At 40.8% G+C, this 144,179-nt stretch overlaps 1 protein-coding gene across 2 annotated transcripts; it reads left to right on the top strand.

The window, feature by feature from the left end:
* Nucleotides 1-24,893: 24,893 nt before the first annotated feature.
* On the top strand, nt 24,894-75,284 carry LOC147629194 (putative sphingolipid transporter spinster homolog 2). 2 transcript variants are annotated; one of them, XM_086812450.1, is made up of 16 exons: nt 24,894-25,205; nt 30,389-30,491; nt 30,641-30,778; nt 30,862-30,963; nt 42,705-42,809; nt 42,894-42,969; nt 43,189-43,263; nt 43,350-43,452; nt 72,680-72,749; nt 72,887-72,984; nt 73,313-73,389; nt 73,520-73,633; nt 73,719-73,838; nt 74,009-74,137; nt 74,298-74,376; nt 74,762-75,284. In XM_086812450.1, exons 2-16 carry the CDS (start codon nt 30,439-30,441, stop codon nt 74,854-74,856), a joined length of 1,434 nt encoding a protein of 477 aa, XP_086668576.1. In that variant the 5' UTR covers nt 24,894-25,205; nt 30,389-30,438; the 3' UTR covers nt 74,857-75,284. The 2 variants fall into 2 exon arrangements, with proteins under 2 accessions (XP_086668576.1, XP_086668577.1); XM_086812451.1 differs by lacking the exon at nt 30,862-30,963 and having other exon boundaries at nt 25,067-25,205.
* The last annotated feature ends 68,895 nt before the right edge of the window (nt 75,285-144,179 follow it).

Here is a 144,179-nt window from a genome sequence, read left to right on the forward strand (position 1 = left end):
TCTGTCCATTCTCTTCCTCCACTTCCTCAGCTATGGGACTGCTCTGGCTGCTCTAGTCTGAGGTGGAACTCTCTCTCTTTGGTTGTGGGAGGGAGTTTGAAGACTGCTTTTTATGGAGGCTACAGGCTGAGCTGGCACTCTTCTGGGGTTACCCTGATTTTAGTGCTGGGGACCCTGATTGGACTGATATGAAGGAGTCTGTCTCGAAACTCTGGGACCCTGGCTTCCTTGGCCCACAGAAGGAGATGGCCAATCCTTGAGCTGGTGCCCAATTCCCTAACATCCGAAGCATCTGTTCTCGCTTCGAAGGTCTTCCCTTTGCATTCTAGAGAGAGCCGGAGTTCCTGAGAATGTACTTCGGGGGAAAGGTCTTCCTTCATTCTTGAAGCTTCCCGTCTCCACATTCTGGTTAGGACCTTGGTGTGTCTTTGGAAGCAGAAAGTTGGAAGAACTTCCCGGTGTCTGAAATCTCTTGAAGGATGAGGGAGCTGGCTTTGGCGGGACTTTTACGATGAAGGCTTTGGCAAAGTCCTTTGCCATTCTGACAGCTTTTGCCATGGACACTGGCTTGGCATTTTTGACCAGTGTATCCAAGGGTTCGTTCATTCCCCAAATGAACCTGGCCATGAGTTGCTCTTCATCTAGAGCTGGTGATATTTGAGTAGAAGAGCAAAGGCCTAGTGATATTTCTCTCGATGGTTTCGCTCCCCTGCTTTAGCTCTAAGAATTTGTTCATTTTGGTTTCCAAAAATACAGGGGGACAAAATCTCTTTCTCAAATAGGTTTAAAGGTCATTCCAAGACTGAGTATTTATGTCCAGATAGTTGGTGTCGCAGTGGTTCCTCCATGCCACCCTGGTTGTTTCCACTATTTTCAGCCTGGCAAGAGCCATTTTTCTCTACTCACTGTAGCCTCTGACGTCAAAATATTCTTCCATGGCTTCCACCCATTTCTCCACAGCCTCGCCTTGGTTCTCCCCTTCTCCTTTGAAGGGTCCTGGCTGAGTCCTATGAAGAGCCTTGTGAACATCAGGGTCAAGCTCATCATCTTCAGAGAGAGGGTCTGGTTGACGGACATGGTTTTCTCGTCTCATGATTCTGCCAAAAATTATATATTATTAAATTTTTATTTTGATACCGTCCATGAGATCCTAAGACTTAAGAGGTTTGGAAAACATTTTCTAAACAAGACAATGATCTTATTGGAGATCTATGACATATGTCTGATAACAGATTTTTCTTCAACAGTTCGTCCATAAACAATCACTTATACAACAAGGAATTTTTCTCCAAAAAATATTTCTTTGTTTATATAAAAGTTGCAATATGTACATAGAGCAGCTCAGCTCTAGAATTCAAAATCTCCTTGGGAGATGCATAAGACGACGGTACTGGTTGGGGGCCATATGCCCTGATACAAACATTCACTTACTGACAAGGGAGCTATTATCTTCTCCTTAGGAATAAAGCAACTAAGGAGTCTGTAGACTTGGCATGAAATTACTTGAAAAACACGAGATGTCCTCATCTCGCAAAGTGAGGGTAATCCTTCACCAACTCTTCTTCTTTCTCCCAGGTGGCGTCTTCTAGAGGGATTAACTTCCACTTTACTAAGAATTCTCTGAGGACTCTGCTCCACAGAATCTTCTCCCGAACGTCAAGGATTTCCTCAAGCTAGAGTACCATCTGGCCTTGAGCCGGAGAGATCAATTGCTCATCATCAAGCACGTGATTCGGGCTAGATACATACTTCTTAAGCAAACTGACATGGAATACATCATGTACCTTGAGATGGGGAGGCAGAAGAAGTTTGTAGGCTAGATCGCCCACTTTCTTTATGACAGCATACGGCCCACAGTATCTAGGAGAGTGATTCTTGTACTTTCCTAAGGATAAGGAACTTCTTTTTGGTCGTACTCGAATGAAGACCATATCTGATTCTTCAAACTCTCTCTCAAATCTCTTTTTATCTGCATACTGCTTTTGCCTGTCTTGGGCTGCCTTTATATCTTTACGGATTGATTGCATCTACTGGTCCATGTTATCAAGCATTTGTCTGGACATTTCGACTCTGACCAATGGGTCAGACGAAGTCAATGGTGTAAGGCAATCTTGTCCATACAAAGCTTTGAAAGGACTCATCCCAATGCTCCGATGATAAGAAGCATTGTAAGCAAATTTGACCAGATGCAAATGACTTAACCACTTCTTGGGTTCCCTGTGCTGTAGCATGACTGAAGGATATCTTCAATTTCTTGATTCACCCTTTCCGTCTGGCCATCTGTTTCGGGGTGGTAGGCTGTGCAGAGATCTAAGAAAGTTCCTATTGCTTCAAAGAATGCAGTCCATAATTTCGATGTGAATTTGGGATCTCGGTCACTTACTATCCTCCTGGGTAAACCATGCAATCTGAAGATCTCCTAAAGGAAAACTATGGCAACATCCACTGCAGAGTATGTCTTTCACTGGAATCAGATGCGCAACTTTGGTTAGCTTGTCAACTACCACAAAAATGGAGTTGTAACCTGATTGCACTGAAGGTAATCCAGTGATAAAGTCCATATTAATGCATTCCCACTTCATCTGTGGAATGTCTAGAGGCTGCAGTTTCCCTGGCATCTTGACACCCTCTACCTTGACTCTTTGGCACATTAAGCATTTCCTTACATGATCAAGTACATCCTTTTTGAGTCATGGCCCCAGAAGAAGCTTTTCTTTATAGACATATAGGTTTTTATAAACCCTGGATGTCCAGCTACTATCAGGCTATCATGGGCTTCTCTTAGAATTCTTTCCTTTATTTCCACATCATTGGGGATACATAGCCGATTATTATAATACATGCATCCTTCATCCAGTTTGTATCCAAGAACTCGACTCATTTCTTGAGGAGTCTTGCTTTCTTGCATCAGAAGGGTTGCAATAGGGGCAAAGAATTTATCCTGCATGATTTTCTCCTTTGCTTCATTGATCAATGGATTTGACACCACTGTAATTGCAAGCAAGGAGGCTTTTCTGCTGAGCGCATCTGCAACCACATTTTCTTTCCCCGACCGATACTTTATTTCAAAATCAAATTCCTGCAGGGTCTGCATCCATCTCCTTTGACGCATGTTGAGATCCCTTTGGGTGAAGATTGTTAAAAGTACAAGTGAATAGGGTGTGTGCGGGAACAAGCCCTTGGTTAGAGGCTGTAAAAGAGGATAAGTAAATGTGAAAGAACTTGTGAAAAGGTGAGAAGAATCTACTGGGAGAGAATAAAGGGTAGCATGAGAAGATTTAGGAAGTGTGGAGATATTTTGGGAAAAGTAAAGAGGTGGAGAGAATCAAGCAAGAGGTGGAGATATTTTGGGAGTGAATCAAAGAGAAATCAGTGGAAAAGTAAAGAGGTGGAGATATTCTGGGAGTGAATCAAAGAGAAATCAGTGGGATTAGATGCTTGATGTAAACTCTATAAATTGAGGCATTGCCCTAATGAGAATTTGCTGGTTTTTGAGTATCCATGCCTACATTAATCTATTTGTTGATTACCCACTAATTACGTCTTAATTATTTACTAATTAATCTATTTGTTAATTATCCACTAATTACATCTTAATTATTTACTAACCACTTTGTTAATGATGTTGATTCTAGTGTTTGATCCACCATAGCTCATCACAATGCCCTAATTTCAACATGGTATCAGAGCCATGGCTAGAATCCAAACGGCATGACTGTGAACTCATAATGTCCATAGCGAGTATTGAATGCTGTTTTTGGGACGTCTTGCTCCTTGATTCTGATATGGTAGTACTCGGATTTGAGATCTATCTTTGTAAACATTTGGGTACCACTTAACTGATCCAAAAGTTCATCAATCCTCGGAATAGGATACTTATTCTTAATTGCTACTTGATTCAGTCCTCTGTAGTCAATACAGAGTCTTAACGTTCCATCTTTCTTCTTTTGAAAGAGAATGGGCGCACCCCAAGGTGAGACACTGGGTCTAACGAATCCCTTCTCTAATAGTTGTCTTAACTGCTCCTTAAGTTCTATGGCTTTAGGGACTGGCATTTTGTATGCATGCTGGGTTACCGGCGGGCTGAGCTCTAGGGGTTAATTTGATCTCATGATCAACTTTACATTAGTGAAATAAATTTAATCTTTTATTAATCAAAAAGAGTAATCCCCATCGTTAGAGTATTCTAAAAGTGTCATTTTCATTCATGCATAGAAAGATGCATATTGATTAATTTTTATAAAAGAATGATTTTCAATAGAATTAAATTCTATGAAAGATACTTATTGATAATTTTTTTAATGATGAAAGTGTTACTTTCTTCATTATTGATTTTTATGCATAAAATAATGCATAAAAATATATATTTTTATTACAAAAGAGTTACTTTCATCATATTGATTTTTATGCATAAAAGAATATTTTTTATTATTATAAAAGTGTTACTTTTATTATTATTGATTTCTATGCATAAAAGAATATTTTTTTATATAAAAGTGTTTCTTTTATCATATTAGTTTCTATGCATAAAAGTATGCATAAAAGAGTATTTTTTATTATAAAAGTGTTACTTTTATCATAAATGATTTTTATGATGATAAAAGATATTTTTTAATATTAAAAGTGTAATTTTTATCATAAATAATTTTTATGCATAAACTTATATTTTTATATTAAAAGTGTGATTTTCATCATAAATGATTTTTATGCATAAATGGGTGCATAAAAGATATTTTTTATATTAAAAGTGTGATTTTCATCATAAATAATTTTTATGCATAAACATATGCATAAAAGATATTTTTTATATTAAAAGTGTGATTTTCATCTAAATGATTTTTATGCATAAAAGATATTTTTTATATTAAAAGTGTGATTTTTATCATAAATGATTTTTATGCATAAATGGGTGCATAAAAGATATTTTTTTATTAAAAGTGTGATTTTCATCATAGATGATTTTTAATCCTCTGTTTAATTTCCACAAAAATGAATAAGTAGATAATCTCTGAGAAGAAATGCTACCGTTTCATATTCACTAAGATGGTAATGAGAAAATTCAATTAAACTATCGAAGTCGGAGACCGAGATAAATGATTATTTTATTCCTCATAAGAAATTCATGTTTTAGAAATATGTAAGCAAATATTCGTCGAATGAAATTTAGAAAAAGAGAAATTGAAATAGTACCTTTCGAGAAAGATAGTTTAGGAAGAACCTTTCCAGACCCAAACTCTGATTCAGACTATTGACCAAGACCTAATTCCTTCGTCAATGACGATGTGCTCAGTTCAGGAAAAATGCACTCAAAACACCCACCAAATCTGAAACTAAATTAAGACTTTTGATTTTGATCTGAGGATCAAGGTAATAGAATTCGAGGAATTCTGTTTGGAATTCAGACGAGGATCTAGAAGTATTGAGATACGGATTTAAGATTATTCATGGTTTTCAAACAAAATCAAAATTGAAAACTTGCATAGAAACCCTGTTTTCTTAAAGGACTATCTTACGCCAGAATGCTGGAAGGAGCATTTGGCATATATGTTTATCTAAGGGAAGTTTGGTTGCAACAGCTAGCGGGGAGTGTTCGAGAGATAGCTCACGCGGCAAAAACCTGCCCAGGTCTTGACCAGCCTGGGCATGGTGAAAAATGGTGTGCTTCCGGTACGATGGGCGAGGGCCGACGAAGCGGTCCCTGAGTGAAGTGACAAGACACCTAAGGAGGATCCTGGGGGGTTCTGACCAGGCGATGCACGGGCTCACGGTGCTTAGGACACCCATTCGTATGTCGAGGAAGATTTATATATGTATGTTGACAAAGTGATTATTGTAATCTGTTACTGGATCTCGTTGCAGACCAGCTAGTCCCAACGGAGAGTCCAGAGTGGTACAGTTTTGTGAAACAAGGGATTGAATAAAAATTTTGAATTATGAAATCTGTGATCATATCTGTTTTGTCAATGGATTATTTTTATATTAAAGTTTTAAAGAGGAGTATGTGCGTATCTGTTTTCTAAAGTTAAAGTTAAGAAAGGCATTTCAATTATGGGTGGGTGAGTACTTGTTTGGATCTATCGATTCCAGTGGGGCAAGGTGGTGGCTAACCCATGGGCCGGATGGGGTTAGGCTGGAATCAGTGGAGTTTTAATAATCAAACTGAAAAATCTTAGGATTACGCTAGGATTCGAGTAGCTGGTTAATTCCCTGATAAAATTCTCAATTGAGTGGATCAACGGCTGTGCCTGATCTTGATTAGGAAAAAAGCATTGAAATTACTCAAATGATCAAATTATATTAGCGATAGTTTCCTTGTATCTGGTTTATTCTGGTGAAGGATAGCTTAGAATTGATCTCGTTAGAAAAATTCGTTAAGAAAATTCAAAAACGTGGAATCGTCCCCGCTTTCTGGGCATGGGAATTTTCTCGGTTTCGGTTTTCGGAGTGACCACCAGCCTAGTCTCGTGCCCGGACATTCGTGGGCGAGGCCCCGAGTGAGAAACCCTGCCCCACGCATGAGGGGGCTGCTTCCGCTGTCTGCTATATTGGGAGTCCACCCCACCAGTGCGCGAAGGGGGCAGAGGGATCTCATAGTTGGTATTAGAGCCGAATTTGCCTAAATATTTTTAAATAAAAATCTGGGAAAGAAATGTTTTTCACTTGTTAATACTATGTGAATGAACTTCAAAATTTGAAAACTTATAAATTGAATTGGAAATTTATAGATGGACACCGCAAACCTATCTGGAATTCCTGGACTCTCTCAGAGTCAGGATATGTTAGCTTTTGCATTTGATCACCTCATCAACTCTGCTACGACCCGAATGAGCAGAGTGAGACTCGCTCGCCATTTTGAGAGTCTTTACTTTCTTGATCCTCTTGAGCGATGTCGGTATATGTGGTTCAATGGAGGATGGTGTATTAATATCAATACCAGTCAGCGTCAGAGGCTCAGGCAAAAATATTTCCTTGGCCATGATTCTGATAAGACTAGGGCTTGTTCAGCATGTTCAACTCTTTGATCATTCACCCAGGAACTTCAGAACTTCATGCCAAATTTTTAGACTTCTTAGCCGCTTTATTCTGAGAAATAGAATTACAGCACCTCTTTGTGTAATGAATCGTATGTACCATGGTATGTCTTCTTCGTAGTTTCACTTCTTTATGCGATTACGACTAAGGCAGTGATTCTGGAGCCGAGCTGCTCTATGTACATATTGTAACTTTTATATAAATAAAGAAATGTTTTTCGGAGAACAATTCCCTGTTGTATAAGTGATTGTTTACGGACGATCTGATAAAGAAAAATCTATTATCGGACATATGTCATAGATCTCCAATAAGATCATTGTCTTGTTTAAGAAATTGTTTTCCAAACCTCTTAAGTCTTAGAATCTCATGGATGATATCAAAATAAAAATTTAATAATATATAAATTTTTGGCAGAATCATGAGACAAGGAAACCATGGTCGTCAGCCACCAGCAAACCCTCTCTCTGAAGATGACGAGCTTGACCCTGATGTTCACAAGGCTCTTCATAGGACTCAGCCAGGACCCTTCAAAGGAGAAGGGGAGAACCTAGGCGAGGCTGTGGAGAAATGGGTGGAAGCCATGGAAGAATATTTTGACATCACATGCTATAATGAGCGGAGTAAAATGGCTCTTGTCCGGCTGAAAATAGTGGAAACAGCCAGGGTAGCATGGAGAAACCACTGTGACACCAACAGTCTGGACAGAAATACTCAGTCCTGGAATGACCTAAAAACCTATTTGAGAAAGAGATTTTGTCCTCCTGGATTTTTGGAAATCAAAATGAACGAATTCTTAGAGCTAAAGCAGGAGAGCAAAACCATCGAGGAATATCATCAGGCCTTTGCTCTTCTACTCAAATATTCACCACCTCTAGATGAAGAACAACTCATGGGCAGGTTCATTCGGGGAATGAACGAACCCTTGGACACACTGGTTAAAAATGCCAAGCCAGTGTCCATGGCTGAAGCAGTAAGAATGGCAAAAGATTTTGCCAAAGCCTTTGTAGTAAAGGTCCCGCCAAAGCCTACACCCTCTAACTTTAAAAGATTCCAAGCCCAGGGAAGTACTTCAAACTTTCCACCCCCGAAGAGGTAGCAAGGCCAGAATCAGAATCAGGATGCAGGAGATTCCGAAGTGAAGGAAGATCCTTCCCCCATAATACTTTCTCAGGAGCCCCACCTCTTTCAAAAAATCAGAGGGATGAGCTCAGAAGTGAAAATCGATGTTTTGGATGCCAAGGTTTTGGTCACCAACTGAAAGACTGTCCGACTCCTGCCATGTCAAGGGGACAGGGAAGTCAAGGACCCCGAGCTCAGAGACCAACCCCTTCATACCAGTCTAATCAGGGTTCATCTTGCCCAAACCAGGGAAACCCCAGAAGAACTCTAGCTTAGCCATCCGCCTCTGTCCAGAGTAACCTCAGAACTCCTTCCCAGAACTGGGGCAACCAAAGAGAAAGAGTTCGGCCTCAGACTGCAGCAGCCAGAGCCGTCACAATTTTAGATGTAGTAGAAGAGGAAAGAGGGTAGATCTAATTGAAAACCAAGGGCCTAACAGTCATCCATACTCCAGCAGAGTATCAGGGTAAGCCTTTTAAGCTTTTGATTGATTCAGGCAATTCTCATTCATTCATTTCCCTTGGATGCTTGCGTAAGCTAGTCTTAGAAAAAAAATCAGGGAAACCTATGCAAGTTGAATTGGCCAGTGGGAAGATTCTTTCCACTCACCATGAGACAGAACTTATCCAGTTCAATCTAGATGGTAATGTAACCGACTGTCAGTTCAAAGTCTTACCTCTAGGAGTTTTTGACAGGATCCTTGGAATGGATTGGCTCCACAAAAATCAAGCTGACATACACTGTCACAATGGAACCATTTCCTTCCATGACCTTCACGGGAACAAAGTTCAAGGAACTGGAGTTTTCGGATCCCTAGACCTTCAATTAGTAAAAGCTTCTAGGTTGCTGAAAGAACTTAGAAAGAAGCAGCAAATTTATGTTGTCAAAATGAACCTAGTAGACTCAAAGCTTAAGGCTAAAGAACCAGAATGGTTAAATGAATTTGATGATTTATTCCCAGCAAAATTAATAGAGATGCCTCCAATTCGGGAAGTAGATCATATGATAGAATTAACCCCCAGAGCGCTCAACCAGTAGCCCTACGCATGTACAAAATGCCACTTTTTGAAGCCATCAAACTCAAGGAACACCTTAGATAGCTATTAGAACAAGGGTTTGTAAGACCCAGTGTTTCACCTTGGGGTGCGCCAGTTCTCTTTCAGAAAAAGAAAGATGGAACGCTTAGACTCTGTGTGGACTACAAAGGTCTAAATCAGCTATGACAGTTAAGAATAAGTATTCTATCCCAAGAATTGATGAGCTTCTGGATGGAGTCCAGATCTTCACAAAGATAGATCTCAAATCCGGGTATTACCAGATCAAGATCAATGATCAAGATATACCAAAAACAGCCATCAATACTCGCTATGGGCATTATGAATTTACTGTCATGCCATTTGGATTGACAAATGCTCCAGCTACATTCAATTGCTTAATGCAGGACATTCTCAGAGAATACTTGGATGATTTTTTTCTAGTTTTCTTTGATGACATTCTGATTTACTCAAAGAATGCAGCTGACCATGAGGCTTTCTAAAGAAGCACCAACTCTTTGCAAAAAAGAGCAAATGCACGTTCTCTGCCGACCATGTTGAATACTTGGGCTTTCTGGTATCCAAAGATGGAATTTCTCCAGATTCCGTAAAAGTGCAAGCAGTCATAGATTGGTATGAACCAAATTTGCGAGAAGAAATGCTACCGTTTCATATTTACTAAGATGGTAATGAGAAAATTCAATTAAACTATCGAAGTCGGAGACCGAGATAAATGATTATTTTATTCCTCATAAGAAATTCATGTTTTAGAAATCTGTAAGCAAATATTCATCGAACGAAATTTAGAAAAAGAGAAATTGAAATAGTACCTTTCGAGAAAGATAGTTTAGGAAGAACCTTTCCAGACCCAAACTTTGATTCGTACTATTGACCAAGACCTAATTCCTTCGTCAATGACGATGTGCTCAGTTCAAGAAAAATGCACTCAAAACACCCACCAAATCTAAAACTAAGTTAAGACTTTTGATTTTGATCTGAGGATCAAGTTAACAGAATTCGAGGAATTCTGTTTGGAATTCAGACGAGGATCTAGAAGTATTGAGATACGGATTTAAGATTATTCATGGTTTTCAAACAAAATCAAAATTGAAAACTTGCATAGAAACCCAGTTTTCTTAAAGGACTATCTTACGCCACAATGCTGGAGGGAGCATTTGACATATATGTTTATCTAAGGGAAGTTCGGTTGCAACAGCTAGCGGGGGAGTGTTCGAGGGACAACTCACGCGGCAAAAACCTGCCCAGGTCTTGACCAGCCTCTGGATATGGTGAAAAATGGTGTGCTTCTAGTTCGATGGGCGAGGGCCGACGAAGTGGTCCCTGAGTGAAGTGATAGGATACCTAAGGAGGATCCTGGAGGGTTCTGACCAGGCGATGCATGGGCTCGCGGTACTTAGGACACCCATTCGTATGTCGAGGAAGATTTATATATGTATATTGACAAAGTAATTATTGTAATCGGTTACTGGATCTCGTTTTGCTGACCAGCTAGTCCCAACGGAGAGTCCAGAGTGGTACAGCTTTGTGAAACAAGGGATTGAATGGAAATTTTGAATTATGAAATCTGTGATCATATCTGTTTTGTCAATGGATTATTTTTATATTAAAGTTTTAAAAAGAGGAGTGTGTGCGTATCTGTTTTCTAAAGCTAAAGTTAAGAAAGGCATTTCAATTATGGGTGGGTGAGTACTTGTTTGGATCTACCGATTCCAGTGGGGGCAGGGTGGTGGCTAACCCATGGGCCGCTGGAATCAGTGGAGTTTTAATAATCAAACTGAAAAATCTTAGGATTACACTAGGATTCGAGTAGCTAGTTAATTCCCTAATAAAATTCTCAATTGAGTGGATCGACGCGATAGTGCCTGATCTTGATTAGGAAAAAAGCGTTGAAATTACTCAAATGATCAAATTATATCAGCAATAGTTTCCTTCTATCTGGTTTATTCCGATGAAGGATAGCTTAGAATTGATCTCGTTAGAAAAATTCGTTAAGAAAATTCAAAAAGGTGGAATCATCCCCGCTTTCCGGGCATGGAAATTTTCTTGGTTTCAGTTTTCGGAGTGACCACCAGCCTAGTCTCGTGCCCGGACCTTTGTGGGCGAGGCCCCGAGTGAGAAACCTTGCCCCGCGCATGGGGAGTCCCGGTGTGCAGAGGGGGTAGAGGGATCTCACATGTCTCCACATTCTAGTTAGGACCTTGGTGTCTCTTTGGAAGCGGAAAGTTGGAAGAACTTCCCGGTGTCTGAAATCTCTTGAAGGATGAGGGAGGTGGCTTTGGCAGGACTTTTACGATGAAGGCTTTGGCAAAGTCCTTCTCCATTCTGACAGCTTCTGCATGGACACTGGCTTGGCATTTTTGACCAGTGTATCCAAGGGTTCGTTCATTCCCCGAATGAACGTGGCCATGAGTTGCTCTTCATCTAGAGGTCGTGAATATTTGAGTAGAAGAGCAAAGGCCTGATGATATTCCTCACGATGGTTTTGCTCCCCTGCTTTAGCTTTAAGAATTCGTTCATTTTGTTTTCCAAAAATCAAGGGAGATAAAATCTCTTTCTCAAATAGGATTTAAGGTCGTTCCAGGACTGAGTATTTCTGTCTAGATGGTTGGTGTCACAGTGGTTTTTCCATGCCACCCTCGTTGTTTCCACTATTTTCAGCCTGGCAATAGCCATTTTTCTCTGCTTGTGATGTCAAAATATTCTTCCATGGCTTCCACCCATTTCTCCACAACCTTGCCCAAGTTCTCCCCTTCTCCTTTGAAGGAGGGTCCTGGCTGAGTCCTATGAAGGGTCCTGGCTGAAAGCCTTGCGAACATCAGGGTCAAGCTCATCATCTTCAGAGAGAGGGTCTGGTTGACGGCCACGGTTTTCTCGTCTCATGATTCTGCCAAAAATTATATATTATTAAATTTTTATTTTGATACCGTCCATGAGATCCTAAGACTGAAGAGGTTCGAAAAACAATTTCTTAAACAAGACAATGATCTTATTGGAGCGAGCGGGCAGGGACCTCACAGTTGGTATCAGAGCGTTGTTGAAAGCTAATAAGGATAAATAAATTCTTATCAGAAATTGATAATAAAAACTCAGAAAAAGCATTTTTCATAATGTATTTCATTCCGTAAGCTTCTTTAATGAAGAATTTTTAATCAAAGAAATTATTTTTTATAGATGGAAGTTCCCTATTTATCTGGTATTTTCGACCTCACCCAGTCTCAAGATATGACTGCGTTCACCTTCCAGCATCTCATCTATTCTGCTTCAACTCGAACAAGCCGAGCAAGACTCACATGCCATTTCGAGGATTTATATTTTCATGACCCAGCGGAGAGACGACAGCATAAGTGGTTTGCAGGGCAGTATGTCCACGCCTCTTGTGAACCGGCATGTAACGCTGAGGCAAAACCTCGCAATGATTCTGTTAAAGCTGAAAATGGTGCGTGGTATCATTCTATATCATTCAACGCCTCGAAATTTTAGACTTTCATGCCAAGTCTACAGACTCCTTATTTGCTTTATTCCTAAAGGAGAAGATAATATCTCCCTTGTCAGTAAGTGAACGTTTGTATCATGGCATGGCTATGGCCCACAGTACCATTGTCTTATGCGTCTCCCAAGGAGATTTTGAATTCTAGAGCCGAGCTACTCTATGTACATATTGCAACTTTTATATAAATAAAGAAATGTTTTCTGGAGAAAAGTTCCTTGTTGTATAGATGATTGTTTATGGATGAACTATTGAAGAAAAATCTGTTATCAAAGGCTCCTACCGGGGCAGCGGAAGCGGCGTCGACCTCCCGCACGGGGCGAGGGTCCTGCACACTCGAGGCCTCACCCGTGGATGTCCGGGGACGAGAGGCTAGCCCGGGGGGCAGTCCGGGCCCGAAAGACTCCCCTCGCCCGAAAAACACGGGCGATTCTGCCAGGAAGGTGAAAAATCTTTTAACTAGGAGATTACTCTAACGAGTCAAGTCTTGACTAAATTAATTTTAATGCTTAAAAAGCATTAAAATTAAGCATAAATGGAGATTTATGTGTTTCTTTATTAGAATACATTAAAGCATTTCAATAATATTCAAAAGCCATTCAAATTAAAGCTTCTCAAGCTTGAGAGGGGTTGAGAAGAAAGAAACATTTAGAAATTGTAGAAAAAAGACCATAATCCACTCTTTACCTCCTAAAATGCTTGATTCTTTAGTCACTGTAGAGGCCCCCAACCAATCAATTGGTTTGGTATGTCGTAGGAGTCACCAAGGAAGATTGAAGAGAGAGAGAAGCTCCAATATCTTCAATTTTGTAGAGGTTTTTAGAGGATAATAGAAATTAAGCTTAGTTTAGAGTAATACCGACATAGTTTAGCTCACAGATAATAATACAAAGGAATGAGAGTTTATTTATAGGAGAGGGAGGCCACTAATTGAGTCCAACTAAGTTTTAGAATTTTCCAGTTTCAATTTGGCTGAATTTGGACAAGTTTTGGACCAGTTTGGCTCCCTTTTTGATTTGGTTTGATTTAGGAGAGAGGAAAGATAAAAATATCCTATTATTTTTTAGTTTTAAACTCATCCAAGCATGTGAAATAGGCACCTCCTTGAAGGTCTCCCTTTTCCTTACACATGTGTCAAAAATGTATGATTACTCCAAAATATCTCATGTTTTTATTAATACACCATAATTTTTAACTAATAAACCTAGTACTTGGTTAACTCTTCATCTTATGTGGGCATTTACTCATTTTTGGGTATTTTATTTTGTTCTTTGGATTTATCTTATTCCAACACTTGGATTAATCTTATTGGTCTATATGAACCTTAATTGGACCATAATAAATTTTTTTTTAGAAAATCTGGACCCTTAGGCGAAGGTCTTTAGAATCAATTTTAATGAATTCTAATTGCACCTTGGAAAATCTATTTTGATTTTTTGTTTCAGGAAAATATTTTTTTGATATTTGAAGAATTTATTTATCCAAAAATATCCCAATTTTGATTTACCACTCTCTAGATTTTTTTAATCTCACTAGGCAAAACAAGGAAAAATGATATTTTCTTGTATTCAATAATCATAAATCTGTTGTCAAAGTTAAGTTGACAAAAATCTCGTTTTGTCATAATCATGAGGCGCGCAGCCCATGCAAGGCAACTGGATCCTCTAACCGATGACGAAGAGTTAGATGTCGATGCTCAAAAAACCCTGCACAGATCCCAACCTAGTCCCTTTAAGGGTGAAGGGGAGCCGTTAGGTGAAGTAGTGGAAAAGTGGATTGAAGCAATGGAGGAATACTTTGATGTAACTGGCTACAATGAGAGGAAGCAAGATGGCTCTCGCCAGGTTAAAGATTATGGAAACGGCCAGGGTTGCTTGGAGAAATCACTGCGAGAATAACTGTCTCGACCGGAATACCCAGACCTGGACCGATCTTAAAGCTTACCTTAGAAAGAGGTTTTGTCCTCCGGGCTTCCTTGAAACTAAGATGAATGAGTTCTTGGAACTAAAGCAAGATAGCCGGACAATTGAAGAGTACCATCAAGCTTTTGCCCTTCTCCTCAAATATTCCCCTCAGTTGGATGACGTTCATTCCTCAAATGAACTTGGCCATCAGCTACTCTTCATCCAACTGAGGGGAATATTTGAGGAGAAGGGCAAAAGCTTGATGGTACTCTTCAATTGTCTGACTATCCTGCTTTAGTTCCAAGAACTCATTCATCTTAGTTTCAAGGAAGCCCGGAGGACAAAACCTCTTTCTGAGGTAAGCTTTAAGATCGGTCCAGGTCTGGGTATTCCAGTCGAGACGGTTAGTCTCGCAGTGATTCCGATCAAGACGGTTGGTATAGCTTCTTCTTGCATGGAAGTAGCTTCTTCTTGCACTGGGCACGGTTTTTCACTCGGGGCCTGGCCCTCGAATGTCTGGACACGAGACTAATCTGGTGGTCATTCCGAAACCAAAATTGAGAAAATTTTCCTTGCCCAGAAAACGGGGACGATTCCACCTTTTTGATTTCCTTCATGAATTTTTCAACGGGGTCAAGAGACTAAACTAACCTTCATCACCTGATTAAACCAAATAGAAGAAAAACTATTACAGACTTAACTTGCAGAAATCAATGCTTTTTTCTTAACTGAATCATAGCCCCATTAATCTATTCATTTGAGAAGTCTTCAGGTTTTTATTTAACTACTCGAGTTCTAAGCGTATTCTTATTAATCAATTTCATTATTAAAACTCTACTGATTCCAACCTAGCCCCATCTAGCCCATGGGTTAGCCACCGCCCAACCACTGGAATTGGTAGAACCAGACAATTACTCGCCCACCCATAATTGAATGCATTTCTTAACTTGTGCTTTCAAATACAGATATGCACACACTCCTCTTTAAACACTTTAACTTATAAAACAAACCATTGACAAATAATTATTGGTTATAGATGTCATAACTCAAAATTTCCATCCAATCCTTGTTTCTATAAAAAAAAACAGTATCACTTTGGACTCTCCGTTGAGACCAGCTAGTCAGCACAACGAGATCCAATAACATATTACAATAATCATTAATCCATCATACAAATCTTCAACGACATACCCATGGGTGTCCTAGGCACTGCGAGCCCATGCATCACCTGGTCAGAACCCTCCAGGATCCTCCTTAGGTGTTCTGGCACTTCACTCAGGGAGACGGCTTCATCGACCCTCCTCCATCATACCGGAAGCGCACCATTTTAACCATACCGAGGCTGGTCAGGCATTCCCGCATGAGCTCTCCTTTGAACACTCCATGCATATAAATTAAATTCAATGAAAATAACACTTTTATAATAAAAAAATTTCCATTATGCATCTTTCCATGCATAGAAATTAAATTCAATGAAAATAACACTTTTATAATAATAAAAAAATCCATTATGCATCTTTCCATGCATAGATATTAAATTCAATAATTAATATCAATAATATCCATGCATATTCATAGGTGAATATGTACATGGAGTAAATAAAAATAATTCTTTTAGAATGCACAAATGGTGGGGATTACACTTTTAGAATAACATAAAAATAAACTTTATTTTCCACAAATTTCAAGAAAATTTTACCATAACCTCCTTTGTATGGCTGACCGTTTTTTAATTTTTAACATTTTAATATCAATTTAGAATTAATCCCAATTTGAAGTAAAGTACTCTAATCTACTCAATTTTCACTTTCTACTGAGTAAACAATAAGAAAAGTTTAATCAATTTATTTATTACTCATTCTAGGATAAAGAAAGGTTAAATTCTTAAAAGGAAGAGAAGGGGGTAGCCTACCATTGGAAAACATGTTGTCCTAATTATATATGTATAGCAAGGCATACAAAGATTCTCAGCAGCTTCTGTTCTAAATCAGGCGCATCACTATAAGTCTATGCATTTGCCTCAACAAAGACACTAAACATAATCTTCACTTAGGAGCTTTAGCAAACCACTATCAAGGACATAATACTAACTTTAACAAAGGATATATAAAGACAACTTCAAGCATGTAGAAAATCAAACAAAGCAATCAAACACACCATCATAAGCAACCCTTATCTCATCAGAAGCATCCATTTAAGAGAAAAATAAGGGACTATAATAAACATACTAATTTAATTTCACATTACCATTGGTATACTACCCCATCATTGATGAATCAATTTTTTGCCACTAACTCAACCATGAATATATACATGGAATATCCCACTCGACGAACATGTCCAACCCACCACCATTGTCTAATTTTATGGCTTTGGGCAAGTGTATCTATCCTTCTCGTTGTATTTCTACAAGTCTCACATGGAATAGTGAGTACTTACGAACTACAAGCCAATTGGCTCATTAACCATGAAGCCCCTAAAATCTGCATGTTGATGCCCATTTTTTACAATCATGTCATTCAAGGATCGCCAAAATTTGACCTAGGCATTTGTACCTTCCACTTTCATCTCGCATATGCAAATCGTCAAGATACCCTGTACGTTGTGTCATTGATATAATTAGTTTTATATGTCTTACATGTGTTCCCATAATATTGTGTACTTACCTTGGGTCATAAATGTGGCTGACCATTGTAACCTAATCCTTCACTCTGTGGGTGTGATTGAAGCACACCTATGAATGGCAAAGATCTCTATTAGAATCATGTCTCATTTAATTCACAAGATCTAATCATGAGGCTAGTCCCTACGTTGATATTTTTAAAATATAGCATACTTCATTGTCTGTACCTTGTCCTGAAAATAGTCTACCATGGAAGAATTGATATGTGCTATCTCTCTTAAGCTTTAGTAGATCATCATAAGCCCAAGAACATCTCCTAGGACCTTCATGACCTTAAGACACAATACCATGAAATTTGTTTGTTAAAGTGTGTGGAGATGTCAAGCTCAACATGAGCTAACACACTCATGATGCACCTGGGTGACCGTTCCACATTTACATCACTCGCGTGTTTGGTAGCTGACATGATATTTCTTCGCCCCAATGATTCTCTACAGCTGGACTACACCTACCTAGTCCAGCCGAGTTATGGCATAGTTATCTTGCCAGCTCACCTATTTAGCATGTGCATGCAGTAGAGCAAGTCCATCATGTCATCAGCCATATAGAGAGTGCCAATTTTAGAAGGTTACACACACTCATGTTATTCATTCACGGTAGGCAATTATCTCGATAAATGTATACATGATTCATTGAAAATGTAAGAACATTGATCCAATAAAAAATCCAACTAGCAAATCATGTTATCTCATGTTTCACATAATTATGTTGTCTCATGTTTCATCACATAGGCCTTGAGAAACGTCAATGATCATTTGTGTTTGCAGGTCATGCAACTCATCGTATGCTTCTTTGCACATAGTGGGCAAAGACCCCCTCCATTAGAGCGTAAAATGGCATGGGGTTTGTGCAACGAGGGCAACTCCTGCCAATGCCAAGGAGGTCTTTATTATAATGAATCACGATTCTTCAACACCACTTCAAGGTGGCACAAAAAGACATCTAAACTTTTACACATAAGTCTACCTTGATAATCAACATTTTAAAGTTTCTCCCTTCATACCAAAGTAAACTTCAGTGAACTAATTTGTATGCAGTGCCCTTGTTGCCATGTGCACAAAGACAAATGACATTGTTATTTATTACTTTATAGGAGTTGGTAACATGGCCATAGTTTGCACCCACACCACATTCTCTCTTTACCATCATTGCATCAACATATTAAGAGAGATCTTCCGTGTCATGAGCAGTGCTTGGGTTGTATTGGGACACGGTTCCGTCTATGGGAGTTACTATTACCATCTTTCTGTGAGGCTAACAACTTAGCACTCTTTTCTAGTCTAGGTAATTCAAGTTTCATTCCATATATGAGAGTACAGTTGCATAGACTTTAATGAGTTTTAATTTCATATTTGTACTCTTTATGTTTCAGGAGGAATGAGCATGCTTCAAAGTTTTCACCGAGCTGACAACAACACTTCCTAGCACTCTTTGCCCATCTAGTAGTGCCTACTAGTGTGACCTATCACAAGCAACACTTCCACCTCAACCCAAATCTATTCTTGAAGAGGGCAAGCATATACGGAAGCAACAGTGCCAAATCTTATCCTCGATAGGGAGCAACAGTGCCAAATATTATCCTCGGGAGCATCACCTGAAGCCACTCCCTCACCTCAACAAGTGAAGATAGTCATGGCCATGGCCATAGGAAACATCACCTTGTGAGTAGTCAAATCCGGTCTTTATCTCACCATGGCACAAGAAGAGTCATTGATCTAGCAAGAGCCATCAACATCGACATAGCCAAAGTAGCAATAGCAAACACAGTCACAATCGTACCTATAGAAGTAGAAGCTAGAGATGCCGTAGTAAGCAGACACCGTCGGCGCAATGGCAACCACCACAGCCATGGTAGTATTAATAGAGAAGTTGCCTAGGAAGCTATTCTGGTCATTGTAGTAGTTCTAGCCATCATACAAGTTTGAAATTTCATGGCACAAAAGAAATTATTGGGTTTCTGATAGAAATGAGAAGCCACAAACCTAGCTAGAAGACTACTTAATATCTTTCATGTTGTGCTCCTATACAATAATGAAATTTTAGAGCAAAATTTTTTATTACACTCTACCTTCTTTGCAGATGGCTCATTGGACTTTATTATGGTCACCTAGAGAATAAGTATTGGATTGACAAGCATGATGGGTGATATAATTGAGATAGCATCATGAACAACCACAAATTTGTTTGAATGTGAGCATGGCAGTTTCTTAGCGGGTGAAGGTTACAAAGATAAGATATATCTCTATGATGCTTGCATCTCAGATATGGAAAACCCATTACTATAAAGTGCCAAGCAATTGGCCTTCACACAAGGGAAGCACATTGGTGATAGTCCGAACTTGACTGAGTTAGTGAGAAGGGCTAAAGCAAGATGAATACTATGTCCATCACATGTGGTGCAAACCATGCAAGAGGTTACTAGTGGAACACCAATGCATGCTATAACTAGGACCTTGGAAGGAGATAAGGAGACAAAGAGGATCGTCTTATTGTAATATTTTCCCAACAAGTGCATGGTGAGGGTGCACTAAATTGTTTTGAATAGATGCAATGTTAGGGCCTCTCTCCAAACATAGTCACCTATGTTCACATCTTGAAAGCATAAGAGAATCTACCCATTACAAAAAATGTCAAGATTCTCAGAGGGGAAAAATGTATGCCAAATGTGGTCCATTTGAAAAAGCACAGCAGTATGTAAATTTATCTAGCTGGTGGTGGTGAGCAGTGGCCCAAGCTTAGTAACCCATGCCTAACTTATATGTGGTTATGTGAGAGGGTTGCCTAAGTGTCTCCTCTGTTTATCTTTTTATTTGTAATTTTTGTTTAACTAAAACTTTACATGCAATGACCTCTCTGAACTTTGTGTAAATACTAATCTATCTAAACTTGCCAATTATGCATTATATGATAAACATGATAACATGGCTACAATCAAGGAACTTATAGTGCTCAATAGCTTCTAAAGCTTCTATTTACTTTGTTGAATTATATAAAAGGAGTACATAATTATTTAACCATTTGGTTACATCCTTGTTGTGTAATCATGTATAATAATTTGTAGTTTAGATTTAAGCATGGACAAAAGGATTACACCCTTGCTGACATTAAGCATATACAAAAAATGTATGGACTCATTTGTTGTGCCAAGCTAATAAATAGAAGATGCAAAATTGAGTACACCAATCGTGTTATATTGGTAGGATATTCATAATAATCCAAAGGGAGAAATCACTCGTGCTCCAAGCAAATCATGGGTATGTTTGCTCCCTTGAGAGTACTTGGTTCTTTAAAAGCATGGGCTGATGTATAAACATATTCTCATTTTGACATAATCTCATTGTACCGTAATAGTACATGTGTTTGCAAGCTAGGAAAGATGCTTGTGTATCAACATGCCCTTGAAAAAGTCAAGGCAATCACATGATGGGGTCTCAAAATATTCACACAGCATATGGTTTGCCTAGTGACATGGAGCCTAGAATATACAACTAGGTCCAAGTATTAACTCAACTTGTGTGACAACCTATCCGATAAGCTCAAGAGCCTTCTTTATACGATCTTCAGCCTAGTGACATGGAGCCTAGAATATACAACTAGGTCCAAGTATTAACTCAACTTGTGTGACAACCTATCCGATAAGCTCAAGAGCCTTCTTTATACGATCTTCAGCCTTGTGAGAGACACATGTTCTATACCTTGGTCTTTTATTATTTGTACTTGGAGTTTCATTGGGTGTCTCCATGGAATCTTGGCTATTCCTACTAGGCATGTAGTTGTGGTGTTGCATGCATTCTCGTTTCAAGCACAAATCTAGCCCTTGTAAGTGATTCCAACTCAGGCGCAATAAGATTAGTGTGCCTAGGGCAACTAGCCACACATTAGGCACTTCAGGCGGCACAAGGGAGATGTTGCAATCCACTTGCCACCACACATGTGAGTGACATCGTGGCATTACTATTACAAAAATAGACCCACTATGATGTCTTCCCTTAGGGATGGGAATGTTGTGACCAAAAGCATGGGGCTGGCACACTTTTGCTGCAATTTGTGAATAGTCGACCACATTTCCCTTCACCTGTAGTCCATCCTACACACTTCACCTTGCTTTTCTAGTTTTGTTCATTAAATGGCCCAAAATGTCTTGTGATATCTTGCTCTAACATGTGCAAGAATCTGTGGTACCATTTTTAACATGCCCCCCTCTGGCTCTATAGGAGTAGCAAAATGCAATTGTCATGGTCTCCCTTTTGGGAAATGATCAACATTGTGCAAATTATAGTATGGATGATGACTAGCCTTATCCTCCACTTCTTCTGCATTTCTTGCCTTGCATTTTCATATGAATAGGCATGTATAGGTGGCATTGTTTAGCTGTAGTGTCCAATCAAAGAAATGTAAGAGAATATTTCCTTGTTTCATATGAGGTTATTATTTTAGTGCGAGCGATGAGCATTGGCGAGCTTTTTTCATTTTAGCGAGATTTAGTTGTATAGGTTTTACTGATGTGAACTTGACGTGTCCATGTCAACATGTGACATGGCATGGACATGCATACATACATGGCCATGCACATGATCGTACACATACATACATGACCATGCACATGGACATACATATATACATACATAGCTATGCATGACCATGCACATGCATACATGCCACACACCATGACCATGCACATACATGACCGTACACATACATACATGACCATGCACATGGACATACATATATACATACATAGCTCTGCATGACCATGCACATGCATACATGCCATTCACCATGGCCATGCACATACTCAAGATATGTGCATGGTCATGGTGTGTGGCATCCCATATGCCTCTCAACAGAGATTACTTATACTAGTGCTAAAGTGTTGCCAATATGCATAAATGTTTATTTATAGAACATGTTGAGAAAAGGCTTTTCGTGCTTCTAATTCCAAGAAAGGGTTACATAGGTTCTTTACATGCTTGTATGAAGGATTGCATGTGTTCTCCATATACTCATATAAGGTTTCTCCATTCTTGGAAGAAACTGCTCATATTGTTTGCGTGTTTGTAAAGTATTGCTAATATGTATAAGGGCCTGTCCATGCTCAAAACATCCAAAATCAAGGCTTTCGATGCTCGAAAGGTGTTGCATATGCTCAGTTCATGCTCAAAAGTTGTTGTTTAGTACATGCTCGAAAAGGGCATCAAATGCATGGTCATGTATGTATGTGCATACTCATGGTGCATGGCATCCCATATGCCTTTCAAAGACTTCTTATGCCATTTATACAGTGCTAAAATGCTGCCAATGTGTAGAAATTCTTGTTCATAAAGATATAACATGTTGGTAAAAGGCTTTTCATGCTCCCAAAGGGTTGCATAGGTTCTTTGCATGCTCAAAAGGGTCTTTGTGTTTATAAGAATGGTTGTAGGTGTTCTCTCCATTCTTGGAAGACATTGCTCATGCTATTTACATGCTTGTAAAGTGTTGCTAATGTGTCGAAAGGCTTGTCCATGTGGAAAACATCCTAAATCAAAGCTTTCCATGCTCAAAAGGGGCTTCATATGCTATGTACATATGCTCCATTCTTGGAAGAAATTTCTCTTGCTATTTACATGCTTGTAAAGTGTTGCTAATGTCTAGAAAGGCATGTCCATGTGGAAAACATCCTAAATCAAGACTTCCCATGCTCGAGAGGGGCTTCATATGCTATGTACATATGCTCCATTCTTGGAATAAATTTTTCCCGCTATTTACATGCTTGTAAAGTGTTGCTAATGTCTAGAAAGGCATGTCCATGTGGAAAACATCCTAAATCAAGGCTTTCTATACTCGAAAGGGGCTACATGTGTACATGCTCAAAAGGTGCCATGTACATGCTTGAAAAGAGTGTCAAAGGTGTTAATAACCTGCCTTGTTACAAGAAGGGTTATATGTGTCCTCCACATACTCACATAGGGCTTTCCATGCTCGAAAGAGACTAGTCATGTTATTTACATGCTTGTAAAGTGTTGCCTATGTGCAGAAGGGTTGTCCATGCTCATAACATTTTTGCGAAGAGAGTCTTGGCCAGGCTTTAAACGTTTTGATATAGGGCTTCCCATGCTTAGAATTGGACAAAAAGGCCTGCCCATGCGTAGAAAAGTATGTCCATGCTCAGAAAGGCCTAACCATGCATGGAAAAGTCTGCCCATGCACAAAAAGGCCTCTCCATGTGTATAAAGACTTTTACATGCTTGCATAGGGGCTGCTTATGATATTTATATTTGGGGAAAATCCACATCTTGCTAAGAGAGACTAAGCCATGCTTTAAACGTTCTAACATAGGGCTTCCCATGCTCCCAACTAGGTAGAAGGCATGATTATACATAAAAAGGTATGTCCATGTGTAGAAAGGCCCATCCAAGCTCATAACTTCATGCTGAGACAAGGCTTCGCAATTCCATGAAATGGCAGTTCTTCACATGCTTGCATAGAGGTTGCTAATGATATTTATATGTTGAGAAAGGTCACACATTGCTAAGAGAGGCTTGACCATGCTATAAATGTTCTAATTAATGGGATTTGATATGCTAGGAATAGGCTAGCTATTCTAAGGAAGGGTTCCAATGTTTTTTACATGTTTAAAAAGGGCATCTCATTATCCTAGGTGCACTTGTTCTTCACTTTCTTATTACAAGAAGGCGCACTTGTTCAATGTTGTTTACATGTTCAGAAAGGGCATCCATTATCCTAGGTGCACTTATTCTTCACTTGCTTTACAAGAAGGCAATGTGTGAATGTATTGTCATGTGGCATAATGTAACAAGCCATTACTCTCTCTCTCTCTCTCTCTCTCTCTCTCTCTCTCTCTCTCTCTCTCTCTCTCTCTCTCTCTCTTAAACGAGAAAAAAATCATAGCTACCAATGTATGAAAATTTTTCAAGATCTCTTACCTCACATACTTATTAAAAATCACAAATAAATCTAATGTGGAGTGGGAATCACTATCTCATCACTTCCACTCTCCCTTGTATTTAAGCAAGACCTCGTGTGGGCACGCATGGGCCACCTTAAAATACAAAACACATATGCTTTTGATATATTAATGAGTATGTAAAGATACCATTAACCTCCTCCTATGTACCCAATAAGCACTTCAAGAAAGAGACATCAAGCAAGAGAAAAGCAAGGCCATTTCTCCCCATCGTGAAAGAGATAATTTTTGGTAATAAATGCGTGTTGAGATTGTTAGAGAGGGGCTGCTGGAAGAAGATATTAGTTGGTACAAAAAGCACGAGAAGTGTTTGACGAGGTACCATCTGGGATTTGTTCTCCTGCATGTACCAATATCAATGACACAGGCCTGTTCACCATGTACCAACATCAACAACTGCATACCAACCAGCTTTTTTGAAATTGGACTCTAATTGGGAAACTACATACCAACCAACTTGAAATTGAACTCCAAGTGGAGCAACCGTCTCTCATGTTGCACTCACAGGGTGAAACTTATTGATGTGACATTATTAGATTTCCTTGTGCACTAACTACAAGCAGCTTTGTATTTTAGGCTACAGTGCTGCAGTCGAGTGGTAGTAGTGCCCACACCTCCTAAAAGTGGAGGTGTTGGGTTCTAATCTACCCACTTCCATAGTGGAAAGTGATGCATGTTATTCCTCTCTCATAAGTATCTTTTGTGACTGCTCTGCAAAGTGATACTTTAGCACAACTTGTGTTGTTAGCGCACAACCTTGCTAACATGGTGGAAAACACATGCTCAAGGGGGAAAAAGAACCTATAGCCAAGTTCTTGAGTGAACTAGTTTGAAACTACTAAATAGTGTGAACAAGCATGAAAATTCAAAGAGCGACTTCATATCCTGAACAGCGAGCAGATGTCGCTGGTTTTACAGGATTCCAATTCGAAGCAGACAGCGGCAACGCGACTTGTAGGTGAGTTGTTGGATCGCACGTCCCACGTTTCCCTCTAAATGCACGGCAGTTTTTCTAATCGTACGACCTAGCTGGACTGTACGGCAACTCTTAATCGTGCAGACAATCTTCAAGAAGAAGGTTCTGTATGTGTTGAGGATTGAGATCCTTGGTCTTCCTTCCTGGATACTACTAAGATGGCATTGAACCCGCAGAGCTTTGCCATGATTTGTTTACCCTGCACACGCCTGACACATGTGTATTCTAAACATCAGCAGTTGAAGACTCTAGAACGCACAGAGAGCGACTACTGAGTATAGAGAGGGATTCTAGACCAAACCCCAGGTCCTACTGAGATTAATGAGAGAGATTATGGTCGTGACAATATCAAACTGTCGTTGGACCCCCTTGCCATTAGATCAGTGTCTTGACGTTACCTATGGAATAAGTATGGAATATAAGAATGGCATATTAGAACAACCAAGTAGCCTTAAGAGAGCGATGGAGAGTAGTGTTCTTGCTGGTGGAATAAATATGCAAGGGTTGGCAGCATAGCCAGGCAGACACGGTAACCTTCAAGAGGGTCACGGCTGTGGTAAAAGGTGTGGGTGTCAATGCTTTTTACTTTTTGTTTTCGTTTGTTTTGTTTTGTTTTTTGAGAGAGAGAGAGGATTATATCAATGTCTACAAAAGATCCGAAGGATCCGTGAGACCAAAAAATGTTACATATGATCCATGAATAAACTGGATGTCAAGACAACATGAAAAATAAAAACTATTTGCCAAAAGAAAAACAGGGCCTATGTACTATGCAAACCCTATGTATACAATGGTGTACATAGAAAAACCTTGTGTGTTGAAATCATCATGTGTCATCCTCCTCATGGACAGAATATGTGGCCGTAATATCCACTACAGGTGGTGATGTCAGAATACGCAGCGGAGATGATGACCAGATCTGGGAACACAAGAGCAAAAAACACATGCAGAAAAACAGCACAAGAGAGAGAGAGATGTAGGCGTGTAACTCTGCATTGATATACACAAGAAGATCCCGATATGATACAAGTGTGGTATGGGGGCTGGGGGCCTATTTATATGCCCCCACATCAGCAGTCGGCCTGCTGTAGGCAGCCGACTGGCCCTGAGAACTCCACGACCAGCACACATCTCCAGTCGGCCAGATCATCAGCAGTCGGCCACCTCCCAGATGCAGTCGTGGACCAGCTCAGTAGTCGGCCAGCACATGGGCTGCCTCCCAAGCCACAGAAAAATGGGAAAAAATAGGAAAAAAATGCAGGGAGTGAGGAAAAATGATAAAACACGTGATAAGGGCGGGCACACCCACAACAAAGGCCCTGGTGTATAAATCTAGACAGGAGATGACTTCTAACACCCCCTCTCAGCTCCTGGCTGTGTAACCAACCACTGGGAGCTGGGGTGCCGCCTGAGCAAATCTTGAGATAGCAACTTCGTGAAGAGGTCCACCGTACTGTCCTCCGTCGAACAGAACTCCAGCAAGATGTCATCAGCAACGATCTGTTCACGAACAAAGTGCCTCTGGATGACCATGGGTTCCGCCAGTGGAAGCCCAAACCTGCCATGCAACCTCTGCATCTTCACCACCTCACAAACAGCATCACAAACAGCCCGGTACTCTGCCTCTGTTCTTGACAAGGCAAAAGATGACTGTCTCCAACTGCTCCGTAAAACTGCTCCTGGGCCTGAAGTAGATCCCCTCGTGTTCGGATCTCCTCCCCAAACTGAGTCACTCCAACCGTGGAGTCGGACTCCATCCAACAATCCCCCTCCTGTGTATAAGAGTCCCTGATCCTTCGCATGCCGCAGAAACCACAGAAAACGCAATCCTGCCTCCCGAAGAGTCATCCGCAACCATGAGCTCAACCGCCTCATCAGGAAGCTCCCGTCCAATCTGGTGTCCATCAATCAGATCAATGAACCATACAGCTTCTGAGTCACAGAGACATCACACTGCTCACAAGGATCAACCCTGTTACGGTGCACAAACAAGTCCTGGAAACCTGATGAAACTTGTCAACCACCCCCTCTGAATCTGGAACCACAAAGCCTGGAGAAACCACCTCCTTCTGCAAGTAAGCACATGTCACCTGCCTGGCTTTCCGAAAGATCCCCGTGGAAAGAACATCCTCATCTACTGGAGGTTCTATGTCCTGAACACTACGAGACATCAGAGCATAATTGACCTGTTCAGCTTCCTCTGACTGACGAACACAAGAACTACCAACATCAGTACTGGAAAGTTCCTGCCAACTGCTGCCATCTACTGGTAAGCTATCCACCATCTGGTCCCGGAAAGCCTGTACCTGCAGCGTATCCACACACAAGTGGCCATGACCAGACTGCCACTCATCACAAACCTGAGGACCTGGGAGAGAGAGTGCTGAAAGCCCGTAAACTCCATTCTCCACTCCGCCTTCCCAAACCACTTGGCCTGTTGCTTTGTCCCGGAGAGCAACAAAATGCTCATCAAACTCCACCCGTACGCCAGTCTTGCAAACCTGATGCACTGACAACAGATGAAAACCAAGTGCCGGAACATACAACACCTGGGAGGAATGCTTCCCCCCTCTGCCATCGGGAACTATCTCCATCCTGCCCTCATTGTGTACTGGGATAGTGGACGTATCCCCAGTAAGAATATGACCAAAAAGCCTGCAGAGATCCTGTAAACCGGAACGGAAAGGAGTCATGTGCCTGGAAGCACCACTATCGAGAATCCACTCTCGAGTATCTGTTGCGGAGTCCTCCAATCTCCTCCCTGTCTGAAGAAAATGAAACATCGGTGTTCATCACCTCCAGGTGCACAAAAGCCGGAGTCTTCATGATTGCTGTTGAGGAATCTTCACCCTTCTCGGTCTTCCGCTTGGGACACTGCCTCCCGTAGTGGCCTTTCTCGCCACAATCATTACAGGTCCTCTCTGCCTTCAGTTTCTCGCGGTCAGCGTCGGACACTGCCTCCCGTAGTGGCCTTTCTCGCCACAATCATTACAGGTCCTCTCTGCCTTCAGTTTCTCGCGGTCAGCGTCGGACTTTTTCTCAGAAGACTTCTCCGATGAAGCCTTCCCTTTGCCCGAGTTACGGCCTTTCGACCGTTGGCCAGTTAAGGCCTCCGAACCTCCACCCTGAGGAGGGTTCGTGAATCGTTCCTCCTGGTCCAGGACCATGGGCACAAGCTCCTCCCACGTGATGGTGCTGAGCTTGCCACTGGTAATCAAAGACGAGTAAAATGCTGAGTACGAAGAGGGCAAGTGTGACAGCAACGTTATGGCCATGTCCTCTGACGATATCTCCTTCCCAGCTCGAAGAACTTCCTGCTGAAGAGCCTGTAGCTTGTTAATATGCTCCCGCACCGTCGACGACTTTGCAGGGCTCATAACCCGCATCTGTACTTCCAAGGAAATCCTCTTCATGGGCGATACCCTGTTGTAAAGTGAGGCCAAATGCTGCCATATACCTCTGGCCAGCGTCATGTGCTTTACATGATTGATTACCTGTGGTGTGCAGTTGAGGAAAATAAACGAACGAACCCTGGCGTTGACACGATCCCACATTTGTGTCTGAGCCTCCCGGTCCTTTCGGATCGACGGTAACTCCCCTTCCTCTACTTCCGGCCATGGAACACCAACAACGACGAAATCGGCGAGGTCGTAGGACTCCAAAACAGATTCCATCATCACCTTCCATGTGCCGTAGTTGCTCCTGTCCAACTGACGGTCCACCGGGAACGTGGGGAGTGTCGGGATCTTCACATGTCTCTCGGCCATCTCAAACAGATCTGCCATTGCGGGGTTATACTCTGAAAAGGGTGGGTGGGTGGGAACAAAGAAGAACTAAAACCTGCAAGTGGCTGTCCAGCAAATCAGCCCGCCTTCCTCTTGCACCTTCTCTTCCCAATCAGCCCAAAACAGTCCCCCTCTTGCTCACACAAATCCCAAGAACTATCTAGAGCCTAGGGCTCTGATACCATGTCAGAATACGCAGCGGAGATGATGACCAGATCTGGGAACACAAGAGCAAAAAACGCATGTAGAAAAACAGCACAAGACAAAGAGAGATGTAGGCGTGTAACTCTGCTCTGATATACACAAGAAGATCCCGATATGATACAAGTGTGGTATGGGGGCTGGGGGCCTATTTATATGCCCCCACATCAGCAGTCGGCCTGCTGTAGGCAGCCGACTGGCCCTGAGAACTCCACGACCAGCACACATCTCCAGTCGGCCAGATCATCAGCAGTCGGCCACCTCCCAAATGCAGTCGTGGACCAATTCAGCAGTCGGCCAGCACATGGGCTGCCTCCCAAGCCACAGAAAAATGGGAAAAAATAGGGGAAAAATGCGGGGAGTGAGGAAAAATGATAAAACACCTGATAAGGGCGGGCACACCCACAACAAAGGCCCTGGTGTATAAATCTAGACAGGGGATGACTTCTAACAGGTGATGCCTCTGTGGCACTGAAGAATGTCCTGGATTGGGTGTAGGGTCTGGATCTTTGAGGATGGGGGCGTCTGGCTGTCTAAAGGGAGGTCACTATCTCTTTGATGAATCCCCGTGTGTGTGGGGTGAGAGGTCAGGTGTGGTGTGTTATTTGTTGGCTCTGTCTGGCTTGGTGGGGGCTGTGGAGGGGTTTGCCAAAGAAGGCAGCAGGTTCTGCCTGAGTACCTAAGGAGGGATTTGATGGGGACAAGTCAGTTCTGTTCTTGCTGTTGTGATTAGGGGGTGGGTTGCTGATAATGCTGTCTTGCAGACTGCACAAGGAAGTTAGGATAGTGCTGTCACCTTGCCGAACTGAGGACTGATGCAGGGCATGAAATGGCTTCAGACTGTACAGGCGCATCAAAACAATGCTTTATCTAGAACTTTTTACCAAATCCCAGAACTCTCAAACATACTACAGCTCCTCAAAAAAATGTTGTCCAAGAAGCTGTCAACCCGTTGGACGATTCAAAACAGAGCTCCCTTTATCCTTCATAGACTGACTTGTAGATCTAATACTGAGACACTCAATGTGACTGTTAAACATGCAATGTAGACTATATCAACAGCACATAATTGCTTCATTGTGTTACATATTAAGAGTTACTTTTTCCATAAGTGTGAGATAATGATATTTATTTTCACTTATATGCATTGCTGTTACGAATGCTTGGTGCATTTTGCAGCATTTAAAACAGTGGATTGACTTGTCCCATAGCTCTCAAGCTAGTTAGCCATGGCTGGGCCTGCTGCATTTGAAAGCCAGCCTAGATGGTTCACTCCTGAAAGGTATGTTGTTTGTATTACTGCATACAGATTGGGAACCCCTTTAAAAGTTTCATTATTCAGAGTCATTTATGGACTTTTGCAAAACTGGGTAGTCACATCGGTTTGCTAATCTCACCCATGAGGGATGGATGTTTTTGGGGTGATCACAGGATGCTTTTCATCTTTTGCATTGTCAACCTTCTAAATTATCTGGATCGTGGGACGATAGCAAGTAATGGGGTGAATGGATCCATTGCAAACTCCACTTGTAACCCTACAGAAGCTTGCTATAGTGGCAGTGGAATTCAGTAAGAAAGTCTTTCAGTTACTCTGTTTTTTTTTCACCAAAAACTGTCATAGGGTCTCAGCGTTTTCTTTTGCTTGCTTTCAGGGGGGATTTTGGTCTGAGTAACTTTGAGGATGGAGTCTTGTCTTCAGCATTCATGGTCGGCCTGTTAATTGCATCACCCATCTTTGCACACTTGGCCAAAGTGTAAGTTTCTCAATATGTGAATGTTTTCCAGTAGTAGTATAAACAAACTATCAATTGCGGCCATTAACAGCCCAAGGTGGAAGCTTCTTTACTATCAGAGGCAAAACAAAGAGGAGCTATGCGTGTTGAGGGTAGTTGCAGAGAAGAATGGCACACTTGCCATATAGATTTTGTTAAGATCTTAGGCTATCTGAAGCATCGAATGGTTTGGTTCGTCGATGCAAGCCAAGTTATAGAGGATACTGTTCTTTTGTTTTGTGCCTGTTAGGAAGCTATGCCTGTAATTATAGTTGTAGTTTTAGTGGAGGAGAATGACACACTTGCCACTCACCACTATGAACATGTGGAAAAAGAGGATGAAGATCGAGATGAAGGTATTTGAATTTGAAGCCTGTAGAGTCGGTGGAAGCCAAGCAGTGGAAGTTGAGCACTAGTTGGGACCAAGTGAGAGTGGAAAATTAGCAAGAGAAACCAACAACAGTTATGCGATGAAATTGGGCAGGAAAGGTGATGGAAGTGAACCTTCATGGTTCTTCAGCGTGATATCCTTCTCCTAAAACAAGCTACTGTGGATACAGAGAGGGTACTGCAAGGAACTCTGCGGAGGATCATCTAGGTACATCATGACGGGGGAGTGGTGTGTGCTAGAATGCTGTAAGTCTGGTTTTCCATGGTGTCACGTGCACCTTGCACTTTTGGTACACATTGGTATGATCATCAGTGCAACATTTGTACAGAAGTAGTACCTTTTAGGAACATTTTTCGTATGCCGTGACCCCATTGTGAGCCCTCGGTCCAGGGATAGTTAGGCATGAGCTACGTAGGTCAGTCTCCGAGCCATAGAGGTCAGTCTGGAGTCAGTCCTCTTAACATACTTGGAGAATTCATCAGATAAAGTCATGTAGAAGTCAACCCTAGCATTAGGTGTCATTGCATAAATGCATCAGAAGCATGTAGTAAGCACGTAGGGGCTAAGTTGCATGATAAGCATGCCTATGGGCCAGCCAAAGGCCAGCCCATGGCTATAAGCCATAGTCGGCAGCCTTTTGGGGGCTGTGTACAGCCCTGGACCACAGGGGGAACCAGCCGACAGCAGCAAATGCGCATTGGCAGTAGGCGGCCAGCCTAATCTTTGGACAGCAAAGCAAGTTGGGTAGGAGTTTGCAGTCGGCCAACAGTAGATGTCACATCAAATGTTAAGCATAGCATTAAATGCTGTAAAATGGCATGCACTAAGGTTGATCGTGGTAACGCACAACAAAGCCTTCTTTAAACCTTTACTTTTGTGAGATCTTTAGCATCCATTCACTGAGTAGAGAGAGAGAGAGAGAGAGAGAGAGAGAGAGAGAGAGAGAGAGAGAGAGAGAGAAGAGAAGAGAAAGTAGACGACACAGTATTGGGTCCCAAATACCCACTGAAAGCACCCCCCCCCCCCCCCCCCGCGGCTTTCCTGCAAGCAGGAGTATTTGCTTATATTACTTCTTTGGAGAATTGTTGTACAATTCTCCTTACAACAATTCTCCAAAGATCTAAGATTGCCCAACGCAAGGATGAGGAAGACCGTACGTGAGCTGAGAATCCACCAATCCAAGGGCATTGTAGAAGACTCTTTTGGGCCACTTATACAAGTCCAAAGTAGCTGTAGGAATGCACGTATGCTGGCTGAATGGTGAAGAGGACTTCGATGATTTGCCTGGAGAGGAAGGACTGAATTTTGCTTGATGACCTGATTTATGACTGATGATCTATGCTGAATATCATGTGCTTGCTTATATATGAACATGTGCTGCTGGTCGGCCAGTATGGCTAATCTCGGCCTGTTTTGATGGGACAAAAATAACACATGGCCTAGTGTGCACATAGAAACGATTAAGATGGAAGAGATTGGGGTGAGGGTTCTGATGATCCAAGTGAGAGATGTTGAGGCTCTGGGCGTGACGCCAGAACCTTTTAAGGAGTTAAGTGTGGCAAATAACTCCTCTTCTCAATAAGGGTTAGGACATAGACAAGGTCCTTAACCTTTGGACAAGTCATGTTGTGACTAATTGGCCTTCCTAGCACTTTTATCACATGATGGAACCCTTGCCAGGACACTGGACTAGTGGAAGAAGGCATGGGGACAGGGACCAGAAGATTTGCACATGGAAAAGCACTAGTTTTGGTCAAAAAGTAGAGAAAAGCAAAAAGTCAAATTGAGTTGATTGCGAGCGAGGAGCATCACTGGCAAGAGGAGAGCAGGACCAAAAAGCAAAAGATGCTTTTTCAAAAAGCAACTCTAGGGCGAAAAAGCAAGGCTCTAAGAGCTGGAAAAGCAAAGCACAAAAGAACTTTGGAAAAGCTGGCCATATTTGAATAGTATTTTATTGTAAAAACTAAAACAAAAAGCAAAGTAAAAAGTAAACCAAAAGCATGGATGGCTTTTGGGCAAAAAGTAGGACCCCCCTCGAGTATAAAACAAGCATGAACCTCTCTTGATCTTCATCATCATAGAAGCGTGGTATTCGTCATCATCTCCCTACTGCTTCAGAATGCCGCCAACTACTGGCGCCATGCCATCATCCGCCATCCGTATGCCTGTATGGATCCATACAGTTTGTACGGATTGTATGGCGCTACTGCCGGCCCCGACTGGCCTATATGGAATCGTTGCCCGCTGATCTACGCCGACTGCTTGCTGTCTGCAGTCGTACTGCTGATCTGCGCCGTACAACTGTTGCCCCTTCTGTTTAGCGCCGTATGACTACTGCCCCTTCTGATCTATGCCGTACAACTGCTGTTGTTCTGTTGAACTGTGCGCCGACTAGCTGTTCTACGTTGACGGGCTGCTGTCGTGTTGGCGTGCTGCCTCGTGGACTTGATCCGGTCCATACACCTCTGTGGGGCTGTTTCTACCTCGGATTGGGCGTCAAATCTACTGCTGAACATCATAAGTTTTATTATCTACTCTTATCACTTGTGTACTTCATTTACAAGCTTAGGGTATGGTGGATTTGGTACTAGCCCAGTGAGAGATCTTGTTGGCCATCCCCGTGGATCTCGTGCCTCGACAACGACTTTGACATTGGTTTCTACATCGGCATATTTGTTTGCTTTTGTATTCATTGATGTATTGATCTTGGCTTTTGAGCCTGTGGATTGCTATGATGGCAACCAAGGTCGTTGATCCATTACTCATGAGACTGTGGCCATGTATGTCGTCAGAAGAGTACCATGATTTTCAACAATTCAGGCGTTTGCTCATGGATGAAGAATTCCTTGCTTAGAGAGCCAAAAAGGAATAGGACAAAAGGAGGACTCAAATGTTTGAAGATTTCATCAAGGGCAGAGCCACCGAAGGGGAAGGAGTTGAAGCTGCTAAAGCCTATCTTTGTGCCAAAGGAATCACCATTGCGGAAGGATCTAGAGCCACTAGGTCTGTTTCCCGTGGAGGAAACAGGGAGGCTATTCCTAGGTGTGCGCTCTTGGATGTAGCCTCTTCGGGACAAGCAAGAGAAAGGAAGGCAAAGGAGCCTACAACAACCGGCAAAGTGGGCTTCAAGTTGGGAGAGAAGAGTGTCAAGTTCGATGCTTTCTATGGTAAGCGGGATACACAAAAAGCCTTATCTTTTATTAAGAAATTTGATGCCGCCTTTGGAGGAGAGGACTTTTCCGAAAAGTCCAAGCTTCGCATGGTTCACATGCACTTGAAGGATGCCACTTTCAATTGGTGTACAAGAAGGAACTGAGCCAAAGACATGGACCGACTTTAAGGTTATGTTCAACAAGAAGTTTCTACTCGCAACCTTTGAAGCGGATGTGCAAAAAGAGTGGGATGAGGTAAAACGGAAAGTCGGTGAGAATGTGGCAACTTATCTTAACAAATTTTCAGCTGTTTCATTAAAGTTTACTACTTATAATCCTATTCCACCGCTAATGGAAATGTGTAAGTTTGTGAATGGACTTCAACCTAAGCTTATATAAGCAAGCAGTGTATATGGTTGGTCCGAAATCTTTGGAGGAAGCCAAAGACAAGCTGAGGCTTTGCACATGCTTTGGATGATGGGTAAGACGAAGAATGACAACCGGGATCCACCTCAAAAGAAGAAGTTTAAGTCGGATCCCCATTGAGAACCGAGCCTCAAGAGAAGAAGGATAGGAGTGGGGACAAACCTCCACTCTTTCGAAGAAGGAAATTGTCCCACAAGCAACTTGAGGAATATGTCAAGGAAGGGAAGTGCTTTCAATGTGGAAAGAAGTGACACATGGCTGTGAAATGTCCCGACAGGCCAAAGCAAGAAGCCAAGCCGCCTCAAAACAATGCATTACCAGAGGAACTTCAGCATCAGCATCAGGATGATACACCGCTAGAAAGAAGGCAACTTTTCAAGGCTTGGGGCAAAGTGGCTAACCCACCAGTGCTTATTCATTTTGATAGTGGTGCTACTCATCACTATATTCATCCTCGAGTGGTTGAAGCTTTGAACCTCCCTCCATAGAGGTTTGGAGCTCTTATTTTTGCAAGTGCCGCTTTTGAAGGAATGTCAGCGGAAGTGACCCCTATCTTGGGGAAGCTTCGTTTGCAGATTGAGGATTATGTGGATCATGAGAAATTTGTTGTTGATAAAGTTGGACATTGTGATGTAATTTTGGCTATGCCTTGGCATAAGAAGATTGATCCAGCTATTCATTGCGTTGGAAACAAGATTAGCTTTCCTTATAAAGGCAAGAATGTAACTTTTGATTTAGGAGTTGAGGGGAATTCCATTCCAGTCATTACTCATTTAGAGGTTCCTAAAGCAATAAAGCAATCTATTTCCTCGTACTTGATGAAATGTCAAGGATCCTAAGGAATCTAAGAGTGAGGAATCACTCCCAACTCTTGATCATGAAAGGAAAGATTTCCTAAAGGAAGTTCACCTCCCAACTGACCTTCTTATCGTGTGAGTCAGGCACAACAAGAGGAGATTATGAAGCAAGTGAATGAGTTATTGGAGAAGGGTTTGATTAGGCCTAGTTCATCACCCTTTTGTTCTCCAGTTTTATTGGTTTAGAAAAAGGATGGTTCTTGGCGTATGTGCATTGATTATAGGGCTCTTAACAATATCATTGTGAAGAACAGGTTTCCTATTCCTAGGATTGATGACATCCTAGACAGATTGGATGGAGTTGTGAGTCCAACGGAGCGTGCAGTGACCACGTGTCCAAGAGATATAGATAGATAGATAGAGAGAGAGATGGGAATAGGGGTTTCACATAGTACACCATGTTGAGCGGGGAACAGGCCCCGCTCTCTTTTCACAGGAATTTATTTCAGGAACAATCCACGGGCTCTTCTAAGCCAGGACCAATACAACAAATGAATACAATATCAAACAAGAGTGCCGATGTTGAGGTTGGGTTGAAGTCCATGTCGAGGCACAAGATATCTGATGTCGAGCTCACCATGAGGATGACCCACAAGCATCTCACACCGGGCTAGTACCAATATCCAATATTTGAATCAAGTTTGAAGCTCTCAAATTCCCACAAGAGTCTTTACACCAATACCGGACAAAGAATCTCAAAAGGCACACACCGAGGAAGGGATGCTGGAAAAACAAGAGAAGATGGTGCAAGGCTGTCCAAGGTTCTTTCCCCTGAGAGATAGATTGGCGGCGTTGGTTCCCTTCTAGAAGTTCTGTGTTGGCTTCGTAGTTGTTGTCTTCTTGAGGCCCTTGGTCTCCCTCAACTTTGGACATGGCTCTATCACCCCATAAAAGATTTCTTCAAGAGAAATCCTTGCTCTGATACCACTGTAAGCCCAACGGAGCATGTAGTGCCAGAGTCAACCATGTGTCCAAGAGATATAGATAGAGAGAGAGAAGGGGGGAGAGAGACGGGAATAGGGTTTCACACAGTACACCACGCTGAGCGGGGAAAAGCCTCGCCCCCTTTTTAGGAATTTATTTCAGGAACAATCCACGGGCTCCTCCGAGCCAGGACCAATACAACAAATGAATACAATATCAAACAAGAGTGCCGATGTCGAGGTCGGGTTGAAGTCGATGTTGAGGCACAAGATATCTGATGCCGAGCTCACCATGAGGATGACCCACAAGTGTCTCACACCGGGCTAGTACCAATATCCAATGTTTGAATCAAGTTTGAAGCTCTCAAATTCCCACAAGAGTCTTTACACCAATAGCGGACAAAGAATCTCAAAAGGCACACACCGAGGTAGAGATGCTGGAAAAACAAGAGAAGATGGTGCAAGACTGTCCAAGGTTTTTTTCCCCAAGGGGTGGTGGTGGCATTCCTTTAGATGGTGGCAGCCCTCCAAAGGCGGCGTAGACGGCAGGCGGTGTAGGTAGCAACTTGAATGGCGGCGCACGATGGTGTTATAGGAGGCGTAGGCGGCGCACACGAGGCAGCGCAAAGGCGGCACACATCGGTGAACAGGCGGCGCGGAGTTGGGGCTCTGGGTGGCGGTGCTACTGGTGGCTCTGCCTGCATAGGCAGTGGAGGCGGTGGTTCTTCTGGTGGAAGTGGCAATTCAGCCAGCGGCAGGCGGCTCAGCTGGCGGAGATGGGTGCGGCAGAGGTGGCACTCGACAGAAATTGGCTCTGCAGGGGCAGAGCATGGTGCAAGGAGGCGGAGAGGTAGATGATGATGATGAAGCTCCTTGCTCACACAAGATTCTCCACAAATTCTTCTATGAATCTCCAAGAGGGTGCAAGCTTCTTATATACTTGATGGGGGTGCTTGCTTTTGCCATGCTTTGCTTTTGCTTTATCTTCTTGCTTTTGCTTTTTCTCTTTTAAATATTATTAATAATAGCCAAAGTTCTTGATTTGTGCTTTTATAGCTTCAGGGCTTTGCTTTTTGGCCTTGGAGCTGCTTTTTGAAAAAGCGGCTTTTAGCTTTTTGATCCAGTTTGATGTCCGCTTTCCAATGGTGCCCTCAGCTTTTGGTCAACATAGTTTAACTTTTTGCTTTTTCCTGCTTTTTGACCAAGACTTGGTGCTTTGTCCAATGTTAGCTTTAGGAACCCTTTTCTTATGTATCCATCAACGTGTCCATTTGTCCGGGCATGAATTCCATCATGTGAAAAGAGCTTGGAGGGCCAAATAGTTACAGGAGCCATCGTCTTTAGCAGGATTGACTTGAAGAGTGGTTACCATCAAGTCAAGATTGTTCCAGAGAACATTCACAAGACCGCATTTCGGACAATATTTGGACTTTATGAGTATTTGGTGATGCCTTTTGGTCTTACCAATGCCCAGCCTACCTTCAACCGAATGATGAAAAGAATCTTTCGGCCACATAGGAAGTTTGCTGCTACTTTCTTTGATGATATTATTGTGCATTCTAAAAATAAGAGCATCAAAAGCACTTGGATATTGTGTTTCAGGAACTGCGGAATCACAAGTTGTATGTGAATGGCAAGAAGAGTGAGTTCCTTTTGTTAGAAATTCACTACTTGGGTCACATAGTGTCCAAGGAAGGGAGCAAGATGGATCTAGACAAGGTCAAGGCTATTATGGAATGGCGAGAGTTAATTGGTGTGCATGTAATTCGAAGTTTCCTTGGCTTATGCTCTTATTATAGGAAGTTCATCAAGTGGTTTGCAATGGTGGCTAGTCCATTGCATGATTTGACAAAGAAAGCCGTGGGATTTCGGTGGACCAAAGCTGAAAAAGAATCCTTTGAAGCATTGAAATTTTATGCTAGCAAAGGACCGGTGTTGATTATTCCAGATTTATCAAAGTCTTTTGTGGTTGAATATGGAGATTGCATTGGAGCAGCCTTGAACCAAGAGGGCCATGCTGTGGCCTATGAAAGTCGAAGACGTCAAGGAGCCGAAAAGACTGCACCCACGTATGAGAAAGAATTGATGGCTATTGTTCATGCATTGAAGATTTGGAAGCATTATCATACGGGTGTTGAGTTTGTTATTAAGATAGATAGTCAAAGTCTTAGGTACTTCATGTCTCATCCTAAGATTTCAGAAAAGCATATGAGATGGGCTAATTATTTGGCCCAATTTCATTTCCAAAGCATGTATACTTGTGGAAAAGACAACAAGGTAGCGGATGCATTATCTCGGAGACCCATGAGCCATGCGGTTTCTATGGGTTATCATATGGATTTTACTTTGATGAAAGATCTTTATGCTACCGATGAGGATTTCAAGGATATGTGGAACAAACTGCAGAATGGAGATTTAGTAAACTCCTATGTCATCAAGGAGGGTTTCCTTATGATGCATCCTAGTTATGTGTGACAAAGGATTTGAGGCCAAAAGTGATGGGAGAATGCCATGCTCCACCCTACATGGGACGTAGAGGCATCTTGACTACAACTTAAGCTTTGGAGAGCTACTTTTATTGGCCAAGCATGAGAAAGGACATTGAGCAATATGTTCGAGAATGTTTGGTTTGCCAGAAGGTCAAATTTGATCGACAAAAGCCAGCAGGACTATTTCAACCATTGCCGATTCCGAATGTTCCATGGGAGAGTATTGCTATGGATTTTATCTTCAGATTACCAAAGTCAGGAAATAAGAACGATGGTATACGGACTATTATTATTGATAGATTCAGTAAGCAAGTCCACTTCATTCCAGTGAGGAAGACCATTCTCATAGAGCATATGGCGAGATTGTTTATTCAACATTTTCAAGCACCATGGATTGCGTAAGTCCATTGTGGGGGATAGAGATGCTCGAACTACCAGTTTCTTTTTGAGAGCTCTTTTGGACAATATGGGGACAAAGCTGAATTTCTCTTCAGCTTATCATCCTCAAACTGATGGACAAAGTGAGATTGCAAACCTCACTATCTTGGATATGCTAAAGTGTTATGCTCTCGAAGCAAAGGATCAATGGGAGAAGTATTTGCCTTTGGTTGAGTATGCTTACAACACCACTGTTCATTCATCTACAGGCAAAGCTCCTTTTGAGATTATCTATGGCACAACCATACTTAGAACCAAGGAAGAGATCTTTCATGCGGATGAGTTTGTTTGAGACTTGGATATAGCTTTTGCACAGGCTCGAAAGGCTATTGAGACATCTTAAGCCAAGGAAAAGAAAGCTACAGATAAGCATAGAAGGAAGGTCTCATTTGAAGAAGGGAATTGGGTCTTGTTGAAATTCGAGGAAGCAAGACTTAGGAAGTTTAAAACCAAGGAGCACAAGGATCCAAAGCTTGCTTCTAGGTATTATGGGCCTTTTCAGATTACAAAGAAGATCAACGATGTATGTTATTGGTTGGACCTTCCAGATCATTGGAGGATACATAATGCCTTACATGTGAGTTTATTGAAACCATATACAGGACCAGTCCCAGAGAAACCTGTATTGGAGTGGTCAGAAAGTTCCTCTTGAAATTCAAGAATTATTTGCCATTTGATGCGAAATGGATGCTAGAGGAGTACTTCAAGGACTATCCAGATATACTTGAGCTTATGAGGAAGCGGTTGGTCCATATGTATTTGAAGCACAGACATAGACGTCTTGAGAAAAAGACAGATTCAAGAGGGAGGGATTGTACCTCTAGTCCTCTTCATTGTATATATATACTGGAATGTAATTGATCGTAATTGGAGATGCTTTGGTTTGAGTTGGTTGCATACCAGATGAACCAAGGAGCAAGATTTGTATTTGGGTGGCAATGATGCAAGATGACCCATTGGGCTGCCTTTGTGCCAGATGCCTTGGATTTCATAGTCGGGCGGTCATAGTGACCAGATAGTCCAGATGATTGTGTTGGATTTGATAGTCGGGTGGTCAGTGCGACCAGATAGCCTAGATGACTATTTGATGGCCAGGCGGTTCGAGAGACCAGATGGCCTAGATGACTGTATTGATGAACACTCGGGCAGTCATAGTGACCAGATAGTCCAGATGAGTGGTTATGATTGACTGAGTGGTTTCCTTAGGGAGTAAGATAGCTCAGGAGTGGTTTTTGATGAGACCAGATGCTTGACCATGACAAGACAATCTATGAACAGGAGGATCTTTACATATGCATTGCATACTGATGTATGTTTGAATTTCTTTGACTTTTGTGTGCTGTTTTTGATGCGTGGACAATGCTTGGATTTATGGCATGTGATAGTCCACTGGGCTCTAGACTACCTGGCCAGGACGTGGAATACACAGTAGACGTGAATGATGCATACGTGTTTATTGACTACATTGTGTCTAGGTTTTGCGGGAGGTTAGTATGGATTTTTTAACACATGTGACATGTCATGAAGAAAAACCATCAAAGACAAGCCATTGGTCAAAGATAAGGCATTGAGATATTGCCAGGTGAGCAGATGACATCACAGATATGAGGGATGTCCAGATGCACAAGCTCACCAGATGGGGCTAGTACTTGGAACATATGGATATGTGGGAATGTAACTATTTGGCCTTCCTAGCACTTTATCACACGATGGAACCCTTGCCAGGACATTGGACTAGTGGAAGAAGGCATGGGGATAGGGACCATAAGGTTTGCACATGGAAAAGCACCAGTTTTGGTCAAAAAGCAGAGAAAAGAAAAAAGTCAAACTGAGTTGACCGTTTGCCAAGAGCATCACTAGCAAGAGGGGATTGAGCAGGATCAAAAAGCAAAAGCTGCTTTTTCAAAAAGCAACTCTAGGGCCAAAAAGCAAGGCCCTAAAGCTGGAAAAGCAAAGCACAAAAGAACTTTGGAAAAGCTGGCCATATTTGAATAGGTTTTATTTGTAAAAAGTAAAAAGTAAAAAGTAAAACAAAAAGCAAAGTAAAAAGTAAAACAAAAGCATGGATAGCTTTTGGGCAAAAAGCAAGACCCCCCTCAAGTATAAAACAAGCATGAACCTCTCTTGATCTTCATCATCATTGAAGTAGTATTTGTCATTATCTCCTTGCTGCTTCAGAATGCCCCCAACTACCTGTGCCATGCCATCCTCTGCCAGCTGTACGCGTGTACAGATCCGTACAGTTCATATGGACTGTACGACGCTGCTTCCAGCACTGGTTGGACTGTATGGAACTGCTGTTGCCGATCTCCGCCGACTGTCTTCTGTCTGTAGCCGTATTGCTGATCTGTGCCATACAACTGCTGCCCCTGTTGTTTTGTGCCATACAACTGCTGCTGTACTGTGCGCCGACTGGCTGTTCTACCCTGATGGGCTGCCGCTGTGCTGCCGTGTTGCTTGGTGGACTTGATCCGGTCCATACACCTCTGTATGGCCTCTTGCGGCTTTTTCTACTCCGGATTGGGCGTCAAATCTACTACTGAACATCATAAGTTTTATCATCTACTCTTATCACTTGTGTACTTTGTTTACAAGCTTGGGGTACACTAGACCGGTGTGAGATCTTGTGGGCGATTCCTGTGGTGTGCTTGGCAACGGGATCTCATGCCTTGACATCGACTTTGACATTGGTTTTTACATCGGCATATTTGTTTTCTTTTGTATTCATTGATGTATTGATCTTGGCTTCCGAGCTTGTGGATTGTTACTGAATAAATTCCTGAAAGGGGGCGGGGCTTGTTCCCCGCTTAGTGTGTGTGTCCTGCGCAAAGTTTCTACTCTCCCTCCCTCTATCTACTCTCTCTATTTTTCTATCTCTTGTATACATGGTGGAATCTGTCATAGCACGCCTCGTTGGGTTTACACATACAAGGTGGCACCAAACCTATTGTTTTAGTCCGAGTGCCCTATTCTAAAGTTAATTTTAAATGAAAGGCTAGCTTCATCATCATGCAACCTCTCTCACCTTTGAATGGTTGAAAATGCAGGTGCAATCCTTTTAAACTTATTGGAGTGGGGTTGTCGGTCTGGACATTTGCAACGGCTGCGTGCGGTTTCGCAATGGAGTTCTGGTCCATATCGATTGCTCGAATGTAAGCTTGATTTACAGCTTGTGGGCTTAACATCATTGTGAAGCTTCAAGTTATTAAGCATTTTAATCTTGATTTTTGCTTTAGGCTGGTAGGTGTGGGAGAAGCATCTTTCATCAGTCTAGCAGCACCATTTGTAGTTGATAACGCTCCACACAACAAGGTAACAGCCAAAGCATTCTAGTAATCACGAGTAGACAAATTATTGGTTTTGTGGAATTTTGTGTGTGTGTGTGTGTGCGCGCGCGCGCGTGCAGGGTCATTTGTGATGGTGTGCTGTGCTTTGTGTGTGAAGGTTGTGCATGTGTTCATGAAGGTTATGCATTTGTGTGCACATGCATGGTAGCAATAAGCAAAGATCTGATACAATCAATTGCTGCAGAAAACGGCCTGGCTCTCTCTCTTTTACATGTGCATCCCTGTTGGGATGGCTTTAGGTTATGTCTATGGAGGTCTGGTAAGCAGCGTTCTGTCCATTATAATTCTTTCCCAGCTTAAGAGCTATGCGGTGGTTTTGGTTCATGATTATTAGTTTCCTTGCAGGTTGGGAGTTTATTGAACTGGCGGGCTGCTTTTTGGGGGGAAGCTATTCTGATGCTTCCTTTCGCAATTTTTTGCTTTATTTCACACCCAATCCTAATGATAGGTATTGCTCGAAGAACCTTGAATGCTCACTCTTATTGGCAGTTTGCTCCTTGACAATTCAGCTAAGACCACAGAGAGGTATATGTAGTTGTCAGTTGTGGTTTTTTTTGTCATATGCCACTATGCATGATGGATGCATATCGATGAACTACCATTCTCTCATAGACCCACAACACCAAGAATACTTATTTGAACATTAGGGCCTTTTAGTTTACCTATCTCATGTAGGCATTTACTTGCATGATTTGGTCTCATAGGTTGTATTTGACCTCGGAACCCAATAATATAATCTCTCTCTCTCTCTCTCTCTCTCTCTCTCTCGGGGGAGAAATGTAGGAAGGATAGGGCCCCTCCATGTGCGAGTGCGGGGCTACAGGTGGGGGCTTCCCCCAAGGCAGATGCCATGATTCTTTGCTAGATTATAGGAGTGGATGGAACAACCCCCCCCCTCCTCCTCCCCTCCCCCTGCCCCAATGCCCCCCTTCCCCCCTCTTTGCAGATACATGGAGGGCAGGGAAGGATATGACATGGGGGCGGTCCCTCATCATCAGATTCCTTGATGCCACCTGTAGAAATTCCTTCTTAGACAGACGGGCTGCCCTCAAGGGCACACAGGTGTACCTGGGGGATGATCTCACCCACACCCATATAGTGGATCCTGTGGACTCACCTCGAGTTACTGTGGACCCACCTTGCCCAAGAGGAGTTACCTCGTACCGGAGATAGATGGGTGTGGAAGGGCACACAGGTGTACCTGGGGGATGATCTCACCCACACCCATATAGTGGATCCTGTGGACTCACCTCGAGTTACTGCGGACCCACCTTGCCCAAGAGGAGTTACCTCGTACCGGAGATAGATGGGTGTGGAAGGCACCCCATTCTTTGATGTATGGTGTGCTGGGAATGATATGAGCAGGGAGAGGTCTCTCTTCCTCAAATTCAAGGATGCTCGAACTTCCCAACCCTTCATGGCACAGCAGGCTGCCTTGAAAGGCACAGAGATCTACATTGGGGATGATCTTACTCCTCTGAAGGTGGAATGGTGGAAGATCAAGATGGTACAGGTTATGGAAGCATGTTAGGTATGCAAATGGGCCGTATATTGGGATGGGTGGATCATTGTTATATGGAGAAGTGCCTCATTCTTGAAGTTCACTTCAGTGGAGGACGAGGTGAGTCTAGCAACATGTTCCTGTTAGCAGTCATCTCTTGTCTGTATGTTTACACCAGGGCCTCTGTTGTGGGTGTGCCTGCCCGATTTAGGTGTTTTCTCATTTTTCTCCACTCTCCATATTTTTCCCTATTTTTTCTGCTGTGGGAGGCTGTCCTGTGCATGTCGGCTACCTCTGTATGCTAGCTGACTGCAGGACTGTGTGCTCTGACATTGGCCGACTGCTCTTGCATCTCCACAACTCTCCCTGAGTGCTGGCCGACTGCATGTAGCTGGCCGATTGGAGATGTAGCAAGTCGGGTGTCTTTATGGCTGCTGTCGGCTGCCTTTTGTGCTGGCTGACTGGCTGATGGGGCCATATAAAATGGCCCCATGGCCCCCCACACTTTGTATTCAGTCACCGGGATTTTCTTGTGTATATATAGCAGAGTTACACGCCTCTCTCTCTCTCTCTCTCTCTCCTATGATGGTAGAGGCCATATTCCAGACTATATGCTTGCTAGACAGATTCAGAGAGATGCCACAGGACAGATTGTCATACAGAGCTTTTGAGGCATCTAGACAGCTGGCTGAGGCAGGAGACAGAGGATCATGGTATGCACAGGTCACACATTGGTTCTCATAGCATGGCCTAGACATGGATCATCTACCACCATTCCAGTATGATAGGGATGCACCACATATCCGTCTCTCTCATAGTGAGAGGAACAGAGTATTGAGACAGGACCTATGGCAGCTCTATACACGAGAGACATGGATATCACCTACATAGCCTCTTCCACCGAAGATGCTATACTACAGAGATCACTTCATGAGTATCACTGATGATGGATTTATAGAGAGGCCTAGATACATGGAGGGCTTTTTACCACACGGCTCCCGAGTAGCTATTGGTCAGCTTAGAGTCTCATCACATAGATTGGAGATCGAGACTGGCAGAGCAACACGGATCCCCCGAGAGGAGAGGGTATGCAGATTGTGCAGAGAGGAGGTGGAGAGTGAGGAGCATTATGTATGCAGATGCAGAGTATATACAGTCATCAGAGAGAGATATCCCATTTTATTCAGAGAGCCACATTCCCTACGCCAGATCTTTGAGGCAGCAGACCAGCGCATACTGGGGAGATTCATTCTAGACATACAGCGTCACAGAGAGACATCATTACAGGCTCAGATAGCTCCAGAGGGGGGACGACAGACACAGATTACTACATTTTTTCAGAGATCCACCCCACTCCCAGCCCCTACACAGCAAGGAATTACTCTCCAGAGAGCAAAGACACTCAGAGCCCGCAGGAGACAGAGGACACCTGGCTTTCGGACACCACGTCTATACCAGAGAGAGATGACAGAGATCAGAGCTCAATTTCACAGAAAGGGTGCGGAGCGACTGGCTCGCTTCAGAGCAAACCCAGGCATGTTCTTCAGGGAGCTGTGGACACCCCCTTCATTGATGTATACCATTCTATACTCCCAGTATGGTACAGGATGGAGCTAGCTAGGTTGCATATCATGATTGTATACTTCATGCATATAGCTTTGCATTCTCCTAGTAGTAGAGCTCCATCACCTCCCCCACTCATTGTACTTATTGCACACCCAGATTCAGCTTTTTTAGTTCAGTACTTTTTCATTTTGTTGGGATGACAGAGGATACCCCACACAGGTGCATTGATTTGTCTCATAGGCCGAGTTCGGTCTTTTGGAAGACGTTAATAAAATCTTTCTTTCTTTCTTTCTTTCTCCTTCTCTATTGCTGTATTTTTCTGCAGTGCACTTGCTCGTGTTCTCAGATTTTGTCTTCATCTCCATTGCATATTGTGACATGGTATCAGAGCTCTAGGCTCTTGATAAATCTTGGGAACTGTGCGAGAAAGAGGGGGGCTGTTTTGTTGCTGATTGGTGGACTGTTCTGGACCGTTTGGGAAGACGAGAAGCAAGAGGAAGGCGGGCTGATTTGCTGGACAGCCACTTGTAGGTTTAAGTTCTTCTTTTTTCCCACCCACCCACCCTTTTCAGTTACACCCCCGCAATGGCAGATTTACTTGAGATGGCTGAGAAGCATGTGAAGATCCCGACACTTCCCACGTTCCTAGTGGACCGTCAGTTGGACGGGAACAAGTACGGCATATGGAAGGTAATGATGGAATTTGTTTTGGAGTCTTATGACCTTGCTGATTTCATTGTTGTTGGGGTTCCACGGCCGGAGTTGGAGGAAGGGGAGTTACCCTCTGTTGGGGTAAAGGCATTATGCCCACCCTTATAGTGTGTACAAGCCCATAAGTTATAGTACATAGTACACTTAGTACTTTTAATGTACTAAGTGCACTATGTGTACTAGTGCAATATACATGTGTGATAGGGGAGTCACACACTCATTCCCATGAGTTGACTTATCCCCACAACTCTCTCTCTCTCTCTCCCTTGTTTTCTCTGTGTATGTCTCCCACACATGAACTCTAACCCTAATTCTCTCTCCCATTCAATTGGTATCAGAGCCCTGGTTTTAGGGTTTTGTTCTCAAGGGTGCTCATAGCTTCGCAGGCCCATGTTGCTGGAGAAGTAGCAACCAGGAGGAAAAGGTGCAAAGGATTTCCCACAGCCGGACTTGAGTAGCTTGCAGGTGTCAGAAGCTGCCATGACAGGCAGCGCAGCATAGCAACCCACACCTAGCAACCCACACCGGCATATTTGGGACGAGGAAGAAGCTCAGGCTGCCTAGCGTAGGTAGCCAACAGCCAGTCGTAGGCTCGCAGCAGGTGAGGAGCTAAACGCCGCCAGCAATACGTGAGCGTTGGGCGTAGGTTGGCTGCTGGGCGTGAGCGAGTACCTGTAGCGCTACTAAGCGAGGCGCCTGGCCACAAGGCGTAAGACACGCAAGCGAAGGCGGCGACGTGTAGTGCTGGCTACCGGTCGGAGGCGGCGTCAACAAGCGAACACGCAAGCCAGTGGTCCCGCCGTTCCACGTATCCAACGCTCCCTGCGTTGAATCGGTCTGCCAATTTGTCCATCTGTGCCATCGCCTTGCACCTTCTGGCCTCACTTTCTACAACAGTAACAGCAGCAGTAGCAGCAGGAGGAAGGGCTCCACAGAATTTGGGTTGTCTTGCTCTCCTTCGCACTACCGCTTCATCAGCCCCGCAGGAGCTTCTTGGGCGAAGTCGGAGGCCAGCACGCACAACTCCCGGCGCCCGTCAACAGCACATTCAACGGGCTTCTGGGCAGCGCTCGTAGAAGGTCCCAGGAAATTCCGTTTTGTCGTGAATGGGCAGCCAATCAAGAGTTTTCGCTCCCACAACGCCTCGCTGCCCAACCATCCGTGCATCAGCTACAGCTACAGCAGCTTCATCACCCCCCTTCTGCAACAGCATCAGATTTTCTGCAACAGCATCAACACAAAGAAATTCAGCCTGCAAATCCCAGAGAAAATCACAAATTACCTGAGGTATTTGCTTAATTTTTTTTGGAATTTGCATGTCCAATTTGCAATTGAGCAGGTCAGGTGCGGAATTGCTCAGTTTTTGAGCAAAATTGGCAAAATTGGGTGACATTGGTCACAATCAGGATCAATTTGCAGGAAATTGGATGTCAAAATTTGGGGCTTTTGATGTAATTGTGCAATTAAACATTCATACATGCTGTATGATGTGAGAAATCGCACATTCGGGCAAAATTGCAGCAAATTGCAGTGCAAATCAAGGGGCTTTTGTGCCGATTAAGTTGATTTGCATGCAGGCACTCTCAATTGATGCTTTGGGCAATGTGTTGATGCCTATCAAGCACTCAATGTGCCTGTAAATCAAGGGGCTTTCATGTATTGGATGTATATGTGGCCAGGGGGAAGGATTGCGAAGACTCTGGATGCCTTCATGTGCGTCAATGTACCATGTATGATCAGCAATTGATCTTAAATCAAGGGGCTTTTCAAGATTTTATGCTTGTTGAGCTTGGCAAAGCAGCAGGCAAGACTTTTATGCCTTGAATCCTCAGAAATCAGCTTGCAGTCAAGGGGCTTTTGCCCAATTTCTGTTCGGGACTGTTGTATGCAGTGTTCGGGACTGTAAAAGTCTGATTTTCACTCATTTGGACAGCCAGGAGAGCATTTATTGCTACTGTACCTGCTGGTACAGATTTGGCACAGCTTTGTGCAAGTTTTGGCATGGCTGTACACTGATTTGAGTGAGGAAAAGGTTCAATTTCAGCTGCTATACTTGCCGGTACAGGTTTGGTACATCACAGGTGAGCACTTAGTACTGCTGTACAGTACTTTGGAAGGGCAACAGAGCACATTTAAGGTGCTGTCCAAAATCTGCAGCAACCAGATTTTGGTGATTTCATCACATACAGTGGGAGTAGAGTTGCATTCTTGCTTCCGCAATGGGAGATAAAGCTTGGGAGAACAACTGTGAGCACTTTGTGTGCTTTTGGTGCAGTGTTTGCACATTTTGCAGGGAGTCAGGCATTGACAGGTTGCATATTGCTATGGCAACCACAGGTGAGATCTTCATTGCTTCACATCAAGAAGCTTGAAGGCTCACATAACTATGATATTTGGCAAACCCAGTGCTATAATGTGTTGCTCCAGAAGAAGCAGCACAAGCCTATCAAAGAAAGGGGTGTGATGCCCGCTTCTCTTACTGCTAAAGAGTGGGAAGATATGGATGAGCTGGCAAGATCTACTATCATGTTATCTGTGTCAGACTCTTTACTTTTCAGCATTCGTGAAGAGAAGACAGCTTGGGGAATGTGGCAGAGATTGCAGGACTTGTATGCCCAGCAAAGTGCCTCAAGCAAAGTGTATTGGTTGAAGAAACTCATAGGTCTTCAGATGAAGGAAGGGGCGTGTATGACAGCCCATCTAAATGAGTTTAATGGTATTGTCAGCCAAGTTATAAATCAAAAGTTGGCAATGGACGATGAGTTCAAAGCCACTTTTCTGTTATGCACTTTGCCAGAGAGTTGGGACACATTCAGGATTGCCACTAGCAATTCGAATGCTATGCTGTCATATGCAGATGTTGAGGGTGCTCTTCTTCAAGAAGAGATGAACAGGAAAAACAACTCTGTTGGAAAGTCCAATGCAATGAATGCACGTGGGAGATCCCAGCAAAGGGGTAAAAGCCAAGAACGAGGAAGGAGCAAGTCTCGCTCCAAAAAGGACTTGGAATGCCATTATTGTGGCAAGAAGGGACACATTAAAAAGCAATGCTACAAATGGAAAAATGATCAAAAGGAAAAGGGAAAAGGCAAAGACAAAGACAAAGATGAAGCCAAAGATGTAAAGCCAAAGGGCAAAAGTGGAGTCAAGATTGAAGAAATCAATGTGTCACATGTAGGTGACAGTGAGGATGAGGTCCTATTCACGTCTTCACTTGATGCCCATTCACTTCTTACAGGAGATGGTCATGGTATGCACTCATGGATCATTGATTCAGGTGCCTCCTTTCATGTCACAGGTTGCAGAGACTTGTTTGTCAGGTATACTGCTGGCAATGAAGGAGTAGTTTATTTGGGTGATAACCATGCATGCAAGATTCTTGGCAGAGGTGATGTGAGGCTTGTGTTTTCAGATGGCTCACAGCTTATGCTCCATGATGTCAGGCATGTGCCTGAGATCAAGAAGAACCTGCTTTCTACTGGACAGCTTGATGATGCTGATTATGTTACCACATTTGGTCGTGGAAAGTGGAAAATTAGTAAGGGCTCACTGGTTGTTGCCAGAGGCTCTAAGGTGGACACTCTTTACTTTATGCATGCAGGTGTTTGTCACCATGCTAATGTAAATGCAACCGAGCTGCCGGAAATCTCTATGTGGCATAGCCGGTTGGGACACATGAGTGTCAAGGGAATGGAGCAATTGTCTCGTTTGGGTTACTTGCCTTCTCTAAAGTTTTCAAGTTTTCAGTTTTGTGAGCATTGTATATATGGCAGGCAACTCAAGTGCCCCCACAAGAAAGCTCTTGGACAGAAAGATGCTCAGTTAGAGCTTGTGCATACAGATGTATGTGAGATGCCTCAGCTTTCTTTGGGAGGGGCAAAATATTGTGTCTTTTATAGATGATGCCACACGCAAGGTGTGGGTCTATCCTCTTCGTTTGAAGAGTGATACATTCTCAGTGTTTGAGAAGTTTGTTGCTCTTGTTGAGAATCAAACTGGTAAAACACTGAAGGCTTTGCGTTCCGACAATGGTGGAGAGTATACGTCCAAACAGTTTCAGGACTTTTGTGATGCTAAAGGCATCAAGAGGGAGCTCTCTACTCCTTATGATCCTCCACAAAACGGGACAGCAGAGAGGATGAACAGGACCATACAGGAGAAGGTCCGTTCTATGTTGTCACATGCTGCGTTACCTCATGGTTTTTGGGCTGAAGCTGTTATGACAGCCGTTCATCTTATAAACAGGTCACCTAACACGAGGCTTGGTGGAAAAGTGCCAGAGGAAGTATGGACAGGGAAGCCTCCGTCATACAAGCACTTGAGAGTGTTTGGTTGCGTTGCGTACGTGCACATACGCAGGGAAATGCGCACCAAACTTGATCCTAAGTCTCACAAATGCATATTCCTAGGATATGGTGACAGGGGTGAAATGGGGTATAGATTTTGGGATCCCGTGAATAGAAAGATTATACGCAGCAATGATGTCATTTTTGATGAAACATGCATGTATAAGGAGCCTGCAAGGCAACAGGAGCCTGGCAGAGTCATCTTTGATGATGATGGACATCATGGACAACAACCAAGGGCTGTAAATCAGCCATTACAGTAGCAAAACCAGCCCTTAAATGGTGCTGAAAATGGTCCAAATGGACAGCCAGAGATGGCAGAAGATATCCCTATGGATATACCACAGTTAGAGGAGATACCGGGCATGATATTTCAGCCTTATGGCATGGAACAGGAGCCACCAATAGGTGATATGCAGGCTGGACAGCAACCTGCAAATGATGGTCATTGGGTACGGAGGTCCACAAGACCCTCCAGAGCCCCTGACAGGTTTGTTCCAGGGGTTGACTACTTGATGCTTACTGACTGTGGGGAGCCCTCATGTTATAAGGAGGCTTTACAGAGGGCAAACAAGGCTCTTTGGGAGCGTGCCATGAAGTCAGAGATGGATTCTCTGCACAAAAATGGAACATGGAAGTTGGTGCATTTGCCTACAGGCAAGAAGGTTTTGCCATGCAAATGGGTTTACAGGCTCAAAGTTGCACCAGATGCAAAGCCAAGATACAAAGCCAGGTTAGTGGCTAAGGGCTTCGAGCAGGAATATGGTGTGGACTTTGAGGAGATCTTCTCTCCAGTGGTCAAAATGACCACACTTAGAGCTGTGTTAGCTTTGGTTGCGCATGATGATCTGGACTTGATTCAGATGGATGTGAAGACTGCTTTTCTTCACGGTGATCTCCATGAGGAGATATATATGCAACAGCCAGAGGGTTATGCAGTAAGTGGAAAGGAGAAGCTTGTATGCAAGCTGAAAAAGAGTCTTTATGGGCTCAAACAGGCACCAAGGGAATGGTATCATAAATTTGATACATTCATGAAATCTCAGGATTTCAGGAGAAGTGACATAGATCACTGCTTATACACCAAGAAAGCTTTGGATGGCAGTCTATTGATCCTCATCTTGTATGTTGATGATATGTTGATTGCCGGGAAATCTCGTAAAGAGATGGATGCCTTGAAGCAGAGGCTGCATCAAACCTTTGATATGAAGGATTTAGGTGATGCAAATCACATTTTGGGTATGCGGATACTTCGGGACATAAATCAACATGTGTTGTATTTGTCTCAGAAGGAATACATTGGCAAAGTTTTGCAGAGGTTCAATATGGACGGGGGGAAGAAGACTAGTACTCCTTTGCCTCCATATGTGAAACTCAGTGCTATGGACAGCCCACAGTCAGATAGTGGCAAGGCTGATATGGCCAAGATTCCGTATGCTTCAGCTTGTGGCAGTCTCATGTATGCCATGGTTGCTACTAGGCCAGACATTGCATTTGCAGTGGGAGTGGTTTCTAGATACATGGCCAACCCTGGCAAGAAGCATTGGGAAGCAGTGAAAGGTGTCATGAGATACCTGAAGGGCACACAGGATATGTGCATATGTTTTGGCAAACAGGATGCATTAGTGCATGGTTACACGGATTCGGATTATGCCGGTCATCCAGATAACCGGAAGTCTACTACCGGTTATGTGTTTACATTCACAGGAGGTGCTGTGTCATGGATATCTAGGATGCAGAAGTGCACAGCCTTATCTACTACAGAGGCCGAGTATATTGCAGCCACAGAGGCTTGCAAGGAGGCATTATGGCTATCTCGGTTAGTGGTTGATTTGGGTTATACAGGGGATATTCCATTGTTGCATTGTGATAGTCAGAGTGCCATCCAATTGGCAAAGAACCCTGTCTTTCATACAAAGACGAAGCATGTGGATGTGAAGTATCACTTCATCAGAGAGGTGATAGAGAACAAGCAAATTCAGCTTGTTAAGATTCATACGGATGACAACCCGGCTGATCTGTTGACAAAAAGTTTGCCTCCAGAGCGGTTTGCTCATTGCAGACACTTGATGGGCATTGGATGAGGCCAGTTTCAGCCTTGATATGACCTTGTATATTATCATGTACATGCTGATTTTTCTTGTCCTTCATTTAAGGGCACTTTGCCTTTAAGTGGGAGGTTGTTGGGGTAAAGGCATTATGCCCACCCCTATAGTGTGTACAAGCCCATAAGTTATAGTACATAGTACACTTAGTACTTTTAATGTACTAAGTGCACTATGTGTACTAGTGCAATATACATGTGTGATAGGGGAGTCACACACTCATTCACACATGAACTCTAACCCTAATTCTCTCTCCCATTCACCCTCGATTCGGAAGGAACGTGAGGCACAGGCACAGTTATGGGATTGTGTCAATGCTAGGGTCCGTTCTTTCATTTTTCTCAACTGCACACCGCAGGTAATCAATCATATCAAGCATATGACGCTGGCCAGAGGTATATGGCAGCATTTGGCTTCTCTCTACAACAGGGTATCGCCCATGAAGAGGATCTCCTTGGAAGTTCAGATGCGGGTGATGAATCCTGCGAAGTCGTTGACGATGCGGGAGCACATCAACAAGCTGCAGGCTCTTCACCAGGAAGTTCTCCAGGCTGGGAAGGAGATATCATCGGAGGATATGGCCATCACGTTGCTGTCGCATTTGCCCTCTCAGTACTCAGCATTTTACTCTTCTTTGATTACCAGTGGCAGGCTTAGCACCATCACATGGGAGGAGATTGTGCCCATGGTCTTGGACCAAGAGGAAAGATTCACGAACCCTCCACACGGCGGAGGTTCGGAGGCCTTAACTGGCCAACGGTCAAAAGGCCATAACAACAAGGGCAAAGGAAAGGCTTCATTGGAGAAGCCTTTTGAGAAGATGTCCAACACAGACCGCAAGAAACTGAAGGTAGAGAGGACCTGCAATGATTGTGGCGAGAGAGGCCACTATTGGAGGCAGTGTCCCAAGTGGAGTACCGAGAAGGGTGCCGAATCCTCAGCAGCAACCGTGAAGACTCCAGCTTTTGTGCACATGGAGGTTATGGACACCGGTGTTTCATTTTCCTCATGCAAGGAGGTGTTTGGTGGACTCTGCGCTACGGATACTCAGAAGTGGATTCTAGACAGTGGTGCTTCCAGGCACATGACTCCTTCCTGTTCGGCTTTACAGGATCTCTGCAGGTATTCTGGTCACATTCTTACTGGGATACATCCACTATCCCAGTTCACAATGAGGGCAGGTTGGAGATAGTTCCCGATGGTAGAGGGGGGAAGCATTTCTCCCAGGTGTTGTATGTTCCGTCACTTGGTTTTCATCTGTTGTCAGTGCATTAGGTTTGCAAGACTGGCGTACAGGTGGAGATTGATGAGCATTTTGTTGCTCTCCGGGACAAAGCAACAGGCTAGGTAGTTTGGGAAGGTGGAGTGGAGAATGGAGTTTACAAACTTTCAGCACTTTCTCTCCCAGGTCCTCAGTTTTGTGATGAGTGGCAGTCTGGTAATGGCCACTTAAGTGTGGATACGCTGTAGGTACGGGCTTTCCAGGACCAGATGGTGGATAGCTTACCAGATGATGGCAGCAATTGGCAGGAACTTTCCAGTACAGATGATGGTAGTTCTTGTGTTCGTCAGTTAGAGGAAACTTTACAGGTAACCTATGCTCTGATGTCTCGTAGTATTCGAGACAAAGAAACTCCTGTAGATGAGGAAGTTCTTTCCACAGGGACCTATTGGAAAGCCAGGCAGGTAGCAGTTGATTACTTGCAGAAGGAGGTGAATGTTACACATTCTCTAGGCTTTGTGGTTCCGGATTCAGAGGGGGTTGGTTACAAGTTTCTGAAGGCCTTGAGTGGTCTTCAACAGGTTTCCAGGACTCGGCATCCCACCGTAATAGGTGTTGATCCTTGTGAGGAGTATGATGCCTCCTTGACTCGGCTGAGAATGGCTCATTGATTTGGTTGATACATACCAGATTGGACGGGAGCTTCCTGATGAGGCTGTTGAGCTCATGTGTGCAGAGGACTCTTTGGGAGGCAGCATTGCGTATCTTGTGGTTTTTGCAGCATGTGAAGGATCTTGGACTCTTTTACACAGGAGGGGGATTGATGGATGGAGTCAGACTCCACGGTCGGAGTGACTCAGATTGGGGAGGAGAGCCAGACACGAAGACCTTGACATCAAGCTACAGTTTTTTCCTCGGCTCAGGAGTAGTTTTATGGAGCAGTAAGAGGCAGCCATCTATTGCCTTGTCATCGAGAGAGGCAGAGTACCGGGCTGCTTGTGGTGCTGCTTGCGAGGTGGTGAGGTTGCAGAGGTTACTTGGCAGGTTTGGGCTTCCATTGGTGGAACCCACGGTCATCCAGAGGCATTTTTTTCGTGAAAAGATTGTTGCTGATGACATCTTGCTAGAGTTCTGTTCGACGGAGGACAGTGCGGTGGACCTCTTCACGAAGTCTCTATCTCAGGCTTTGCTCCGGCGGCACTCTCCGATTTAGGTGTTTTCTCATTTTTCCCCACTCTCCATATTTTTCCCTATTTTTTTTGCTGTGGGAGGCTGTCCTGTGCATGTCGGCTACCTCTGTATGGTGGCCGATTGTAGGACTGTGTTCTCTGACACTGGCCGATTGCTCCTGCTTTTCCACAACTCTCCCTGAGTGCTGGCCGACTGGAGATGTAGCAAGTCGGGTGTCTTTATGGCTGCTGTCGGCTGTCTTTTGTGCTGGCCGACTGGCTGATGGGGCCATATAAAATGGCCCCATGGCCCCCCACACTCTGTATTCAGTCACCGGGATTTTCTTGTGTATATATAGCAGAGTTACACGCCTCTCTCTCTCCTTCTCTATTGCTGTATTTTTCTGCAGTGCACTTGCTCTTGTATTCTCAGATTTTGTCTTCATGTCCACAGCATATTCTGACAGATCCATGCCAATGATGGCAAGAGGGAGTTATTTCCTTTGGTTTGTCAGACATTTCTTTGGAAGCTAGAGCTGTATGTCGAGGTTTCATCGACCAATTTTCTGCAGGTGGAAGTGAAGTAAAGGAGAATGATGTTCCCATGTGCTCCAAGTAGGAGGGGATGCCACGTGCATCACTTAGGCGAGTGACACATGGAACAGACTCAAGGGAAGATCTAGGGGCACAATCGGATAATATTGGAGCAGGTCCAATAGGCGCCCAAAAGTTCCTAAGACATGCACCTATAGCTGGGATCTCACTAGAGAACATTATGAACACAGTTAATGATATTTATTAAATTATTTTTGGGTCTGAAAAGTGATGGTTGACTAGAAAATGACATATACGGGTATGTGTAAGTGCCAGCAAAGGCAAGTTGCAGTCCATAAGAACGGAGTTCCCGAGCAGCCAGGTTCAGACCGGGAACATCCACAACAACCCATTAACCTTTTGTCATGCATCTGGAGCACTAACATTCAGACTGGGCTGTGTAAGTGCCAGCAGGATTCTATAAACAGGCAGATAAGATCATCCATATACCGGTATGTGTAAGTGCCAGCAAAGGCAAGTTGGAGTCCATAAGAACGGGGTTCACAAGCAGCCAGATTCAGACCGAGAACATCCAGAACAACCATTAATCTTTTGTCATGCATCTGGAGCACTAACATTCAATAGGATGCAGCCGGATCTCTTACAGATCTGCATTTTATCCATTGTATACATTCACGCATGCAATTTTATCAGATTAGGTCAATTTAGCCTCGTCTTTTGTGTACTTGCAGTTCATGTGATTAGCATTAATTAGCAGCTTAATTGGCATTTTAATAGCATTAATCTAGCATGCTTTTGCACACATGTAACAAAGAGAAGAGTAGATACACCAAGAAAAAATCGAAGAGCAGCCTATGTTGGACATGTTCTAACAATTTTCTATCCCAATAATCAATCCAAATACGAAGTACATTAAATTGTTGGAGTCTTTGCCCATTGATGGCCTTGCACCCTTTCTTAACACTTTTCCTTTTCTTTTACTTAATGCATTTTTGAAAACATTACTATTAAAAGAGCCCAAGAGCTTGTAAGGAAGGTGAGCACGCGATCAAGTACGAACCACTGACCCCACCTTGACCCCACCTTAGCGTATCTTGGATCCCATTCCAAAGCCAATGCCAGAACCACTGACCCCGCCTAAGCATATCCCAAACCCCATTCCAAAGCCGATCCCATAACCAGTAAGGAAACCTCAAAGCTTCTCAAGGGCCTCGACGAAACCGGTGACAAAAGTCCTCAGAAAGAGCCAATTCTAGAGCCCCTAGCTACAGAACTAATCCAACCAGACCCCATATTGCTAGATGCAGTTGAAAATGACTTAGTGGAAGGCCAAAGTTTGTCTCCAATGGGTCAACATAATATTTTCTCCAAGGTGATCAGCGACAAATTCATTTGATCCCCTTCAAAGGCACTGCGTCGTAAGGAAGACTCAGTGCACATTCCCTATACGATTGTAGATCCTAGCCAACCTCCAAGTGAGTGCCAATATCACCCGTGGGACATAGCAGGCCTCGCAACCTTCTTGTCCTTGGAAGTCCGGGTCCCGATAAGCTCTCTTAAACAGAAATTCCCAACTTCAAAGAGACTTATCCGACACAGAACGAGTGATTTACATGTGGGAAAAGAGGTCACAAGAGGAATACTTGTAGCTTTGGATCACCAGGTTGTGTTGTGAGTAAGCACAAAGAGCCACATAATCTTGTTGATCTATAGGAAGAAGTGAATCTTCTAGAAACACTATTGTATGAAGATGAAGAATCATGTGCGACATGCAGCTCCAAATAATGGGTCCAAACCCAAGTGTAAGAACACTCCCCGAAGTCGAATGTCGTGTATCTTGCCTGGAGAAGGTATGAAAAACCTCAAAACCAACTAGGATCAGATCCTGTAGATAATCAAGGATGGGAGAAGCAAGTTGCTCCTCACTGGAACCCTCAAAAGAAATAGAGTCAATCTGCTCCAACTTTGTACCAAGAGTAGCCAAATGCTGTACAAAAGCATCCTTTGAAAAGAAAAGATCGACATCGCAAGATGTAAAGACTCTGTAGAAAAGATGGGGTCCATCTCCTCAAACTCCATAACATTAGTTGCCCAATGCTGTACATAAGTACACACCACTGAGGTGGGCATCGCAAGATGAAAGGGCTCCACATCCCCCTCTGAAAAAAGATGTCGTCGGGCTGGTACAAGCCCAACCTGATTCTGATCCAAATCCAGAAAACCTTGGAAGTACCACTGTGCCCCAGGCATGGTTAGCAACCACAGATCCAAAGCATCCCATCGGGTCCAAAAAAGCTTTCTCCAAAACAACAAGCTTGCAGAACTGGCAAGGGGAGGGGCATCCTCAGAAGCATCACAAAGAGATGCAGAGATAGACTCCTCACAGTGAGGAAGGGAAGCAGGAATATAAACTGCAGTGGTAACAAAGTCCTCAAAAGCATCACTGAGAGCATAAGACTGTTCCATAAGTAGATTCAGATCCCAAGACTCAGCAAACAAATAAATGATCCATGTGACAGGATCACACCGCAAGGGGCAAAACACTCTCCTTGTTCTGCAAACATTGCAAAGAACACAAGCTCGGACAAAATAAACTCTGCTCAGGATCTCTGAAAAGATCACTGCTCTCCTCCAAATAACTGTAAACTTCTGTCAAAAAAGAAAGTCTCCACAGATACAACACAGCTCCCGAAATTGATCGTCAAGCGAAGGGGCTGGAGAAAGCCCCCTAGTGTAGAAAACTCCTATGGGAAGCAAAACGCAGCCAAAACACTACTATCTAGCAAAAAATAGCACTCCACTGCCAACAGAAGGCAAGGAACATGTAGAAACCGGGAAACCGTGTAGGCCAGGAACAAAACAGAAGTATAGATGCTCCAAAATCAGCAAAATGTTGACTGAAATCTGAAATTCAGAATCCTCCTCAAGTACCAAACTGCCTTCAAAGCCACAATCCAATCAAGAAACCCCCTTGGCAAGTGAGCTGTGTCCACTGGAGAAGAAAACGCAGCCAAACAAGGGCTACAAACCTGAAAATTCAGGTCAACTAGTGTCCACACCTCCTATGAGGAAAAACGCTGAAGAGAAGGTACCTTCGGGTCCAACAGATGAGCGAGATTCTCATAGGCAGGGATGCCATTTTTTTTACAGAGACTCATTAGAGCCCTGAGAGGGGCTTACCATACATAGCCGGGTATAAGTGGGAGTCAGCTTTTCGAGGTGAGACCCGCACATCATCAGGAGTACGTGGCTCTGGGGGGGTAGCTGTCCTTTTTAGATCCCATCTTTGACAGATTCTCAGCATCGTCTGGAAGGACGAGGATGCACGATATCTTTGGGTGCGGCTACAGCTTAGCAGTGACAGAGTCATCCACATTGCTGTGTGTTATTTTGCACCACGCCACTCCCCTTACGCCGCACAGCATGGCCAGTCACCGTACTTACCATTATATGAGGATATCACGGAGTTCTCACAGCTGGGGGAAGTCCTACTCGGTGAATTTGACCTTCCTTATGTACTTAAAAACCCTTTCAAGTGCTCGGAGCTCAATGGGTCTGCTGCCTGTTTCAAGGAGTAATATAGAGTAAGGAGTGGTAATTTTGACTCCCAAGTGTCTTCTAAGGAATGCCTTTTGCATTTTCTCAATGTCATTCCATGTTGATGGAGAGATACTGCCACCAACGCCAGGACGGGAAGTCAGCAGGTCCCACTACTCGATCTAGATGACCCTATCAGACTACAGGAGCTGGACATCACTGACACAGGGCTGCAGCGATCATCACAGGACCATGAGGAGGTCACAGTGTCCGAGAGATATTTCTTAGAGCTGGGAGCTGCACATGGTCTCGTTATCTATAACGGGATGTCCCGATGGCCCTCCTCCGGTGCCCTCACCTCCTTCCCTCGCTCAGAAGGTACTAGCACCGTGGACTACCTTATGGGATCTCCGGCTTTGGCACACCTTATCCCCGACTTCTCCATTCCGCCACCTCCTTTTGAAGCTGACCATGCCTACCTCTCTTTCACTCTTACCTGCACACCCCACCACCTCCCCCTATCTCACATTACACTCAGGTCCTCTTTGATCATGAGCTTGACCTTGTTTACTCCAACCACATCTACCGCCAACTTCAGGATGTGGAACCTACTGTACCCCTATCCACCCTCACAACACAACTCACCACCATACTCCACACATCCGCCACAACTTCTTTCATATGCACGCGGCAGTCCACCGCCAAGCCACCTTGCGGTTCCATGCCCCAGAATTGTTGGTATGATGACGAACGTCGGGCCACATGCTCCCGTCTTAAGCATGAGGTACGGATTGGGCAAATCACGAAGCGCCAAGCGCAACGGATTTCTCAACGGCTCACCCAACACAAGAAACGGGAGTTCTATGCTCGGAAAGAGGATGAGTTATACCGACTTTTCTTAGGGCCGAACTGCAAAGAGGCATGGAGGAAACTCCGAGAACATCGCCCTCCCACACCTATCACCTACCTAGACACATGGCACTCCTATGCATGCTCCTTCTATCATATCCCCCATTAGCCATCCCTACCCCTACCCCCACCACCAGACCCCCGCCCCACCACCTCCACCTTCTTCACAAAGGGCATGGTCCTCAAGGCCATTCGTAGACTACGCAATCGGCGAGCCCAAGATCATGAGGGACTCACTACCGAGTTCATCTCGCATGCCCATGATACCCTAGCGCCCCTACTAGCCTACATGTTCAATAGAGCCCTTTGTGAAGGATTTCCACCCTCTTGGTCCACCAACACCATCACCCCCATCCTCAAAGCCGGAGATCCACTTGATCCTAATACCTACAGGACGATCATGATTGGCCACATGTTGGCCAAGCTCTATGGATCAGTGCTAGAGGTGGAGCTTAGTTCATTTGCAGAGAGCCAGGGATGCAGAGCCTCAGGACAGGCTGGCTTTCGGAGGAGCTGCTCTACCCTTGACCACATCTTCACCCTCCGTGCCATCATCGAGGAGGGTAGAGCACGACACCAGAGGATTTACTGCTGCTTTGTGGATTTCCCCACAGCTTTTGATACTGTACATCTCGCATGCCCATGATACCCTAGCGCCCCTACTAGCCTACATGTTCAATAGAGCCCTTTGTGAAGGATTTCCACCCTCTTGGTCCACCAACACCATCACCCCCATCCTCAAAGCCGGAGATTCACTTGATCCTAATAACTACAGGACGATCATGATTGGCCACACATTGGCCAAGCTCTATGGATCAGTGCTAGAGGCGGAGCTCAATTCCTTTGCAGAGAGCCAGGGATGCAGAGCCTCAGGACAGGCTGGCCTTTGGAGGAGCTACTCTACCCTTGACCACATCTTCACCCTCCGTGCCATCATCGAGGAGGGTAGAGCACGACACCAGAGGATTTACTGCTGCTTTGTGGATCTCCGCAAAGCTTTGGATACTGTACCCCGAGCCCGCCTCTCACACCGTCTACAGGAGATCGGAGTCCTATCTGACATGGTTTGGAGCATCGTCGCCCTCTATGAGTCCGTTACCGGACGAGTGAGAGACCCAGGAGGTACATCACAGGAGATTTCCAGCACCATTGGGGTGAAACAGGGCTGCCCTCTATCACCCACTCTTTTCGGCCTCTACATTGATGAGATCTTGAGCTTCATTGATGGATTAGGCGGGGTTGGTCTCACACTGGCAGGCATATTGATCCCTGTGGAGATTGTCTCATCCTATGTCTACCTTGGTGTCACTTTCAGTGGCCCACGCTTTACCATGCTTCCCGCAGCACATGCCAGAGTGACGCGGGGATATGCAGCCTTGAGCTTACTTGAGCGGCAGTGCTTCCAGGCACATTTCCAAGAGCCCAGGACGAAGGGTTGGCTTTTTGACACCCTCGTCACACCAGCCTTGATGCATGGAGCAGCTTTCTGGGGGCCAGATTTATCTGATGAGAATTGCCAGCGAGTTGAGAGGCCCGAGGTCATGATGTTCTCCCGTATGATCCGCAGCAAACCATCAATCCCACACCAGATTATCCAGGCAGAGTTTGCTGCAGCCCCGATGGTAGTGGAGGCACTCTTCCAGACAGTCACGTACCTTCATCGCATCAGTCACATGGATCCCCACAGGTACCCGAGGCTTCCCCTAGAGTCCTCCAGACAGCTAGCACTTGAGGGGCACTCTGGAGTATGGTATGCATTGGTTTCCACTTGGTTCTCAGTATACGGGCTCTGCATGGACCGCCTACCCCCCCTTCAGTGCAGTTTGGACTCCCCTTTATTTCCAGCTGTCTCACGAGGATACCAACCGGGTTATTCGGTTAGATCTTCTTAGCCTCTACACACATTGCACATGGATCACACCCCCGGAGCTCCCCACGAAGATGCACTCTTACAGAGACCACTTCCTCACACTCACTGAGGATGGATTCATGAAGCAGCCGGGCTACTTGAGTGTTCACATGGCCCATGCCATGCGGATTGCGATTGGCCAGATACGGGTTTCTTCCCACTGCCTGAAGAGTGGAGACAGGTAGAGCTGAGCACATCTTCAGAGCCGGGAAGCTCGTATGGACACCCAGAGAGGAGAGGATCTGCAGACTATGCCACACAGAGGTTGAGACGGAGGAGCATTACATATGCCGCTGCCTAGTATACTATGAAATCCGTGGGAGGTTTCACTGTCTATTTCGTGAGAGATTCGGTCTACTCTCTAGGATCATTGACTTTCAGGACCAGCGTTGCCTGGGCCTCTTCCTGCTTGAGCTCTGCAGACACAGGGACACCTTCTTGAGACACAGGCCCGAGCCACCCCGCCCCCTCCTGTGTGGGAGAAGGAAGAATTAGGGTTAGGTTAATTCATGTGGGAGACATACACAGAGATACAAGGGAGAGAGAGAGAGAGAGAGTTGTGGGGATAAGTCAACTCATGAGGCATGAGTGTGTGACTCCCCTATCACACATGTATATTGCACTAGTACACATAGTGCACTTAGTACATTAAAAGTACTAAGTGTACTATGTACTATAACTTATGGGCTTGTACACACTATAAGGGTGGGCATAATGCCTTTACCCCAACAACCTCCCACTTAAAGGCAAAGTGCCCGTAAGTAAAGGAAAAGAAAAAATCAGCATGTACATGATAATATACAAGGCCATATCAAGGCTGAAACTGGCCTCATCCAATGTCCATCAAGTGTCTGCAATGAGCAAACCGCTCCGGAGGCAAACTCTTTGTCAACAGATCAGCCGGGTTGTCATCCGTATGAATCTTAACAAGCTGAATTTGCTTGTTCTCTATCACCTCTCTGATGAAGTGATACTTCACATCCACATGCTTCGTCTTTGCATGAAAGACAGGGTTCTTTGCCAACTGGATGGCACTCTGACTGTCACAATGCAACAATGGAATATCCCCTGTATAACCCAAATCAACCACTAACCGAGATAGCCATAATGCCTCCTTGCAAGCCTCTGTGGCTGCAATATACTCGGCCTCTGTAGTAGATAAGGCTGTGCACTTCTGCATCCTGGATATCCATGACACAGCACCTCCTGTGAATGTAAACACATAACCGGTAGTAGACTTCCGGTTATCTGGATGACCGGCATAATCCGAATCCGTGTAACCATGCACTAATGCATCCTGTTTGCCAAAGCAAATGCACATATCCTGTGTGCCCTTCAGGTATCTCATGACACCTTTCACTGCTTCCCAATGCTTCTTGCCAGGGTTGGCCATGTATCTAGAAACCACTCCCACTGCAAATGCAATGTCCGGCCTAGTAGCAACCATGGCATACATGAGACTGCCACAAGCTGAAGCATACAGAATCTTGGCCATATCAGCCCTGTCTCTATCTGACTGTGGGCTGTCCATAGCACTGAGTTTCACATATGGAGGCAAAGGAGTACTAGTCTTCTTCCCCCCGTCCATATTGAACCTCTGCAAAACTTTGCCAATGTATTCCTTCTGAGACAAATACAACACATGCTGATTTCTGTCCCGAAGTATCCGCATACCCAAGATGTGATTTGCATCACCCAAATCCTTCATATCAAAGGTTTGATGCAGCCTCTGCTTCAAGGTATCCATCTCTTTACGAGATTTCCCGGCAATCAACATATCATCAACATACAAGATGAGGATCAATAGACTGCCATCCAAAGCTTTCTTGGTGTACAAGCAGTGATCTATGTCACTTCTCCTGAATTTCTGGGATTTCATGAATGTATCAAATTTATGATACCATTCCCTTGGTGCCTGTTTGAGCCCATAAAGACTCTTTTTCAGCTTGCATACAAGCTTCTCCTTTCCACTTACTGCATAACCCTCTGGCTGTTGCATATATATCTCTTCATGGAGATCACCGTGAAGAAAAGCAGTCTTCACATCCATCTGAATCAAGTCCAGATCATCATGCGCAACCAAAGCTAACACAGCTCTAAGTGTGGTCATTTTGACCACTGGAGAGAAGATCTCATCAAAGTCCACACCATATTCCTGCTTGAAGCCCTTAGCCACTAACCTGGCTTTGTATCAGATGCAACTTTGAGCCTGTATACCCACTTGCATGGCAAAACCTTCTTGCCTGCAGGCAAATGCACCAACTTCCATGTTCCATTTTTATGCAGAGAATCCATCTCTGACTTCATGGCACGCTCCCATAGAGCTTTGTCTGCCCTTTGTAAAGCCTCCTTGTAACATGAGGGCTCCCCACAGTCAGTGAGCATCAAGTAGTCAACCCCTGGAACAAACCTGTCAGGGGCTCTGGAGGGTCTAGTGGACCTCCGTACCCAATGACCATCATTTGCAGGTTGCTGTCCAGCCTGCATATCACCCATTGGTGGCTCCTGTTCCATGCCATAAGGCTGAAAAATCATGCCCGGTATCTCCTCTAACTGTGGTATATCCATAGGGATATCTTCTGCCATCTCTGGCTGTCCATTTGGACCATTTTCAGCACCATTTAAGGGCTGGTTTTCCTGCTGTAATGGCTGATTTACAGCCCTTGGTTGTTGTCCATGATGTCCATCATCATCAAAGATGACTCTGCCAGGCTCCTGTTGCCTTGCAGGCTCCTTATACATGCATGTTTCATAAAAAATGACATCATTGCTGCGTATAATCTTTCTATTCACGGGATCCCAAAGTCTATACCCCATTTCACCTCTGTCACCATATCCTAGGAATATGCATTTGTGAGACTTAGGATCAAGTTTGGTGCGCATTTCCCTGCGTATGTGCACGTACGCAACGCAACCAAACACTCTCAAGTGCTTGTATGACGGAGGCTTCCCTGTCCATACTTCCTCTGGCACTTTCCCACCAAGCCTCGTGTTAGGTGACCTGTTTATAAGGTGAACGGCTGTCATAACAGCTTCAGCCCAAAAACCATGAGGTAATGCAGCATGTGACAACATAGAACGGACCTTCTCCAGTATGGTCCTGTTCATCCTCTCTGCTGTCCCGTTTTGTGGAGGATCATAAGGAGTAGAGAGCTCCCTCTTGATGCCTTTAGCATCACAAAAGTCCTGAAACTGTTTGGACATATACTCTCCACCATTGTCGAAACGCAAAGCCTTCAGTGTTTTGCCAGTTTGATTCTCAACATGAGCAACAAACTTCTGAAACACTGAGAATGTATCACTCTTCAAACGAAGAGGATAAACCCACACCTTGCGTGTGGCATCATCTATAAAAGAGACAAAGTATTTTGCCCCTCCCAAAGAAAGCTGAGGCATCTCACATACATCTGTATGCACAAGCTCTAACTGAGCATCTTTTTGTCCAAGAGCTTTCTTGTGGGGGCACTGCAGTTGCCTGCCATATATACAATGCTCACAAAACTGAAAACTTGAAAACTTTAGAGAAGGCAAGTAACCCAAACGAGACAATTGCTCCATTCCCTTGACACTCATGTGTCCCAACCGGCTATGCCACATAGAAATTTCCGGCAGCTCGGTTGCATTTACATTAGCATGGTGACAAACACCTGCATGCATGAAATAAAGAGTGTCCACCTTAGAGCCTCTGGCAACAACCAGTGAGCCCTTACTAATTTTCCACTTTCCACGACCAAATGTGGTAACATAATCAGCATCATCAAGCTGTCCAGTAGAAAGCAGGTTCTTCTTGATCTCAGGCACATGCCTGACATCATGGAGCATAAGTTGTGAGCCATCTGAAAACACAAGCCTCACATCACCTCTGCCAAGAATCTTGCATGCATGGTTATCACCCAAATAAACCACTCCTTCATTGCCAGCAGTATACCTAACAAACAAGTCTCTGCAACCTGTGACATGAAAGGAGGCACCTGAATCAATGATCCATGAGTGCATACCATGACCACCTGTAAGAAGTGAATGGGCATCAAGTGAAGACGTAAATAGGACCTCATCCTCACTGCCACCTGCATGTGACACATTGATTTCTTCAATCTTGACTCCACTTTTGCCCTTTGGCTTTACATCTTTGGCTTCATCTTTCTCTTTGTCTTTGCCTTTTCCCTTTTCCTTTTGATCATTTTTCCATTTGTAGCATTGCTTTTTAATGTGTCCCTTCTTGCCACAATAATGGCATTCCAAATCCTTTTTGGAGCGAGACTTGCTCCTTCCCCTTTCTTGGCTTTTTCCCCTTTGCTGGGATCTCCCACGTGCATTCATTGCATTGGACTTTCCAACAGAGTTGTTTTTCCTGTTCATCTCTTCTTGAAGAAGAGCACCCTCAACATCTGCATATGACAGCATAGCATGCGAATTGCTAGTGGCTGTCCTGAATGTGTCCCAACTCTCTGGCAAAGTGCATAACAGAAAAGTGGCTTTGAACTCATCGTCCATTGCCAACTTTTGATTAATGACCTGGCTGACAATACCATTAAACTCATTTAGATGGGCTGTCATAGACGCCCCTTCCTTCATCTGAAGACCTATGAGTTTCTTCAACCAATACACTTTGCTTGAGGCACTTTGTTGGGCATACAAGTCCTGCAATCTCTGCCACATTCCCCAAGCTGTCTTCTCTTCACGAATGCTGAAAAGTAAAGAGTCTGACACAGATAACATGATAGTAGATCTTGCCAGCTCATCCATATCTTCCCACTCTTCAGCAGTAAGAGAAGCGGGCATTACACCCCTTTCTTTGATAGGCTTGTGCTGCTTTTTCTGGAGCAACACATTGTAGCACTGGGTTTGCCAAATATCATAATTATGCGAGCCTTCAAGCTTCTTGATGTGAAGCAATGAAGAGCTCTCACCTGTGGTTGCCATAGCAATATGCAACCTGTCAATGCCTGACTCCCTGCAAAATGTGCAAACACTGCACCAAAAGCACACAAAGTGCTCACTGTTGTTCTCCCAAGCTTTATCTCCCACTGCGGAAGCACAAATGCAACTTTTCTCCCACTTTATGTGATGAAATCACCAAAATCTGGTTGTTGCAGATTTTGGACAGCACCTTAAATGTGCTCTGTTGCCCTTCCAAAGTACTGTACAGCAGTACCAAGTGCTCACCAATGATGTACCAAACCTGTACCGGCAAGTACAACAGCTGAAATTGAACCTTTTGGTCACTCAAAACAGTGTACAGCCATGCCAAAACTTGCACAAAGCTGTGCCAAATCTGTACCAGCAGGTACACTAGCAATAAATGCACTCCTGGCTGTCCAAATGAGTGAAAATCAGACTTTTACAGTCCCGAACACTGCATACAACGGTCCCGAACAGAAATTGAGCAAAAGCCTCTTGACTGCAAGCTGATTTCTGAGGATTCAAGGCATAAATGTCTTGCTTGCTGCTTTGCCAAGCTTAACAAGCATAAATTCTTGAAAAGCCCCTTGATTTAAGATCAATTGCTGATCATACATGGTACATTGACGCACATGAAGGCATCCAGAGTGTTCACGATGCTTCCCCCTGGTCACATATACATCAAAATAATGAAAGCCCTTTGATTTACAGGCACATTGAGTGCTTGTTAGGCATCAACACAATGCCCAAAGCATCAACTGCGAGTGCCTGCATGCAAATCAACCAAATCGGCACAAAAGCCCCTTGATTTGCACTGCAATTTGCTGCAATTTTACCCAAATGTGCGATTTCTCACATCATACAGCATGTATGAGTGCTTAATTGCACAATTACATCAGAAGCCCCAAATTTCGACATTCAATTTCCTGCAAATTGATCCTGATTGTGACCAATGTCCTGCAAATTGATCCTGATTGTGACCAATGTCACCCAATTTTGCCAATTTTGCTCAAAATTGAGCAATTCGACACCTGTATCTGCTCAATTGTTGATGTACTTGCTCAATTGCAAATCCCCAAAAAAAATTGAGGAAAATACCTTGTAATTTCTGATTTTTCTTCAATTTGCAGGCTGAATTTTGTTGTTGCAGGAAAAGGGGAGTTGATGCTGTGCAGAAGGGGGATGATGAAGCTGCTGTAGCTGTACACCCACGCTGCAGGCTGCCTACGCTTAGCTTCTGGGCTGCATCCAGTATTGGAGGGTAGCGTGTAGGCGGCCTCTCTCACTCCACCAGGCAGCGGTGACGTGTAGGCTGCCTCAGCAGGCAGCGATGGCCGATACACAACTGCAAGCATATACAAGCGCAGCTAATCAAGCTTGGCGCCGGTCTTTCAGAAAGTGAACGCTGGGCGTCCATACTCAGGCGAGCGAACGCAAGGCGCTGGTGGCTTGCGCACAACGGGGAAGGTGATGAGCAGCGACGATTTGAATCGCCGTGGGGAAGGTGACGAGCAGCGCCGTCTTCGCCTGTAGCCTAGTGGTGCTACACACTTCGGCGCTTCGCCTGCTGTGGCGCTGCTTTTACGTGTTTGCCCCACGTGCAGCGTTTGTGCCGCCGCCTTCGCCTAGTGGTGGCGGGTAGTAGCGAAGCCCTCCCCCCTTTCCTTGCGTTCGCTCCACGTATTCGCCAAGCCTGCCTGCCAATGAATGCACGGTGTCCAAAATCTGTAGCGCCTGCTGTTGACGGGCAATGGTGTGTCGCCTTCGCCTGCACTTCGCTGATGATTCAACGCCGAGCTGTTGGTCTGCGTTGTAGAAGCACAAGAGAGAACTCAGCGCCTGCACCTTCTTCTCCTCTACAGCAAATTCGACACCACCAGTTGGAAGTTCAGGCTCTGATACCAGTTGTGTGGGAGAAGGAAGAATTAGGGTTAGGTTAATTCATGTGGGAGACATACACAGAGAAACAAGGGAGAGAGAGAGAGAGAGAGTTGTGGGGATAAGTCAACTCATGAGGCATGAGTGTGTGACTCCCCTATCACACATGTATATTGCACTAGTACACATAGTGCACTTAGTACATTAAAAGTACTAAGTGTACTATGTACTATATGAATTAACCTAACCCTAATTCCTGTTTCTCCCGCACACCTCCCTCGGTAGCCAACCATCACTAGTTTCTTCCGGACCTAGGAGGTGGAGGAAACCGTCATAGTGGATCTTGTGGACCCTCCACGAGCTGCTCTAGACCTACCTCGCCCGAGAGGAGGTACCTCGGACCGAGCCTCTACACTCCAGCGTGCCTGACGCCCTCGACCCCACCGTCAGCCACGATCACCTCATCAGCTCCAGATCCAGGACATGCTCCACCGCCATCGAGCTACCTTTCCACGTGACATAGCTAAGGGAGACCTCTCGGCCATACTCGTCAACCCCATGCTTGACATTTTGGAGAGTGGTATACCATCTACTCGGAGCTGATGTTGCTCCCATGTTTTTATGTTCTTAGTATTCCATGACGAGTTTCCATGGACAGTTTTGTATCACCCCAGTGAGATAGCTATATTTATGTTTTCATTCTGTTTTATTTTCCATTCCATGATGAGATATGCCATGGACATTATTGTACCACTTTGGTCTCATAGGCCCATTGGGTCTTTAGTAGACACTTAATATATTTCTTTCTTTCTTTCTCTCTCTCTCTCTCTCTCTCTCTCTCTCTCTCTCTCAGCACGCATGAGAGAGAGAGATAATCTGCCGAGAGGGATGGATTAGGATAGAGCCAAATTATCCCACCGATTGATCACCCTAGGCACACAACATACTGGCACCACACACTCGTGGAGTCCTTCAAGGGAGAGTACACTCTCGAGAGAGAGCTAGACTCCCCCGCCCCGGAGACCCAGACCTTCCACCCGCCAACTCAAGACCCGAGACTTGCTTCAACAACATAGAGGGGCAACACCACACGTAGTGGATATTGGAGCCTTGTACTCGGTCCACCAGGAGGACGACATATTGTGAGTCGAGACACGAGGTTCTTCAGGGGCCTACTATATTGTACACACATGGCTTGCACAGTACGTTGGCCCTCAACAGCTAGTTTATACATTTACTTTTTTCATATTGTCTCGACATCCAATTTACTCATGGATCACATGTAACATCTTTTTAGTCTCATAGACTCTTTGGTCCTTTCATAGACATTAATAACATCTTTTTCTTCTCTCTTTTTTTTTTTTCGGTAATAGAAGATATATTACTAAAATTACTTTACAAATGGCCACATGGTCGCCATGTGATGTACTAGCTTTCCCTCACTAATTACTCCGAACCACAAGTGTAGCTCGAAGAACCCTCATGCGATGAACTATGATTGACCACTCAAAGCATGGAGTGATAACATGGATGTAGAAGTACCATCCATGAGCAAAGAGAAGGGTAAGATTGCCATGAAAACTTGTTAGCTCGTAATTTGGATTAGTATGAGTTAATTGTGATTAACAATTCACATTGGCCTATATACCATGGTCCTCTTTTCACATACTTATTAATGTCCAGCCTACTTGGCCTTTGGCTTGGCCTTTGGCCCATAAGCCTATGTCCCTCACTTACACTTGGCCCCTTGGCCTAATACAACTTATGTTTGGCTCTTGGCCTGCTATGTACAATTTGTGTCCACCGCTTCATTACACCTCATCCAATATATAGCACTGTCATTCTCCTCCAAATGAGCTGACCGCAAGGAAGAGACTTTTGTACAATGGTAGTCCTTTTATACGACCTATGTGAGCTGTAATACCAACTTTTGCATCAAATATGAAGGCATTTCTAGTTAACCACATATGCCACAAACTTGTGCACCTGAAAAAATGAAAGAAAATTGAATGTTCTGGGTTATCCGACCCATTTGGAATCTTGCCAAAAATCCAGTCTTTAACCTTTATGGGCCTATGTGTCAATGGAATCCATATGCGAGAAAGGAAATCCCACACCTTCTTTGCCACTGGACATGAAATGAAAAGATGTGGGCATGTTTTCAAACATGTAGCACAAAACACCAGGATTAATGGTACATGGTGGGATGTAGTGAATGGTTCCCAATATGTTCGAGTGGTGGCTTCACCTCTCTTTTCTCATTTGATGATCTCATGGAAGGAGGTGTTGGCACACACTAAATGGAAGCCCTCACATCAGCGGTTGCAGGTGAATTCTATGGCAGGTGAGGTGTTGGCTACTTCACAACTTCTGGAGTGGCTTGACAAACTTGTTGAGCAGCCAAAATTTAATAGAATGGCTTGATTGGGACTAGTGAGAATTATGGATGCTTTGTTGCCACGAAGAGACCGCTTATTGTCTTTTCGGAAAATCCGTCAATATTTTCGGATTCCACGTGGATATATACAGTTATGGGAGAAGGTGAGGACAGGTCTTAACACCGTTTGGTGATATTCCTCAGTCGGAGGATCAACAACCTTGGCTAGATTGGGCATTTAGAAAGACTCAGGACATTGTCCAGTGTACAATAAATTAAGTGTACCATATGATGGTAGAAGATAAGCGTTGTATCACTGAGAAGGCTAATAGGGTATGGAACATTAGGAAAAGTAGGGCCTAGTGGAAGGAAGTAATCTTATAGGGCTGGGGGTCTAAGATTCCATATCAAGGGAAGGTGTTCCTATGGCGCATGCTAGTTGGAGGCTTTTTCTTCTCTCTCTCTCTCTCTCTCTCTCTCTCTCTCTTCCCCCCCGCCACCCCCCCTCTTCACGTCCCCCTTAATCCCGTTCTTCCGGCCTGACCTGTCACCCCAAGTGTCACCATCCCAATTACCTATCCTTTTGTTTCAAACTAGTTTTCATGTTTGTTAAATCAGCATAACTTTGACATTTGAAAAACATTTTAGTTTGTCAATGGCTTTAGTGGCCAGGTACTTTTTATTTTATGTTTTGCCTTAGAGGTCATGGGGAAGGGGTATCCATTCTATCAAAGTCAACCAAGACTTGCACTTGGCTGCATATGGTTTGGTTTCAGCCATGAGAAGTTGGTGGCTAGTCACACCCATCGATGAGAATAATCGTCTCTCATGAGACACTTTCCTCTACCGATGGTAAGATTTGAACTCTGCCCTTGGGTTACAAGTATGAGTGGCTTACGGCTTGACCAATCCACCGGGGGCAAAATCTTGTGTAGGTTCTTTGAAACGAATGTCCCCTTAACGTTGGCCTTCCTCTTCATAAATGTAGGTCAGTTGGATGGTGGGTCCCAGGATGAGAACCTGCAAGACTACAACAAAAGCAAGGCGAAGGTGGACTTGTAAGTTTTATGATTTTTTTTTTGGGGTTCTTCTTTTAAAATTTCACTAGCAAAGTGCTGCAGATATGATTTCACTAAGTGTGATGACATTATTCAAATGTGTGTCCATTGATTATGAATGTTAATGGCCTTGGCAGGAAAGGAAGATTCAAAAGCTTTGTCCAGCATAGCAAGGTTTTTTTGGAAGATATTAAGACCCTCTTTCGGAGCAGGACCTACACGATTAATGTTTTGGGTATGTTTTACCTTCTTCATATTGCTTTTAATGTGCCTTATCAACGGTTCCATGTAATATTTAGGGAGCTGCACACAAGTCTGTGTTTCCCCTGTTTTCACATAGCCACTTCTAGGAATGTATGTCTAGGGTGGGTGAGAGAGAAGATACGTCTGCTTTACCCATAGGATGAGCCTGCACAAAGTCGACCATTTTGCAGGTACATGGGTGCCGGACTACAAGTTTGGGTGCTAATTATGGGCGATAGTAGGCTCCGGGAACAACAAGGACAGTTTTAAAGTATTTCATGTTATCTAAGTTGGATGTATTGGTGATGTTTGTTGAACAGGTTATATCGTGTTCAACTTTGTTCTTGGTGCGTATTCATACTGGGGGCCAAGGGCAGGCTACTCCATCTATAATCTGGTAAGTCCCCCTGGCAAAACCACCTGATTTCTTTGAGATGTGAGAGCTATACACTATAGGCTTTCCAAGCTAAAAATTCTAGAGGTTCAAAGGCCAATATTTGTCTAAACACCCTTGTAAACGAGGGTAGGAAAATGCAGATTTGGTCTTTGGAGGTGTGACTGTTATCTGTGGCATCTTTGGAACGGTTGCGGGGGGACTCATTCTTGATAAGATTGGATCAACTATTCCAAATGGTTTCAAGGTAAATTGATGTTACTCTAAAGAGGTCCTTATATGCATAGGACTGGTTTGCAAGAACTGATTTTTGGGCTATGCTGGGATCACAGCTTCTAGCAATCACCACTTTTGTTGGGACCATTTTCTGCTTTGCATCCTTTATCTCAAGGACGCTCCTGCTTTTTATACCTCTATTTTCCTTGGGGGAACTGTTCATCTTTGCTACACAGGTAATCCTTCAGTTGGATCATGTCTTTAACACTCTTCTTTTTCCTGATTTATGTGTGCCAACTGGTTTGTGCGCGCGCTCGCATACGTGCGAGTGCTTGAAAAAGTTCTATAGAAATGTTTGCAAAAGCTTCTATTTTTACTGTTAATCATCGCCATCTAATTTTATCAGGGCCCTGTCAACTACTTGACTCTGCAATGTGTCTCCACGGATTTGAGGCCACTTGCGATGGCTGTGTCCACTGTTTGCATTCACGTATTTGGGGATGTTCCGTCCTCTCCCTTAGTGGGCGCTGTGCAGGTTTGATCCTTTTTACTCCTTTTCTTCCAGTCTAGGAGGGTTCACTTGCTACAGTTAGGTGCACTGTGCTCTTATGCTGACCCCGTAGAGTGCAAGTTATAAGAGTGCTCTTGTTTTGTGAACCCTGAACTTACCTGACATCAAATTTTTTTCTATGCAGGATCAGTTGGATAATTGGCGTATCACTGCGTTAATTCTAACCTCAATATTCTTTTTGGCATCCTTTTTGTGGTTCTTAGGTGATTACCCTTACTTTCTTTCCTCTTTTTCTTTGGACTAAACATCTAGATTGGGTGTTGAAGAAAGGCTTAGCCCTGTAGGTGTGGGTATGCACTTCGAGATGCACGTTGTATGTGCCTAGTGTGCAGTATGCATGCATAGTTGTGTAGGTGCTGTGGTTGCACGTGTGCTTGTCACCTTTTGTTACTCTCAACTTCTGTTTGGAGCGCTTGCGTTGCAGTTTATGCATCAGGCTCCTAAGTGAGAGATCCGGGGTTTAAGTCCCACTCTGTGCACCTAGGTGCCGTGACTTGTATCATAGATGGTCCGGTGGACTTATCTCTGGAGGAGGTTTTTTTAAATTGAGTTCAGATATTTGATATTGTATTGTCATATGTATTGCAGGTTTCCTTCTTCCGGTGGAAGATCAGTTACAAGTTGAAGATGAAACTACTCAAATGGAGAACTTACAGGAAGCTCCTTTACTTGCAAAAGCTTAATACCACCATCTTTCTGAATGAGATCAACATCACTCTTAAGAGACATTATCGCTATACATAATCACCACTGGAGTCCCTTGAACTGATGCAGCTACGCACCCACAGGCCACATGAATCTGTCCATAGTGACTTCAGAGATCTGCCCGGCAAAAGTAGCCGTTATCTTCTCTAATGTTCAATTATCTGTGATATTGTGTAATAATTTATTGCTTGAGTTTTTCCCACCTGATGTTATGAGCAGATAATGAGGATGCGATATGCACTTCAACAAAGTTATAGTGTCTACTTAGGATCTTGGTGATATGGGCTTCAATGGAATGTAGCCAACGTGTGTATGGTGTCTACTGAATCTTGGTGATATGGGCTTCAAAGAATGTATAGTGGTTACCTATTGACGAGATGGCGAGGTTTGAGTTATGCACTTCCACGAAGTTATAGTGTCTACTTAAGAATCTTGTTGATATGAGCTTCAAAGAACGTATAGTGGCTACCTATTGAAGAGATGGTGACTTCAAACCTCAGATACCTTTGAAAGAAAAGAGTAGAGGGGAGGATTGATCCCTTCTTAGCTAACTTTTCTGTAGTGCCAAGCCAATTAGGAACGTGAAAAGATAGAAATGTACACTTGAAAGGTAAAGCTGCATAGGTGGTGTAAGGTGACGTGTATTATACTTAGCAACTCGGTTTTAACAAAGTACCATTAGGATTAGGAAGTGAGAAAGAAATGCAAGAAGGAAAGATAAAGCTTGGTCCTGGTTCCAGTGCCCATGTAGTAGCAGAGAAGATTCCTAAAAGCTTCCTAGAGGTGGCAAATATAAGCTTACCGAGGCATATATGTTGAAAGCGATCTGAATCACGAGACTTGCAACCATTGGCAAGTAATAGCAGATTGCATATTAGCATGCTGAAACGAGTAGGATGTGCATTAGAAGGGCAAATGAAATTTAGCACTAGTCGGGCTTGTATTCTAGTGTTTATGATAGCATAATCTAAAATTGGGGTATTGACATTAGATCTTCAGAAAATATACAAGTGTCGTGAAATATCAAGAAATCTGGTGCCATTTCTTTAAGGATTACAGGAAACCTCTTTGAAGGCATTGCCGTATCCACCAAGTATTAGGAAGTATAAGTAATCAATCAAGTCATAAAATTGAAAGAACAACCAATTCATCTGAAATATATAAGAGCTGTTAGGGTGCTTGACTTTTCAAGAAGTTCAAGCCCTTCTTGCTACATCTATGAGTTGCTTAAGAAAATAAGTAAACTTTCAGTACCAAACTGTTACAAAAAAGAAAAGAAAAGAATAGATGCTAGCTTTGAAGCTATGTACCTCCAATGCAAAAGACAGGCTCGAGCTAAGGTCTCAATTGTAATCGAGCTATTTGTCTGACCTAGAGTTGGCTTATTACAAAGTTAGGAGTCAGTATGAGCTAAAAACAAATCCAGTCGAAGCAATTTATTTATAATTAATCATGATTTTCAATTGAAGAAAGTTCACTGAGAGCCATGGCTTGGAAACCACTTCAAAGCAAGTAGAAAGATAGAAGAGACGCTCTTAGATTGCACTCATTGGGGTTGGGGCTATCCTTCTTCTGGACATTTCTCTCTTAAGAAAAGGGAAAAAAACACCATTCAAGTTAGTGCGAGTTGCATGGTAAACTAACAAAACTTGGGTAGTTTGGAATAGTAAGGTGAGGTCTCCACTGGCTATCTTGAATGTTGATAGCTTGGCTTGGTTGGAGCAAGATCCAAGGTCTCAGTGGGTTATTTAGTCCCTACTCCAAGCTACCTCTTTGTATCTCTCTTGAAACCTTGCATTTCTTCCTTGAAATGCTTCTTAAAAGCCCCCTAGTTGTTATTTAACTTTATCTGATATTGTGAACTACCTTTATTTGGTACTATGAACTACCCTATGGTCTTGCTTGAATTGTCATAGTTTCCTAAGGGTGTTTACACATGTGTTCTCTTAACTACATCTTTTCATCCAAGATGGGAGAAAGATGTACAAAGATGTGCTTTCACATGTACAACCAAGTGACAATTTTCTCGATCTTTTAAGGAACAAAAGGGCTATCCAAGCTACTCAATATGATTGGACTAAAGATTGGAGATGTGAGAATGCATGGTTGATCAACCCTCCCCAATCCTTTCCCCAAAGACTTGTAACAGAGGATGAACAAAACAAGGATGACATCCTCAACTCCAGACTCTGAAACAAGGATCTGTTGACTTACACTAATGAGGAGGACTATTCTTGAGCATCACAAGCTTGGTGCCATGACAGGGTTGGCTATTGGCATGCAGAGCTCTTGGGAAGTTAGGTGATTAATATATGAGATGGACAATAAATGCACCCTAAACATGAACACCCTATGTGTCTCAGGTTAGATAGAGGTGGAAAATTCAAGTGTTCAGTCTTGGGCCAATCAATTGAAAATCATGTAAAGTGTCATAATTGATTATTATTGTAGGCGTATATTCACACTTTTTTGTAGGCGTATTAATTAAATGCTACTGATGTGGCAACTAATTAACACAACTTTAGGCATGAGTTCCCCCACGGCCACCCCCTCCCTCTCCTCCTCTCTCTCCCTCCCTTTACTCGTTAAATGAGCCCTTTGAAGCCTTTTATAGAGAATTGTGAGACCTTAAATAGAAAGGGTATGGGTGAATGCATGCAAATAGAAAGCATATGGGGGGTCATCATTTTATTGCCTTAAATAGAGAGGATATAGAGGGCTGAATACATGTAAATAGAAAGCATATGGGGGCTCATCATTTCATTGCCTTAAATAGAGAGGATATAGAGGGTCATCATTTCATTGAGCATTAATCATTACATACTAAAATAAAACCTTAGAAAAAAACTCTTACTCTTGAAAATCTCATAGAATATATTTAATAGAAATGCAAAAAATATTTTGGTGCCATATTTAGTAAGACTTGAGATTTATAATTTGGCGGTGGCTGCGCTGGATTGTGTCTTCTTATGGGTCTTAATTAACCTTAATTTCTTTATACTTATCCCGATATCGGATTAGGTCTGCTGGCCTTTGTAACCTTGTAATTGCGAAACTGTCCAATCTTGTTTTGGAAAATCATTTAATATAGGTCCTTTTGGATTAAAAATAAAAATAAAAGACCTTCTTAGAGGTGAAAAACCCAACTCCAACTAGTGCTAGAAAAAAAATGGCATTCTAGTGTATTTGTATTCGGCCAACATTAAGAAAAACCAGTTGAGATTTTAAGTAGCCCTTATTATAAGGAATGATTTTTCATAAGTTTGTTATAAAGCCGACATATTGTAAAGATTTCGGAGCAAAAATTGGGTAGACTTAAGAGTTTTCCTTATTTTGATTGGTTGAAAAATAAGTTTATTTAAAGCACCACCCCAAACCATCCCTCCTTTTTATGCAACCATGCCCCAAGAAACCATTTAATAATTTTGCCTCTCAACCCTCCTTTTTCCTACCTCTCATACCCCTTTTTTTATGCAGGAAACTATTCAACCATGCTCCAAAACACCATGCCCCAAGAAACCATTTAATAATGTTGCCTCAAGCATTATATGTGGCTATCCAATTCAATGGTTTTGGTTCCATGTTCTTCCATGCTCCATTCTTAGACAAGGAAAGCTATTCTCAAAGTGACATGCTTCTATCCTAGCATTAGTTGTGTTAGCATCGCTTGCTTATTCTTGTTTGCTTCAATTATCTTCTTGGCTTTGCGGCATCTTTTGCCTACTTGTTCTCGTCCAAAATTTCCTAGATTATTGAATTGGCATTGCTTTAGAATTTTTCTCCTTATGCATTGTTGATGTATTAGATTCTCCTCTTTTTTTATGTAGTTATCTCCTCCCTGGCCTACTTCCTTCTTAGTCTTCTCTTGCTTCTCTACATCCTTTCTAACTTTATCTTGTTGTTCTAATATTGCTTCTTCCTCTTGGTCTCTTTGTTCTTGTGCTTTTTGATCCCATCTTTGCTTCTTTAGCTTCCTTTATCATGTTCTTCTTCTCTAGCCATTTATTCTTGTTGTGCCCTCTTACTTTGCTTGTTATGAGAGCGTAACTTGTTTTCATTCCTTCCTAGCCTCTTGAAAGTTTCTAGCACCTTTCTTTGCCTTGTTTCTTCTATTTTCTCCTTCATGTGTTTTAATCCCTGTACCTTCTCTACTTTTTCTAAAGTGCTCCCACTCTTTTCCCCATCATAAACAATACTTTTGAAGAATAACTCCCAATGTTTCCCACATCAACAAGTTTGTTGATTGTTTTCTCAGTCTACCTTCATTTGAGTTATCATCTACTTACATAAGTTTTGAGAAAGTTAGAAAAATCTCCCTTGAGAATGTTATCTCGCCCATTTTACTCACATCCTTTTTGAGGATACGCTTGGTGGTGACAAACATTAAAAAATGCACTCAAGTTTGGTTAACAATTTCTTACCCCACTAGTTCTTTGACTTTGTGAAAATAAGGCCTCAATTTTTGCATTTCCAAGCTCAATTCTAGGGTCTCAGTGAGGTAGTTGTAAATGCTTTGCTTCTCTTTGGGAAGTTATATAAAGTTCCCCTTAGTGATTGTACTATCTCGCTCACTATCATAAATCTTTGCCCCCACTGGCCAATGCTCATGTCTTCAAACAACTAATCAAGCAAGAAAAATGATCATAGCTATGTTGATGTAATGCCTCATCACTAAGGGATATGCTTGCTTTAGTAATTTTCATCCTTAAAGGCATATATAGTGTAGCCAAAAAATAAGACTGGCTATATTTATCAATGAAGAGTTTTGAAATAGATTACATTGAAGAGGATGACAAGGAAGTGTTTATGGTTTTTTGTTTTATCAAAAGGGGATTGAGAAAACAAAGATTATGATCTTGGGCCCATATTGCTACTCTAATATGTCATGCTTGTTGGGAATTAAGAAAACAAACATTTTGATCTTGGCCCCATCTTGCCACTTTAATGTGAACTTCATAAAAGTTAGACAATATTTTTGCATGAATGGTCCTGTTTAATGTCACCCATCTGCCTTGTCCAATTTTTTTTTTTTGTGAATCGGGCCTTAGTTTCAGCCTTTTCTTGCTAGGTTTTATTTACTACATTTACTCCAACTTTTGTGTCTAGTAATACTCCCACTAAATAGCCATTGCATTGGACTCCAATAGTTGAGACTACATTTTCGAATACAAGCTTCTATGTTGAATATTACTCTTTCAATAACAGACATTGCCTTAGACTCAGATAGTTAAGATTACATCACCAACAAATACAAGATTGTGTCAAAAATATATATGGGATGTGTCATGCTTCCACCATAGCCAGAGAGGAGATAAAGCTCTTGTTCACCACCTAACCATAGAGGAATTGTGGATAAGAATCCACATTGTCGGGCTTATGTAGTGGCCTGCCTAGCCACACTTGCTTGACTGCCCCTTTGACCTAGGTGCCTCACCCTTGAACCCTGAACCCTCTCGTCGATTGCTCTCCAATGATTGGGCTCCATGTCTGGTCAAGATTTATGCAACCTATTATTACAAGCTATGTGACATTGCCTCCCTCTTAAGAAGAGTTTTCATATGCAAAAACAAATTCAGGATAGTTTTTGGTAAGCATACTCAAGAGTTCCCCAGAGGACGCTTCCTTGTCTCTATTCTTCCACTTGGACAAATGCCTTTTGGTACACAGTATGCCTCGTGTTCTGATCTCTAAATCCAAGTATCTTCTCGAGTTCATGTGGAAAAGATGGTGGTTCAATAAGCTCTACCAAGATGTCAGGGACTTTCAACAAGAAGACAAAGTCACCCTCTTCAAAGGTTACTTCTTTGCGGCTCTTTTCAACATACGTTTTTGCATGATCTTGTGCACTACGAATGCTATTTCTTGTTGCCTTTAGCATATCCTGCATGTCCTCAAGGAAATCTTAAATAGATTGAATTTCTTCCTTCTCTAGCCCTACCATTTTACAAGAGATCTCGACTGGAAACCATACATTAACATGAATGGGCTAAATCTAGTTGTTGCCGAATGTTTTGAGCTATTATAAGCAAATTCCAACAGTGTGGCAGGTACTCCTCCCAATTTGATTGCGTTTTACTGACATACACTCGAAGCATGTCTTGTTGTACTTGGTTGACTCTCTCTGTCTGACCATAGACTGCCATGGTCGGCTGATCTCATACTCAGGGTAGTATCCAACTTTTTGAAGACTTCCCTCCAAAAGTGGCTATCGAACTTCCTATCTCTATTAGAAACTATATCTGTGGGCATGACATATAGCTTGTAGAGATGTTCAATAAATAATTTACCTAGCTCAGGAGTTTTAACCTCCTTTCTAGTAGGAGGAATAAACTTCGCCATTTTAGTCAACCTATCTACCACCCAAACCGAATCATATCATTAACTCATTTTAGGTAACCTGGTGATTAAATCCATGGAAATACTCTCTCATTTCCCTTTGGAAACATCCAATGGATGTAGAAAACCTCCAATTTTGAGGCGCTCATGCTTATTGACCTGGCACTTTTTGCATTTTAGCACAAAGTCTTGGACATCCTTGAATAAACTAGGCCAATAGAATTGTCTTTTAACTAGTACATAGGTCTTTTGTACCCCAAGGTGACTATCACTTGGACTATCATGATTTTCAGTAAGAATTTAGCACCGAAAGCCACCCATAGATGGTACACAAACTCTACCTTTGTAAAGAAGCAAGTACCTATCATCGATAGAGAAGTTGCTAAACCTTTTCCCCGACGAACTTTATCACCCCCATTTGAAACAATGACAAATGGTAGTGAAGGGTCCACCCCTGAGCTCTCCGTCTTGCTCCATGGAAGAAATTAACAATGACGCTGGCACATCATGAGTGATTACCATGCAATGCAATGATTCTACCCTCATTCATAAACTCAAAGTTGTTGTGTTGGAACTATGACGCAGGCTAGGGCCTATATAGAATAATCACTCCCTCCCAAGTATCACATGAGCTCTAGTTAAGTGCATCACTTGGTCTTTGAAAGTCAAGTTTGGTCTCATAACCCTGGAATGAGATAGATGCTCCTAAAACCATCATGTCCCAAACGGTCTTATCAAAGCCATTTGCCAATGAAACCATGTACTTATGATCGCTCTACGAGTTTTAGATAATTTCAATTTCTTAACCAATGCATAGTTAAGAGAATTGTGTGTGGTGGCACTATCTTGTCGATCATTATGATGACTCTACGGTCATTGATCAAACCATGCATTTGGATCAAATCATGTGGCCCAAACATCGGTTGCCACATTGCCTATGTAACACTATAGGCATGGGTGCTATCAGTTTCCCTAAACTTTGCGGTTTGGAGAGGAAATACTTGCACCGTGTGTACTTGCCTAGAAGACTTAGCATCCTTCTTAGCCTCATTGGAGTTCTGTCCAACACCGAGCTTAGGACAAGTTGTCAATGAAAATCAAAACATGAAGTGGCATGAACCAAGCCAAATTGGCTCTATGTGAGCCATATGTGCACTTCATGGAGGCATGGACATTGACATGTAGAATTCATCGAAATCTTTCAATGGTGAAGTTGTCGTGGGGAGAGAGGCCATTCTTCGTTGTCTAGAGATGGAAGAGAGAGTGGTTCAAGTCTCCCACGTAGCCTTGTTGAGATGATGGGAAAATGTAGGGGGCATTTTATAAGAAAACCCCATTCACCAACAAGCATAGATGCTTTCCCTCCTACAAATAAGATCTCTCCAAGGCTTGCATGAAGTGCTTCGATGAAAGACCCTGCATTCTAGGGGCTTCCACTCAACACAATTTGAGGGAAACATCTATGTACCATACATACAAAGCCAACATAGAAAACATCAAAACAACCAATAACAACTCAAGGAAACATCTATGTAGCAATCATACAAAAGCCAACATAGAAAACACAATTTGAGGGAAACATCTATGTAGCATACATAGATACAAAAGCCAACATAGAAAAAATCAAAACAACCAATAACAACTCAAGGAAAATTAGCCAACAAGTTTGTACTTATAGGTTTCTCCAAATTTTGTATGTTGTATCAGCTTGAACTTCAGTAGTAGTGATGGTGGATAGACATGTTGAAATTTCACTAGACATTCTGCCACCCTTATATTGATTTGAAAATCAAGGATTCTACCTTTCCAATGGTGGTTGGGAGATGAGAGAAACCTTCTTGGAATCTTATGAACCCCTTTCAGTAGTAGTGATGGTGGATAGACATTCTGCCACCCTTATACTGATTTGAAAATCAAGGATTCTACCTTTCCAATGGTGGTTGGGAGATGAGAGAAACCTTCTTGGAATCTTATGAACCCCTTTCATAGACTGTCGCATGGTAACCCACATTAGCCTACTGTATGGAGTACAAATCCATTTTCCATCATTGTCCTACACAAACATTGCTTGAGCTCATGGACTCAATGATGGCTTTTGGTATCTTCTACTAGGAGGAACCATTGTACAAGCTTCTATGATGATGTATGGGTGTTGTAGATCTAGAAGGGATAGATGAAGGTGCTACAAAGCCTAGGGTGTGATACAAAAATTGAACTAGAATTTAGATGTGGTGGAAGATGAGAAATAGAGGTGGAAGATGGCAAGGAGGAAATTGAGAGAACAGAGGTCCTGTTGTGAGAAAAACACATGTGAGTAGTGGAGGAGCTATGGATAGTGGAGCTTGGGAGAGGTGGGCGTGGGAGGTTGAAGGGGAGGGAGAGAAGGAGAGGTAGGGAGCGTAGCTGTAGGAGAAGTATGAGGGAAGAGGGAGGAAGGTGCTAAAAGGGAGGGAGGGAGGGAGGGAGGAGGTGCTCAAAAGAAGAAAAAGTGAGTTATGTATATGCAAAAGAGGAAAAGTGAGATATACAAGAAAGGAGAATTTCCACCACTACCAGAGTTAGTGGTAAGTGTCATGAAACATCACTATAAAACATTATAATCTTTATGAGAATATCTAGCCACATCCATGTTACCTAGTTAGTGATTTAAATTTTTTGGCACCAAAGTATGAATAAGGGCCACCTCTATATGTCATTTTTCTCATAATGTAAAGACACAAACCCCCCTTATGCTAATTGAGATATTTTCTCTTGTTATTGTGTGCATGAGAGAGAGGGAGAGAGAGAGAGAGAGAGAGAGAGAGAGAGAGAGAGAGAGAGAGAGAGAGAGAGAGAGAGAATTAGCTTGTTATTCTTAGTACATGTGCGAGTGAGAGAGGTGTCTCCGTGCAAGGCAATGTAGCAGCTTCTCATTGTGACAACAAAAAGTGAGGCTTGGGAGAGTGGAGCTAAAGCTTGGAGGTGTTGTAAGGCAGTTTAGTAGCTTCTTGATGATAGAAAAAGGTGAGGCTTGGGAGAGTGGAGCTAGTATCTTTGAGGCATGGAGATCCCAAGATACTCTAAAAGAAGGTTAGTATGCCCACGATAGTTGTAGGCTATTTTCCTCCTCCCTAAGTGAATGGTTGTTGAGAGTTCTTTAGGGGAAAAAATGAGCCATAACATTTTTGGCACCACCCCCACTACTTTGCCAAGGAAGAAATCTTTCTTCTTCCCTCTTCTTTGAGCACACTTCTTCCTTACATGTTTACATGTTTAAATTTCTATTGACATTAGCATCGATGTTCCTTCATGTGAAAACCAAGGTGTTAGTTTTTTTCTATTTTTCCATAAAATTCATAAAAATATTATTATAGTTTAAATCTTGTTGTGATCATAAATGCTTTAGCCTAGATAACAAGGATCGAATTGCACATTTTGAGTAGGAAAAACCAAGATTTATAAATCCAAATTAAATCAAACACGAAACGCTATTTTTTCACGAGTTGAGATAATCACATCGTGAAAAATTCCCTAAAATCACTTCGTTATTATAGGGGTTGTGTTACTAAAGTTCAAAAATCTTATCTTGTGTCTCTTATATATCCTAATTATATGCAAAGACTATGTACATGAAAAACTAAGTTACATGATTGCCTTGAGATAATCACCTTGTGATGAGAGGTTTTCTGGGCCTAGTGGAATCATGACATAAACAAGCCTAGAGGAGGAGAAGGTAAATTATAGAAAGATGGTGTGAACATATGCTAGTCCAAGAGCAACCGAGGGAGTCACAACATGCACAAGTGAGGCATGAGATGGGTTCATGTGGAGCTCGAGTTGATATGCATAAGTGAGGCATGAGATGGGTTTTTGTGGAGCCCGAAATGATGTGCTCATGTAGAAGCATGAGGTGGTGCTCATGATGTGTCATGTAATGGTGGAGAGAGCCATAGTTTGGTGTGTGTGCCCCATTTGGGCAGTGATCTATTATATGAGGTTGCCTCTAGCCTAGGCCATGAAGAGCCTCAAATGGAATTTTGCCTAAAAGAGGCATGTATGTGTGTGTTGATTTGTGTCCCTGAGAGAGAGGCATGCTTAGTTCTTGTGAGCATAGGAGACTACCCAAATATAACACCAAGGGGGAGTGTTGAAGAATACGATGTTAGTGCCAACCCTTCCAAATCATAGTAGCTGGCCAACTCTAGAAGGCTGGTCATGATGGTGTTTTGCACAGGTGCATCGGTCATGAAGTGCCTCACCTAGTCGAAGATGCTCATTGAGGCCCTAGTGGTGGTCACTATCTTGGCCGTATTCCAAAGAGGGATGCTATTAGCATTACCCACAACAAAACCTATTGGTAGATCAACCACACATAGATCAGTGTGCTCCATCATACGACTTGCCCATTGTGCCTTCTTCTTGATTACTTAAGATTGGAGAAGTATTTTTGCGACTCCTTGATGCCATCCCCAGGTCATATTTTAATTATCTCCTTCCCGCAATGAAATTTATTCATAATCCCACACACGTACATGGTCATGGGGAGGTGGTGCTTTTTTAGAAGCTAACATAGAAGCCAAAGGTGTCCAAATAAAAGTGATGGTTTGTGTCTTAGCAATCTCCAATGTACAACTAGATCTACAGACACACAAGATTATGTAAGTCCAAAATAGAGTACAAACTAAGAATAATATGTAAAGGTAGGCTCACAAACCTAGGTCCTCCATAGTCTAAGCTTTTGGCCTACAAAATCGAGAGGGATTAGGCTTTCCCACTACCGCTTCCTGTTGCTTAGCAAGTTTCCTTTTCTTCTCCTTCAACTTCTTTGTCTGCTCTTTGTTTAAGTTCCTGGAGGACCTTGAATTAGACTTGCACTGCCCCTTGAGGTTCCCTTCAAAAAAAATTCTCCTCTAAGAACGTCCCTTTCTACATCTTAATCCACCATGGGCACTTTTGCCTCTCCCAATCGATAAAGGACAACAATTGGGCCCTTTGCCAACTTGCCCTCACGAGACACTGAGAAAATGTACATACAACAATGTTGGTCTTTAATCTTGTCCATGCCTTAGAAATCTATGGAATGGACTCACTCTTTTTTATGCTCACCAAATGGTGAAGAAATTTGAAAGGAAAAAAATTTCACATCACTTGCTTTGACCACTTGTAACCAATGGAGAGAAAATCTTTCAAGAAAGATAGCCGTGCTTAGGAAAAAGATCGCCGACTTGCATTGATTAAGTTGACTTGTTTTGACGGTGGGGTGGCAATAGACAAAGACCCCCTAAAAAGGTTCATACAAATCCTTGGAGTACTCCACTAATGTGAGGTGTTGCTCGGGCAGCTGAAGACGTGCATCACTAATTGTAGTCTTCACAATGTGTTAACCTTGTTGAATCACCAAGTATGTGATCCGTGGGGGTCTCTTTTGCAAGCCGTTGTGTGATCACGTGGTCACTACTCGGCATGTTGTATGTACCATTCAAGTTAGCATTAGCACCAAGAAGAGATATAATAGACAATTGTTTTCGCTTGCTAAAAGCCACAATTGAAAGCTGGTACAAGTTGCTGATGGTGATCTTAGTGGAGGAGTCCTCAAATGGCAACGATCAAAGTATGTCAAACCATACCTTTCCTTCTGATTGATTCACCACACTTAACATTTACAACTATCCCATACCAAGAAAAAATAATGTAGTGAAATTCCTAGAACAAATAAAAGTAGCAAAGAAAGGAAAAGATTCTACAAACTCACTCAATGCACCTTCCATCGATAAGTAACACTCTTCTTGATTGCATTAGCCTTGACTTCCTTGTTTACTTTCTCCATCCTTGTTGGTGGTAATTTCTTACAAGCATCATTGTTATCTACCTTCCATTTACCCTATATATAAGTCATAGCTATACTTTCATATAAAGTCCTTTTCCAAATCATGAATGAAATTATTGAATCTAAGTAGTCTCCCTTACCGAGAAGACCATGCGACCAAGTATTGCGTCAGTTAGAGGATATCCCCTAGCTTGACTCCCAATTGCCTTCTAGGAACTATTGAGAATCACAATTCACTAAGGTACTGGTATAAAAGAGATAATCTTTCAAATTTGTCTCAACAATACATGCTCGTTAAGCTTGCTCAACACAATAAACATTTGTCTTCTTCTAGTTATCATAAAAAGAATCAATGTATCCCCCATTATATTCCACATGCATGAAATTCAAGACATTAAGGTATACTCACAAGTTGAATCTTTGAAGTGCAGTAATCAATTTAGCTTCATATTTGGCCCCCAATCGAATGATTTTTTGTACATACTCTAACGTGGCAAGACTTGTTGTTAACAAAGAACTCAACGATGCTCCCAAGCCACAATGTTGTGTATAATGATTGCCTTGCCAAACCCAAAACATCTTGTTAAACAAGAACCCCAAATTTGTATTATCTTTGATCTCTTCTTCAAACTCAACATTGACAAGAAGCCAGTTCTTGTCCACTTTGCCTTAACTTCATCATCTACATCTTTTACAGTCTCATAAGGGAACACAACAGATAAAATGAAGGGCCCCCTTTGTAGTGACATACCCCTTGATCTCAAAATCCCTCTTTAGCACATAGAGGTCATTACATAGCTTGTCACACAATAGGGTTCACCAGACATATACAAAGTGGAATTCTTGGTGGAGGAAGACCATTGTTTATTGTGAGGGCATCACTAATAGATGATCCAACTAGCTTGTCAATGGCTTAGGAATAAGGTCCTTAACCTCCACTTCTTGCTTGCCTTTTCCTTTCTTTGTTGTAGATCCATGGTCCTCACCATGAGCTTTTCAGTTGGCATGATCATCTTCTTATTGCAAGTCATCATCTCCTTGAGTCTCAGCCTCCACCTTATGTTCTAGGTCTACTAGTGGGTCCTACCCCTTCTATTGAGGCTATTTTTTCTTTCTCCCTCCCCTTCTTCCATCACCTCCTCCTGTTTGTCTTTTCTTGGGAGGCATCACTTCTGCAACATGGATTAAAAACAAAAACATACCAATAACAATCACAAGAAAATATCTCCCTTAGTCCCCTAACTCCACTAGATAACCTTCAAGCCATATCTTACTCATCATTTCCTCTTAGGTATTCTGCCTGGCAAAATAGTGAATACACATTATTTTCTTTTCAATCTTTACACATACACAATCAATGACACAAATGAAAAGCTCTCATTAAAAAAATCTTTGTCTCTCTCTCTCTCTCTCTCTCTCTCTCTCTCACACACACACACACACACACACACACACACACACACACACCACTCTTTCTCTCTCTCTCTTTCTCTCTCTATTTTCATATAATATTCAACCGGATTGAAGTCCTAGTTAAAATCAGCCATCTTAGATTTTGAAGTCCTAGTTAAAATCGGCCATCTTAGATTTTGAATTCACACACTATTTTCGTTTAAGACTCAACCGGATTGTTTCCTCCTAGTCAAAATCTGCCATCTTAGATTTTGAACCGGCTTGATGGTAAGCCGAATTACCATCAAGCTGGTTTAAAATCTAAGATTCATGAAATGTGCATCTCAAGAAACATATATGGAAAAAGGAACTCATTGATTATGCTGCGAATATTCAATAATGAGTAGTGCAATAATTTATGTAAAAGTATGTAGTGTGGCTATGTATAGGTCCAAAACACTGGGGCTGGATAACATAAATACCCCTTAATATAATAAGATAAACTGCATTCAATACAACTAATAGGATAGTGTAACTTTCTTCTTGCCTACAGTGCACCTATTGGCTATGTATAGGTCTCAAAAATTGGGGCTAGATAGCATAAATACCCCATGACATGATAAGAGATACTGCATTAAATACAACCAATAGGAAATAAATATTACTTAAAAAAGCATTAGGAAAAATCTGGGCCCATTCCTAGGCCTTGTAAGAAAATGCACGTCATCCCATTTTTTGAGTACTAAAAATTATGAAATACTACTATTAATGAAGAAATACAATGATATTTTGACTTTTTTTAAGAGAGAGAGAGAGAGAGAGAGAGAGAGAGAGAGAGAGAGAGAGAGAGAGAGAGAGAGAGAGAGAGAGAGAGAGAGAGAGAGAGAGAGAGAGAGAGAGAGAATCAACTACTCACCCTTTTCATTTGGTGAGTATTCATAAATGAGTATGGAAGAACGAGAATATTCACATAGCCATGTCACTCTTAAAAACGCTCCACCCTAGTCAGAAGAATAATTAGTTATCCACCCTTAGTAATAAATACACTGTTATGAATGTATTACTTTTTTTTAGAGAGAGAATCAATTACTCATCCTTTTCATTTAGTGAGTATTTATAAATGATTATGGAAGAATGAGAATATTCACATAGCCGTGTCACTCTCCACCCTAGTCAGAAGAATAATTAGTTTTCCACCCTTAGTAATAAATACATTGTTATGTATGTATTACATTTGAAAAGCAGACTCTCCCTCTTCTTATCATATGAAATTTTAAATTCTCTCTTAGATTACTCTCCCTCTAAATTAGCTTATGTCTTATTTTGGATTATTATTTAAGCTTAGTTATATTCAATGCTTTTATCTTCTACCATGGCCAAATAAATAATTTTGGGAAAAAATTATAAGATGTTAAGGAGGGCAATTGTCAAAGACTTTATAAATCAGAATTAGGTCTCTACTCTTGACATACAAAAATCTTTAGATGATGTTGGTATCGGTAAAAAAGTCTACTTTTTATCTTATACACACAAAGCTTAAAGGAAACAATATCAAAGCAACAATCTTGCCAAAATCTTATGGCGTTGCAAAAAAACGCATTGCATTAAATGAAAGAATTATTGGATTCATTGGTCATCCATTCCACATTGAGGCCATTTACACATCAAAATTAGATAAACGAAAGTATGATCAATCCAATTACATATTCTTCAACCTTCGATCAATACAAAAAGCAATGGTGTAGTATTTTTCCATAACAGTCGAGGAGTACTCAAATTTGTGATAAGTCTTGATGAATGCAAAGTGATCAAATAGAAAAATACCAAAAGAGTAACCACCATAACATTGATGAATAGAGCTCTTGATATAAAAATTAGTAAAGATGATCCTAGGTACTTTAGTGTGCAATCAAAAGGCAATATTTGGTAGGCTTGTCTCATTTGAGTTTATGTTATTTTTCCCATGTTATTTTCATTATTTATTTTAACTTATTCACCACTAATGTAATAATTAAAGTGCATTAATCATAGGTAATGCAGAAGATCATGATGTACTCTATTGGGTTTTCCACCAAACCAATATTCTAAATATCATCGACGGGCGGACAAAATCAGGGAGAAGCACTCTTTGTGGAAGATATTGGGATTTTCTCAGTTAAATGGCACATGGTAGTACTAAACTAACTATTGTTTATAAAATAACTCATTCACAGTGTACTTATTGTAGTTAATACCAAAATTATCTTCATTTGGGTGATCTCAAAACATTAAAATGTATAATATATCAAAAGGAGGTAATGCCAAATGTCCATGTCTTTATTGTATGCAATCTACAAAAATAATGGATTAAAAAAATTGGGCAATAGCAGTATTCAGGCATGAAAAAGACCCTAATTTTCGACCGGTGTTGGACATACCATGGAAAGGGTACATATATGCATACGACATGAGCTATGCAGAATAATTTTTGGTCGGTTTTGAACATATGATTAGAAAGGGAACCTACATGCATATATTACATGCGCTATGCATAATAATTAAAAAACTTGTATTCTTGTATATTGGATTCGATGAAAGCTCATGCCTATATGCAAGAGGAAAAAATAATTAAAGCATTAGAAGAAGTTCTAGCAGAAATTGACCTACACGGAGGAAGTTAAAGATTAAAGTAGATGCAAAGAAGTCCAAAAATGATGTTGAAGTCCTTGTAAAGCTATCCATTAATGGTGTAAAAGCAAGATGATTTCTCTCAAATCAAGACATTAAACCTAGAAAGAGAGGGCCAAATACTATTTGTTTTGAGAAGTGGAAGGCCTTACATAATGTTGTGAAAGACCATGCTGATAGTGGTAAGGTAAGAACAAAAAAGACAAATGTGTGGAAGTCAATTGACAAGATCTTTCATTTTTGTAAAAATAAAGATCGGAAGTCCAATGACTTGAAACAATTTACGGCTACGCTATAAGTGTTTCGCAACAAGTCCATGAAGGATGAATGGATAGATTTTAATATCACACATTATATCTATGTATGTAATTCAAACTTTTAAATATAACAAACTAAAAAATAACATTTGTAATCATTAGCTTGAATTATTATTATTTTGAGCACATTATTTATGAATCACCTCCCTTGGTTTATTAAGGAGTGTGGAAGTCCATCAATTTGGTCAACCCAAGGAATGGAGAAGTCCCATTACTAGGCTAGGAGTGCATATTTTTGGCATACACAACATGGTGGAGGTAAAGTTGAAAGAATTGTTTCAATGGTTCTACAAAGTGGAGGGCACAAAAAGTATGCATCAATCATTAGTGGATTGATCCTACTATAGTCTAAAGATTACAAGACTTTATCGATGTCTGGTTCCTCTTTGTGGCACATTGTAGAGATTTGGGTGAAATCATGATAAGGTGGCACACTGTCTACCAGTTGCATTAGTTGCTACCACACTTGAAGACAACCAATATTAGTGGATTTAATATCATCATAAAATGTATTTAGCAATTTATTTAGTGTTTTTTAGGTATAATAAATGTGAAACAAGATTAAACAACCATGTTTTAATTCTCTTACTTTGCATAAAAGTGTTTCACAACCAGTGTAAACTGTTGTCCCAGGACATAGGTTTTCAGTCCACCTTATCATGCTTTCACCCATTTGTGGTGGTTAACCTTGTAGGTATATGTGGTTTTATAGAACCTGAAGCTTTGGCTTGAACATATTTTATGGCATTACTTTATTGTTCCTCCTCTTTAGCCCTGTACCTCATCACCATGTAGTGCTTACCAAAGGTAGTGAGATCTTTGGGATCTTCTATCCCAAGAGCAAGGGAATATACCTTGTATAAAAGAAAAAACTGCTCTCTAGAAGCCTATAACCGAGAAGTAAATCCAAGAATGTTCAAGGCTCGGTGTCTCTCTAGCATTATGATATGCTTTGAATTAATAGGAATAAGTGAGCCGCCAGAAGGAACGTTGTTATTCCTTTAAAAGTAATCATCTCGAGCTCTATGTCTTTTGTATATTTGTTATATTAACAATTTTAAATTATGCAAATACTTCATGTAGTATTGCACCAATGCAACATCCTTTCCATAGCCCTTTTCTCTCTTTCCTTTTGCTCGAAGAAGAAAATCATCACACTCAACACTAAGCTACAAAACAAACATAAAAATTTAGTACCATATATATAATAGCCCTAAAACAAACACAATGTATAACCTAAAACAAACACAATGTATAACATAAAACATAAAATTTAGTACCATATATATAAAATATCCCTAAAACAAACACAATGTATAACATAAATTTCCTACCATATATATACCTTTGGATTTTCATTAAACTAATATATTATATTTCCATAGATTAATCGAACTTCCTACATGAGTATCCTTGTCTTTAGTACGATAAGCATTACCCTGCATAGATTTTAGTGCACCGCAATCTCGATATCTTAATACACTTTTGAATTTTAGAGAACTCTTGTTCAAATGGAAGCTCTTCTTTGTAGCTTTTGCCTTTGCTGTAGTATAATTCTAATGCATACTTGGGATCAGTATACTTTAACAAGACATCCTCAAGAGGAGCATACACATCTACATCATGCTTAACAAATCCTCCTCATCTCTACAAGCATTAGCAAATATAAGTGCTAGTGTATAATCTTCTCGGATATTAAACATTACTTGTAAGTAGCGTAATAAAACATACTCCTCACCCTCAAACTAAAAATAAGGAAGAGATGGAATAGCAATATCACTTTTTGATGCTACATTGACATCCTCTTTAGCTCTTGTATTGTGCTGAATTTTATCTATGCTATATCTAAACTTGAAGCCAATTTTCTTTTCTCTTCATGTTTCTCCTCTATGTGAAACTGCCCCATGAAAAATTGCTCACTCTTGTCACTATTTCATATTTTGTTTCTCTATTTCTCCTTGGCCAGACAAAACGTATAGGTAACATACTAGGCTAACACCTTTCTCTAAAAGCTTGCATTTTCTCCTATGCCATGGATAATTCTTCACAACCAATTTTGTTGGATCTGGTAATTTATTGAATTTTTTGTTAATCTTTTACTTTTCATTGTACTCAAGTGAAAGACCTTGCATATGCACATAGGTCTTTGATGAAAGAGATAAACTATCTTTAAAAGTAAGCCTCTCATATTCTTCAAACTCCTCCTAGAAGTACTAATGTTTTTCTAGAATATCATCCAACTTTAAGGTTGGATTGACCATTGATAGAAACTTGTGAGGACAACGATAATGGGTTCCAGCTAGTACTAAAAAATTATAAAGATTTTATTCTACTAATGTTTTTGCCCACCATAAACATGAAATATCATGCACAAACCAAAAATTCTGACACGTTTAGAGAACCAACTCTAAAGTATAAATAGCGTGTTTATGCTGAGATTGGATATGATCCCTTGGAGTAACAGAGAAACTTTATCTTGTTACATTTTCTTAGAGTTGGTGTAAACTACATAGCATACAATCAAGGTGCGAATAAATCCAAAGGCTTATCCTTTGCCTTGTCAAAACTCTTATTATATAAAAAAAATCCAAGCAAAAAATTTAAGTGCCCTGAAAAGCGATATGAGGCTTAGAATGTTGATGGATGTCATGTATCGCATTTCAAGGTACTTGATGGATTGTACCATTTTTGAAGTATCACACCCTAGAAAGAAAAAATGAGACAAGCATAACTTTCCCATTTTAAAGCAAAAATGAGATAAGCTCTTTCCTAGTACCAAGCACACAAAAGCTAGAAGCCATGAAAAATAAGCACATAGAAGCCATGAAGGTAATGTCTTCTAGAAACATATAAAGTACCTTAAAATTTGATATAGGCTTTTCAGGCATGTTGCTTTTGTAAGGTCCCTCCCAAGCCATGTATGTGTCTTTTTTAATATAGATTTCAATAAGGAAAGAGAGTGCACTTAGAGAAAATTAAGACAATAAGGCTAGAAACATTAGGAAAGTGTTAGAATAAAAATATTAGCTCCAAAAATCCTAAAAGAAATAAGAAGATAAGAATAGTTCTATTAAGAGATAAGTATCTCCAAAAATAGAAATTTGAATTTAGGTGATAGGAGGTCATATTTAGAGTACTTTTATTTATTTAGAGTCCATGCATACTAAAAATGTAGAAAAGCAATGCGTTTCTAAAGATGCCACGTTTGTGGCTATATACAGACATTTTTGCCTATTCTACCCGCATTTGGCTTGTAGAGTAGATGCCTTCCAATTCTTTTGACTGGTTATATAATCATATTATGAGTCTTTATTAGAGAGTTATGGCCGAAACAATTTGCTGATTCTGTCAGGGTCTCTACATAGGGAAAACTGTAAGAAGGCAGCAACAAGTAGCCTCAAGGTAATCCTAGAGCTTGAGATGCATATATCCCTTCATTCTTATCTAATCTCTTAGAAGAGAAGGTTAGATTGCTATAGCCTTTTGGAGGAAGAGACCAAAATTCCATAGCTTTTATTTTAAAGAAAGAATAGTATGCCGTAGCCTTGCAAGAGAAGGCTATTTTGCTAATCTCTTAGAAGCGAAGGTTAGATTGCTATAGTCTTTTGGAGGAAGAGACCAAAATTCCATAGCTTTTCTTTTAAAGAAAGAATAGTATGCCGTAGCCCTGCAAGAGAAGGCTATTTTGCCATAGACCTTCGAAAGAGAGAAAAGTCAGAGTACGAGTAAGAGGAGATAAATCTTGGGGATGATCGGATGCTTTCAATCATAAGAGAAGGTATTAGAAGACTCTCTATTCTCATATATCAAGTTCTGAACTCTTATTAACGAGCAAAGACAACGATAAACGACAAATTTCTATAACGTATTTTTTTTTGTTTTTCAATCATATATCATTCTTAGGGGTTGAGATATGGCCCTGGCTTCTCTATTAATTGTTAATAGTGATCTATTTGATTGATTTACTATTTAAAGTTTGTATTCTTTTAAATAACAACATATGCCTTAATAAAGAATGTCTTATCGCAATCTCAAGTTGAAATGCTGAAATCTTTGTGAAAAGGATTGTTTTCTTAAGAGGGTAACATGGATTCTAGTCCTATTATTTAGTTGAGTAAATGGATTGTTATCTTGGTTAAATTAAGGTATAGGTACAACTCTCCCTACCTTGACACTGCCCCGTTCTTGTGCTTGTGTAGTCGGGATGACAGATACGTTAGTAAGGCTCGGAGTTGGCCCACGGTATCCCTCATACCATTAGGAGAATGAGGTTTGCCGATTGAGGTGAGTGATTGTGATGCTGCCTAGTTCTTGTGCTTGTGTAGTCGGGACGACGGATACGTTAGTAAGGCTCGGAGTTGGCCCATGGTATCCCTCATACCATTAGGAGAATGAGGTTTGCCGATTGAGGTGAGTGATTGTGATGCTGCCTAGTTCTGAGGGCCCAGGCTAGTGCGGTGAATTAGCCCACCCTAGTGCGTAGACATTTCTCTGAGGGGCAGGAGGATCGAGTGACGGAGCCTAAGAGGGCGACAGGCCGGCTTGAGTCCTCGCCCAGCCGGCGGCGGTCGGACAATGAGGTGTATGGTCCCATAGGGTTTTGCCCAGCATGTAGAGGTTGGAAGGCCGAATTCTAGATCATTGGCAGTATAAAGGAAAAGAATAAGAGAGCCGGTTTGGCTTGTATGGAATCGATTCATGTATAAACTTTTTTTATAAATCTTGTCTTTGGCATTATTGTACTGTGGGAAAAGGCTGTTTTAACAAAACTTGTGAAAAGGGTCTTAATTAAGAAACATGTTTATTTATGTCAAACAGTGTGGTAGAATTAATTAGAAAACAAAATTGACGCGTGAGCAGGGTGGAAAGTGGGAGGATGGAATGCCCCGATGGCACCATCCTACGGACGGGTGGACCCAATTAGTCGGGTAGCTTTCCAACAGATTAAGAGAAATCCCTACGCTAGATAAATAGGTTCTTGGGCAATTCTATTCTAGAAGACTAGGCCAACGGGCTGTGCCTTGCATGGATGAGGAAAAAAGCGTTGTCTCTAGGAATCAAGAGTAGTAGTTTCCCAAATTATGATCAATTACCCTATGGATGATTTGATGTTTAGAAGATCACGCTCCCCCTGTGTGGGACAGGACTAGGTCTTACCTATGAATCATATCCTTGAATCTCTACATGGTTAAGGTGTCGATGGAGTAGGAAATTTTCTCCAAGTTAAGACTTAGTGGACTATCTTAAGTGTTTCCCTCCATTTTGGAAGGGGGGAACCTTACAACTTTGCCTAGATTGCATTTCAGGGTATGCATAACGGACCGATCTATATGGATAGAAGATGAAAGAGTTAAGAACAAATTAGTCTATATGCAAGGGTGTAAGAGATAAAAACAAACCTAGACTCTTGACGAGCTTGACGAGAATCTCGCACTTGTACTGGGCTTGGGAGGAAAGCACAGGCACTTCAGGAACTCACAAAGGGTTTAGAGCTCAAAAATGAAAAAAGGAATAACAGTTCTAGAGCATGCAAAAGGTAGAATTCTTTTTGGGAATCCTACCACTTTACCATTGTTCAGTACAACATGCCAAAATTTCTAGCATGTATGTGGGATTATCACCATTTAGTATCATTTTTCCTTTTTTCCACTTGCTCCCCTTTGCAATAATTTTGGCATGTATGTGGAATTATCACCATTTTGTATCATTTGTGCTTTTTGCTGCTTGCTCCCCTTTGCATGACCAGTCATTCTGCACCACCACGAGCTCTTTATAGGAACATTCTTCATTTTCTTCATGGTACAGCATTCTTCTTCTTCTTTACCAAGCTTTAAGTTGATAGATATCTCTTCATCAAGCTCTCCTTAACAAATCAACAAGCTTCTCCTCTTGCTAGATTCATCAAGCTAAGAATATCTTCCATCTACCATATTTTTCCATGTGGCCTTGCTTGACATTTACCTGCTTAGTTTTGAGCCATATGTATCAACTGATGGAAAAGAAATATCTTCCATCTACCATATTTATCCATGTGGCCTTGCTTGACATTTACCTGCTTAGTTTTGAGCCATATGCATTAGCTGATGGAGTAACTTGAAAAGAAAATTTAGGGCTCCAAACGTTGTGTGCTTCCAAAATTGCTTTTTATGGTAACTAGTGGTTTTTAGCCCTCTATCTTTGATACACATGGTGGTTTTTAGCCCTCTATCTTTGATACACGTGGTGGTTTTTAGCCCTCTATCTTTGATACATGCGGTGGTTGTTGCAAGTTTCTAGGCAAGTTTTTTGTTTGAAGCCCTTCTTCACTATTGTAAGTTTTGGTTGAAGGATTTTACTCATATATGTGATTTTTACTATATGGAAAGTTACATAGAGTAATTTTGTATAATGTTTTTGGTTGTTTTTTTAAAGATCATATGGAAAGGATAAATAAAATTGCAAGGGTTGAAGGAAAGAGTCCCCAAATAGCAAAGATAGCTACCATGAAAAAGGGTTGGGAAAAGTGCTGAAAAAGGAAGCATATGTCTATTATTCAAAGAACTAGGAAAGGAGAGTAAAACACACTTAGGTGTATTAAGGGACATCAAAAGGTGTTTAGCTATAACAAAGGCTTCTTTTTAGAGAATAGTGAGCTTTGTGATGAGAGAGAAGTAAAGTTCAGGTGGTTTTCAAGTGCACTCTTGTGTTTGCAAGAGGAAGCTAAGGATTAGTTGATTAAGTGGTTTTAGAATACCTTTGTTCTTACAAAACATTCTCATAGGGTAACTATAATGAAAAGGATATGAACACTCTTAAAACTATGAAATATAGGTATGATTAGCTATTGCACCTTGTGGATATTATAATTAGAAAAATGAAAGCCATCTTAGTAGTTCCTCCTGCAAGGAAGCCTAAGGATGAGGTGAAGATTATAGAAGTAACACACGAAAGAGACACAAGGTTGCATGCTCAGGTTGACGAAGCTCATAAAGAACAAAGAATAAGAAGCCAAGAAAGATGAAGAACTAAGCTAATGAATGCAATGCATAATGTACTGCGAATCAGGGTGTTGTAAGGAGAAAGACATTAGTGCTCCATTTGATGTAAATATAGATGATGAACTTGGTATACTTAGGTTTGAAAGAGATGGCATCCGAGATTTGAAAATGGTTCATGTAGAAGCAATTGACAAGATTACCTTTGCATGTATGAGATTGCTCAGGTTAAAGATTGTAAATGGTGAGATGAATTGTCTATTTTTATTATGGATTCCCTTATATCTCCTTTGCTAAGGTCATCTAACTATACGAATGCTGAGATACAAGCACGGTTTACTTATTTTGACTGTTTAGTTGTAACACTCATCAATTTTCCCTACCACCAAGCATATGTGGTTGAGAGCTCTATCTTTTTATAAATTTTGAGTATTTGTATACAAATATGTTTCTCTATCTATTTTGGTATATTTGTTTAGTAGGAGACATTAGAGTCTAGCAGTTCTTGACTTAGACGACATTAAACATACTCTCTAAACTCTCCACCATACTCCTATCTAGATGTAATATTATGAGTAGACATAAGCATAAGTTAGAAGTTTTATTTCTTTGAAGTGGTGACATTACTTATAACATCAACACTTTTCAGTGTTGTAAGAGAATAGTTTCTGTATTGGAACCTTGTATGGAGGATGAAAGCTTGCATGAGAATTGGTTGTATATAAAAAAACAAGTAAGTATATCAATTCAATATTTGACAATCGAAATTTGTTCCATCATGCACACTAAGTGAAAGTATAAATTAAACAGGTAGCAGAGCAACAAGGCATGTTTTCTTGAAGAAATGGAGAATGTTTTTTAATCAAAATTATATTTTTCAAGCTTATTTCTTCCTTAATGCAAGATAACTCAATGTAAGTCTTATTACATTTCCTCGTAAAACTTCACATAATGAAAATTTTTTAATCTTTATTATTACTGATTATATATTTACATTATAGGTTACAAATGTAAAACTTGAAGAAATACAATTGTTCCGTTCAAACTTGATATTGGAACTTTTCAAAACTGCAGATTCTGGACAAGAATCTAATATTGCTGGACCGAAAACCCAAGGTGCTAAACAAGATCCAAAATCAACTGTAGAAGAGCCCAAAGTGGCTGAAGTAGAACATGTAAGTGAAGAAGAACCAAAAGGAAAGAAGATTAAAAGATGGAATAGAATGAAATCCAAGCTGAAGCATCAACCCAAGGGAGAGCCCGAGGGAAAGCCAAAAGGACCATAACATCATGCTACAGAAGAGCTTGAGGAGACCAAGATTGTTAGATCCCTGTTCCCACCGCGCAACAGATTCGGGGTACTAGCAGCGGAAGTAGCACTTCTTGCGCGGGGCAGAGTCCCACACTCGGGGCCTCGTCCATGGATATCCGGACAAGAGACTAATCTATCGGGTTTTCCAAAACCGAACTCAGAAAAAACTTCCTTTATCCGGAAAGCACCGGCGATTCCACCAGGATAACTTTTTACTCTAACGTAGTCAAGACCATTACAGATTAAACTGATCCGACTGCACCTATAAAGGTACTCGGTCAGATCAAGGAAGAAACTTGCACTTGGATCATTGGGATCAATGTTTTTTTCCCCCATCAAGAGGCACAGCCGTTGATTCCTATCCATAGAACAATTACTATCCGGGATTTACTTCATCTATCATAATAATAGAATTTGAGTCTCGATTTACGGATCCATCAGTCCAGCCTAACTTTATCCAGTCCCATGGGTTAGCCAACCTCCCAACCACTGTAGTGATGGGATCCAATTAGGAATTTGGTTAGGTTTTGTCCCGGGTACCAGGGAGGAAAAGAGTTTCTAGGCCCCCTAGCCGGAAGTTCATGCAAACAACAATTCACAAAATACAGTTTCTATATCGAAGTCTCGTCTTTCCACATTATCCCTCCTCAGTCCACATTACTTATTCCACATTCCATTCAATGTGTACTCATTCTTATCCTTTTACTCATATCGACGACACATTATTTCACATACACATTCACATTCATTATTCTACATACATGGGCCATGTTCGTACATCCACATCATACATCCAATCCCATATCTACATCCATACATCCACATTCATATCCACTTCACATCCATACATCCACATCTACATGCATATCCATTTTCAAATCCTCATTCATACATCCACATCCACATACATACATACATCCACATCCACATTCCCATTCACATTCCCATTCACATCTATGCATCCACATCTACATCCACATTCACATCTATACATGCACATCTACATCCACATTCACATCTACATCCACATTCACATCTATACATACACATCTACATGCATACATCCATTTTCACATTCATACATCCACACTCCCATTTTCACATCCACACATCCACATACATACATCCATTTTCACATTTCCATTCATATAACCCCATACGCCTTCACATCTATTCTTTTACATCACATCCATTCTCGCCCTATCACAACCCATATACATCTTATCCCATCACATACACTTCTTATCTCATCCCATACACATTTTATCACATCTTAACTCATCTTATCACATCCTAACTCATCTCATATGCATCTTATCACATCTTATCACATCTTATACACCTCTTATCACATCCTAACTCATCTTATCACATCCTAACTCATCTCATATACATCTTATCCCATCATATACACTTCTTAGCTCATCCCGTACACATCTTAACTCATCTTATCACATCCTAACTCATCTCATATGCATCTTATCACATCTCATCACATCTCATACACCTCTTATCACATCCTAACTCATCTTATCACATCCTAACTCATCTCATATGTATCTTATCACATCTTATCACATCTCATACATATCTTATCACATCCTAACTCTTCTCATATACATCTTATCACATCTCATACATCTCTTATCACATCCTATCCCTTCCCATATCTATTTATAGAATACAAGAGAATTCTTATATTTGATATAAGATTTCTTTACGCATCATTTATGCATAAATTCCATTTAAGGAGACTAACACTTTCGAAATAAAAATCAATCTTTTATGCATCTTCCTATGCATAAATTCATTTTAAATGAGAATGACACTTTGAATTAAAATTCAATCTTTTATGCATCTTCCTATGCATAAATTCAATTTAGATGAGAATGATACTTTTGAATTGAAAATCAATCTTCATGCATCTTCTTATGCATAAATTCATTTTAAATGAGAATGACACTTTGAATTAAAATTCAATCTTTTATGCATCTTCTTATGCATAAATTCAATTTAGATGAGAATGATACTTTTGAATTAAAAATTAATCTTTATGCATCTTCTTATGCATAAATTCATTTTAGATGAGAATGATACTTTTGAATTAAAAATTAATCTTTATGCATCTTCTTATGCATAAATTCATTTTAAATGAGAATGACACTTTGAATTAAAATTCAATCTTTTATGCATCTTCTTATGCATAAATTCAATTTAGTAGGAATTACACTTTTAGAATAAAAGAATTTCTCTTATGCATCTAATTTATGCAAAAAATCCATTTATGATGAAAATCACACTTTTAGTATAAAAATATCTTTTATGTATACCTCTATGCATGAAATCCAATTATGATAAAAGTAACATTTTTACAATATAATAATCATCTTTTATGCATACCTCTATGCATGAAATTCAAATGTGATAAAAGTAACACTTTTACAATAAAATAATAAAAAATTGAGCTCCTAACCAAACAAACTGATTCTAGAATTTTCCAAATCAGTTTGGTCAATTTTTGACCATTTTTAGGTTAGTTAAGCTAACTTTTTGGAACTAGACTTGAATTAGGAGAGAGGAGAGATAAAATATCACATTATTTATGAGTTTAAAACTCATTCAAGCATGTGAAGTAGGCACCTCATTGAAGGGGCTCTCCTTCCTTACATATGTGTCAAAAATGGAATCATTATACCCAAAATATCTCATATTTTTAATATTGCTCATAGTTTCTTACTAATAAACCTTGTACATATTCAACTCTTTATCTTATGTGAGCATTGAAGGGACTCCCCTTCCTTACATATGTGTCAAAATGGAATGATTATACCCAAAATATCTCATATTTTTAATATTGCTCATAGTTTCTTACTAATAAACCTTGTACATAGTCAACTCTTCATCTTATGTGAGCATTTACTCATTTTTGGGTATCTTCTTTTACAAAATTGGATTTATCTCCTCCCCACACATGGATTGATCTTATTGGCCCAAAGGAGCCTTAATTGGACCATAATCCAAAAATTTCTGAAAATCTAGACCCTTAGGCTAAGGTCCTTTATACCCATTTCCAATTAATTCCCATTGCACATTGGAAAGGTCTTTCTGAATTTCTGTTTCAGGGGAATTCATTTTAATAATATAAGAAATTTTTTATCTAAAAAATTTTCAAAATTCAATATTCTCTCTCTAAAATATTTTCTCTCTCTAGGTTAAAACAGTTAAAGAAATAAGATCTTTTTATATTTCTGAAGAGGGGATTGATTACAGGGGAAGATGCTGGATATCTTGAGAGGCTGGGGAGGAATCTTACATTCTCTCCCACTTTGAAAAACGCGAGATGTCCTCATCTCGCAAACTGGGGGTAATTTCGCAAAATGCACGAATATGAGACTGCGAGAAAATTTTAATTAAGATTAACCACCCAGAAAAATCTTAAAGAGAGCAAGACTCAAGACAAGAACAAAGATTTCAACTTTATTCACTCTTGGAACACATATACAGCAAGATAGAAGAACTTTTTACAATTCCATAAGCCCATCCATCATATGGTCACAAAAGCAGCACTCACAAGCTGCACACGTATAAGGTAACTTATCTATGGAATAATTCGGCTAGATATTGCAGCACTTATCTCATTGGTATGAGGTGACCTATTAAAAGGACCTCTGAGAGGCAAGCCAAAAACGGGTTAAAGGCATATCTTCTGATAAGGAAGAAAACACGCTAGTAAGAAGACCCGCACAGAAAATCCACCATGCCTTGATCTCATCACGCAGTAGTATCGGGGACCCAAACCCAAAGCTTCAGTAACCATAGCCAAGCGGACATTGTTATGAAAGTGCTGTTGACCCCACAGCGTTACCCTAGTTATGTCTCGGTAGGTCTGCCATTTGGTCTGAGCTACAGAAGTTCCCAAGTGAAGAAAAAGTGAGCACTCATACAGTTCTAGAAAATCCTTCTTCTTCAGAGACTCGCTTGCATCTTGAGAAATCATCATGGATAAAACCAAGTCTTGCTGCCAAGCCATAAGAGAGATTAAGAAAGAAAGGAGATCGATGGAAGTAAGATTACTGCGAGCGACAAGTAAGAGTTACGACTTATATAAAAGAAGGAACTAGCGTAACCTAGAAGCCAACGGGGTATCTTGCCACTGAAGTTTTACTGTCTTTCCATGATTTGGGCTTGACGCATATTTCTTTAGAAGGCTTACATGAATTACATTGTGAACTTTGAGATGAGTAGGTAGAAGAAGCTCGTAGGCTAAGTCACCTACTTTCTTTGAAATCAATTATGGTCCACAATATCTGGGGGATAACTTCTTATACCCTTAGGCTAAGGTCCTTTATACCCATTTCCAATTAATTCCAATTGCACATTGGAAAGTTCTTTCTGAATTTCTGTTTCAGGGGAATTCATTTTAATAATATGAGAAATTTTTCTATCTAAAAAATATTCAAAATCTGAATGTTCTCTCTCTAGAATATTTTCTCTCTCTAGGTTAAAACAGTTAGAAATTAGATCTTTTTATATTTCTTGTAAGATCCCTATTCCCACCGAGCAACGGATTCGGGGTACTAGCAGCGGAAGTAGCACTTCTCGTGCGGGACAGGTGTCCCACACTCGGGCCTCGCCCACGGATATCCGGACAAGAGACTAATCCGTCAGTTTTTCCAAAACCGAACCCGGAAAAACTTCCTTCACCCGGAAAGCACGGGCGATTCCACCAGGATAACTCTTTACCCTAATGTAGTCAAGACCATTACTGATTAAGCTGATCTGCCGATTGCACCTATAAAGATACTCGGCCAGATCAAGAAAGATACTTGCACTTGGATCATTGGGATCAACGCTTTTTTTCCCATTAAGAGGCACAACCGTTGATTCCTATCCATAGAACAATTACTATCCGGGATTTACTTTATCTATCGTAAACAGAAGTTGAGTCTCGATTTACGGATCCATCAGTCCAGCCTAACCCCATCCAGTCCCATGGGTTAGCCAACCACCCAACCACTGTAATGATGGGATCCAATTAAGAATTTGGTTAGGTTTTGTCCCGGGTACCAAGGAAAAGAGTTCCAAGGCCCCCTAGCCGGAAGTTCATGCAAACATAAAACTAGTCACACCACTTACACACCCAATATGAAATTGCCTTTTTCTTAGCATCAACTAACTTTAAAACAATCCTTTAATGAAACCATCATATCACTGATGACAATCCTCAAAGTCTCTGGTTAAATCCTTATTTCTAGTCATTCATTCATCGATATACTTATGGCATCATTGGTAACCAGAACGCTCACCACCTGTTCACTCAGGGACCTTTTCCATAGTTCCTAGCTCATAGTAACCGGCAATATATAATAGAATGGAATCTCCGTGGAAGATCAGCAAGATCAACCCACAGATCTATATAAAAGAGCCATGGACTCATCCGTTGAGGACCAGCAAGGTCAATCAACCAGATCCATGCCCGGTTTCAGAAAACAATTCTTATTCTTTATTCCAATATCTTCCACGACGCACGTGTGGGTATCTTCGGCGACCCAGAGCCCGAGCACCGTATGGTCAGCACCCTCTAGGATCCTTCACAGGTGACCTAGCGCTTCACTCATAGGCCGCTTCCTTGGTCCCTCATCCACCGTACCGGAAGCTCACCATTTAAATCGAACCGAGGCTGGTCAAGACCTCGGCTGACCTTGCTACTCGAGACGTCCTCCATTGACTCTCCGTCAGCAATTGCAACTTTATCAGTTAGGTCTCCTTGACCTTAATCTACAAGACGGTCAAAATGCTTCCCCAGCATTCTTGACATAAAACATTCATTTACAAACAATTCACAAAATACAATTTCTATATCGAACTCTCGTCTTTCCATTTTATCCTCCTTAGTCCACATTACTTATTCCACGTCCCATTCATATGTATTCATCATGATCCATTCACTCATATCGACGACACATTATTTTCCATACACATTCACATTCATTATTCTACATACACATCCATGCATACATCCATTTTCACATCCTCATTCATACATCCACTTCCATATACATACATCCACATCAATATCTACATCCATACATCCACATCCACATCCACATCCACATCCACATCCACATCCACATTCATATCCATACATCCACATCCACATCCACATTCACATTCATACATACACATCCACATCCACATCCACATTCACATTCATACATACATATCCGTATCTACATCCATACATCCATATTACATCCATTCTCGCCCTACATATTCCATATACATCTTATCATATCCTATCACATCTCATACACATCTTATCACATCTCATACATCTCTTATCACATCTTATCACTTTCCATACACATCTTATCACATATTATCACATCTCATACACATCTTATCACATCTCATACACCTCTTATCACATCTTATCACTTCCCATACGCATCTTATCACATATTATCACATCTCATACACATCTTATCACATCTCATACACCTCTTCTCATACACCTCTTATCACATCTTATCACTTCCCATACGCATCTTATCACATATTATCACATCTCATACACCTCTTATCACTTCTTATCACATTTTATATCTTTTTATAGAATACAAGAGAATTCTTATATTTGATATAAGATTTCTTTATACATAAATTCCATTTAAGGAGATTAATACTTTCGAAGTAAAAATCAATCTTTTATGCATCTTTCTATGCATAAATTCATTTTAAATGAAAATGACACTTTTGAATTAAAATTCAATCTTTTATGCATCTTCCTATGCATAAATTCAATTTAGATGAGAATGACACTTTTGAATCAATCTTTTATGCATCTTCCTATGCATAAATTCAATTTGGTAGGAATTACACTTTTAGAATAAAAGAATTTCTCTTATGCATCTAAGTTATGCATGAAATCCATTTATGATGAAAATCACACTTTTAGTATAAAAAGAATATCTTTTATGCATACTTCTATGCATGAAATCCTAATATGATAAAAGTAACACTTTTATAATAAAATAATCAACTTTTATGCATACCTCTATGCATGAAATCCAAATATGATAAAAGTAACACTTTTATAATAAAATAATCAACTTTTATGCATACCTCTATGCATAAAATCCAATTATGATAAAAGTAACACTTTTATAATAAAATAATCAACTTTTATGCATACCTCTATGCATGAAATCCAAATATGATAAAAGTAACACTTTTATAATAAAATAATCATCTTTTATGCATACATCTATGCATGAAATCCAATTATGCTAAAAGTAACACTTTTGTAATAAAATAATAATCTTTTATGCATACCTCTATGCATGAAATTCAATTATGCTAAAAGTAACACTTTTGTAATAAAATAATCATCTTTTATGCATACCTCTATGCATGAAATTCAAATATGATAAAAGTAACACTTTTACATTAAAATAATAATCTTTTATGCATACCTCTATGCATGAAAATCAATTATGCATAATATAAAAATCAATTTCTCTATGATTACAATGAATATCTTCAATTAATCTAGGATGATAATTCCTAAAATATGGTAGGAAGCCCTTTTTTCATGCTTTGAATGAAATTATTTTATGCGTAATTTTTATAAAATTTTTGCCATAGCTCCGCTGCTATGACTGATAAATCTCAATTTTTCTAAGGGATAAAGCTATCATTAAGAAATAATTAGAATGATCCCTAATTGGATCAATAATCCATAATGGATTGAATCATCAATATTCATGAAATACACAAACTAAAAGCATAGAAAAAAGCCATTAATTTGGCCTCAAGTATAGATTAATCTTGGATTAAGGAAAAGCTTTATGAAAAGCTTCATTTGGATTGAGAATGGGTCATGAGTATGACCATTTTTTGAGTGAGAGAGAGAAATTAGATAAAAACCATTTGAATTAAGCATAAATGGAAATTTATGTAATTCTTAACTATCATTAATCAATTAACTTCAATAGCATTCATCAAATTATATAACTCTTCACTACCATTCATCAATTAACTTCAATAACATTCAAAAACCATTCCAATTAAGCTTCTCAAGCTTGAGAGGGGTTGAGAAGAGAGAAACATTGAGAAATTATAGAAAATGATCAAAATTCACTAATTACCTTATAAATTTCTTGATTCTTTGTTCACGGTAGAGGCCCCCAACCAATCAATTGGTTAAGTATGTTGATGGAGCCACCAATGGGGATTGAAGAAAGAGGGAAGCTCCAAAAACTACTGAATTATTAATGAATTCACAGTTCTTGGCTAAGGTGGAGTAGAGTAACGATGCATAAACACTATATATTTTTCAACAAGGGGGAGGCTTCTATTTATAGGAAAAATTGAGCTCCTAACCAAACAAACTGATTCTAGAATTTTCTAAATCAGTTTGGTCAATATTTGACCATTCTTAGGTCAGTTAAGCTAACTTTTTGGAACTAGACTTGAATGAGGAGAGAGGAGAGATTAAATATCTCAATTTTTATGAGTTTAAAACTCATTCAAGCATGTGAAATATGCACCTCCTTTAAAGAACTCCCCTTCCTTACATATGTGTCAAAATGGAATCATTATACTCAAAATATCTCGTATTTTTAATATTGCTCATAGTTTTTTTACTAATAAACCTTGTACATTTTCAACTCTGCACCTCCTTTAAAGAACTCCCCTTCCTTACATATGTGTCAAAATGGAATCATTATACCCAAAATATCTCATATTTTTAATATTGCTCATAGTTTTTTACTAATAAACCTTGTACATTTTCAACTCATCTTATGTGAGCATTTACTCATTTTTGGATACCCAAAATATCTCATATTTTTAATATTGCTCATAGTTTTTTACTAATAAACCTTGTACATTTTCAACTCTTCATCTTATGTGAGCATTTACTCATTTTTGGGTATCTTCTTTTACAAATTGGATTTATCTCCTCCCTACACATGGATTGATGCTATTGGCCCATAGGAACCTTAATTGGACCATAATCCAAAAATTTCTGAAAATCTAGACCCTTAGGCTAAGGTCCTTTATACCCATTTTCAATTATTTCCAATTGCACATTGGAAAGTTTTTTTTGAATTTCTATTTCAGGGGAACTTATTTTAATAAGATGAGATAATTTTCTATCCAAAAATATTAAAAATCTAAATATTCTCTCTCTAGAATATTTTCTCTCTCTAAGTTAAAACAGTTAGAAACAAGTCTTTTATATTTCTGAAGAGGGATTGATTACAGGGGAAGATGCTGGACATTTTGAGAGACTGGGGAGGAATCTTACATTCTCTCCCACTTTGAAAAATGCGAGATGCCCTCATCTCGCAAACTGGGGGTAATTTCGCAAGATGCACAAGTATGAGACTGAGAGAAGATTTTTAATTAAGATTAACCACCAATTAAAAAAGTCTCAAAGAGAGTAAGGGTCAAGACAAGAACAAGATTTAAACCTTATTCATTCTTGGAACATATACAGTAAAGATAGAAGAACTCTTTACACTTCCATAAGCCCGTCCATCATATGATCACAAAAGCAGCACTCACAAGCTGCGCACGTATAAGGTAACTCATCTATGGGAATAATTCTGTTGATTATTGCCGCACCTATCTCAGTGGTATGAGGTAATCTAACAAAAGGACCTCTGAGAGGAAAGCCAAAAACGGGGTAAAGGCATATCTTTTGATGAGGAAGAAAACACGCCAGTAAGAAGACCCGCTCAGAAAACCCAAGATGTCTTGATCTCATGACGCAGTAGTATCGGGGACCCAAACCCAAGGCTTCAATAACCATGGCCAAGCGGACATTGTTACGAAAGTGCTACTGACCCCAGGGTGTTACCCTAGTTATGTCTTGATAGGTCCGCCATTTGGTTTGAGCTACAGAAGTTCCCAAGTGAGGAAAAAGTGAGCGCTCATACTGTTCTATAAAATCTTTCTTCACAGACTCGCTTGCGTCTTGAAGGTGAGAAATCATCATGGATAAAACTAATTCCTGTTGCCAAGCCATGAAGGAGATTAAGAAGAAGGGAGATCGATGGAAGTAAGATTACTGTGAGCGACAGGTAAAAGTTACGACTTATATAAAGGAAGGAGCTAGCGTAACTTAGAAGCCAACGGTATCTTGCCACTGAAGTTTTACCGTCTTTCCATGATTTGGGTTTGGCACATATTTCTATGAAATACATTAAGAACTTTGAGATGAGGAGGTAAAAGAAGCTTGAAGGCTAAGTCACCTACTTTCATTGAATTCAGGTATAAGGCTCACAATATTTGGGGGATAACTTCTTATACTTCCCAAGAGATAAAGGAATTCTTTTGGGCAGTACTCGAATGAAAACCAAAACCTTGGTATCCAAAACACCGATTTTCACTTCTGAACTCATTGTTCTGAATCCTTAAAACATGCGTGACTCTTGAGAAGTATTCTAGGAAAAGGGTCTTCCTTTTTTAAACAGAATCTTTCTTTTATTTTAGAGAGGGAAAAATTATAAGATCAAAAAGGGATATTCTTACTCCTGTATACCTCGAAGGCTGGAGGAGAAATCTTACATTCTACCCTACTTAAAAAGTGTGAGATGTCCTTATCTCACAAAGTAGAGGACAACTCTTTTTCTTAAGATCCAATTTATTCTGGGGTTCCTTATATTCTGGTCAACCCAACAGAATACGGGGATAATTATCCCTTAAATAGAACTCATCATCATTACATAACAATTTCATTTAGATCATATCATTCCTACGATAATGGTCCATTAGACCGAAAAATTTCTTTCTGAACATTCCTCCACGTGAATTTCAGTTAAGTTATCAATTTGTCATCCCTTAACTTGATCTACTGTGACAAGTGTGAACAGTAGCAATTTGACAACACAATCCACTAATCTCATAGTGATTTGCTGAATTCATTATCATCATTCTAGTTATGAATATCATCACAGGGACTCGTCCCAATCATCCACATTGTGGTTTCGCTCAGTTTATTACATTTCAATCCATTATCAGGGATCATCATTTTTCAATCAAAATCCAAATCAACTCATCAGCTCTCAAACAGAATTAAAAAATCATATCAACCACATTCGAATTCATCATCTGGATAGCATTAATGCTTATAATTTCAAGTCTTGGATTTACTCGTATATACTATTGGTAAAGAGCTGCAGTTATACCCTCGGTATATACGGATAGTCATGATACTCGAAACTATAAGGTAAATACCATCATGTCTAGGCCTCAAGCAAGTCAAGGTTCCATACAATTGCGGTACTTCCAATTGAAGACCCAATTACTAATTTACGAATTTCAATTTGAATTAACAATTTGTATGAATTATATCACACAATTACAACCTTTTTGTGCGTCTTGATAACTTTTGACATAATTGGCTCCTCAGTTGATCTTATTGGAGATCTATGACGTAAGTCTGATAAACAGATTTTTCTTTATCCGATCGTCCGTAAAAAAAACATTTGTATATTTATATACAAGTTGCAATAAGTACATAGAGTGGCTGGGCTCCAAAATTCAAAATCTCCTCGAGAGATGCATAAGACAATGTTACTGGGCTATAGTCATGCCCTATTACATAATTTCTCTAATTGCGAATGGAACTATTATTTTTTTCCTTAGGGATAAATCGACTAAAGAGTCTATAAACTCGGCAAGCAAGTCTGAAATTTTGAGGCGTTGAAAGATATAGAATGACACCACGCGTCATTTTCAGCTTTATCAAAATCATGGCCAATGAGAGGTTCTGCCTCAGCATTGCATGCCGGTTGCAAGAGGCATGGATATATAGCCTTGCAAACCACTATGCTGTTGTCTCTCCACTAGGTTAGGAAAATATAATTCCTCGAAATGGCGTGCGAGTCTTGCTCGGCTTGTTCGAGTTGAACCACCGGAAGAGATGAGATGCTCGAAGGCAAATGCAATCATATCCTGAGACTGGGTGAGGTCGGGAATACCAGATAAATGGGGAACTTCCATCTATAAAAAACAATTTCTTTGATTAAAATTTCTTCATTAAAGAAGCTTACGGAATGATAATACATTATGAAATGCTGTTTTTGAATTCTTATTACTAATTTCAGATAAGAATTCAATTATCTTTATTAGCTTTCAATTTTGCTCTGATACCAACAGTAAGATCCCTATTCCCACCGAGCAACGGATTCGGGGTACTAGCAGCGGAAGTAGCACTTCTCGTGCGGGACAGGGGTCCCACACTCAGGCCTCGCCCAATGGATATCCGGACAAGAGACTAATCCGTCGGTTTTTCCAAAACCGAACCCGGAAAAACTTCCTTCACCCGGAAAGCACGGGCGATTCCACCAGGATAACTCTTTACTCTAGCGTAGTCAAGACCATTACTGATCAAGTTGATCTGCCGACTGCACCTATAAAGATACTCGGTCAGATCAAGGAAGATACTTGCACTTGGATCATTGGGATCAACGCTTTTTTCCCCATTAAAAGGCACAGCTGTTGATTCCTATCCATAGAACAATTACTATCCGGGATTTACTTTATTTATCATAAACAGAAGTTGAGTCTCAATTTACGGATCCATTAGTCCAGCCTAACCCCATCCAGTCCCATGGGTTAGCCAACCGCCCAACCACTATAGTGATGGGATCCAATTAAGAATTTGGTTAGGTTTTGTCCCGGGTACCAAGGAAAAGAGTTCCAAGGCTCCCTAGCCGGAAGTTCATGCAAACATAAAACTAGTCACACCACTTACACACCCAATATGAAATTGCCTTTTTCTTAGCATCAACTAACTTTAAAACAATCCTTTAATGAAACCATCATATCACTGATGACAATCCTCAAAGTCTCTAGTTAAATCCTTATTTCTAGTCATTCATTCATCGATATACTTATGGCATCATTGGTAACCAGAACGCTCACCACCTGTTCACTCAGGGACCTTTTCCATAGTTCCTAGCTCATAGTAACCGGCAATATATAATAGAATGGAATCTCCGTGGAAGATCAGCAAGATCAACCCACAGATCCATATAAAAGAGCCATGGACTCATCCGTTGAGGACCAGCAAGGTCAATCAACCAGATCCATGCCCGGTTTCAGAAAACAATTCTTATTCTTTATTCCAATATCTTCCACGACGCACGTGTGGGTATCTTCGGCGACCCAGAGCCCGAGCACCGTATGGTCAGCACCCTCTAGGATCCTTCACAAGTGACCTAGCGCTTCACTCATAGGCCGCTTCCTTGGTCCCTCATCCACCGTACCGGAAGCTCACCATTTAAATCGAACCGAGGCTGGTCAAGACCTCGGCTGACCTTGCTACGCGAGACGTCCTCCATTGACTCTCCGTCAGCAGTTGCAACTTTATCAGTTAGGTCTCCTTGACCTTAATCTACAAGACGGTCAAAATGCTTCCCCAGCATTCTTGACATAAAACATTCATTTACAAACAATTCACAAAATACAATTTCTATATCGAACTCTCGTCTTTCCATTTTATCCTCCTTAGTCCACAATACTTATTCCACATCCCATTCATATGTATTCATCATGATCCATTCACTCATATCGACGACACATTATTTTCCATACACATTCACATTCATTATTCTACATACACATCCATGCATACATCCATTTTCACATCCTCATTCATACATCCACTTCCACATACATACATCCACATCCGTATCTACATCCATACATCCACATCCACATCCACATCCACATTCATACATCCACATCCACATCCACATCCACATTCATATCCATACATCCACATCCACATCCACATTCACATTCATACATACACATCCACATCCACATTCACATTCATACATACATATCCGTATCTACATCCATACATCCATATTACATCCATTCTCGCCCTACACATTCCATATACATCTTATCATATCCTATCACATCTCATACACATCTTATCACATCTCATACACCTCTTATCACATCTTATCACTTCCCATACGCATCTTATCACATATTATCACATCTCATACACATCTTATCACATCTCATACACCTCTTATCACATCTTATCACTTCCCATACGCATCTTATCACATATTATCACATCTCATACACCTCTTATCACTTCTTATCACATTTTATATCTTTTTATAGAATACAAGAGAATTCTTATATTTGATATAAGATTGAAGTCCTCTTTTCATGCTTTGAATGAAATTATTTTATGCGTAATTTTTATAAAATTTTTGCCATAGCTCCGCTGCTATGAAGACTGATAAATCTCAATTTTTCTAAGGGATAAAGCTATCATTAAGAAATAATTAGAATGATCCCTAATTGGATCAATAATCCATAATGGATTGAATCATCAATATTCATGAAATACATAAACTAAAAGCATAGAAAAAAGCCATTAATTTGGCCTCAAGTATAGATTAATCTTGGATTAAGGAAAAGCTTTATGAAAAGCTTCATTTGGATTGAGAATGGGTCATGAGTATGACCATTTCTTGAGTGAGAGAGAGAAATTACATAAAAACCATTTGAATTAAGCATAAATAGAAATTTATGTAATTCTTAACTATCATTAATCAATTAACTTCAATAGCATTCATCAAATTATGTAACTCTTCACTACCATTCATCAATTAACTTCAATAACATTCAAAAACCATTCCAATTAAGCTTCTCAAGCTTGAGAGGGGTTGAGAAGAGAGAAACATTGAGAAATTATAGAAAATGATCAAAATTCACTAATTACCTTACAAATTGCTTGATTCTTTGTTCATGGTAGAGGCCCCCAACCAATCAATTGGTTAAGTATGTTGATGGAGCCACCAATGGGGATTGAAGAAAGAGAGAAGCTCCAAAAACTACTGAATTATTAATGAATTCACAGTTCTTGGCTTAGGTGGAGTAGAGTAACGATGCATAAACACTATATATTTTTCAACAAGGGGGAGGCCTCTATTTATAGGAAAAATTGAGCTCCTAACCAAACAAACTGATTCTAGAATTTTCTAAATCAGTTTGGTCAATATTTGACCATTTTTAGGTCAGTTAAGCTAACTTTTTGAAACTAGACTTGAATGAGGAGAGAGGAGAGATTAAATATCTCAATTTTTATGAGTTTAAAACTCATTCAAGCATGTGAAATATGCACCTCCTTTAAAGAACTCCCCTTCCTTACATATGTGTCAAAATGGAATCATTATACTCAAAATATCTCGTATTTTTAATATTGCTCATAGTTTTTTTACTAATAAACCTTGTACATTTTCAACTCTGCACCTCCTTTAAAGAACTCCCCTTCCTTACATATGTGTCAAAATGGAATCATTATATCCAAAATATCTCATATTTTTAATATTGCTCATAGTTTTTTACTAATAAACCTTGTACATTTTCAACTCTTCATCTTATGTGAGCATTTACTCATTTTTGGATACCCAAAATATCTCATATTTTTAATATTGCTCATAGTTTTTTACTAATAAACCTTGTAGATTTTCAACTCTTCATCTTATGTGAGCATTTACTCATTTTTGGGTATCTTCTTTTACGAATTGGATTTATCTCCTCCCTACACATGGATTGATGCTATTGGCCCATAGGAACCTTAATTGGACCATAATCCAAAAATTTCTGAAAATCTAGACCCTTAGGCTAAGGTCCTTTATACCCATTTCTAATTAATTCCAATTGCACATTGGAAAGTTCTTTTTGAATTTCTGTTTCAAGGGAACTTATTTTAATAAGATGAGATAATTTTCTATCCAAAAATATTAAAAATCTGAATATTCTCTCTCTAGAATATTTTCTCTCTCTAAGTTAAAACAGTTAGAAACAAGTCTTTTATATTTCTGAAGAGGGATTGATTACAGGGGAAGCTGCTGGACATTTTGAGAGGCTGGGGAGGAATCTTACATTTCTGAAGAGGGGATTGATTATAGGGGAAGATGCTGGATATCTTGAGAGGCTGGGGAGGAATCTTACATTCTCTCCCACTTGAAAAACGCGAGATGTCCTCATCTCGCAAACTGGGGGTAATTTCGCAAAATGCACGAATATGAGACTGAGAGAAAATTTTAATTAAGATTAACCACCAAGAAAAATCTTAAAGAGAGCAAGACTCAAGACAAGAACAAAGATTTCAACTTTATTCACTCTTAGAACACATATACAGCAACATAGAAGAACTTTTTACAATTTCATAAGCCCGTCCATCATATGGTCACAAAAGCAGCACTCATAAGCTGCACACGTATAAGGTAACTCACCTATGGGAATAATTCGGCTGGATATTGCAGCACTTATCTCATTAGTATGAGGTGACCTATTAAAAGGACCTCTAAGAGACAAGCCAAAAACGGGATAAAGGCATATCTTCTGATAAGGAAGAAAACATGCTAGTAAGAAGACCCGCTCAAAAAATCCACCATGCCTTGATCTCATCACGCAGTAGTATCGGGGACCCAAACCCAAAACTTCAGTAACCATAGCCAAGCGGACATTGTTACGAAAGTGCTGCTGACCCCACGGCGTCACCCTAGTTATGTCTCGGTAGGTTTGCCATTTGGTCTGAGCTACAGAAGCTCCCAAGTGAGGGAAAAGTGAGCGCTCATATAGTTCTAGAAAATCCTTCTTTCATAGACTCGCTTGCGTCTTGAAGGTGAGAAATCATCATGGATAAAACAAGTCTTGCTGAGCCATAAGAGAGATTAAGAAAGAAAGGAGATCGATGGAAGTAAGATTACTGTGAGTGACAAGTAAGAGTTACGACTTATATAAAAGAAGGAACTAGCGTAACCTAGAAGCCAACGGGGTATCTTGCCACTGAAGTTTTACCGTCTTTCCATGATTTGGGCTTGACGCATATTTCTTTAGAAGGCTTACATGAATTACATTGTGAACTTTGAGATGAGTAGGTAGAAGAAGCTCGTAGGCTAAGTCACCTACTTTCTTTGAAATCAATTATGGTCCACAATATCTGGGAGATGACTTCTTATACTTCCCAAGAGATAAAGAACTTCTTTTGACCCGTACTCGAATGAAGACCATATTTGCTTCTTTGTATTCTGTCCTCTTCTTATCTGCATACTATTTCTGTCGATCCTGGGCAGCTTTTATATCTTTAAGAATTGCCTGCATCTGCTGCTCCATGTCGTAAAGTATTTGTCTGGACATCTCGACCCTAATCAATGGGTCAGACCTAGTTAATGGAGTTAAGCAATCTTGTGCGAGACGGTATGAAGGAATTGGTCTTTGAATTCGGGGTTCTTGACTTCCCTGTGTCCTTGACATGGCAGGAGTCGGGCAATCTTTTAACTGATGACCAAAACCTTGGCATCCAAAACACCAGTTCTCACTTCTGAACTCATCGTTCTGAATCCTTAAAACAGGTGGGCTCCTGAGAAAGTATTTTGGGGAAAGGGTCTTTCTTTTTAAACAGAATCTTTCTTTTATTTTAGAGAGGGAATAATTATAAGATCAGAAAGGAAGGTTCTTACTCCTAAATACCTCGAAGGCTGGGGGAGGAATCTTACATTCTACCCCACTTAAAAAAATGCGAGATGTCCTCATCTCGCAAAGTAGAGGACAACTCTTTTTCTTAAGATCCAATTTATTCTGGGGTTCCTTATATTCTAGTCAAACCAACAGAATACGGGGATAAATATCCCTTATATAGAACTCATCATTAAATAACAATTCATTCAGATCATATCATTCATATCTTTAACATGATAATGGTCCATTAGACCGAAAAAATTTCCTTATGAACATTCCTCCACGAAAATTTCAGTCAAGCAAGTTCTCAATTTGTCATCCGTTACTTGATCTAACGAGTCAAGTGTTAACAGTAGCAATTTGACAGCACAATCCACTAATCTCATAGTGATTTGCTGAAATCATTATCATCATTCTATTTATGAATATCATCACAAGGACTCGTCCCGTTCATCCTCATTGTGGTTTCGCTCAGTTTATTACATTTCAACCAATTTTCAGGGATCATCATTTTTCAATCAAAATCCAATTCAACTCATCGTTTTTCAAACAGAATTAAAAAATCATATCAACCACATTCGAAATCATCATCTGGATAGCATTAATGCTTATAATTTTAAGTCTTAGATTTAGTCATATATACTACCAGTAAAGACCTGCAGATATACCCTCGGGGTAGTCATGATACTTGGAACTATAAGGTAAATATCATCATGTCTAGGCCTTAAGCAAGTCAGGGATTCCATACAATTGCGGTACTTCTGTCTGAAGACCCAATTATCCAATTTACGAATTTCAGTTTGAATATCAAATTGTATGAATTTTATCACATAATTACAACCTTTTAGTGCTTCTTGATAAAATATTGATATATTTGGCTTCTCGGTTGATCCTCATTAGCCAATTAGCTCTGATACCAACTGTGAGATCCCTGTTCCACCGCGCAACGGATTCGGAGTACTAGCAGCGGAAGTAGCACTTCTTACGCGGGGCAGAGTCCCACACTTGGGGCCTCGTCCACGGATATCCGGACAAGAGACTAATCCGTCGGTTTTTCCAAAACTGAACTCGGAAAAAACTTCCTTTATCCGGAAAGCACGGGCGATTCCACCACGATAACTTTTTACTCTAACATAGTCAAGACCATTACAGATCAAACTGATCCGACTGTACCTATAAAGGTACTCGGTCAGATCAAGGAAGAAACTTGCACTTGGATCATTGGGATCAACGCTTTTTTTCCCATCAAGAGGCACAACCATTGATTCCTAGCCATAGAACAATTACTATCCGGGATTTACTTCATCTACCGTAATAATAGAATTTGAGTCTCGATTTACGCTCGATTTACAGATCCATCAGTCCAGCCTAACCCCATCCAGTCCCATGGGTTAGCCAACCTCCCAACCATTATAGTGATGGGGTCCAATTAGGAATTTGGTTAGGTTTTGTCTCGGGTACCAGGGAAAAGAGTTTCCAGGCCCCCTAGCCGGAAGTTTATGCAAACATAAACTAGTCACACCACTTACGCACCCAATATGAAATTGCCTTTTTCTCAACATCAACTAACTTTAAACAATCCTTTAATGAAACCATTATTTCATTGATCACTATCCTCAAAATCTTTGATTGAATCCATATTTCTAATCATTCATTCATCGGTGTACTTATGGCATCATTGGCAACCAGAACGCTCACCACCTGTTCACTCAGGGGCCTTTTCAATAGTTCCTAGCTCATAATACCCGACAATATTTTCACATATAAAAATCAAGATGGAATCCTCGTTGAAGATCAGCAAGATCAATCAACAGATCCATAAGAGAGCCATGGACTCATCCGTTGAGGACCAGTAAGGTCAATCAACCAGATCCATGCCCGATTTCAAAAAATAACTCTTACTCCTTGTTCCAATATCTTCCACGACGCACGTGTGGGTATCTTTGACGACCCAGAGCCCGAGCACCGTATGGTCAGCACCCTCTAGGATCCTTCGTCCAGGTGACCTAGTGCTTCACTCATAGGCCGCTTCCTTGGTCCCTCATCCACCGTACCGGAAGCTCACCATTTAAATCGAACCGAGGCTGGTCAAGACCTCGGTCAACCTTGCTACACGAGACATCCTCCATTGACTCTCCGTCAGCAGTTGCAACTTTATCACTTAGGGCTCCATGACCTTAATCCACAAGACGGTCAAAATGCTTCCCCAGCATTCTTGACATAAAACAGTCATTTACAAACAGTTCACAAAATACAGTTTCTATATCGAACTCTCGTCTTTCCACATTATCCCTCCTCAGCCTACATTACTTATTCCACATTCCATTCAATGTGTACTCATTCTTATCCTTTTACTCATATCGACGACACATTATTTCACATACACATTCACATTCATTATTCTACATACATATCCATGTTCGTACATCCACATCATACGTCCAATCCCATATCTACATCCATACATCCACATTCATATCCACTTCACATCCATACATCCACATCTACATGCATATCCATTTTCAAATCCTCATTCATACATCCACATCCACATACATACATACATCGACATCTACATCCACATTCACATCTATACATACACATCTACATGCATACATCCATTTTCACATTCATACATCCACACTCCCATTTCCACATCCACACATCCACATACATACATCCATTTCCACATTTCTATTCATATAACCCCATACGCCTTCACATCTATTCTTTTACATCACATCCATTCTCGCCCTATCACAACCCATATACATCTTATCCCATCACATACACTTCTTATCTCATCCCATACACATTTTATCACATCTTAACTCATCTTATCACATCCTAACTCATCTCATATGCATCTTATCACATCTTATCACATCTTATACACCTCTTATCACATCCTAACTCATCTTATCACATCCTAACTCATCTCATATACATCTTATCCCATCATATACACTTCTTAGCTCATCCCATACACATCTTAACTCATCTTATCACATCCTAACTCATCTCATATGCATCTTATCACATCTTATCACATCTCATGCATATCTTATCACATCCTAACTCATCTTATCACATCCTAACTCTTCTCATATACTTCTTATCACATCTCATACATCTCTTATCACATCCCATCCCTTCCCATATCTATTTATAGAATACAAGAGAATTCTTATATTTGATATAAGATTTCTTTACGCATCTATTTATGCATAAATTCCATTTAAGGAGACTAACACTTTCGAAATAAAAATCAATCTTTTATGCATCTTCCTATGCATAAATTCATTTTAAATGAGAATGACACTTTGAATTAAAATTCAATCTTTTATGCATCTTCCTATGCATAAATTTAATTTAGATGAGAATGATACTTTTGAATTAAAAATCAATCTTTATGCATCTTCTTATGCATAAATTCATTTTAAATGAGAATGACACTTTGAATTAAAAATCAATCTTTATGCATCTTCTTATGCATAAATTCATTTTAAATGAGAATGACACTTTGAATTAAAATTCAATCTTTTATGCATCTTCTTATGCATAAATTCAATCTTTTATGCATCTTCTTATGCATAAATTCAATTTAGATGAGAATGATACTTTTGAATTAAAAATCAATCTTTATGCATCTTCTTATGCATAAATTCATTTTAAATGAGAATGACACTTTGAATTAAAATTCAATCTTTTATGCATCTTCTTATGCATAAATTCAATTTAGTAGGAATTACACTTTTAGAATAAAAGAATTTCTCTTATGCATCTAATTTATGCAAAAAATCCATTTATGATGAAAATCACACTTTTAGTATAAAAATATCTTTTATGTATACCTCTATGCATGAAATCCAATTATGATAAAAGTAACATTTTTACAATATTATAATCATCTTTTATGCATACCTCTATGCATGAAATTCAAATGTGATAAAAGTAACACTTTTACAATAAAATAATCATTTTTTTGTAACATTTTTACAATAAAATAATAATATTTTTTTCCATACCTCTATGCATGAAATTCAATATGATAAAAGTAACATTTTTATAATAAAATAATTATTTTTTTCTTTACAGTTTTACAATAAAATAATCATTTTTTTAACATACTTCTATGCATGAAATTCAATATGCTAAAAGTAACACTTTTATAATAAAATATTCATCTTTTATGCATACCTCTATGCATGAAATTCAATTATGCTAAAAGTAACACTTTTATTATAAAATATTCATCTTTTATGCATACCTCTATGCATGCAATTCAATTATGCTAAAAGTAACTCTTTTATAATAAAATATTCATCTTTTATGCATACCTCTATGCATGAAATTCAATTATGCTAAAAGTAACACTTTTATAATAAAATATTCATCTTTTATGCATACCTCTATGCATGAAATTCAATTATGCTAAAAGTAACACTTTTATAATTATTATAAAAACTTGACATTAATCAATTAACCATTCACCTAGAATAGAGAATGGTTGGTTTTGTTAGAAAAGAGAGGGAAATACCTTTTTGTAATGAGGTATAACATTTTTAGAGAAGACATAAAGCATAAAAACCATTTAAAGCCATAAAAATCATAAAATGAGTGAAAAGAAGAATCACCAACTTACTAAGGACTTTGAAAGCTTTCCTTTGGCTTGATGGTTTGAGGGTTCAACTCTTGTTTGAACAAGAGTGGCCAACCAATCTTTGGAAGAGGGAAATGTCAAAAAACTAATAAACTATCAATAAATTCATAGTTCTTGGCTTGGGAGAAATAGAGTAACAATGCATTAAACACTATGATTTTTCAACAAAGGGGAGGCTTCTATTTATAGGAAAAATTGAGCTCCTAACCAAACAAACTGATTCTAGAATTTTCCAAATCAGTTTGGTCAATTGTTGACCATTTTTAGGTCAGTTAAGCTAACTTTTTGGAACTAGACTTGAATTAGGAGAGAGGAGAGATAAAATATCACATTATTTATGAGTTTAAAACTCATTCAAGCATGTGAAGTAGGCGCCTCATTGAAGGGGCTCCCCTTCCTTACATATGTGTCAAAAATGGAATCATTATACCCAAAATATCTCATATTTTTAATATTGCTCACAGTTTCTTACTAATAAACCTTGTACATATTCAACTCTTCATCTTATGTGAGCATTGAAGGGACTCCCCTTCCTTACATATGTGTCAAAATGGAATGATTATACCCAAAATATCTCATATTTTTAATATTGCTCATAGTTTCTTACTAATAAACCTTGTACATAGTCAACCCTTTATCTTATGTGAGCATTTACTCATTTTTGGGTATCTTCTTTTACAAAATTGGATTTATCTCCTCCCCACACATGGATTGATCTTATTGGCCCAAAGGAACCTTAATTGGACCATAATCCAAAAATTTCTGAAAATCTAGACCCTTAGGCTAAGGTCCTTTATACCCATTTCCAATTAATTCCAATTGCACATTGGAAAGTTCTTTCTGAATTTCTGTTTCAGGGGAATTCATTTTAATAATATGAGAAATTTTTTTGTCTAAAAATATTCAAAATTTGAATATTCTCTCTCTAGAATATTTTCTCTCTCTAGGTTAAAACAGTTAGAAATAAGATCTTTTTATATTTCTGAAGAGGGGATTGATTACAGGGGAAGATGCTGGATATCTTGAGAGGTTGGGGAGGAATCTTACAAAGATAGAACCATAGGAGCCTGAGTTGTCCGAGATAGAGCATGGGCAAGATTGTGAGCCACAAGAGGAACAACCAACATAAGAACATGAGCCACAAGAGGAGCATAGTCTAAGCCACAATGGCAAGAATATGAATCCAAGGAGGAGTCCAACCCATGGCCAAATAGTAATGATGAAGAACTATAAGTAGACGATACTAGAGAGCGAGCACCATAGAACATTGTCTATAAGAGCCCACCAACAAAGATGGTTTTGTATATTGTATATAAAAATTCAAGAGTTATTGAATACTACTTGTAACTAAAATACGCTTATTTTTACTGAGGAATCAATGAATCTGGAGAATTTTTTAGGTCCTTACATGTCATTGATTGTTCTTCACAATAGAGTGCTTTAAGGCTCTTGCAAGATGCTTTAAAGTAGTAAACATAGTGATTTCAAGAGGTGCTTTGAAGTACTTTGCACATTGCTTTTAAGAACTCTCATACAAGCTTGAAGGCACCAATAGAGTGTGCTTTGAAGTAATTAATAAAAGGAAGGAACCTATGTAATATTTGAGGACAACTATAGATGCCCCAATATAAAGCAGTGCATAGCAGATAGCTTTAAAGCACTCAGGAACTGCTTTGAAGTACTTTGCACATTGCTTTCAAGCACTCTGATACAAGCTTGAAGGAACCAATAGAGTATAATACTTGCTGAATGTACTTGTTGGTACAATATATAGCTGAATATACTTGTTGGTCAATAGTTACATTAGAATTCAATGCCCTCTCATTAGATGCTAGCTATTGTTTTTCTTCCTTCCCTAAACCACCTTATAGTGGGGTCTCTTCCATGTTCTATATGGTGGATGTTCTCTAATATCTTCTTCTTTTAAGGCTTATGGAATTCCTAGGTTCTTCAAAAACTTTTGGAAAACTTCCAATGACTCATCATCTATCTTGGCACCAAAACTATTTGCCATTGTAAATTGTAGTCGATCCTATGTCAACATCCAGTGCCATAGTCATGGTGCCACTTTTCTCGTCGTGAGAAATGTTGCGTATTGATGATCTTGAATAGATTCAAACTTGGGGAGTATAGCATACGTGCCATATATATACCCCACAAACTTGTAGTACCTAGCAATGTGTTTGCCACCTCATAAGAAGGATACTTATTCCAAAAATTGTGGAGGTGTTTGAAGAAGACTGGCTTTCCACCAACAAACTTAAAATTGGCTGATCACAATATGCCTAGCCTATAAAACCTAAAGTCAATGTTGTAAATTCTGAAAATAGGTCTTGAACCATCTTTCTAGGTCATCAATACGATGTGAGCTCCAAGTGTATACATGAAACTAGCATATTGCCCTATCATTGCTTCTAGCTTTGCATTTGGCTGCACAAGAAATCATCTATAAAGTTCTATTCCCATGATTGCACTAGCATAGATGTATGCCAAAAAAGAAAGAAATATCCATTCCTTTCCACGGTGGTGAATATGTACAAGTAAACCATTCATGTCAAGAACCAAAGCACAAGGCTCCTCAATTTGTCAAATATTTTCTCAAAAACTGGTGGTGGAAATGATGGCCTCCACACTCCCTACTTCGGCCATGGCCAAGTAGTATAATCATTGGTCCAATACACCATTTGACATTTTTCTTAGTTTTTGTTGCCTTCTTATAAAAAGATGCAATGTAATATGGACCATGGAGACATTTCCTCTTCAGGAATGGCTTGTGACCCCTTGCTGGCTCGACTATACATCGATAATGCAACATAGTCTACCATAGACATCACATACTGCAAAGTAAATGCAAAGAACTCACAATGTCAATGATGAAAGAAAATATTTTTCAGTATAATAAAAACAAAAAACAAAATACTTATTGATATCATTGAAGAAAAGTACAATGGTTTTCATACACATTTTTTATGGTGTTATTAATTAGTTTAATTAAGAGGATGGCAAAATTGTTGTCTATATCGCCAACTTAAAAAAAACTAATATGTGTGTCCTAGCTCTAATTTGAATCTACACTTTAAAAATGACCTCTACTATAGTGTTTAAAACAATGCAAAAGTGAGCACCATCAAGCAAGTCAAGGTCTTGCTTATTTATGAATAAGCTAGGTGAAAATGAAAAAATGCAAAAACTTTCATGCAATGCCTAAATCTTTCAAGTTTCTTGGCATTAGGGTTTCTCATGAAAATTAGGGTTCCACTTTATATTTTGGAACAATTGTTTCAAGATTCTTCTTCTAAATGCTTTGCTACACTCATACTACAAGTGATTAGTTGATGCAAACACATGAGGTTGCATGAATTTTGGCCTATTCTGGCAAATTAGGGTTTCTTGGAAAATCAGGGGTTGCACTCATACTTTTGGGGATCTAAGGCATCAGACTTATGCATATGGCTCTCCTTTACTCATCCATACCCTTATTGCACAATAATGGTGGGAAAGAAATTAGGGTTTCTTGACAAGAATGGGATTTTTGGGAAATCTTCAAGATTAGGGTTTCTTTTGGGGATTTCATTGAAGCCAATGCATAATCTCATTCCTCTTAATTTCCTTAATCTTTCCATATATTGCGTAATGTCTTGGGAATCTCGTGCATGAAGCTATGATCATTGAGGCCAATTTCTATTGATTTTGGGCATCTTTATGCATAAGTACATGGGCGTTTCATTTCAAATGTGCATCAAGTGTCCTTGAAGAAGCCAATTGAAGAGATCAACAAAGAAATGGAGTTGGAGCCATACAAGATGGATGTGGAAACCTATTAAACTTCATCAACAACATTAAACTCGTGTTTTGGATCTTTTGATTGAGCATGCAATTATAAGTGTCACATGTCAGCAAGGTTGACAATCTTTCAATTGAAGCCTACACATCTCACACACATTGTTCCTACACATTCAATTGTAGAATCTAGATGTGTGTGAGAGCACCCTTGGCATAAGAGGAGAGGCCAAGGGGGAGTGTGTCATAAAATTTCCATGCTATGAGTGCCATGGGAAAGCAATACATGGAAAGGGATCTAGGTACAAGGTGGTGAAGACATGGCCTCAACCCTTGTCTTCTCGGATTGAAACTTAGTAAGGGGGTGAGAAGTGATTGGCCGGGAAATTGGCAAGAATCAATGCGCTTCATCGAATCGATCATCACCAAGTGGGAATACTTCCATTGGAAAATGCAAATGTAAGGATTAGCGATGGGCACATGTATGGTTTTGCGGCCGGTGAGAAATTGCAAAGATTGTGTAAATTTATAACTATGGTTGGATGCATTTACCATGGGCATTGGATAGTCTACGATGCTATGGTTTTGGCTATGTGATTTGATTCTTTGATTCATTGAGATTTGACAACAAATACAAAGGAGGTTATGCCAAAATTTTGATAATTTTGGTAATTTCTACAGTAGCACAAAATAGCAATTCAATCTAAAACCATTAGGACTGATTTGAAGTGGTGTACATAGCTTGAAAGTACTATCACAGAGCTACATTTGGAGAATTCAAGTGCTTGCTTCCAACACAGATTATATTCCCACAATCGGCAAGCATCACCATTAGGTCAAAACTTTGCCCAGTCAAAAATAGCAATTCAATTTTGACATTTTAGCATATGGGTGGTTAGTATATGTCATAAGCTTCCCAACAAACCAAAAACTACTTGATTTGGAAGTCCTTTGCTAGGTCAACTAACATAGTTGACTTTGACCTAAAAGTTAAACAATCCCTAGTCTTTAACTGAAGTGGCCCAAGGGGTGGGTAGTACTAGCCATTTGCAATCCATTAAGCCAATCTGATCAAGATTTTGACCTATATTCAAGGTTTTAGGGTCAATTATTCATTTTGAGTAGTGTAATAAAAACCCTAAAACAGAGAATATTAGGGCATCTAGGAATTCTACTATTTTGGCATAGTTGGTAGTACACATCTAGGGCTATCCATAGAGCTTAAGATCTCTAATTTCCAATAACTGATGCAAAAGGGAAGTGTGTGGCTTTTGATTTTACACATGTGGATGAGTCTTGGGATCATAATGACTGACCCATAAGGCCACACATGTGTATGCCCGAGAGGATGCTGATGTGTTTAAAGGCATCAAGGATAATATTTTCTTCTCAAAATTCAAAGGAGAAGGATCAAAAGCAATGGGGAATATGATGAATGGGTTGATAAGTTGGATATGTATTATGAGATGAACCCAAGAAGTTATTGTGCTAAGGTGTACTTTGCCTCACTCCACATGGAAAGGTATGCACACACTTGGTGGTGACATTTGCATGATAATGGTTATAAGATTACCATATGGGGTGCTTTTAAGGATGCCATGCAAAATGTCGTTACTTCCAAGATATCCTTCTTTAACTCCTATTCCGAGATATCCAACCATATATAGTGGTGGTGCCAAGCCAAATTTCAAATTTGGGTCAAATCCTTCTAAAGCTTGAAGTGGGAATGGAAAGCCACCCAATGGTGGTATTAAGAAAAGCAATTTTATGAAGGAGGACCTTATTATGCACCATTTATGACACTTCTTCATCTAAGAGATATTCCTCTTGAATGTCCATAACCCAATCTTTATGTAGCTCTGAGATTGCATTCAATGAACAAGCTCACATACATGAAAGAGCATTGGCCACTATATTATCTTTTCCCTTTGTATAACTGAGCTCAAAATCATATTTTTACAAAACAGCCGACCATTTTCTTTGCATGCTAAGGGTTTTAACACATTCTAGGTGCATGTAAAATTTACATCGCAATGTCTTAAATAAAAATAATGAGTGGAACTTGAAAAAGAGAATCCAAAATGTATGTAGTGGCTGCATGATGCTGAGGGTCTTGAGTCAAAGAATACAAACATGAAAGATATGTAGGTGTGACCTGTGGTGGTGGGGAGAAAAATTGAGAGAATATATGAGTGTGAGAGCTTACAATTATCTCTTTGATAGAGTGACCATTTAACATAATCACAATCATTGGAGCTTTTTGTTTATTAAATAGTTAAATGTGTTAGGATGAGATTAGTTTTTGGGCTCCATTTGTGAATGTGGTGCTCTAGAACTTGCCCATAGTGACTATAATATGATGTATGCCAAGGATTATAGGACAAAGAGTGTAAGTACCTTTGTGTGTGTGTGTGTGTGTGTGTGTGTGTGTGTGTGTGTGTGTGTGTGTGAGAGAGAGAGAGAGAGAGAGAGAGAGAGAGAGAGAGAGAGAGAGAGATTTTGTGTGCATGCATGTGTGTGGATGTTGTTTTGGGTGTGTATATGTGTGCATGTATGTGGGTGGGTGTGGGTGTGGGTGTGCATGAATGCACACACGTGCTTGTGTACCCAAGCCTTTCATGTTTGCAAAGGCCCCAAACTTTGGCTTTAATACACATATTGTTAATGGTTTAACATGCTACCTCACAAACACAAGAGAGAAGAAGAAGAAAGTGCTTGCAATGATCGAATCTGGTGACTTGCACTTGGCCAATCTTATTAGGGTGAACTCCCCAATGTGAGGCCACTAGGGGCTCACTCTAAACTCTCTTTGTGTCACCCAAAGAGAGATCCAAGTAAGCTAGGTCGGAGCAAGAGGGAAGGAGCTATGGAGAGCTCAACCTCTACCTCATGCCAATCATATGTAAACAAGACAAGGTGGAGAGCAATGAGAAGGGAGAGCAACACCATTCCTATTCACATACACCAACAATCACAAGCATGCAAGCATCACAAGCAACAAAACTACCATAGCTCAAGAGAGAGAGTGAAAGGGAGAGAAGGCAAGACTCAATTGAGACAAATGGGATTGTACCTTTTCATATTCCATAAAATGTCTTATATACATGAGCTCACTTTTTACAATGGCTAGATGCCCAATTACAGATGGGGCCCCAAAACTAGTCTTTCTAGTTTAACTAGCTCTATGTACATCAATTCCTTATGATCGGCATTACACAAGTCATAGGCTCAGTCATCCCTTGTCTCATTTACAATTGGCACTTAGCGCAGTTACAAAAAATATGGATTACAAAGGTAGTGTGGTAGCTATACGAAAGGTCATGTTAAACAGAGTGGTTAACATACCCCCTCCCGATTGTAGGTCCATCCTTAGAAAAAGCTATCTGTAGTAGCAGATAGAGTTTGTGCAAATGAAGTCCCATCGCGAGGTAGGAGTGGGAGGGGCACGATGGAAGAAGCGGTAGCTCGTCCAAAATGTCGTCTCCATCATGTCTTCGAGATGCGAGGCCTTGGGATCCCTCAAAGTAGTGGTCCCATGTTGGGAAGGACTCCAGCAAAGTGATGATAAGGTTGAAGAAATGGATGGTGGCAATCAACACTGCTGGGTCCGGGACCTGGTTGTAAAATGGCGGATGAAATCATTGATGCGCTTGACCATGGTTTCTTATGTATAGGGATTCTGTGGTGATGGGGCGCGAACCAGTGAAGCAACTTTGAGTTCTTTCTCTATTTGTCGGGACCTGGTTGTAAAATGGCGGATGAAATCATTGATGCGCCTGACCATGGTTTCTTATGTATAGGGATTCTGTGGTGATGGGGGCGCGAACCAGGGGGGAAGTTGAAGCAACTTTGAGTTCTTTCTCTATTTGTCGTGTAAAGTTTTACAGGCCCACCATCTGCAGCTGGGGAGGTGATCCGGGCTCATCCTCAAAGTGCGGGGCACGTTGCAAAATAGACCTCCCAAATAAAGGGTCTGCTGAGGAAGGGCCGTTACCAGGCCGGCCCATGAGATCGAAGGTGATGAGATGACAAATGGCGGGTTGCCGGTGGTAGCCACCACAGGTTTGGGTTGGGTGATCATGCCTCCATGTCATGTGCTTGGCATCAAGGTACGAGCGGAGGACATGGAGATCGAGGCGGTCGGTGATGTGGGTGATGGGGTGATGTTGGAGTTGTCAACCAAGCAGGATGGCGATGGCCTGCTCGAACTCCGTGTGGTCTAGGGGATCATGCCAATTCAAAGGGTTTGGCAGAGGGTCCACTTCCTCGCGCTCAGATGGTGTTGGTGGTGGGATCTCCCCTTCTTTGAGTGATTGATTGGTGGGTGGCGGAGCCGACGACGAAGGTGGAGGGGGGTGTCGATGAGATGAAGGTCGGCGGGTGGTGAGGCTCCGTGTCGAGGAAAGGTGGGGGTCTAGTAGTGGTGGAGGGGATATCCCTGAATGTTGTGTGCATTCCTAAGTTAGGGGATAGTGAAGGTGGCGAGGGGGTGTGGGTGATGGGGGTGGAGTGGGAAAGTGAAGAGGGGGAGAAGAAGTTGGGGCACCAAAAAGTGGAAGTGTGGAGGTGCTTAAAAGGGGTGGGGGTTGTGTGTGAGGAGATGCAAATAAGGGTCCTAAAGGTGGAGGAGGGGGTGGTGGTGAAGAGGCTTGTGGGTTTTGGAGGTGGCAAGTTGCCCTGCCCATTTGTGGCATCATCGTTATCATCAGGGGGCAGGGCTAGCTACAGTGGCACTTGAGGACCATGGGTGTAGAAGAAATTAACTGCAATTGTAGCCTCGGCTTTGCTGAACTCCCATGGAAAAGCGATGTGTGTGTCATTGAACTGGCATATGCCGATAGGCTCCATGACCTTGATTTAGGTGAAGCAACGGTGGTAGAGAATGAGGAGGCTGGGTGCTGAGTAGGGTGGTAGAGAGGATCATTGAGGAGGAGGGAGATGTAGGAGTCATGGATGACAGGCTAGCCCAGCGATGCAAAGGCCGTTGTGCATCCCAGTCGATGTTGCATCTATTATGGCCCATCCATCCTCGGCTAAGGATGATCTCTTCACTCATAGTTCTTGTAGGCATCACATAAAACTTCCCTTCCACCAGGGGATTATTTCCAATGTGGAACAAAAGTGTGATTGTGCCAATGCAATGAATATGTTGTGAGGCAATCATGGGTGAGAATGGTAGGTGTTTCTTTCAATGTGGGTCCCCCAAGGGAGTGCCATGTTTCATAGGACAATAAATTGTAACTAGCCCTTGTATCAACAAGAGCTAATTTTTGGGCAAAGTTGGTTGATGTGGTCATTCCTAGCTGGCTTCACCTCCCAGTCTTCTTCTTCTAAGTTGATTACTTTAGCCATGTTAACCATAACATGATTTTGACTCAACTTGGCTTGCCTCGCCTTGGCCTCTTCTTACGCAGCTTTTTTCATATCCTCATGGTCTTGTTTTCGTTGTTTTTTTTATCATGGATGGCCCTCAAAGTGGCCTCAGTGAGAGGGCCATAGAAGTGCTTAAGGTTGCTATCATTGAAGTATCCTGCCATCTCGACACCATCAAGGGTTCCGATGCGCATAGCGCCTTGTGGTGTGATTTCAAAGACCAAAAAAGGTCCTAACCCACGGAGTTTAAGCTTTTTCTTATGTGTTTTTGTACTGAATAAGAAGACCATGTCATCCTCATTCATCTGTTTGTCCTTGAGCTGGTCATTTTGAGCTGGTCATCGAACCACTATTTACGTCTTAGCTTTTCGATAATCATGTTGTAGACTGCAAGAAGGTGGGTTTCATTGAGCTTTTCAAGTTCAAACAGGCGACAGCTTAAAGCATTTTTGGTGAGTTTTTTGTGCACTACGACACATAGGCTTGGGACTAAGAACTCCATGGTGGGCATGACTGCTTGAGTGCCATAGGTTAAACTGAAGGGGGTAGCGCTAGTTGTGCTGCTTTATATGAAGTTCTATAAGCCCAAAGTGTAGCCGGCAATTTCTGTTCCCAGTCGTTGCGGCGGCTGGCCTCCACTATTTTGGTCAAAATGGCACATAGGATTTTGTATGTACTTTCGGCTTGGCCATTCGCTTAAGGATAGTAAGGGAAGGACTTCCTGTGGGTGACAAAGGACTTCTTGTAAAAGGAATTTGATTACTTCGTTGATGAAATGTGTTCCATTGTCACTGACAAGCTCGAGAGGACACCTGAAGCGTGTGATTTTACAGGCTCAAAGAGAAATTTGGCCATTGATTGAGCATCTTTGTAGGTTGCGTAAGCTTCTACCCACTTGGTGCAGTAGTCCGTGGGCAGCAATTATATATTTGTCTTGAGTGTATTTAGCTGCCAAACTATTGGGTCCTATATGAAGTCCATGCCCCATTTTTCAAATGGCTGTAAAGGACACGATGGGGTTCAGGGGCATGTGATCCTTGAAACGAGGGATTGCTATGCGTTGGCATTCATCACATCGTTTGACATACTTAGCAGCGTCAACCATTAAAGTGGGCCACCATAACCCAGCCGTGAGAACCTTACCGAGTAGTGAAGTCTGCAGCAAAGTGCCTGCCAGCATAGGCAGAGTGAGTTTGTTTAAGGAGGAAGACATATTCGTCTTCCTGAACACGTCTAAGGATTTTTTTCCTTGCCCTACTTGTAAAGTTGACCCGCGCGATCAGTTGGTATGGGGCTGCTTTTTTTATTAAGCAACGGGCGTGATCCTTGTTGAGGAGAGGATCAACTGGTAAGCTAGTGGCTAAAAAGTGAGCCACTTATTCGCCCCATTCAGGAATTAAGCAAAGATGGAATATGGTTGCATCTAGTAAATCATCATCTAATCCCACTGGCGGTTCGCCATTGGGGATCCTTTACATGTGGTCTGTTAGAACACGATCTTTGCCCCATTCAGGAATTAAGCGAAGTTGGAATAGGTTTACATCTGGTAAATCATCGTCTAATCCCACTCGCGGTTCGCCATTGGGGATCCTTGACATGTGGTCTATTAGAACATGCTAAGAGCCTTTCCTCACCGTAACAATGAAATTGAACTCTAGCAAGATAAGCAGCTACCTGGTGATTTTGCCTATCATATAGGGCAAGTACAAGGGGGCTTGATGGTCTACAAATAAGACGAACTTGGTCGCGGCCAAAAGGTAATGGCAAAACTTCTTAATCATGTAAACCATAGCTAATCCTACTCTCTCAGTTGTGATGTAATTCCTCTTAGCTTTGTTGAGTTGGTGGCTGGCAAAACTAATGGGGAAGTCCATCTTGTGTTCGCCGGGTTGGGCCAACACACACCTTATAGTAAATGTGAGGCGTCAATATGGATATGGAAGATGAGATCCCAGTTGGGGGATCTAAGGATTGGAGCACTTGTTGCCAAGGCTTTTTTGAATGTAGTGTAAGCTCTATGGCATTCTTATGTCCACTCAAAAACTATAAGGAGTTCGTAAAGGGATCTAGTAATATCAGCATACATAAAAATGAATTGCCGACATGTCCCATGAAGCGTTGGATGCCCTTGAAGTTGTTAGGTGGTGGCAGCTCGAGAATAAGCCGCACTTTGCTATCGTCTCAGTAGATATTCCTTGCCTAGAGATGATGTGTCCTAGGAGGATCACTCCGTGTCAAACCCAGAATTGGCATTGAAGAGGGTTCAACGAGATCCGATATAGTCTGCATCGCTCTAACACCTAACGTAAACATTGTTGAGATATCAAGCTCACCGACTACAGCTGGATAGCATTTATGGTATAGCTGGTTGTATCATGCAAGTTTGGTGGATTAGACATGTGTGGCAATAATGGCTGGACACCCTGGCCACGTGTGTGGACATTATGGTTAGGGTTACTCTTAGTGTGGACATAACACTATGGTGTGTATTCTCTCTTGAGTGAGAGTGTGGGAGTGTGAGACTATGGCTTCTCTTCATGGCTATGGTGATAATATACATTAGGGTTTGGATCTATGCTTATGTGTGTGTTGCCTCCTCTTCCTTGTGTGTGTTTCTTTACATGGTATCAGAGCCTGGTGCTCTCATTTAGGGTTTTATGAGTGAGTGAGTGAAGAGGAAGAAAAGCTATGAAGCAAAGCTACGGTGAAGAACTCCATTGAAGCTTGGAGCTTGGAAGAGCTGTGGAGCACACACGAATACCAGATCTGAGAGCTAAGGACCATTGGTAAGTGCTACAAGCCCCCCTCTGCGGATTGTAGGTAATCAAAGCAAGTGAAAGGCAAGATTGAGACAGAAGGTTCCTGACATATGCAGAAAAAGGCAATCTAGAGAGTTACAAAAATTGATGGTTCTCATTCACCTTGAAGAACTTGATCAAACCCTTCTAGGATATGTTGGAGCAATATATCATGAAGCCAATGAATTCTTAAACATTGAATTTGCACAAGATTTGGAGGAATTAGAGCAAGATCTTTGACTGGTTCTCTGGCGAGAAAAAAACCATAAATTTTTTTCTTGAAGAAGTATCTCATGTTTTCAACTTTGATCGAGTACACATTGTTGATGAAGCATTGTGGGATGTAAAAACACATATATTGCAAGCATTTGATGTGATTTGGAGAGATTTGGAGCATCACAGGTACTGCATACAACTAGTTCAATGGGTGCATCTACTGCATTTTGCAATCATGGGAGATGGTCCGGTCCAAATTGTGGAGAGAAACTGGATAGAACTAACTTCCAAGTGTGGAAGTTTCGAATGAAGAGTTTTCTGAAAGGCAAAGGATTGTGGAGTCTTGTATCGGATGAAGACTCGGAGCCACTTCTACCTCATCAACCAACTAATGCTCAAATGGTAGCTCACAAGCAGTGGGTGGGTAGAGAGGTTTTCAAAAGTGTTGCATTACTTTTCTATTTGTGTTACAGATGCTTTGCTCATACATATTCAAGATGCAAATACACCAAAAGAAGCATGGGACATATTGTGTCGGATGTATGAAACAGACACAAGTGCTCGAAAGATACAACTTAAGCAACAGATTCATAGTGTGACACGTAGGAATAGAAGTATTCATGAGTATGTTCAGGAAATCAAGGGTTATGCAGATTCACTATCATCAATTCATGCCCCAATGGATGATGATGATTTGGTTGCTCTCACATTGCGTGGTTTAGGCCGAGAGTACAAATCTTTTGATATTTCCATCTCAGTAAGGTCGGGAGGAATGCCAGACTTTAATGAGCTTGTGTCATTGCTCATTGTGGAAGAATTAAAGCTTGGACTTGGTGGTATGAATATTACAGGTGGTGCATCCTCATCCAGTAATGATGAGCATGCAAGGAATCAGGCTTTTTACTCATCTAGAGGTTCTCAAGGAAGGGGGAGATTTGCCCCTCGAGGCCGTGGAGGACGTGGTTGGAATGACAGGTCTACTCAACCACAATCAAATCAAAATTTTCAGAATTCACAGTCATCATTTGGACCACGTGGAGGTCGTGGATTTCAATCCCATAGGGGGAGAGTTGGAACAGGTGCTCATGGTAGAGGACGATGGCAAGGTCCTCAACAAAATTTGAATGGGATTGAATGTCACTATTGTGGCAAACTTGGACATATGGCAAAAGATTGTTACAAAAAGCAGAATGATGTTAGGAATGAAAGACCACAACATGGAAATTATGCATCTACTAGTAACAATGATGGGAGTTCGAATCATCTTTTTGCAATGAAGCACATTATGGGGACAATGTATTCTTAGAATGCTGGAGATGAGTCATGGTATATGGATTCGGGTGCCTCAAACCACATGACATGTCATGGTGAGTGGTTTGAGAAGATGCAACCATTGGTTGGGTACAAATGGTTATGTGGTCACAGGAGATGATACTCAGCATCCTATAACACATGTTGGCAGTGTGCCTTTGAGGATGCATGATGGAAATGTGAAGAATATGTCAGAAGTGCTATATGTACCGTCCATTACAAAGAATTTGGCATCAGTAGGCCAAATGGTTGAGCAGGGACTACAAGTAAGATTCAATGAGAATGGCTGTTTTGTGGAAGACTTTAAGCATGGCTGCAGATTGATTGCCAAGGGCAAGAAGGAAGGAAGGTTGTTCAAATTGGATGCAGGCATACCAGAGTTGAACTCAGCCATGTTTTCTAAAAGCAATGGGATTGTGCAAGACATTGATATGTGGCACAAAAGGATTGGACATGTGAACATACAGAGATTGAAGAAGATGCAGGTGAAAGGCATTGTTGGACTACCAAGGTTCAAGTATGATGGTAGTCATCATGTATGTGAAGCATGTCAGTTTGGAAAACAAGCAAGGTTGCCATTCCCTAAAGAGGGAAACATGAGAAGGAGACCATTAGAGATTATACATAGTGATATTTGGGGGCCTGCTCAAACCCCAACTATCAATGGGAACAGATATTATATTACTTTCATTGATGACTACACTAGGTTCATTTGGGTGTACTTTCTCAAGGAGAAAAGTGAAGCACTTGGGAAGTTCATGGAGTTTAAAACTTATGTGGAAAAGTAATATGGTCATTGGGTCAAATGCTTGAGGATAGATGGAGGTGGCGAATATGTTTCTCATGCATTTGATGACTATTTGAGGAAGCATGGCATACGTAGACAGCTTACTTGCAGCTTATCATGTAGGTTTGGTGGATTAGACATGTGTGGCAATAATGGCTGGACAGCCTGGCCGCGTGTGTGGACATTATGGTTAGGGTTACTCTTAGTGTGGACATAACACTATGGTGTGTATTCTCTCTTGAGTGAGAGTGTGGGAGTGTGAGACTATGGCTTCTCTTCATGGCTATGGTGATAATATACATTAGGGTTTGGATCTATGCTTGTGTGTGTGTTGCCTCCTCTTCCTTGTGTGTGTTTCTTTACAAACATGTGAGGTTCTTCTTCCAAGAAGAATTGACACATAGGCCGTCCATGAAGACTTCTAGGAATTTCCAAAGATATTCCTTGTAAGCCGTAAACATTAAGCGTTGGAAGGTTCTGGGAGCATTGGTCAACCCAAAAGGCATGAGTTTGTATGCGTAAGTACCCAATATAGCAAAAGCAGTTTTTGCTGGTCTTTAAGGTGGATTAGCACCTGGTTGTATCCTGAGAATCCATCTAGGAAGCTGTAGGCTTCCTTTCCCGTTACTCTCCTAATATGTGTTCAGTGAATGGTAAAGGATAGTGGTCCCTTATGGTGGTGGCATTGACCTTTTTGAGGTCGACGCACACCCTGACTTTTCCATTTTTCTTGGGCACTATCATGATCAGTGATACCCATTCCCCATGTTCAATTTCATAGATGAATCCGGTGTTGATAAGTCTTTCAATCTCTTCGCGGACCATCTTGGAATATTTGGGGTTCATTGGGTAAGCTCGTTGCTTGACTGGCCTAGCTCCATCAACCATAGGAATGGTGTGCTGTACCACTTCTAGAGATACACCCTTTATATTCATGTACTTCCAAGCAAAGTAGTCCTAGAATTCAGTTAAGAGAGCAATGAGCTATGCTTCTTCTTCCTTTAAAAGGTCTTCTGCAATGAATACGGGCCTTGGGTCTTCACCTGAGCGTGCCAAGTTCACTTCCTTAACCTTGGTTGGACCGTCATATGAGGTCCCAGGTTGCCCACCATTATTAGATCTTTGAGCCGAATCATATTGAACAAAGCGATTGGCCATTTGTGTAAGATTCCTCCACAACCCCTCAAGATGTCCAGTTTCTTCCCCTACTGTAATCAATCCCCTTTTCAGAATAATAAAAGATCTTGTTTCTACCTCTTTTGAGAGAGAAAATGTTTTAGAGAGGGGTAATTCAATTTTTAGATATCTTTGGATGGAAAAATATCCCTTCTTATTAAAATAAATTTCCCTGAAATAGAAGTTTAAAAAGAAATTCCTAAGGTGCATTAGAAATAAATTATAATGTGCACAAAAGACCTTAGCCTAAGGGTCCAGATTTTGTGAAAATTTTGGATTAAGGTTCTTATGGACCAATAAGATTAATCCAAATGTAGGGAGGAGATAAATTGAAGAATAAAAGAAAACCCCCCCAAAAATGAGTAAATGCTCACATAAGACGAAGAATGGACTAAGGGCCAAAGAAAACAATTAAAAAAACCCCCAAAAATGAGTAAATGCTCACATAAGACGAAGAATGGACTAAGGACCAAAGAAAACAATTAAAAAACTAAATTTTGACACCTCAGAGTGGGGATCTCCCCTCATGAAGGAGGCACCTTTTTTTCTCATTCGATACCCCCAATTTTTAATCAATTAAATGAGATATTTTCATCTCTCCTCTCTCCTATTTCAAAACTAGATCCAAAAATCAATCTGAACTGATCTAAAAATGATCAAAAATTGACCAAACCGATCTGGAAAATTCTAGAATCAGTTTGCTTGGTTAGAGGCTCACTTTTTCGTATAAATAGAAGCCTCCCCCTTTGTAAAAGCTTAATGGTGTTTATGCATTGTTACTCTACTCCTGTCTTGAGTCATCTACATTGAATTTCTTAATAATTCAATTGTTTTTGGCCTAATCCTCTCCAAAGTGAATTGGTGGCCACTCTTGCTTCAAACAAGAGTAGAACCCTCAATCCCTCAAGCCAAAGGAGAGCTTACAAGCTTCATGTAAGCTAATTTTCTTACTTATTTACAAATTTTAAATCTATGGTTTTCTTGATTTTTATGTTTTACAATTGATTGAATTAAATTCAAATGCTATGCCTTTGAGGAAAAGGCTTTGAGGAAAAGGCCACCTCCTTCTCTTCTTTACATTCTAGCCTTTCTTAATCCTAGAAAGATCAACTAAAGGATTAATTAAACTCTTCTTATTGTTTACTCTCTTGAATTTAGAAAATTATGTAGATTAGAGTGCTATGAATCTAATTTGGGTTAATTTAAGTTAAAAATAGAATGATAAAAAGAAGAAATGGTCAGCCATACAAAGGAGGTTATGGTAAAATTTTCTAAAATTTTGTGAAAAAGAAAGTTTGTTTTTATGTTATTCCAAAAGAGTAATTCCCACCATTTTTGCATCTAAAAGAAATATTCTAACTACTCCATGTACATATTCACCTATGAATATGCATGGATATCACTAATATTAATTATTAAATATGATTTTTATGCATAGAAAGATGCATAAAGGAATTTTCTTATTACAAAAGTGTTATTCTCATTAAATTTAATTTCTATGCATAGAAAGATGCATAATGGAATTTTTTTAATTAGTAAAGTGTTATTCTCATTAAATTTAATTTCTATGCATAGAAAGATGCATAATGAAATTTTTTAATTATAAAAGTATTATTCTCATTAAGTTTAATTTCTATGCATAGAAAGATGCATAATGGAAAAGTTTTTATTACAAAAGTGTTATTCTCATTAAATTTAATTTCTATGCATAAAAAAATGTATAAATAAATTTTTTTAATTATAAAAGTGTTATTCTCATTAAATTTAATTTCTATGCATAGAAAGATGCATAATGGAAATTTTTTAATTATAAAAGTGTTATTCTCATTAAATTTAATTTTTATGCATACAAAGATGCATAAAGGAAATTTTCATAATTATAAAAGTGTTATTCTCATTAAATTTGATTTTTATGCATAGAAAGATGCATAAAAGGAAATTTTTTTATTATAAAAGTATTATTCTTATTAAAATTAAATTTTATGCATAGAAAGATGCATAAAGAAATTTGTTTTAATTACAAAAGTGTTATTCTTATTAAATATTATTTTTTATGCATAGAAAGATGCATAAAGAAATTTCTTTATTATAAAAGTGTTATTATTATTAAAATTGATTTTTTATGCATAGAAAGATGCATAAAGGAATTTTTTATTATAAAAGCGTTATTCTTATAAAAATTGATTGTTATGCATAAATAGATGCATAAAGAAATTCTTTTTATTTTAAAAGTGTTATTCCTATTAAATTTAATTTTATGCATAAATAGATGCATAAAAGGATTTTCTTTTTATAAAAGTGTTATTCCCATTGAAGTTGATTTTTATGCATAAATAGATGCATAAAGAATTTTTATATCAAAATTAGAGTTCTCTTAAATTCTATGTTTAGATTCTATGAGTATTTGATAATTGAATAATTAAATACTCTAAGAGAGAAATTTCTATCGTTTTATATTCACATGAATTGTTAAAAGAAGATTCAAGAAATCTATCGAGATCAAAATATTCAGATAAATGATTAATTTATTCCTCATTGGAATTCGTAACTAATTTAGAAATCACTTAAGTGAGTATTCAAAGAAAGAAATTCAGTAAAATAGTAACTGAAGTATCAAACCTTTTCGAGAAAGTTCAGGAAAAATCTTACCCGACGACTCGAACCGTAAATCAGACTATGACCAAGACCAGTCTCTTTCGTCATTTCGAGGAAAGAAGATGTGACTAGTTTAGAACAATACACTCAAAACTCTCGCCAATCTGAAACTAAGTTTGAGACCCTTCGAATTGATATGTGGATCAAGGTTATAGAATTTGAGGAATTCTGGTATGAAATTCTGAATGCCGATCAAGAAGTTTTGGGGATACTGATTCAAGAAATACTCCTTGTATTCAAAAGAAAATCAAACTGAAAACTTGCATAGAAACCCTATTTTCTTAAAAGGACTGTCTTACGCCAGAATGCTGGAGGGAGCATTTGGTATATGTTTTTCTAAGGGAAGTTTGGTTGCAACAATTGGTGGGGAGTGTTCAAAGGACAGCTCACGCGGCAAAGTCTGATACCAGGTCTTGACCAGCCTCGGTATGGTTGAAAAATGGTGCGCTTCTGGTATGATGGATGAGGGCCGACGAAGCGGTCCCTGAGTGAAGTGCCAGGACACCTAAGGAGGATCCTGTTGGAGGGTTTTGACCAGGCGATGCACGAGCTCGCGGTGCCTAGGACACCCATGGGTATGTCGTAAAAGATATGTATGATGACAAAATGATTATTGTAATCTGTTATTGGATCTCGTTGTGGCTGACCAGCTGGTCTCAACGGAGAGTCCATAGTGATACTATTTTTCAGAAACAAGGGACTGGATGAAAATTTTGAGTTATGATATGTGTAACCAATAAGTGTTTGTCAATGGATTATTTTATATGTTAAAGTTTTAAAGAGGAGTGTGTGCGTATCTGTATTCGAAAGCAAAAGTTAATTCAATTATTGGTGGGTGAGTAATTGTCTGGTTCTATCGATTCCAGTGGTTGGGTGGTGGCTAACCCATGGGCCGGATAGGCTATAATCAGTAGAGTTTTAATAATTAAATTGAAATAATAGGAATACGCTTAGAATTCGAGTAGTTAAATAAGACCCTGAAGAATTTCTTAAATGAGTAGATCAACGGCTGTTACTTGTTTTCGGTTAGGAAAAAATCGTTATTTCCTCAAAAGATTAGATCAACTGCTGTGCCTGATTTCGGTTAGGAAAAAGCGTTGATTTCTTCAAACTAAGTCAGTGATAGTTTTCCTTCTAACTAGTTTAATCAGGTGAAGGATAGTTTAATCTCTTGAACTCGTTAGGAAAAAGCGTTGATTTCTTCAAACTAAGTCAGTGATAGTTTTCCTTCTAACTAGTTTAATCAGGTGAAGGATAGTTTAATCTCTTGAACTCGTTAGAAGACAATCAAAAAGGTGGAATCGTCCCCATTTTTTGAGCAAGGGAAATTTTCCCGGTTTTGGTTTCGAAATGACCACCAGATTAGTCTCGTGTCCAGACATTCGAGGGCGAGGCCCCGAGTGGGAAACCCTGCCTTGCACAAGAGGAAGCTACTTCCATTGCTAGCTACCGGGAATTCGATGCGTGGAGGGGACAGAGGGGTCTCACAATTTGAAAGGTCTTAAAGTACCTGGGCACCTGCCGTGTTCCTTCACCTTTAGCACTTTCCTTGTCAATTAGCCTTTTGGCTTCTTTTTCGCTCTGCGAGTGCTAACTTTTTGTTACGTGCCTTGCGTGCAGAGCAAAAAAGCTTTTTCAGGGATTGGTTCTGGTTGAATGGGCTCAACTGGCTGTGGGGACAGTAGTGTGGACCACAAGAGAGTTGTTTGCAAACTCTTTTTGCCATACTTCATTGAAATTCTCATGGGCTTCCACGGCTCCCACATATTTCAACCAGTGGGTTTTAGAGTTGTCAGGGAAGATGTAATGCTCTAGCCCAGGGAATCCTTCGAGCCCGTGAGTTTTATGAGAGTATGTACTCTTTGATAGCTTAGCTTGAACAACCCGATGCAACTCTTGCATGGCTGTATTGGGCAGATATGCTGAACTAAGCATATATAATGATGTAAGCTCTTGCCCATCTGCCGTGGCAAATCTCGTACCAGCTTTTCTAGGTAAGATGTCCAGAGTAGAGAGGATATGCATCCAGTTCTCAGAGTCTTACAGTTGTGGGAGTGGTGCACAATCCTCACTCTCCTTTTCATCTTCCAACGTTTTATGGCATGTCTGGCATAGATGGACTTCAGTAGTTTGTGTAGTTGTGACTGACTCCTCTGCAAATGGTCTGCCACTCATGGGGTGCACTTTCCATGTGTGTAGATTGATCTTGAAGGTAAGATCTTTTCTTTGAATGTAGATATGGTTAGTATCCCAATCATGGATCATCTTGGAGTCTCGCATAAAGGGTCTGCCAAGGATGCAGTCTTATGAGACTAGTTAACATCCAAAATCACACAAAGGTGTGGCGGTAGGTGGTTGCCAAAATCTTAATTTTAAGATCCTTAAGTAGACCAATGGGCCTAGCAATGGCTCCATCAGCGAGTTTAACTAACGTTGTCCAAGGCAGGTGCTCCCCATATTTCCTAGCATTGTTTGGTCACAATGCTGACTGTGGCTCCTCCATCCAAGATTGCAGTAACTTGGTGGCCGTTGAAAGTTATCGACAATGCCGCATTAAGTTCATTGCCTTCAAAGTATTGTCCGAGCTTATTCACTCAAACGGTAGGAGTCCCTTTTACCTTGAGAGGTATATGGAATTCTTCTCTCTCAAATTCATTAGAGTTATCAGGCTCCATGATTTCGTGCATGCCTGCCCTGAGACGTCCTTCCATCTAGTCTTTCAGGTCGTTCCACAGGCTTTGGCTACCTTGGAGCAAGGTGCCGATAGGGATCTGGACCTAAGAAAAGAGGAACAAAGAGAGACCCACAATGTCTCTTGGAGCGGAGGTAATCCTTTGAGGAAGGTCAGGTCTGCTTTGTCTCAAGCTTTTTGAGGTGTAAGGAATGGGAACATGGATTTATGTGTTAGTTCCTCTATGATGTTCATCTCCGAGGTTTCTAAGATATTGCCTTTTAGTTGGGGGTAGCTTCTTCTTCTGTTAGCTCTTTGCGGGAGTGGTTGGTCTAGAAGCTCGCAAGGATAAACCTGAGCATCATGCGCAGGTCTCTGGTTTGAGATTGATGGGCATGGTTCAAGGTGGGCAGTAGGAGGATCAGCTTCCATCTGATCTTGGCACTCTCATGAACTAACTCTTGGGTGGCTAGGAGCCTCTCTTTTTCCTCAATAGGATTTGGATATTCCTTAAGCTTTTTAGATAGCTGACAAGGGTCAATGGGTTCTTGGGGGCGCGGGCAACTGCACGTAGCATATCTTCTTCTTTAGATGAAGAAGTCGGAGGATGAGTTGTTGTGCCTAAGTCAGAACCGCTTTTGATAATCACTCGGCTTTCTCCCTTCCCAACCTCGGTGGCTTTCTTTCGTGAGCGCTGGCTTGTTTCAGAGACTCTTGCTTGGTCGTGGTTTTGAGAGATTGATGCCTCTGCAGGCAGCATGTGCCGCAGCCCCTTGTAGCCCTTTGCCTTTTCTGCAGCTTGGTTACTATATTGAGGGGGACTACTCGAATGAAACCATCTCTAACCCTCAACACGTTAAGGTTGGTGGTGGGATTAGTTTCATGAGCCTTTCTAATTATTTCGGGTCTTAGCATGCAGTCTTTTGACATATGGTCGATACCACATCCCACCACAATCATAACACTGTATGAGCAGTCTTTTTGTTGTTCAATTCATATTCCTAGCTTGCGATATCGAGGTTGCTAAGTACATAGGATACATTTGATCACCCTCCATAACATAGTGACTGAGAATTTGTGAGAACAGGCTCATGGGCTCTTGGTTTCATAAGTGGGAGTCTCCAAGATTTCTCCCTCATTCCCATCCTCGAAGAGTTATGTCAGGGTTATTTGAGGCCTTCTACACGTGCAGGTAGAGGATGAGGCAGAGGTTGTGGACGTGGCCAAGATGGTGGCCAAATAGGTAATCAGAATTATGGTCAGCAGCAGCAGCAATAGTTCCAAGACTCACAGCAACACATAGGTGGAAGAGGCTAGTTTAGAGGCAGGGGGAGTCAAAGAGGTCATGGTAATTGGAAAAGGTAGCATAATGATACATGAGGGTGCTTTTATTGTGGTAATCCTGGACATATGCAGGTAGATTGCTATAAGAAGCAGAGTGACATGCGAAATGGAAATGTGCAGCAAAACAACTATGCATCCTCTAGCAGAAATAATGAGGATAATGAGAGGTTGTGTTATGTAACATGAGGTTAATGCTGTGTTTGGAAATG

This window comes from Cibotium barometz, chromosome 18 (genome assembly GCF_041138505.1).
Source record: "Cibotium barometz isolate CiBa-2024 chromosome 18, ASM4113850v1, whole genome shotgun sequence".
Lineage (NCBI taxonomy): Eukaryota > Viridiplantae > Streptophyta > Polypodiopsida > Cyatheales > Cibotiaceae > Cibotium > Cibotium barometz.

Coding starts and splice junctions, on each gene's coding strand:
- LOC147629194 (XM_086812450.1), top strand. CDS start 30,439: ATGGCTGGGCCTGCTGCATTTGAAAGCCAGCCTAGATGGTTCACTCCT. Junction 43,453..72,679: donor ACACCCAATCCTAATGATAG/GTATTGCTCGAA, acceptor TCATAAATGTAG/GTCAGTTGGATGGTGGGTCC. Junction 73,839..74,008: donor TGTTCATCTTTGCTACACAG/GTAATCCTTCAG, acceptor TAATTTTATCAG/GGCCCTGTCAACTACTTGAC.